At 40.8% G+C, this 144179-nt stretch overlaps 5 protein-coding genes across 25 annotated transcripts; 3 read left to right on the forward strand and 2 right to left on the reverse strand.

Moving 5' to 3' along the window:
* The first annotated feature begins 2858 nt into the window (after positions 1–2858).
* On the forward strand, positions 2859–70772 carry neb (nebulin). 21 transcript variants are annotated; one of them, XM_083921574.1, is made up of 143 exons: positions 2879–2951; positions 3672–3766; positions 4123–4221; positions 8538–8588; positions 9640–9747; positions 9955–10062; positions 10353–10457; positions 10968–11072; positions 11197–11301; positions 12329–12433; positions 13407–13511; positions 13603–13710; positions 14249–14365; positions 15347–15448; positions 15543–15650; positions 15755–15859; positions 15967–16065; positions 16584–16688; positions 16798–16905; positions 17028–17141; positions 17269–17466; positions 17611–17718; positions 17850–17948; positions 18058–18162; positions 18315–18422; positions 18552–18863; positions 18991–19197; positions 19315–19419; positions 19520–19627; positions 19720–20031; positions 20196–20402; positions 20548–20652; positions 20804–20911; positions 21029–21340; positions 21482–21688; positions 21790–21894; positions 21979–22086; positions 22178–22489; positions 22609–22815; positions 22913–23017; positions 23131–23238; positions 23353–23664; positions 23813–24019; positions 24111–24215; positions 24430–24537; positions 24645–24956; positions 25066–25269; positions 26061–26165; positions 26288–26395; positions 26710–27021; positions 27155–27358; positions 27525–27629; positions 27920–28027; positions 28118–28429; positions 28528–28731; positions 28889–28993; positions 29106–29213; positions 29298–29609; positions 29716–29919; positions 30069–30173; positions 30252–30359; positions 30472–30783; positions 30877–31080; positions 31180–31284; positions 31402–31509; positions 31666–31977; positions 32835–33038; positions 33260–33364; positions 33638–33745; positions 33879–34190; positions 34497–34700; positions 34821–34925; positions 35118–35225; positions 35328–35639; positions 35743–35847; positions 35978–36076; positions 36198–36299; positions 36437–36544; positions 36655–36966; positions 37063–37167; positions 37248–37352; positions 37449–37553; positions 37637–37744; positions 37853–37963; positions 38404–38601; positions 38977–39081; positions 39184–39288; positions 39376–39480; positions 39580–39687; positions 39787–39900; positions 40030–40227; positions 40517–40621; positions 40812–40916; positions 41037–41144; positions 42174–42281; positions 42407–42514; positions 43040–43144; positions 43259–43363; positions 43447–43545; positions 43650–43754; positions 44922–45026; positions 45124–45228; positions 45440–45544; positions 46099–46203; positions 46334–46438; positions 46580–46684; positions 46865–46969; positions 47324–47425; positions 49645–49746; positions 49840–49947; positions 50048–50152; positions 50256–50360; positions 50456–50560; positions 51208–51312; positions 51436–51546; positions 51659–51769; positions 52053–52154; positions 52472–52576; positions 53054–53143; positions 54264–54377; positions 54607–54711; positions 55356–55460; positions 55999–56103; positions 56674–56784; positions 58334–58444; positions 59177–59290; positions 59405–59509; positions 60391–60495; positions 60879–60983; positions 61445–61537; positions 62602–62694; positions 63223–63315; positions 64254–64346; positions 64594–64686; positions 65004–65096; positions 65460–65552; positions 66264–66356; positions 66837–66944; positions 68128–68314; positions 69145–69237; positions 69402–69542; positions 69665–69768; positions 69937–70772. In XM_083921574.1, exons 3-143 carry the CDS (start codon positions 4144–4146, stop codon positions 70108–70110), a joined length of 19287 nt encoding a protein of 6428 aa, XP_083777700.1. In that variant the 5' UTR covers positions 2879–2951; positions 3672–3766; positions 4123–4143; the 3' UTR covers positions 70111–70772. The 21 variants fall into 21 exon arrangements, with proteins under 21 accessions (XP_083777689.1, XP_083777703.1, XP_083777706.1 ...); XM_083921578.1 differs by having other exon boundaries at positions 8541–8588; XM_083921563.1 differs by lacking the exon at positions 3672–3766 and having other exon boundaries at positions 2859–2951.
* Positions 70773–71521: 749 nt separating this feature from the next.
* tbc1d8 (TBC1 domain family member 8) lies at positions 71522–94671 on the reverse strand. The gene is made up of 20 exons (XM_083921942.1): positions 94366–94671; positions 89075–89185; positions 88489–88607; positions 88038–88266; positions 87219–87459; positions 83795–84002; positions 82192–82389; positions 81034–81183; positions 80748–80898; positions 79362–79576; positions 78637–78754; positions 77269–77554; positions 76726–76876; positions 76448–76546; positions 76262–76330; positions 75869–76139; positions 73644–73709; positions 73449–73535; positions 73209–73318; positions 71522–73070 (listed from the first exon to the last, which is right to left on the reverse strand). Exons 1-20 carry the CDS (start codon positions 94490–94492, stop codon positions 72660–72662), a joined length of 3417 nt encoding a protein of 1138 aa, XP_083778068.1. The 5' UTR covers positions 94493–94671; the 3' UTR covers positions 71522–72659.
* Positions 94672–99049: 4378 nt separating this feature from the next.
* On the forward strand, positions 99050–102808 carry pdcl3 (phosducin-like 3). The gene is made up of 6 exons (XM_083921754.1): positions 99050–99115; positions 100458–100575; positions 100821–100911; positions 101132–101275; positions 101675–101883; positions 102218–102808. Exons 1-6 carry the CDS (start codon positions 99110–99112, stop codon positions 102364–102366), a joined length of 717 nt encoding a protein of 238 aa, XP_083777880.1. The 5' UTR covers positions 99050–99109; the 3' UTR covers positions 102367–102808.
* Positions 102809–103185: 377 nt separating this feature from the next.
* Positions 103186–106432, reverse strand: nms (neuromedin S; the record flags this gene model as incomplete). The annotated part of the gene is made up of 6 exons (XM_083921078.1): positions 103186–103218; positions 103858–103932; positions 104028–104081; positions 104176–104202; positions 105808–105864; positions 106361–106432. The coding sequence occupies 6 exons, from the start codon at positions 106430–106432 to the stop codon at positions 103186–103188; spliced, it is 318 nt and encodes a 105-aa protein (XP_083777204.1).
* Positions 106433–128637: 22205 nt separating this feature from the next.
* Positions 128638–140542, forward strand: LOC310952392 (LON peptidase N-terminal domain and RING finger protein 2-like). Its single transcript, XM_083921001.1, has 12 exons — positions 128638–129961; positions 133119–133237; positions 133820–133942; positions 134078–134233; positions 134500–134725; positions 135439–135538; positions 135727–135841; positions 136596–136717; positions 137162–137348; positions 137479–137613; positions 138125–138274; positions 138625–140542. Exons 1-12 carry the CDS (start codon positions 129211–129213, stop codon positions 138781–138783), a joined length of 2343 nt encoding a protein of 780 aa, XP_083777127.1. The 5' UTR covers positions 128638–129210; the 3' UTR covers positions 138784–140542.
* The last annotated feature ends 3637 nt before the right edge of the window (positions 140543–144179 follow it).

Here is a 144179-nt window from a genome sequence, read left to right on the forward strand (position 1 = left end):
TGTGTTTTTGATTGGTTAGAATGAAAACCTGCAGCCACACTGCCCTTTACTGGATCAGTTTGACACCCATGGTCTAGATGCTACACACTGGACCTTTAAACATAGTCCTACACATGTTTCTTCTTAATATTTTCATAACGTATGAAAGCTACCAGTCTGAATACCGGCCTTATGTTTGTAACAGGATTATTTAAATGTCTTTTAATTTTGAGCAGCCAATTTCACTGAGTGAGCATTAATCAATTAATCAAATGACCACCCACAGAGAATTATCACACAACCCTGCTGCTCGCCAAGGACGAAAGCAACTGAACAATCAAACTTATTGACGCAATAAATTAATGAACACACACTTGATAATTTAGTTAAATCCTAGAAGGACCATTTCCTTGTCCATGTCCTTGAGCAAACACCAATCAATTAATTGTCAATCATATGGTTCCTAAAGCTCACACAATCCTGAACTTGGTCTGTCGATCAGACAAGAGCATTTGACTTTACTGCTGTGATTTTCACACGGTGATCTGTGAATAGCTTCTGTTTCATCTGCAAATTTCTTTTATATTTCAGTTAGAACAAACATTTCAGGTGTTTTGGCAGGTAAGTCAACCCCAAATGATACCCACAACAAAATGTTAATAACTGTCATGGGTTTATCTCTATAACAAATAAGATGATCCTTTTTTACTTTGATGATCCTTCATTTGCCACCAATCCACAGTGCGTGACACAATGACCTGTGTGTCCTCGTTTTATTTTGAGTCATGCGTCAGCGACGCCGTCAGACTCTAAAGATGTGAATGAAGAGTTGTGTTGTTTGGATAACAAACGGTTTGGACAGAACAATGAAGGTATTTGTAGTTATACACTATCAAGAAAATCTTTCCCAAATCTAACCCCAAAGTGATAACAAAAATCATAGTAGTTTGATTACAGAAACCATAAGTCCAGCTCTTACCAGCAACTGACCCAAGACATCACTTTCTTCTTATAGAGCTAGAAAGGTCAGGGCAGATGTTTGTGTTCATGTCTGACTGTAAACAACAACCTATCCTGCAGTAATGCTATGAATGACTAACGACTCATTTTAGCTCTCTTACCTCAGTAGAAATAATTGTATTCTAAGGCTTTGGCCGGGTAAGCTTGGCAATTGGCAGTGGTAATGTTGTGGTTCTCTGTCCTGCAGCTGTTGTGTTCTAGTTTCACTGGTCATCAGTCATTTTTTCCAGTGACTAAGCATCACGTAGCCCCCTCCCTGGGTGTCCTTGACATTGGGTGGTCATTCTTTTGATGGCTAGAATCATTCAAAGTCTGTGATACCCTGTCCTAACATAACATGTAAAGCATATTCCATATACCATTTTCCCCACCAATCAAGTTTAACATAAAAAAAAATAGTTTGGGGTTTGAGATATTCTTCTTTGTTTTTTTTTTTCAGATTAGATGAGAACTTTAGTGTTGCTGCTACTGAGGACCAGGCAGCAGTCTTCCTGTGCATCACATAATGAAGGGCCATTACCACTCATTACCGCAGAGAGAGAGCGAGAGCGAGAGAGAGGGGAGAGAGGGGCACTCAGCTGCTGCTGTCCATCTTGGTCCCTGGGTAGCACCCTGCTCCTGGCACAAAAAGCGAGAGCAAATCTATGACATGCCAGAGAGATGGAGGCAGTTCATCTGAAGATAGGAAATGTAAATGTATGGTCCATCTTTCATTCTTTGTCACTATATCTACATGGCCAGAGTTGATGCCATTTACCTCTTAATTTTATCCATAAATTGCTCTTGAATTAAACCATAGCTGCCACTTGACCTCAGATGTATGTTAAATGTTATCTAGAAATAGTTCTTGATGTATTTTTATATCTCAGATACTTTATATACACTCAGATCATGTGAGACTTGAATAGGGGTCTGCTCCACTGCTTTCACAATTTGCATTTTTTTGACCCAGTTATCAGTCACCTGTCCCGTGAGAAGTTGAATGGACTTTCCTTCGTCTGTTTTATAACATGAAGCTATATATATATATATATATATATATATATATATATATATAGATAGATAGATATATATAGAGATATATATATATAGGACTGCCTCTCAAGCTGACCCGTTGATCTTATTGTTTCAAAGTTCTGTTAATATACAAGGCAACAATGTTTACTTGAATTACCACTGCAAAGCTAAACACTTAACAGATATATGCAATGCACATCAGTACTTTTGCCCTAAGTGGTCTTAATGTATCATCATCACAAATTGTCAATGCTCGCCTGGGGTGACTCATTATTCATTAGCAGCCTTTATCCTTAATCCAAGGGGTGATTTATCAGACTTTATTTTTTCAGATAGAGTCACATTTGGAATACTAGTAGCTTTTAATTTGTAGTGTAGTGCGTATGTATGAGGGCATGTACTTGTTTCTTATGTTTTGCCTCAAAGGTCTTCAGTTTGATGTCGACCTGATTGTCGAGAGCAAGCTCAGGGTTGCTCACAGATGACATCAACAGACTTGGCACGCAGCCCTACTTGGCCTTCAGCTAGCCTTCTCCTCAGAGGCTCATATCCTTACCCATGGTCAGACCTACTTCCAAACCCTTCACAAAAAAAACTGTTGCATTTGTCAACACAACCAACATACCCATTCACCCAAAGTGGTACTGTAATTGGGTTTCACTGTTGTTTTCTTGAGACCCCCACTACCCGTGCCCCAAAGCCTTCCTCATAACTGTACCGCTGATGCATTAGCCCCAACAGGTGCTCTTTTCTGAAAGGATCACTTAGGTATATTTAGATTTTGAAACCTGAGAGCACTGGCCTGTGATTGGCTGTGTTGGCCACATGATAACCTGGGTTGAAATTGCAGCTGTGTGCTGTAGCCCTGTGTTTCTCTGGAGGGAAGCTGGGGAGGATTTGGCGGCTTGGAAGACCATTAAACTCTGATATAACTGGTAAGCGAGAAAGGAGAAAACGCACAAATAATCATATTTTCTACACCTTGCATGGCTTTCCATCTGCTTGGACTTCCATCATTTCCATCATTTGCTGCCATCTGGATCCAAGAGGACAGCTTGATTGGGAGATAAGGAGTGTGAAGCCTCTGCTGCACATTGAAGGAGTAACCAAACAAATCCAGATATGCAAGACTCAAGCAAGATCAGACCAGGCCCACCTTTGGATGTATCTGAAATTTCAGAAGCAGTCTGGCCATTTTGTATTCTCTCTGAAATCTCTATACCTGTCGGGCTATTTTGTCCTTCTACCTCAACTGTTTCACCTATTTCTCTTGTCATTTTACAGAGAAATTTATATTTTGATCTAAAGAGAGGGCAATCAAGTGCTAAAAAAGGTACTTAGTATGCCATCCTATATTTAACCTGCAGCCTCAGAAGGCATTGCCCTACCGTTTGCTAAACAGAGTCAACCAATCAGGCTGTGGCATTAGCTTACATGTCAAATAGCTGAAGCACTGTTGGGCAGCTGTCGCCAACCTTCAGCCAGGAGGCACAGTTCTTTGAACGGTGTTGTGGCTGTCATACATTCAAAGGCCTGTTATAATGCACTCAGTGTCTCACCTTCCTAATCTGCAGTTCATCCCTTGTAATAACAGATTTATTACACTTGTTGCCCAGTTTGTGAGGTGTTAAACACATTTTTGTTACTTTGTTTAGGGCAAATCACAAAGTTGGACTATCAGTTTGAGACCCTAGTGGATGGCAAGTGAGGCGTCCTTACTGTCAGGAAATACTGTTGGGATCTTTCGCTGGTAGGGCCTTGGTTTAACATTAATGTGTTGTGTATTTTTCTAGCATGTGTTTGCTGTGTATTATTTATATTATTTCTATTTTTGAATCGGGTAATTGTGTCTACACAGGGATGACTGGCACCATCTTAAAATATCGCTGGTTCAGTTGTCCTTTGATCTCTTGTCTAAGCCCCGGTATACGTCTGTCTGAAATTGTGATTTGGTGCTACTGATAGAACATTTAACTAAACTCTGATATACTGATATGTTGTATTCTTCCCACATTAGATACGCGCTCTTCAGCTTATTAGGCCAAACATTGTTCATTGAGACTTTAAACAATGAATTTCTATAAATGTCATCTGTGTTTTGTGCAGAACCTCTAAAACCGCCCCAAAATGGCGGAAATTGTGGAGGAATATGAGGAGGAGTTTGAGGAAGAGTATGAGGAGGAGATTGAGGAGATTGTGGATGAGGTAAGTGGACGTCTTCATACTGAGTTATGTGGATTAATCATAAAAATTACAATATTGCATTATTTTCATTGCCATACTTAATTAGTATTGGCGGTTTCCGGCCTAAATATGATTAACTATAAGATATGATTCAATATATTGAGTGTATCTGCAGGTCCAATGGCAGGCCCTATGTATAGTTAAGATAGTGACCCCCTTCAGTCAGCAGTTTATGGAGCCATGTTTGCTGGTGGATCCTGTTTCAGAGGGACACATTTTTAAGTCCTGGATTGCCCTTAACAGCAAATTAAATCTAAACTATTGCAAACTGCTTTATGGCAGGTAGTAAGTTAGTATGCCATCCTATGTTTAATAAATAGACAGCTGCCAGATGCACAAGATAAAGCTGTGTATTCCCATAGATTCTTGCAGATGACTTAACTCCATTTTTGTAGCAGGCCATCAGCTTTTTCCAAAATATCGTCTCTATCAATAAATACATTTAGCAATGCTGTATTGTTACCCAAATTACAATGGTGTCCTTATTGGGTAGCATAGACAGTGCAAGATTGGATAGCATACAATTTGGGAGCGTGCCATTTTCTGGAAGTTGCCAATTTATCTTTTGTTAGAGATGACCTGTTGAAATTCTTCAGCGTATTTCACACCAATCAGATAATTGGCTGTTTCACCACCAATGTCCAGTCATATTTGTCCCAAGATCATGTGATTAAACCCTTTTATTCCCTAGAATTCAGGATGTTTTTAAGCTGCATTTAGAGTGCATATTCTGTATGAATTATTATGTTTTTGAAGGTCTCCCTGTCAGTGTCCAATGGAAGAGTGAAAGCAGAAGGCTAACAACTTAATCTCGTATTTCCTGGTGAAATAGGATTAAAGTTTGCCTTGTATTTGTTCTTACTTAATGTTGCTGATATCTTATAGGGGAGTCTGAATGATTGTTTTTGGCTGTCACAATATTACTCAATCCTACTAAGCAATCAGTCGTCATTAAACTCCCGTATAACATGTCAACTGTTTCGAATAGATTTACCATCTTTATTGCAAAGATGTAAATCGTTTGGGAGGCGGAACAAATGGATACCCACACAAAGTCAATACACTCTGATTTCACTAGCACTTTCATCTACACTGTGGAGAAACGTTGCATTGTTTTGAGTAAATAGTAAGATTGCTTCTTATTTAATCTACAGAATGGAGTGAAACATACATCAATAACATGTGCGTATAGAGCAATAATAGTTTTAATTTTGAGTCATTTCAGAAAGAGTGTAGTTATTTATTTATTTTTAAGGTATTTGCTAATGATCTACTTTATGATCATGAGTATTTTCTCCAAATTAATTTTAAATAATAATTATCTGCTGAGGTCATTAAGGGGTGGAGTGGGTGTCTCTGTCTGGCGTTCAGACAAATTTAGAAGTGGACATCTACGGCACATTGGCAGAGAGATGGATTGGGGGGAGAAGTACAAGGAGTGAAAGCGAGAGAGAGAGAGAGAGAGAGAGAGAGCGAGAGAGGGGGGCAAATGAGACGAGCTACTGTGCTGTAAATCAGACTCCGGTAGCCTGGAGCGTGTGAACGTCACAGTGCTAGAAATTTGCTTAGTAGAGGTGATGGAAAAACAGCCTGGCGGGTGGTACAGGGGTTCTTTTTGCATGTATAATATGATGGTTGAGTGTTTCTTTCACACCTATGGTTCTCTCCTGTCTGATAGATTCAGATAATGAAGCATCTTACAAATGTTTATTTAAAAAGAAAAAATTAGATTGAGATGTTCTTTCTCGCAGCTCTGGTCATTTCTAGATTTCTGGTAGATTTTTGAAGGTATTTATTGGTTATCTTCCAAAATCCACCAGTCTCAAAATGTTCAACCTTACCGTGACACGTCAATGTTGCACTGGAATACTTCCTACTGTAAGGAGAGGGAAGTGTATTTCAGGCAGGCTGTAAGTTAGATGGACTATTCATGGAACAGTATGCTGTGTGTGGGAATGCTGTCAGTTACTGTAGTCGTAGGGTGCTTGACAGGAAAAGAACATTTTCCCCTTAAATGGATTTTTTTTATAGAAAAATGTTCTCTCTCTTACTTCAAGTGATATCTATCCATGCAGAAACTTTTGATTATGACCTCAGATTTGGGGATTTCTTGCTCTATCGCTATTATAATATTCAACAGCAACATCTCTTTCCAGAAAAGCATAAGTGAACATGAAACAACAGTCAACAGTAGTAGTAGGAATATCTACGCACCTTACTATTTGATTAGATTGTAATTCAGAGGGCTACCATTATAATGTCGATGTATCTGGATAAATCAAAAGTTTCTATCCATGTTTTATTTCTTCTCATCGTGTGACGACTTGGTACTTTTAAAACACAAGTCAGGTCAAGTCACTTTATTTTTATAGCCCATTTAAAGCCCAACAAAAAAACAGAAATCGATCCAAAGTGCTTTCCATTCAGGGTAGAACAATAAAAAGTGCTTCAGTAAACTGAAATTAAATATAATATTAAAAGAGTCTAAAAAAGAACAATACAGCTCAAAAAATCAGAACTAAAATCCTAAAAAACGTAGAATTAGAGAATAGAGAAGCAACAGCTTAAAACAGTCAATATCAATTACAGTTAAACCACGGAGGTGAAAGCAAGAGAATAAAGGTATGTCTTCAAGTTTGATTTAAAATCATTAAGAGTGGAGCAAGACCCAATGTTAGGCGGAGAGTAACAGTGACCGAAAAAGCTCCGTCACCTACAGTTTTGAGACGAGAGCGGGGAAATGTAGGAGGAGTTGTTGAGAAGATGACCTGAGTGACCTGAAGACAGAATATGGGATTAGCATATCAGTGATGTATTGTGTAGCTAACCCATTAAGCGATGTTTTTAAATAGACTGTATTCAACAGGCAGCCATTGCAGGTTTCTTTTCTTTATTCCAGTGAAAAGTCTAGCAGCTGCATTTTTAACTAATTGAAGTCGAGAAAAGGTGGAGTGGCTCAGCGCTTTCCACAGTGAATGACAGTGCGCGAGTATTGGTAATACTCCGTAATTAAAATAAACCTACCTCCATTATTCTTTATTAATACAATAGCAAATAGGAGAGGTGTGTCAGCTGGAAGGTTACAGTTGCCAACTTTTCCCATCATTGCAAAGAAACAAGAAGAAAAGAAACAGTTCAGGTCAGATTGAAGAAAGTAAAAACAGTCGCTGCGGTTGCTCATTCATCCTCACCAGAACTCAAAAAGTATCTTAATTAAGAAGAAAAACATGATGCGCATGTCGCCTCTGTTATGCTTTCATCGTCATGTTGCTTCAGCCGTAAGAATCGTACAGCTTTGTCAATCATAATGTTAAGAATTGGGTTTTAAATTTCCAATTACTGACTTTTCTGCATCAAGACATGATCAAAAGACCATTGCAATACATCAAAGAATCATTTTTTTCACCCAACCTATCAACAGCTTTTATACGCTTATATACTTCTTTGGAAGAAAAAATAGTTCTGTGGATTATTCAAAGTAACAAGAACATTATTTCTAGAAATTTAAGTCACTCTTGAATTTATTTTAACGCCAGTCTTCAACGCTGTGAGCATGCTTTCATTCAGCTTCACTATATTGGAGCAAAGGCTTAAAAAACTTAGCGACAGATATCTGTTTTAAAATGAAACTATCTGCATGGATAGATAGAGGTTTTTGTAACTGGGTGAACCAGTCCTTTGTATGCTGTGTGTGATCAGACACAGAGATTTTAAAGCTGTCTAAACAGTCTGTGTAACGCTGTGTGCTGTATAAAGCGATAACAGGAGCAATGGTCTATATATATAATATATATATAATAGAATTACTGTCATTTGAGTGCCTGGTGTTTATAGATTTGGTCAAAGAGTTACAGCAGTCAAGCTCATATAACAGAGGACATTAATATGTCACTGTCCTCAGTACAATACAGGCTTAATTAGGCTGCAGTCAGAATTACAGAACATCCACCTCTATGGATCCTACTTTTCTTTTCAGTGACACTATTTGATGAAGAAAGAGTTTATTACACATTAGGACGAAGGTCCCTGATGGCAACGCTCGGCCTTTATGCAGTTGATGGACTTTTTGAGGGGCGTTTGACAGCACAGCTACTAATGTGATGCAGTGTCGAGTGATGTTATACTTGTTATGCCAGTTAGACACAGCACAGTTACACCAGAGCTGCAGAAAAATCACCCTCAATCCAAAAAGAAAAAAATACTGTGCTGTTTCTCCCATAACTTGTTCTGGCAGTTTTGAAACCCCAGAGTGTGTCCTATATTTGTAATATGTTAAGCAGATTACAACGTCGACTGTCACTCAGCACAAGAGTTCTCAGCTCTTGCAGGTAAAGCACCTTCTCCCAAGGGACAACAGTTCAAACAGTACAGGATACCCCCCTCCCTTGTCTTGATAATGGTGCATCCCCCCCTCTGTGTCTGCATGCTTGTATGGATAATCTACCGTCTGGTTATTTCATTGAAGGCATAGTGTCCTTGGTCTCTGCGTGTTTTTGTCTTAGAGCCTTAAAAGTTTCCTAGAAATGAATTAAAACTGCATGAACATTAAACTCTTCTTCAGTTATTTGCAATCTTGCATTTTAATGTGACCTCCCAGAAGAAATTTCTGCTTTTTTGGGGGCATTTAATTGCTTCTTGTTATTTAGTTTCCTGTGACTTTACTTCCCAACAGACGAGGTAATTCCCATGTAAACATGTTTCTGAGCCTGGCATTGCATGCAGTGCAAGATGCTCCTAAATACTGTAGATGTTACTGTAAATCCAGCGCTTCACAAGCCTTTATTTTTGTTGGTTTTGTCCGTTCTTTAGTCACCCTTTATCCATTATTTTCTCAGTACATAATCACACCATTTTCCTGAGATCCATGTAGAATATTTTTACAGATTTATTCATATGCCTGTAAGTCTTGAATTAAATCAATTGTTAAAGGTGCATCATTAAAGTTATAGGTGTATGCAAGTTAATATACATTTTGGGACTTTTTCCTCACCTTGACAAGATCAAATCATTATTACTTAACAATTTTACATCACAGTTGCAAAGGGTTGTGTTTGAAATTGCATACTAACATACTATTCTATTCGATTAGCAAGAATGAGAGGTGAGCTTACTGGACATACTACGCAGTATGTTAGTATGCAGTATGTAGTATGTTAGTATGCAGTATGTAGTATGCAGTATGTAGTATGCAATATGTTGTATGTTAGTATGTCATTTTGAAGAAAGATTTTTAATGTTCGCCCTGTTGTAACTGGACGTAGTTTTTACTTTCTGTCTGATATGTTTCCTGTACTCACGGAACCTAGGCCCCTTTGTTAGTTGGATCAAACGTATTGCCCGGTCGGGTGGTTCATTGTATTTCCCTCTGTCTTCCTCCAGTCTGGCTTGCCCACCAGGAAAGTCAGGAAGAAGGTCAAGGTGGATACTTCCAAGTTCATGACTCCTTACCTGGCTCACAGCCAGAAGATGCTGGATCAATTCAGCAGTGTAAGCAACACGTTTGGGTTTAGGTTCAAAATGAATGCTTGACTCTTTTTTTTCTATTTTGTCTGCTACAGCAGTATATGGCTATACTATAATAATAATAATAATAATAATAATTATACTTTTCTTATTTACTGTATTTAACATTTACTTCTTTACTAAATAACTTTGGCTGTTGTACTCAAATCAGTGATCTCCTCTCTTTGACAGATCAAGTACCGGCAAGCTTATGACAAGTCCAGAGGACATCCTCCTGCCTTCATCTCTGATACCCCCGAGATGATTCGCATCAGGAAGGCCCAGGAGCAGCTTAGCGAGGTACCGCTGAGGACAGTGGGGATATTTTCCCCCACATTATGTTGTCTTAGGTTTAAGGTTGAGGGTTAGAAGGTTATTGGAAAAGGTAGATTGCTTAGAGAAAACTATTGTGTGACCAACAGTGTGACATTATCAAAGTCGAGCGGAGATGCTTAACAAATTCACTGTGATTTTCTTTCTTTGGGTAAATTAAGGTGTGCAAATTATGAAGCTAAAAAAATCTAAATAAATTCCTCAAACTTGATTTTCTCCAGTCATGAATAATAAGAAATGACATGTATCGTCATCAGGTTAAATATCGCATGGAGGGAAATAAGACTCGGACTACAAGCTTGTATGATGGTGAGGCCAGAGAGGTCGCCCACGTCAAGCGCGTGTCTGACCTGATCAGCAAGGTGAGTTGCTTTTTTTTCTTTTTCACAGTCTTGATTGGGTTGTCACTACGGCCAAGTTGCAAAGGCTGCATGTATCCAGAAAAGATGGATTCCTTTTAAGTAGGATTTGATGTTTACTTGGATGAAAGGCATTTTTACTAACAGTGTTTACAGCCTGTGCAGCGTTACAGAAGAAATGGAGTCCAAGGCCCTTTTTTTTAATTATATCTTTTCACAGGAAAATAACTGAACAATGTGGGGAAAGGTGATTATGTCTGAAAAGGGTGAACGTAGTGGTTTAGTGAGTTTAACTGAGATAAGCATGATGCTTCTTTCTATACCACTTTGGACAAAAAATGTTAATTTATGTTTTATAAATGTTGTTGTTGTTGTTGTTGTTGTTTTTTTACACATGTATATTTTTTAAATGTCTGAAATAAATACTAAGTACCTGAGCTTATAATGGTAAACCAAGATGTGAAAAATAGTAATGATTTGAATTTTTAACACGGTATTGCTTATGTCCTTTAGGTTCTGTACAGACAGAAGTGGGATGAGACTAAGGACAGGTACCTGCTGCCTCCTGATGCTCCTGAGCTGGTCCTGGCTGTGAAGAATGCTGCTAACTACAGCAAAGTAAGCACAATGTGACATTTTTTAATGTCCGAAACAAAGAAAAGAAAACATTTAATATAGGATTTAATGTATTCTTAAATATGTGTTATGCATTGAGTAATTCACGACCCAACACCTTGTTCAGAAACTTTACACAGAGTCCTGGGATGAAGAGAAGACCATGTTCTACCCCTACAGTGACAGCCCAGAGCTCCGTAGGGTGGCCAAGGCTCAGGAGGTCCTCAGTGACGTAAGTTTACTGACAACACCAAGTTTTCAACTGCAGTCAATGAAGAATACATGCTGTCCAACATTCAGATTTCCAGCCTGTGTGTGCTTTAAAAAATTATTTTAATAATGCTGTTTATGGCACTATTACTTTACATTTATTGACATTTATTTACACTACGTGCATTTACTTTTAATATATATATATATATATCATGTCTATTATTGCACTCTATCTTTGTACCTTGTCTTGTATCTTGTCATGTTCCTGTTTTTGTATCTTGTTGTTTGCAGTTTATGTTAATTCAATCATTCTTTCGTTTTGTATCAGAACCAGAACATCAGAACAGTTACTCTACGTACTGCACTGCACTGCACCGCACTGCACTGCACTGCACTTTATATAGATGGATGACAATTAAGTCTCTCTTATCTTATCTGGGATAAAAAGCTTTAAGTGATTCTAAGTTTTGGCAATCCGATAATATATACCATTTGTACTTTGTCAACTGTTATAGCATATCCATTATAGCATAGCAGCGCTCACTTTAATATTAGACCATTACCCTCAATGAAAAGGACTGTAAAATTGGAGTTATATATTTTTTTCTGTAGCTTGATTTGTCAAGTATTTAATTCACTGAAATAGCTAAAAGTGCTAAAATGAGGTGAGCTGTGACTTGAGCAGTTAATTTCTCTCTGATGCTGCTGGCAGATTGCCATTCAGCATCAACCACACAGGCAAGCACATTTTCTCTGTCTTTATATTGTTTTAGGGTCCATTTGTTTGTGCTTAGTCAGACGTATCATATGTTAGCAATTTGCACTCACATTGCAGGCAATAAAAACTGTAATTTTGTGCCCCCCACCTCCTTCGTTTTTAACACAATTGCATGCAACCTTTTCTGCTGATGTGGGGAAGTCACCAGTCAATGAAGATACGCTCGCTCTGTGTGAGGCGGACTGTGCACTAAGGTCAGCTATTGATGTTGAAGAATTAACCACCTCAGTAAATTTAAAACCCCTACTGTCTGTGTGCCCCCCTGCAGATTGTCTACAAGAAGGGTCACAATGAGCGCAAGGCTAAGTACACTTCCTTGGCTGATCCTCCTGAAGTGGAGCTGGCCAAGAGAGTGGCCCATCAGCGCAGTGATGTAAGCGCAACAATTTTAATCCTGCTTTCATTATCAGCATCATTTCATTCAAACACACACATTGAATAACAAATATAAGAAACACAGGAGGATAGAGACAGGGCTAGGCGATAATTAAGTATGATAATATATCATCTTTCAGTGGAATCGTATGATGATGAAATCGTATATTGAAATATTTTGATACACAGTATTGTTGCACATAAACTCAAACTTATTGCCGTTTGGTGTTATAATCAAAATGATCATATTGCCCTGTAGGGCTTCTAGATATATACTGTCAAAATAATATCTAGATATATACTGTCAATATAATATAAAAAGCTCTAAATTGTTTCTATTTCAATGTCGAAAAGCAATATTTATGTAAAATGAACCTCGCGTTACTTTCTGATCCCTGCACATTATGTTAATTTTGCACTAAAGTTTGAAATAAAATGAGAAGATACTTTTCATTCAAGTATTTAATTCACACAGGAGCACACAACATCAGGCTTGACTATGTAGTTATTTCAAATAGACTTTTGAATGACCAGAAAACATATTATTATGTCACTGAGTTATGAAATGACCTATTGAGGCAGACGGAGAGAGAGATTTAGAAGTTTAGGTGTAAAAAAAAAAATAAAGATGTGCAGACAGTGTTTTCATTGGCTCCACTATATTAATAATAGTGCATTGGAAAATAATAAACCCCATTGTGTCTTAGGAAAATTATATTTTAGGGGCTCAAATTTGCACTCGCCCTCAGGGACCAACTAACCCTGAGCCACTGCTGGGGATAGCTGGCCACCTGCTCTCTGATATTACTGGACATGCTAAGCTGGAAGGGAGAGGCCGACAATAGATGAAAGTACAGGGATTCCAATCATTCCCAATGTGTTTTATCAAACAGAATATTTAGATATCTTAAATAAGAAGACCTCACATATGTGCAACAACATTCTTCTAATGTTTGCTTCGTTTTCCACAGCTTAAATACAAGGAGGATTACAATAAAAATGTGAAGGGTCAATGGTGCGAGACACCGTACTTTGACGTGGCCACTGCCAGGGTGGCGATGGAGAACTTCAGCACTGTAAGAGCTCACTATTACCTAAGGGGCAAGATTTTCTCAACGACATCGACGTTGTTTTCTTTATCTAACTGTTGATCCCTTCTCCTTTCAGAAAAGATACACGCAACAATATGAGGATACAAAAGACCAAATTTATTTCATGCAAACAACCACGCCCGTTTATGACACAAACAAGAAGGCTCGTATTGCTGCTAGTGAGGTAAGTCCATGCAAACACACACACACACACACACACACACACACACACACACACACACACACACACACACACACACACACACACACACACACACACACACACACACACACACATACACATACACACACACACATACACACAGGTATCAGAGTATTTTTATAGGTCCTATCTCATGTGGAAGACACGACAGAGAGTTGACCTGTGTCTCAGAGCAGAGTGTGACTCAACACACTGAGTCCACTCTGACGCAGGGACAAACTGTATTGTGCCCACACATGCACGGCATGACTGAGAGATCTACGTTTGGCTCATTCTCACTGCACAAATTGCGTGTGTAGTTTCACCAGCAACAACATGTAAAGAGGTTTTTCAGCTGCAGTATACCTCCACCCACACATTCACACACAATGCAAACACACGATAATGACACACTACTGTCTCTACTAACGTCACGTTATATGAGTAAGTGTATCAACTGTGTTAATAAACCTCATCACACTTTGTTTGATTCTTACTCACACTTTGTTTCACTTTTCAGGTCCAATACAAGAAGGAATACGAGAAGAATAAAGCGCAGGCCGACTACAACACGCTCCCCGCCACAGAGAATCCTCTCCTCAGACAGCTCAGATACGCCGGCACCATCCTTAGTGATGTAGGTGTCTGGAGAACACTAAGTAGAAAAGGACTTTTTTGATCACAGCTGGTTTTTATGAAAAATGAAAGATGATTTTTTTGGGTGAAAACTATTGAAAACATCTTCAAAGTGGTGCTACAACAATTTAGCATTACTGGTCTCAATGTTGGTTTCCAGTTGGCTTAGGCACTTTTACTTTACTAAGTATTTCCATTTTCAGCTACTTTATATTTCAGCTCCACTACATTTTAGACCTAGTTACTTTGTAGATTCAGATGCATTATACAAAATATAATCAACAATTAAATTATGATAAAGTTTCATAGATTAAGATGAGACTTCATTGATCGCCGATGGTAAATTCACAAGCTACCCAGCAGATAAGGTAATTAAAATTACCAGCTGCAGCATTAAAGCATCAGTAATTATAATCCAGTAACATAATAAACATTATTCTGAAACAGGCCATTCTGCATAATTAGTACTTTCACATTTATTACTTTTAAGCATATTTTAAATGCAAATACTTTTGTATTTTTACTTAACATATTGTATGTAACAGAGTACTTCATCACTGTGGTATTGATACTTTTACTTTAGTACAAGGTAAAAGTTCTTCTACCCTTGTTTTCCTGTGTAGACAGAGATGCTGATTGCATAAATTTGACATCTATTCTTGTTCCACCGTTAACTAAAAAGCGAGGTGACGGCTAAATGACTGATGTGGTTGTGGATGTTATTTAGAGCGTCTGACCTGAAGCTCCTCTAAGTGAATTGTCATATAAGCGGTGCTAGTTAAACCATCTGAAAGTCACTTGTAGTACGTTATTGCAAACAGTGAGTTAATTGAATTATTGAATCAAGTTACAGGCCTTACTGACGTGTTGTTTGCCGTTGTCCCATACCGACAGATCATTTGTTTAGCTATGTATTTTTGAGTGCTTATTTGAGTTATTTGAGTTTTTTCTTTTCATCATGTGTTTTAAATCTTCTTTGCAGAAAGTTTATAAGTCCAACTATGAGAAATCCAAAGGTTTCAGCATCAACTACTGTGACACGCCCAAGTTTCAGATGGACTCCGTACTCAAAAAGTTTACTGATGTAAGAATAATCTACGAGTTAAAGCACTTTCATAAACCAATAATATAATTGTTTTTCATTTTGTTTAAATACATTTCAATTCGTGTATTTTTAGATGCATTACAAAGATAAGTATGACAACGAGGTGAAGGGCCACTACATTGGCAGCTATGAAGATCTCTACATGGTTCACTGCCAGAAAGTCGAAGAAATGAAGAAAGAGGTGAATCATTATGTGCATTTAAATTTTTATAAATCAAATCGCCTGTAAAATAATTTCATGTACACTTAATTATGTCCTTCCAATTTTCCCATTTTATCGTGCAGCAACTATATAAGGCGGACTATGAAGACATCAAGACAAGATGCTTCTTCCCTCAAACAATAACGCCTGAATATGAAGTTACGAAGAAGCTTCAACAGTGTGCTGATGTGAGTTGTGTTGGCTAATAAAACAGTTATTTCTATTAAGAAACAAATTCACAGATCCCCTGTGTACACGTGTGTTATAAGTATATTTCTGTATTTATGGTTTGCAGAAAACTTACCGTCAACATCCAGACAAGGTGAAATTTACACAAGTGACGGATTCACCAGTTCAAGTTCAAGCAGCCGTCAACGCCAAACAGCTAAGTGACGTACGTATGACGCCATGGGCCACCTCCTCTGATACAAAATATATTAGAATTGCTATCATTTAATAGTTCACATAAATCATATAAGAGGTTCATATAGGTTGTTGTCATATTTTATTTTAAATCGTCCGTTTATCGACTGAAATAGTGACATTTTCCAGCTGATGCTCCGTATCAAATTTTCCTAGATATGCAGATCACCTTAAAATGTGCCCAATCATTCACGTAGCCCAGCTGTCTTTCTGTGGGCACCATGGAAACTGGAGAGCCATCTCTCTGTAGTATAAATAGCAACAAGCATTCAGTTGGCCCAGAATAAAACCTGTGATCATCAGAGAGGGGCTGGGGAGGCAGGGGAAGGGGACAGTCGATACATCTCAGATGGGAGTCCAGCTAATACACTGCTGCCCTCCAGTGACAGAAAATCAAATAACACTTAAGTTCTGTCTTGAACTAGAAATCACTGTACAATGAGCAGTACCCTATGGAGAGATAATGGTATCACTTTGTTTGTTTTGCAGTTGAACTACAAGGCAAAGTATGAGGACACAAAATTCAAGAATTGTCTTCCCCCGGACTATCCCTTCTTCATCCAGTCCAGAGTTAATGCTTTCAACCTTAGTGACGTAAGTAACTGCTCTACACTTAATTTCCAGCCATATATAAAGTTGAATATCAGCTTAAATTTGATATAAGACGTTTAATTTTCTGCACGACATTGATTTTCTCATGCAGAACTGTTATAAGTATGACTGGGAGAAATCTAAAGCGAAAAAGTTCGAGATCAGAGGCGACGCCATCTCGATCCTTGCTGCCCGTGCTCACACAAACATCGCCAGTGATGTGAGTATGCTATGTAGCATCAGCCTTTATGATTAGTATTTCCTGCTTATTTGTATTACAGATGCTTTTACAGTTTCTTTTTTTGTCATCTATTAATTATCACCATTTGCTCTTCTTTGCAGGTTAAATATAAGAAGGAGTATGAGAAGAACAAGGGACAGATGGTTGGAGCCCTCAGCATTAATGACGATCCCAAGATCTTGCACTCCGTTCACGTGGCTAAAATCCAGAGTGACGTAAGTCATTAGCTTACAGTGTAACTAACTATCATCTTCATTTCGCTTAATATTAATTATTAATATTTAGAATAAGAGCTGAGATAAGAGGGCACTCTTGAATAATTTCGTATTGATTTTTCAACAGCGTGAATACAAAAAGGACTATGAGAAGATAAAGACCAAGTACCACACACCACTCGATATGGTGTCAGTCACATTGGCCAAGAAATCCCAGGGGATTGCCAGCATGAAGGGATACAAGAGCATCAGCACCAACTTCTTCTTGCCCCCTGACACTGTACTATTGGACCTGGCCAAGAAAGCTAATATCATCCAGAGTGATGTAAGTACAGACAGACTTTACACACGCCTTATTGATGATTGAGAGTGTGCTTTTTTGGTTTTAATCATTACATTAAATGTATACTTCTATGGTTATTATGTTGTGTTCAGTGACCCCTTTGAATTTGTTTTTCTGTGCTTACAGAATGAGTACAAGTCTGACTACAACACCTATACCAAGGGTACTCCATGGATCCCCTTTGGCTCCTTGGAAGTAGAAAAGAATAAGAAAGCTGGTGAGATCCTTAGTGAGGTATGTGTGCAACTCTTTATAAATTCCCTCTTGGCATTAAAAAAAGACTTATTTGATAGTTAGTGGGATATTTCACATAATGTGTTATATAATGACTTGTTACTAGTGTAATTTTTACTTGTTTCCTACAGAGAAAATACAGGCAACACCCAGACACGATCCCCTTCACCTCTATCGATGACCACCCCGTCATGATGCAGGCCAAAGTCAACCAGCTTCAGAGGAGCGATGTGAGTCTACCGTAACTCTCCCTGTTCATTAGAAATCTTTCTGTCGTGTCTTTACTTCAATCTAGGAACAACACATGTGACTTTCCCATATTGCTCTGTTGCCTTACAGCGCTTCTACAAGAGAGGTCTGGAGGAGGTTCATCAGAAGTACTCTCTGCCGCCTGATGTCCCTGAGTTCCAACAGGCCAAGTGCAATGCCTACAACATCAGCAATGTAAGGCGTAGAAATATTATACTTTTTGAACAGTAATTTTGGGTATGTTTAAATGAATTTTTTCCTAAATGTGATGTTATATCCATATATATATGTAGCTGTGTGCAGTGTTTGTATATTTTGATCTTATCGTCTGTAATCTGTCATTTTAGAACTACTACAAGTACGCCTGGCAGGAATTGATTGCTAAAGGTTATGACCTGAAGCCTGATGCTATCCCTGTTGTGGCCGCCAAAAAGGCTAGACATGCTGCCAGTGATGTAAGTTTCCTGAACGACTCAGCGATTCTAAAACTCCTTTAGTTCTATACCAGATATATTGTACTTTTTTGTTGCGTCACATAATCAACATTAAATAATTACAGATGCTATATGCCCTTTAACCTCTAGGTCCAGTATAAAAAGGCTTACGAGAAGGACAGAGGCCACCACGTTGGCTTCCGCAGCCTCCAGGACGATCCTCTGCTGGTTCACTACATGCACGTGGCTAAGATGCAGAGTGACAAGAACTACACGAAGGACTACCACAAGGCCAAGCTGAAGTATCACACCCCAGTGGACATGATGAGTTTGAGCCACGCCAAACATGCCTCTGCTGTTCAGACTTATGCCGGTTACAGAAAGATCCCTCACCACTACTCGCTTTTGCCCGACGCAGTTGGTCTGGAACTTGCTCGCACCATGAACTTCAATTCCAGCGATGTAAGTTTCATTTTTCTTTGAGACTTTTGTGTCATAATGTAGGTACATTTTTTATACCTTGGCTAAAAGATGTTGTTTCTGCAGGTCTGATCATTTGCATTTTTCATGTCTTTCTTTAACTTTCAAGGTCAACTATAAAATGGATTATGAGACCTCAGTCAAGGGAACTGGCTGGGTTCCCATTGGTTCCCTGGATGTGGAAAAAGCCAAGACAGCAGGAGCAGCTCTGAATGAGACAAAGTACCGCCAGCGCCCTGACACACTCAAATTTACAAGTACCATTGACTCAATGACCATGGAGCTGGCCAAGGCCAATGCCAAGATCATGAATGCGGTGAGAAGAAGCAAAATATAACATTTTAATCGTACTTTACTAAAAATCTCATAATTTTTGCCTTTAAATACCCTTTAACAATAGTGATAAACCAATCTATCCATTGTATATTTGCAGAAAGAGTATAAGGCCAGTGGAGAGAAGTTCATGCACACTTACCATCTCCCTGCTGATGCTCCTGAACTGATGCAAGCCAGATACAATGCCGTCAACATCAGCAAGGTTAGTGTGCGGATGCTTGTGTGGTATTTTCATACACATGTAAGTAGAAATTAAACTGTTGCTGTATTTGTAACATAATACTGATGATCATTTTATTTAGAATTACTACACCTATGCTCATCGTCAAGATCTGCTCAAAGGACATCATGTGAAGGAAGATGCCATTCCCATTGTTGCAGCAAAAAGTGGCAGAGACATTGCCAGTAATGTAAGTTGTGAATGTGCTAATAATAATAATACTATTCAAATGTTACTAAATCCAATAATGTGATCCATACCATATGTTTCTCTTTTATACAGTACAAGTACAAGCTGGCTTACGAAAAAGCCAGAGGCCACCACGTTGGCTTCCGCAGCCTCCAGGACGATCCTCTGCTGGTTCACTACATGCACGTGGCTAAGATGCAGAGTGACAAGAACTACACGAAGGACTACCACAAGGCCAAGCTGAAGTATCACTCCCCAGTGGACATGATAAGTTTGACCCATGCCAAGCAGGCCTCTGCTGTTCAGACTTATACTGGTTACAGAAAGATCCCTCACAGCTACATGCTTCTTCCTGACAACTTGCACCTTCAGCGGTGTCGCGGCATGATGGATATTCAGAGTGATGTACGTTTTTACTTTTCACCTATATGTTATCATTGTATAGTGTTAGTATTATTGGTGCCTACATGAGTAAATACATATTATACACAGTTGTAAAGCAATGTGCACATTGATGAAAGTAAACGCTTCTACAAATTTTGAGCGTCTTTTTCTCTATAAACCCACAGAATGTCTACAAGTCAGATTACAACAACTACAGTAGAGGCCAAGGGTGGGTCCCTATTGGTTCTCTGGATGTTGAGAAGGCCAAAACTGCTACGGCTGCCCTGGAAGAAAGAGGCTACCGACAGCATCCCAGTACTCTTAAATTCACAAGCAAGACTGATGCCATGAACACAGCTCTGGCTTTGGCCAACTCGAAGATCATGGACAATGTAAGAATGTCTTCTGTTTTATCGAAGATGCCTTTGCATCTTTTAATTTGTGTTGAAATACTGATGCATGTCGGACAAAAGTTACTCCAATAAGAATCTTACAAAAAAATAATAGGTTTTGCTCTTCTTTTATCCTTCCCTCTAGGCTTCATACAGAGCTTCTGGTGAGAAGTTCATGCACACCTATAATCTGCCAGCTGACTGCCCTGAGTTCCTTCAGGCTAAATTCAACGCCCAGACCCTTAGCGAGGTTAGAGCACAAAGATTTATTAACAATACAAGGGAGACAATGTTTTATTTGCCAAATATACTAGTCAAAGGAACATGACTTTGCTGATATTTGTATGTCAGCATCATCTGTGTACAAAACATTGTGTTAACACTTTACTGTTTATCCACAGAGTCACTACAAGCACAAATGGCTGCAAGATATTGCCAAGGGATACGACTTGAAGCCTGATGCTATTTCTGTCCTGCATGCCAAGCATGGCAGACATATTGCCAGCAATGTATGTAAATCATAAATCTACCAACACCAAATGTATTCAGCACTTTTTTGTCTCCATAAACTTGAAACAGTCAATATCATCTACAGTTAATTAACACCTTATACTGGTTTCTGTCAGGTCCAATATAAGAAAGACTATGAGAAAGCCAGAGGCCACCATGTTGGCTTCCGCAGCATCAAGGACGATCCTCTGCTGGTTCACTACATGGAGGTGGCCAAACTGCAGAGCGACAAGAATTATAAGAAGGACTACCACAAGGCCAAGCTGAAGTATCACACCCCAGTGGACATGATGAGTGTGGTCCAGGCCAAGCAGGCCTCTGCTGTTCAGACTTATACTGGTTACAGAAAGATCCCTCACAGCTACATGCTTCTGCCTGACAACTTACGCGTTCAGCGCTGTCGCACCTTGAACCTCCAGTCAAGTGATGTGAGTTGTAGTGACAGTTTTATCTGTGACTTGTGTCTTTATGATCAATGCTATGTTTGAAAGGAGACCACAATTCATCTACATTTGTGCTAAAGGTTTAAAGAGATGATTGACATTGTTGTAATTTATTTATTTTTTCAGTGCGATTACAAGTCTGAATGGAATAACTATATCAGAGGAACCGGATGGGTCCCGATTGGCTCACTTGCAGTTGAGACTGCTAAAGTTGGCAGTCTGATTCAGAGTGACAACAGGTACCGCACTCATCCATCCACCCACAAGTTCAGCAAGCTGATGGACTCCATGGACTTGACTCTGGCAACGGCCAACAACAAGATCATGAACAAGGTGCAGCCTTTTTAACTGAGCAGGGTCACTAAATAGAGATTATAATCTTGTTCTGAGTCATTAATCATTCATTTGTGTTACTGATCTGTCTTTATTCACAGAAAGCATACACTGCAGCTTGGGAGAAGGATAAACTGACAGTCCATGTCATGCCAGATGCTCCTGAGATTGTCCTGGCCAAGGCTAATGCCATCAACATGAGCAGTGTAAGCCATTAAATCACATTACATTATATAAAGGTATATATACATGTTACACTTATGTTTATATGAATTTCTGTGTTTTCACAGAAACTTTACAAAGCCGGTCTTGTGGAGATGGCCAATAAGGGCCACAACGTCAAAGCAGACGCCATCTCAATTGTGGCTGCCAAGATCGGTACCACAATTGCCAGTGATGTATGTGAAAATAAATTACTGTACCTAATCAAGAAGTAGATCTACTAGAACCCATCATACATGATAAACAAGTATTTATTCACTCTTACAGTACAAGTACAAGCTGGCTTACGAGAAAGCCAGAGGCCACCACGTTGGCTTCCGCAGCATCAAGGACGATCCTCTGCTGGTTCACTACATGCACGTCGCTAAGATGCAGAGTGACAAGAACTACACGAAGGACTACCACAAGGCCAAGCTGAAGTATCACACCCCAGTGGACATGTTGAGTGTGGTCCAGGCCAAGCAGGCCTCTACTGTTCAGACCATGGCTGGATACAGGAAGATCCAGCACAGTTACGCTCTCCTCCCTGATGCAATGAACCTGCGACTAGCTCGCACCATGAACGAGCAGACTAGTGACGTAAGTTTGAAATGTTAAAATACCAGCTTTGCTATGCCAACAATAATTATATAAATTTCTAACAATTGATAATTGTTGTATGATCCCTTGATTCATGAGGTCTTACATTTCCTTTTTAGTGGAACTACAAATCTGAATGGAATAACTATATCAGAGGAACTGGATGGGTCCCGATTGGCTCAATTGGAGTTGAGACTGCTAAAGTTGGCGGTCTGATTCAGAGTGACAACAGGTACCGCACTCATCCATCCACCCACAAGTTCAGCAAGCTGATGGACTCCATGGACTTGACTCTGGCAACGGCCAACAACAAGATCATGAACAAGGTGCAGCATGTTCAGATGTACTGTACTGCAGAGCCCCAAAAATGTTCCTGACGTAACAGTCATCATGTATTTGTTTTTCTTGTGTCTTTATTCACAGAAAGCATACACTGCAGCTTGGGAGAAGGATAAACTGACAGTCCACGTCATGCCAGATGCTCCTGAGATTGTCCTGGCCAAGGCTAATGCCATCAACATGAGCAGTGTAAGGGGATGGATCTGTCGTGTGTAATAATTAATACTGTACACCGTTAATGGTGATCGGTTTTTGTAAACGCTGTTTTATTTCACTGTTACCGTACTTTCTGTATTTTACAGAAACTGTACAAATCCGGGGTCGTGGCAATGGCCAACAAAGGCTACAACCTTAAAGCTGACGCCATCCCAATTTTGGCTGCCAAGTCCGGTACTACTATTGCTAGTAATGTAAGTTGTAAAAGACTTCCTGCATAAAATAAATATTCTTAATACATCTGGTAATATTCATATTATAATAACAATTTAGTCTTTGTGAATGACAAAGTACCTTTGCTGTCACAGTACAAGTACAAGCTGGCTTACGAGAAGGCCAGAGGCCACCATGTTGGGTTCCGCAGCATCAAGGACGATCCTCTGATGGTTCTCTACATGGAGGTGGCCAAATTGCAGAGTGACAAGAACTACAAGAAGGACTACCACAAGTCAAAGCTGAAGTATCACACCCCAGTGGACATGTTGAGCGTGGTCCAGGCCAAGCAGGCCTCTACTGTTCAGACTATGGCTGGATACAGGAAGATCCAGCACAGTTACGCTCTCCTCCCTGATGCCATGAACCTGCAACTCGCTCGGCACATGCAGTTTATCGCCAGTGATGTATGTAGAGAGTCTGACTTAAGCATCTTTAAAATTATGTTTACTTGTATATGATTTAAAATCTAAAATCAAAAAATTCACATTAATTTCGCCATGTTGCTGTGCTGCAATGTGAAGTAAAATGGTTCCTGTTGATGTTCTCCCTCAGAACCAGTACAAGAGTGATTATGAAAGCTTCCAGAAGGGAATAGGATGGGTCCCTATAGGATCATTGGATGTTGAGAGAGCAAAAACAGCCGGCCGCGCCCTCAGTGAGAGCCAATACCGTCAAGCTCCTACCAACTTCAAATTCACAAAGGACATGCACTCCATGGATCTGACACTGGCCACTGCCAACAACAAGATCATGAATCAGGTTTTGAATACAACTATCTGTAAAAAATAACGTTTCTCAAGCATTTATGTCTAAGCTTTCAAACCAACAACTGCCTTTTTTTTTTTTTTAGCAAGCCTACACCACTGCCTGGGACAAAGACAAGACTTCGATCCACATCATGCCTGATGCAATGGGCATTGTTCTTGCCAGAGAAAACAAGAAGCACGTCAGTGAGGTACAGTGTTAAACCTTAATTTCTTTATACAATTTCCACATAACTTTTCCTAGATCTGTCATAATTTGTAATGAACAAACAACACTTACAGTATGGATGTTGAGAAACAGGAAATAAGTACATAACTTCAGGTTTGGGCATTAGTTTATTTTTTTTAAAGTAAGTGGACATGCTTTCCTGTTTAAACATGTATATTCTCTCTCTCACACTTTAGAAACTGTACAAATTGGACAATGAGCTGGCCAAGAAGAAGGGCCACCATGTTGGTGGTGATGCCATTGCAGTCCTGGCTGCCAAAGCTTCCACTGCTATTGCTAGTGATGTAAGTGTCTGCGGCTATTTCTGTACTCTATGACCTATTGTATATATCATTTGTCATGCCACCCTTAACATAATTTGCTTATGTTAACTCTCACACTTTGTTTTTAGTACAAGTACCTTGCAGGATACCGTAAGCAGGTCGGCCACCACATCGGTGCTCGCTGCGTCCAGGACGACCCTCTGCTCATGCTGGCTCTGAACTCAGCCAAGATCGCCAGTGATGCCCTGTACAAGAAGGACTTCAACAAGTCCAAGACCAAGTTCCATCTTCCGGTGGACATGATCGCCTTTGAACTGGCCAAGAAGAACCAGATTCAGGTCAACCACGCCAACTACATCACTCGCCTCCACAACTGGACTTGCCTGCCAGACTCCAATGATGTCCGCCAGGCCAGACATGCATATGACCTGCAGAGTGATGTGAGTATGAATCCTTGAATTTATACGGAAAGTTTTTTTTATGAATGGATTTTTTTTTATGTTTTTGGGACATCTTTCACCGCAATAAACCCCCTTTGGTTTTGTCCAGGCTGTTTACAAGGAGGATCTGAAGATGCTGCAGGGTGTTGGATGGGTGCCTCTAGGCTCACTGGATGTTGAGAAGGTGAAGAAAGCTGGTGATGCCCTGAGTGAAATAAAGTATCGTCAACATCCAAGCAACTACAAATTCAAAATCACCACTGAAGACATGCCCATGGTGTTGGCTAAGGCCAACGCTCAGGTTATGAACAAGGTATTTCCTCTACAGTTATTGCCCCATCATTTTATTGTTTTTGATATTATGATGTTATTTTCAGAAACTAATAGCACTTGACAAAAGTGTCTTGAAGGATTGAGAAATTGATTCTGTTGTTTTTAACACCCAAAACAATTTCTGATGATTTTGTTCAATTATTTAATAGTAAGAAAGAAAAAAAACAAAGCAACACTTTAACCAATGAACAAATTAACCAAATGAAGAAGAATTTTATAACATATGGTAGCTGTCCAATGTCCAAGTGATCATACATTTTTATAGATAAGTGTAATGTCTTGTTAATTGTTCTATTATGTTAAAAGAGACTGGCAAACTTTCTGAGGCTTTGTTAATATAACATCACATCATCTGCATACAAAGATATTACTGGTTCACTACCCCTGTTTAAAAATGTAATATTTGTGTTGTCTCTTGCATGACAAGTGAAAGGTTCAGCAATCAATGCAAACAACATCTGTTTTAAAGGACAACCTTGTTTTGTGTTTCTTCCTGGGGATTTGTCATACAATGTAGTTCTAATCAATTTAATATAATCTGGTCCCAAATTAAATGTGTACAAAACTGAGAAAAAGTTCCAGCATACTCGTAGTCGTAAAACTTCTCTGCTTGACTAGATTCCGCATAATAATTATATTCAGGAGTTGCCTGTTGTCAGCTGAATACTTCTAAAGTATTGATTCAATTATGAGTGCATGCTACTTAAATCTTCTTTTAATTGTTTGTTTTTTTGTATTGAGATAAACAAAATAAATCACTTTAAATTACAGCAAGCTTACATTCAAGCCTGGGAGAAGGACAAGACAAAGATTCATGTCATGCCTGATACCATGGATGTTCAACTGGCCAAAGCAAACAAATCCAACTACAGTCTGGTGAGTGCTTCTCCAACATTATGGAAAAAAGATGTCGTTGTAGCTTTTTGAAACTACATACTCAATAATCCACCACTATTTTCCAGAAGATGCTTGAAGTTTGTGTTTCTTTCTTTATACAGAAAATGTACAAGCAGGCAAATGAAGATGCCAAGAAGAAGGGATACGACCTGCGTAATGATGCCATTTCCATCAAAGCAGCAAAGGCTTCCAGGGATATTGCCAGCCAAGTAATATAATTTAATTTGTATTTGTTGTACTTAGCACAAATTATATTTTTAATCTAAAAAGGTGAAAAGAAAGTCATTGTTTTAGCAGTGTATCTTAGTCAAATGTGGGTCTTTTACGTATGTTTTTTCTGATGTAGTACAGTTTACTATTTCATGTAAATATAACACATTAGTCAAAATGTAAATAACTACACAATTACATGCTTCATCTACACTGACATTTGTATGCAGGTCTAAAAACAATGTTGCTACTGATACTGTTGCTTTACAGTGGCCATCATGCTTTGATCAGTTGCTTTGTTACTCATTTGCAGTACAAGTACCTTGCAGGATACCGTAAGCAGGTCGGCCACCACATCGGCGCTCGCTGCGTCCAGGACGACCCTCTGCTCGTGCTGGCTCTGAACTCAGCCAGGATCGCCAGTGATGCCCTGTACAAGAAGGACTTCAACAAGTCCAAGACCAAGTTCAATCTGCCGGTGGACATGATCGCCTTTGAACTGGCCAAGAAGAACCAGATTCAGGTCAACCACGCCAACTACATCACCCGCTTGCACCAGTGGACTTGCCTGCCAGACTCCAATGATGTCCGCCAGGCCAGACATGCATATGACCTGCAGAGTGATGTAAGTGAATGATGACGTTTAGGGGTGATGATTTTTTTTAGTCATATTGTAGGAAGTTATCATGTATATGGATTTATATTTTTTTAATTTCTGAACATATTTTACCGTAATAAACCCTTTTTGTTTTGTCCAGGCTGTTTACAAGGAAGAGCTGAAGACGCTGCAGGGTATTGGATGGGTGCCTATAGGCTCACTGGATGTTGAGAAGGCGAAGAAAGCTGGTGATGCCCTGAGTGAGATAAAGTATCGTCAACCCCCCACCAAATTCAAATTCAAAATCACCACCGAAGACATGCCCATGGTTTTGGCTAAGGCCAACGCTCAGGTTATGAACAAGGTATGAAATTATAAATCCTTAAAGTGCAGTAGGTGTAAATAATACAAAATGACTCTGTTGCATGACTCATACTTGTATCATGAGGAAATTCTCCTGTAATAAAAATGCATACTTGTAAGAGGACATATTATAAATAAGCTCTCATATCGTTGTTTTCTTTGTACAGAAAGCATACGTTCAAGCCTGGGATAATGAGAAGTCAAACATCCACATCATGCCCGATGCTATGGATGTTCTTCTAGCCAAAGCAAACAATGTCAACTACAGCTTGGTAAGTGGAGAATTAAACATAAAAGGGTAAAGCAATTCTCACATATGAATGATGTTATAATAATAATAACAATATTATTAATAATAATAATACAGTAAATAATTTCAAATTTTATAATTAAAGCACTTTTCTGAACAATTTATGCAATGTGATTTAATCAAAAATTGGTACATTATTAGGTTGTTTTTCTGTTATCGATACCTATACAGTATATCTTATTTTAACTCAGTCCTACTTTGAACAGAAAATGTATGTACTTATGTCTGTGGTGTGTTTGTGTTTGTTTACAGAAACATTACAAACAGGCAAATGAAGATGCCAAGAAGAAGGGTTATGATTTGCGCAATGATGCCATTTCCATTAGAGCAGCCAGGGCTTCCAGAGACATTGCCAGTGATGTAAGCGTTGGATGTTGGATTTCTTAATGATAAACATTTACCATACATTTATTACTGTACATGTAACCATGGAACTTTGTTTTCTTCCAGTACAAGTACCTTGCAGGATACCGTAAGCAGGTCGGCCACCACATCGGTGCTCGCTGTGTCCAGGACGACCCCCTGCTCGTGCTGGCTCTGAACTCAGCAAGGATCGCCAGTGATGCCCTTTACAAGAAGGACTTCAACAAGTCCAAGACCAAGTTCAATCTGCCGGTGGACATGATCGCCTTTGAACTGGCCAAGAAGAACCAGATTCAGGTCAACCACGCCAACTACATCACTCGCCTCCACAACTGGACTTGCCTGCCAGACTCCAATGATGTCCGCCAGGCCAGACATGCATATGACCTGCAGAGTGATGTGAGTATGAATCCTTGAATTTATACTTTGAAAAGTTGTATATTTTTGAAGGTCTGGAACATCTTTTACCGTAATAAACCCCTTTTTGTTTTGTCCAGGCTGTTTACAAGGAGGATCTGAAGATGCTGCAGGGTATTGGATGGGTGCCTATAGGCTCTCTGGATGTTGAGAAGGCGAAGAAAGCTGGTGATGCCCTGAGTGAGATAAAGTATCGTCAACCCCCCACCAAATTCAAATTCAAAATCACCACCGAAGACATGCCCATGGTTTTGGCTAAGGCCAACGCTCAGGTTATGAACAAGGTATGAAATCACATTCAAACAATTATTTTACATAATATCAAACAACTATAGCGATTTTATATGGCTATGATAAGGAAATGATCATCATAATCCTAAAAATGGATACTTGCGGTATTCATAATGTAAGTTAATTCTCATGTTGTTGTCTTTCTTACAGAAAGCATACGTTCAAGCCTGGGATAATGAGAAGTCAAACATCCACATCATGCCCGATGCTATGGATGTTCTTCTAGCCAAAGCAAACAATGTCAACTACAGCTTGGTAAGTGGAAACTCGAATAGTTATGATGGCACAGCAATTTGTATTTTATGGATTATGTTCAATGGTAATTTTCTGTTCTTAACATTTCTGGGATAATTGTGTTTGTTTACAGAAACATTACAAACAGGCAAATGAAGATGCCAAGAAGAAAGGCTACGATTTGCGCAATGATGCCATTTCCATTAGAGCAGCCAGGGCTTCCAGAGACATTGCCAGTGATGTAAGCTGTTGGAGTTCTTAATTATAAACAGTTGGCATACATTTATTACTGTACATGTAACCATCCAACTTTGTTTTCTTCCAGTACAAGTACCTTGCAGGATACCGTAAGCAGGTCGGCCACCACATCGGTGCTCGCTGCGTCCAGGACGACCCTCTGCTCGTGCTGGCTCTGAACTCAGCCAGGATCGCCAGTGATGCCCTGTACAAGAAGGACTTCAACAAGTCCAAGACCAAGTTCAATCTGCCGGTGGACATGATCGCCTTTGAACTGGCCAAGAAGAACCAGATTCAGGTCAACCACGCCAACTACATCACTCGCCTCCACAACTGGACTTGCCTGCCAGACTCCAATGATGTCCGCCAGGCCAGACATGCATATGACCTGCAGAGTGATGTGAGTGTAGCTTTTTCTTTGCTTATTTGTTTCTTATAGTCTTGAATTTCATGTTCATACTACAGAATATGTCAGGGATTGAATTGTGTGTTACTTCCTCTTATAGGCTGTCTACAAAGCTGACCTGAAGTGGCTCCAGGGCCTGGGCTGGGTCCCCATTGGCTCACTTGATGTAGAGAAAGCCAAGAAAGCTGCGGACGCCTTGAGTGAAGCGAAGTACCGCCAGCACCCCAGCACTCTTCCCTTCAAAAGCACCACGGATGCCATGAACATCGTACTGGCAAAGAATAACGCTTTGACCATGAACAAGGTTTGAATTTATAGTTTGTTGGGTAAAGTACACATTTATTTTTGTGTGAAAGGGCTTACCAAATGTGTATCTTAATTTGCAGTTGAGTTCTCTCTCTCTTTAAACAAAACCATCAAGTAACTCTTGAATTATTTGTGGTTGTTTTCTAGCGTCTCTACATCGAGGCATGGGAGAAGGAAAAGACTAAGCTGCACATCCAACCTGACACTCCTGAGATTGTCCTCTCTCACCAGAATGCTATCAACATGAGCAAGGTAGAATAAAGCGCCGTAACTACACCGCCATTTGTGAAAGCAGTTGACATAAGTATTCATATATGTCTTGCTTTTCAGAAACTCTACAGGCAAGGTTATGAGGACACCATCAACAAAGGCTATTACCTTCCTGTAGATGCAATCTCTGTCAAGGCTGCTAAGGCCTCCAGGGACATCGTCAGTGATGTGAGTGACGCATACTGTGCCAAATATCAACTTATTTGATTTATACACTGGTATTAAACACAATGTGTGAGATGTTCTAGTTGTAACTTAAAACATTTTATGTTGATATCAGTACAAGTACCTCGCAGGATACCGTAAGCAGGTCGGCCACCACATCGGTGCACGCTGCGTCCAGGACGACCCTCTGATCATGCTAGCAATGAACGGAGCCAGGATCGCCAGTGATGCCCTTTACAAGAAAGACTTCAACAAGTCCAAGACCAAGTTCAATCTGCCAGTGGACATGCTGAATATTGAGCTGGCCAAAAAATGCCAGATTCAAGTCAACCACGCCAACTATATCACCCGCCTGCATCAGTGGACTTGTCTGCCGGACTCCAATGATGTCCGCCAGGCCAGGAAAGCCTACGATCTTCAGAGCGATGTGAGCCCTTCTGTGACATATTCAACATATCTCAACATATCGTGTCATGTGTTCTTGTATTTTAATTTTACGCGTGTACGCTTTTCCCAACAGGCTGTATACAAAGCTGACTTGGATGAGGTCGTCGGCGTAGGATGGATCCCCATTGGTTCACTCGATGTGTTGAAGGCCAAGAATGCTGGAAGAATTCTCAGCGACCATCTCTACAAGCTGAAACCAGACACACAGAAATTTACAACTGACATGAATTCCATGTCCATGGTCTTGGCCAAAGCAAATGCGGAAATCAACAACAGGGTAAATAATTTCGCATATCTCTTTTAAAATGTGGACATATTTGTTCAGTCTTGTCCTGATGTTTATATTTTGTGGGGTTTTTTTCTGTTCTCACCACAGAAAAACTACACTGCTGCTTGGGAGGCTGACAAGGTTAAGAACACAGTAATCCCTGATTTACCTGAGATTTTGCTCTCTAAAGCTAATGCTTACAACATCAGCAAGGTACGTTTGGTTTGTTTTGACTGTATTATAGTATTATTATCCATGTCAGAAAATATCAGTGTTAAGGGCATCATGATTTTCATTTTAATAATTCCACTATTTAAATTTCTCTTATAGAAAATATACAGGGAAGGTGTTGAGAAGATCTTCAGAAAGGGCTACGACCTTAAGCCCGACGCTGTCTCTATTGTTGCTGCCAAACGTGGAAGAGAAATCATCAGTAACGTATGTAACATTTGAGTGAATGCTTTTCTCTCTCATTTTGATATCTGCTTATTGTACAGTATACTATTAATTATCTTTCTCTCTACACAGTACAAATACAAGACAGGGTACCGTGGCTTGTAATCATCAATTAATCTTTCCCTTCTTCTCTGTTAGTACAAGTACCTTGCAGGATACCGTAAGCAGGTAGGCCACCACATCGGTGCTCGCTGCGTCCAAGACGATCCTTTGATCATGCTGGCTATGAACTCAGCCAAGATCGCCAGTGATGCCCTGTACAAGAAGGACTTCAACAAGTCCAAGACCAAGTTCCATTTGCCAGTCGACATGCTGAATCTTGAACTGGCCAAGAAATGCCAGATCCAAGTCAACGATTTCAACTACAGAACTCATCTACACAACTGGACCTGTCTGCCCGACTCCAACGATGTGGTCCAGGCCAGAAAGGCTTACGACCTGCAGAGTGATGTGAGTAATGAGTATTTCTCAGCATGTGATTACTGTAGGATGCGATTTTGGGCTCTATCTTAAACTGCCCAAGGATGGCGGACAGTGCAACTGTCGTTGCTCATTTTCAGACAGACGCAGTCGTCATTTCACGCCTTCTTGAGGCAGCAGAAGGGGATTGCACCACTGACCAATAAAAACTTGATCTAAAGTGAACGGCGCAGTATTGTCCTGCTATATAAAAAGGGTGCATTAGTCATAGTAAGATTAGCTATTCATGCCTTAAGTCATATCCCCGGCCGCATTGTAAGTTAATAGTGGATTGGTAAAATAATAAAGCATTAATATGGAGAATATTAATTACATTCTCTAGAATGTGTACAGCGCACAGCTGGAGAGCTGCTGCACAAAACGCATGAGGAACCCTCCTTTATTTTTTTCAGAAGCTAGTGACTGTACTTTACTGCACGCATGTGAACATTTACAATGAGAGCAGCCTCCTTAATTATTAAAGAGTACAGCTTCACCATGAGCAGATCCGCTTCCTCATCAGTTAACTCTCCATTTTGCTGTTTGAATAGCAAGGTACCAGCTGGAGGCACACCTGGCTTTTAAAGGAACACTTGGTTTAATTCATTATACACCTCACATACACCTGTGTTTAATGAAGAGACTAAATACAACGTCTTTGCTCTTTGCGCAGTACTTTTCGCCCAGAATACGCGCTGTCAAACTAGAAAAAGTGGAGTTGGACATGCTCTAAATGCACCATGCATTTTACACCTTGCACTATAGCTTGTCTAAATAGAGCCCAATATTTTGTTTGTTTTTTCACAAAGAAATGTAATTTCACTTCTTCATCTCGCTGTTATTTGTAGGCTGTTTACAAGGCCGACATGGAATGGATCAAGGGAACAGGTTGGGTGCCAATTGGTTCAGTTGATGTGGAGAAGGCCAAGAAGGCTGCAGATGCCTTGAGTGAAAGGAAGTACCGCCAACCCCCAACCACCTTCAAATTCACTGCCAATACATGTGACATGCCATATGTCCTCGCTCAGGCCAATGCCCAGATCATGAACAAGGTAGATATATTCTTATCTTATATTTCACTGTTGTTTATTTTCTTGTACATTATTATTTTTGTTTTCTTTTTTTATCAAAATGTTTTTGTACTTCCCTTTGTTTGACACTAAATAGTGTAACATGTTTTAAACAAAGCTGTGGCTGTGTTTGCGTTATAATAATGTTCTATGGCTGAGATACAGACGTGTCTCAATAACCTGTGTAAATATTCTTTTTACAGAAAGCATATACTTCTGCCTGGGACAAGGATAAGACCGACCTTCACATCATGCCTGATACCCCAGAGATCATTCTGGCTAAGCAGAATAAAATCAACACCAGTCTGGTAATGCAGTGCCTGTAGTACATGAGTTGTATAACCAATAAGTACATCACTGACTATCATATCAGCAGCTGTTGACTTGCTTTGTGTATCTTTATCAGTTAATCGTGCCACAGTTTAAAGACTGAATGTTATAGTAATACAATTGTTGACCTTTTAATCACATATAGTGTAAAGAAAGATGTCTGCTCCATAGATAGTGGTATTTTGTATTATTGTGTGTAGTGCACAGTGTGTATACAGACACCCTAACAGTTTAACTCTTTTTCCTCCCAGAAACAATATCGTGAAGGCTACATGGATACCATTAACAAAGGCTACTACCTTCCCAAAGATGCCATTTCTGTTAAATCAGCCAAGGCCTCCAGAGACATCATTAGTGATGTAAGTCTGTACCTCTTGTTGTATTTGCATCACAAGCTGTATTCTTCTGCAGCATTTACATTTTTATTTTAGTTTCACAAAAATGATTCACATCATGAAACTAATCAAAATATTTTCATCCCCTAATTTTCAGTACAAATACAAGGCTGGTTTCCGCAAGCAGTGTGGCCATCATATTGGTGCACTAAGCGTCAATGACGACCCACTGATTATGTTGGCCGCAAATGCAGCCAGGATCAACAGCGACAACATCTATAAGCAGGAGTACAACAAGACCAAGACCAAGTACCACCTGCCAGGGGACATGGTGGCAATTGCACTTGCCAAGAAATGCCAGCACCAAGTGAATGACTTTAACTATAGAACCCACTTGCACCAGTGGACCTGCCTGCCAGACTCCAGTGACGTGGTTCAGGCTAGAAAGGTCTACGACTTGCAGAGTGATGTAAGTATGTCAAATTTAGAAGGCTTTTGCAGAGTTTTTGAAGTAGGAGAGGATTGTTTTAGAGTTTGTTGTTAGCCCGTATCCTGCTCTTACTGTTACACCAAAAAGCACTAAGTTATTATGTCTTACAGTTGTCGTAGTGTATGCTGTATATCTGTAGGTTTTATATACTATATTCAGATCACTCCCAACATTTTGAACATTTAGATTGGCATCCAACAAATGACATTTTTGCGACATCCTGCAAGAACAAAAATATAACAGTCTCTGGTGGGGTTGAAACTGATATTTGTTTTGTTTTTTTAGAATGTATACAAAGCTGATATGGAATGGCTGAGAGGATGCGGCTGGTCACCACATGACTCTGTGGACGTCATCAAAGTTAGAAATGCCCAGAAAATTATCAATGAGAGGCTCTACCGCCAGCCCCCGAGCTCTGTGAAGTTCACCAGTGTTGTCGACCTCCCGGCTATTGTCTTGTCAAAGCAAAATGCTGACAACATCAGTGATGTGAGTAATAACATACAGTATTTTGGCATGCTTAATATGCTCTCTGGGGAATTTAACAATACATATTTTGTGCAAATATCTGTATTAATGAGAACTTAATGTTTTTTTTCTGTCAAACAGAGGAAATATAGGGAAGTCTGGGATAAAGACAAGCTCAGCATTCACCTGCCATCTGATACCCCCACCTTTGTACTGTCCAAGGCCAATGCTATCGCCGTCAGCAATGTAAGTTTGCATTATTACAAGCACTGTACCAGTTCTGTTGAAATTCTTGAAATGTTAAATAAATATATTAAAAGTATGTAAAGATCTAAGTAGTTGTGATGTATTATTAAACTGGTACACGGTTACTGTGATTTTGATCTGTTGACACAATGTCTTGCAGTCGTTTTGACCATATTTTCTTGCTCTGTGCAGAAACTGTACACAAAGGCATGGGACGACCAGAAGGCCAAAGGCTACCATATCAAGGAGGACGCTATCTCTGTGCTGAAGGCTAAAGCTTCCAGAGATATCGTTAGCGACGTAAGAAAAACAATCTGGATATTGTTTAAATACAACAGATTCATAAATGAGATACTTTTTGTCTTGTAATCATCATTTAATCTCTACCCTCTTCTCTTTTAGTACAAGTACCTCGCAGGATACCGTAAGCAGGTCGGCCACCACATCGGTGCTCGCTGCGTGCAAGACGATCCTTTGATCATGCTGGCTATGAACTCAGCCAAGATCGCCAGTGATGCTCTGTACAAGAAGGACTTCAACAAGTCCAAGACCAAGTTCAACCTGCCTGTCGACATGCTGAATCTTGAACTGGCCAAGAAATGCCAGATCCAAGTCAACGATTTCAACTACAGAACTCATCTACACAACTGGACCTGCCTGCCCGACTCCAACGATGTGGTCCAGGCCAGAAAAGCTTACGACCTGCAGAGCGATGTAGGTTTATAGTTGTGCTTGAGGATACAATTTATTCACATGCACTATTTTGTGATCACATCTTCCATTATCTTTTGATGATATGCATACTGTGTATATACAGGCTGTGTACAAAGCTGATATGGAATGGATACGTGGATGTGGATGGATACCACATGAGTCGGTGGAGGTTTTGAAGGTGAAGCATGCACAGAAGGTCCTGGCTGATGTAAGTACAATTTGGCTTTTTCAGTTCCTTGTGAATCACATCACAGATGTTTAAATATGTCTTTAAACCAGAAAAAATGTATGTATATCTGCTTAATTGTTTTTTGCATATCTGTCCTGCCATTTTACAGAGAGGCTACCGTGTCAAGTTGGATGAGCAGAAATATACAGTTCCAACTGACAGAGTCGACATGGTCTGTGCCAAGAATGCTGCTCAGGTCCTGAACGAGGTGAGGATGACTCTCGGCAGCTGTTTGGATATGTTTTTGAGACCTCCCTCTAGTTAAACCAGCTAAATGAACAGTGACTGTTGACAGATTTGGTAGAAATTTGATTTATTGCTCTGCTTAGGCCAAATATCGTGAGGCCTGGCACCAGGACAAGACCAAGTACACAATGTTGGACACTCCAGCTCTTGCCACAGCCAGAGAGGTGGCCAAGAACATTCACCCGGTAAGATGTCTCCTCGTTGGAGGTATTTGCTACATATATCAATTTAACAATACCCTGATCTGTAGCAATGTTACCCTGTCTTATTCAAAAAGCTCAAAAAACAATACATCATCATAAATCATTTCCATCTCTTGCAGAAACTGTACACCAAAGATTGGGATAAGGTCAAAGCCACAGGCTACTTCATGCCTGGAGATGCTGTACCAATCAAGCAGTGCATCACCACAACTAAAGTCCAAAGCAAAGTGAGTGATGCATCTCTTCCTGTTATAATAAGGACATTAAGTAAAGTTGTTCATAATTTACCTTTAGAGCATCACAATATGGAGATAACGATTTTTTTTCTGGCCTTTAGCACAAGTACCTTGAAAGTTACCGTAAGCAGGTCGGCCACCACATCGGTGCCCTCAGCGTCCATGACGACCCCCTGATTGTGCTGGCTATGAACTCAGCCAAGATTGCCAGTGATGCCCTGTACAAGAAGGACTTCAACGAATCCAAGACCAAGTTCAAACTGCCAGTCGACATGCTACAGTTTGAAATGGCCAAGAAATGTCAAAGACAAGTCAATGATGACCTTTACAGAACCCGCCTGCACCAGTGGACCTGTATGCCAGATCAGACTGATGTCATTCAGGCCCGTAAAGCCTATGATCTTCAAAGCGATGTGAGTAATGATAACACTGACCTAGACCTTTTCTTAAATGATATACTAAAACATCTATCTTATCTTCTTAATGTGCATATTGCTTTCTGTCTTCAGAATGTGTACAAGGCTGATTTAGAGTGGCTTCGTGGCTGCGGCTGGGTGGCAGCTGAATCTGTTGAACACGTCAAGGTCAGGAAGGCCCAGGAGATTCTCAACGAGGTATGTTTACTCTATTGCAGTCTTTTAAATTGTCTGGGTTTTTTTAGTGTCTCACTTCAATGCTGTAATTGTAATTGCAGAGGCACTACACCAAGAACGCCAAAGACTGCTTCGGAAAATTCACCCTGATTGTGGACCGCCCTGAGCTTGTCTTGGCGAGGATAACTGCTGCCAACCTCAGTGATGTACGTTCAAATCTAATTCCTAAATTTCAAGAAGCATAGTAATAAACCATACTCTAATCTACAAAATTAAATTCTGGTGTTTGCTTTCTATTATAGCTGAAGTACAAAGAGACCTTCAATGCCGAAAAGGGTATTTATATTGGTTCAGAAGACACTCCTCAACTGGCCCATAGCAGGGAGGCGGCCAAGATCATCAGTGAGGTAAAATCAAATATTCATCATTTAATTCATATACAATATATCAGCCTTGTCCTAAACTTTGTGCCTACTTTGCGTGATTTCAGAAACTCTACAAACTGCAATGGGATGAGTCCAAGGCTACAGGCTACCAGCTGAACCATGAATACATCCCACTGCTCAGTGGCAAGAAGGGCAGGGAGATCGCTAGTGATGTGAGTGTCTTTCACTTCTCTGCTGATTAGGGCAAAAGCACATGGAATCAAGTTTTCTTCTCACAGTATGTAAACAACTGAAACTTTTATTATTCTGGATCCTACTAGGTCAAGTACAAGGATTCACATGAGAAGGCCAAAGGTCACTACATGGCCTCGACCCTGGTGGACTTCCCTGAGGTCATGCGCTGTGGAGAGCAGGAGAAGAACAAGGGTCTGGTAAGTCATCAAAAGTTTGTCCATTTATTCCATACATATCAAGGTGTCTTAATACTTTTGCAAGGTACTATAAAGGTAAACTATTTTTTTATTGCTATTACTATAAGATAAACAGATAAGATATATAGAATTCTGGAAAATAATAACATTTAAAAGAGTTCAACTTTTAAAGTTGGATGCAAGAGAATGATAATCAACAGTCAAAAGATCACCTCAGTCTTTAGGTAAATTATCTGCAACATCTCATCTCATCTCATCTTAAACCGCTTATCCGGGGTCGGGTCGCAGGGGGCAGCAGCTTTAGCAGCTGCAACATGCTTGTGCAAAATGAACTGTGTTTTAAAATGATGTATAGATTTGTTCGAATCCACATACAATTTATTTGATTTGTTTAACAATTATAACATCAATAATTGTCAATGGTATGCATGTTTTCACAGAGGATCTACACGAAGGACTACCATCACACTAAGACCAAGACCCACCTCCCCCCTGACATCATCGCTAACAAGGTTGCTAAGCGTTGCCAGGACATGCTGAGCGACGTCATCTACCGTACCTACCTGCACCAATGGACTTGCCACCCTGATCAGGAGGATGCCATTCGTGCCCGCAAGACCAACGAGATTCTCAGCGATGTAGGTCCTTCTTCTGAGCACATCTGCTGCTTCTGCCTGATTTTTGTCCAACGTCCTGAAGCATACATTTGGACAAACTCAAGTCACATCTCCTGAAATTTCATGTTAAATATATACAGATTCATTTGGATTTAATGAAAGCTTTCTTATTTAAGATCTTTAAAATTCGAGAGCTATTGTAACATTTATTTTGGAGTTGTTTTCATGAAGTGAGAATATAATTTGTTACTACACTTTTTTAATATTTCAGGACAATCGTTTGTTGTACTCACACAATACTAGAAGCAACTTGATATGCCATCTTTTATTTACAGTTCAGAAGCTCTCTCCATTATTGAACATCATTTTGTGCTTTCTGCTGTTGCCATTTAACAGGTGTACTACAAGGAAGACCTGACCTGGATGAAGGGTATGGGTTGCTATGCGTGGGACACCCCAGAGATCCTTCGTGCCAAGAAGTCTTACGAGATGCAGAGTGAGGTCAGTCATAACATGGAAGATCACAGGAGACCTTCAGAAATGTTATTAATAAGGTACGATGACACACTGTGATACTTTAACATGTAACATCTTCCCTTACAGCTCAAATACAGAGAGGAGGCCAAGAAAGAATTCAACAATTACTCCATCGTGACAGACACCCCAGCTTATGTGACTGCTGTCCTGGGTCACACCTGGGCCAGTGATGTGAGTCAGCTGGACTTTTGAAAACATATATATAAAGTGTTTCAAATGCCTAATTGAGTGCATTAATAAAACCATTGTCACTGACAGCTCAACTATAGGGAGGCTTATCATAAGGAGAAGCACCTGTATACCACTGTTCTGGACACCCACGATTACGCCAGATGTCACAACTTCAAAGAGTTCTTCAGCAACGTAAGTGAAGATATACATATTAAGAGATTAAAGATATCAGCTTTGTAAAGGGCATGTTCACACACAACAACATGTTTATAATGTATTTCCCGTCAACAGAAAAACTACACCGCTGCCTGGAACAAAATCAAAGACAAGAGCTACCAGATTCCTCATGATGCACACGCCATGCAGCACGCCAAACAGCAAAAGATCATTCTCAGCAGCGTGAGTTTAACTGCTGTTCATTCCATGTTATGTCTGTGCTGACTTTTTCTTTGAATGTTAACTTTTTAAGGGACAATGTGAATCCTGTTGCCCTTTTAGGTGAAATACAAGGAGGATTATGAGAAGTTCAAATCCCTCTACAGTCTGCCGAAGTCTATTGAGGACGATCCTGCCACTGCCCGCTGCCTCAAAGTTGGAAAGCTGGTCCTTGATGTGAGTTAAATTTGTTGGGATTGTTCGGATTAGCTCTGTTTTAACATATGAGCTCCTAAAATGCATCGCTATTGTGCATACACAATGCAAAAAAATAAAAATAAAAACATCTGTTGTCCATCTTTAAAGCGTCTGTACAAGGAGAACTACGAGAAGACCAAGGCCAAGAACCACATCCCACCAGACATGTTGGAGATCCTGTCTGCCCGCAACACCCAGTCCACCATCAGTGGAATCCACTACCGCAAGTATCTGCATCAGTGGATATGCCTCCCTGACATGCAGGTGTACACCCAAGCACGCAAAGTCAACGAGCAGCTCAGTGACGTGAGTAACTACATTACATATATAACTACATTTTTTAGCACTGTATAAGGATATTTTTATCTAGCTAGTTGCCAGCTACCTTCATATTTTCTATATTTATATAATTGAAAATTAAATTAAACCACATTGAGTGTCATTTATTATAAAGAAAGTGTAAGAGCACTACATTCAAAAACAGAAGGAAACCTTAAGGTGTATGTTTCAGAAACTTTTGAAATAGATTTTCAAACAATTGTAATATAAAAACATCTGCCAAAGTCACTTAATATGTGTGTTTTATCGTCTCCAGATCTTCTACAAGGATGATCTGAACTGGCTGAAGGGCATCGGCTGCTACGCCTGGGACACACCAGAGATCCTCCGTGTCAAGCATGCTGGTGATCTTCAGAGTGAGGTTAGCCATCACAATATATTCATCCTCATGCTGCTCTTCATTTCACATCCTCTTCAGTTATTTGGTTTAAAAAGTTTTCTTGTCTCTGTTCAAATTTCTCCTTCTCTCTTTGGCACTTCCATTATCTTCCCTTCCCTTCCAGTAAATTCTCCACAAACCTATTGGCTTGTTCTTGTGTTTTTTATTCCAGAACAAGTACAGAGCCAAAGGTATTGAGTCCTTCAAGGACTATTCGGTGGTGACGGACACTCCAGTGTACGAGACGGCCAAGCAGAACTCTCAGAACCTGAGCGATGTAAGTGACTCTTTGAATGTTTCGATATAAACAATGTTGGCTTGTTACTGTCTATATTTTATTAATCAACAAATAAATCATGGCCATACTTATCCTCTTTTTTTTCTTCTCTTTTTCCAGCTGCACTACCGCTATGATTACAACGCCAATATCAAGGGCACCAACTCATCTCCTGCTGTTACCATTGAGACAGAGAGGGCACGCCTGGCTAACTACATCCAGAGTGATGTAAGATCATTTTCCTTAATATTCAGCATGCCCGTTTAAAAATAACCATCATACAGTATATGTACAGTACTGTATGAATACGTTAAAACAAATCTGGATAGATGGAGCACCCTACAAGACATGTTGTTGTTTATGTTGTCGTTAACACTGTCGTGAGCGGTTATTTGAGATTTCAGACACATGCATAATCATTATCACTGACAAAGGAGCCATTTTTGCTACACCTAATTTGTGTCAACACCACAGTATAGTGCATAAATTTGACATTGAAAAATGGCACAAAGAGCACTGCTGTAGATAGTAACTCCTACTTGTCACTAGTGCGCTGACAGCCATCACTGAGTCACGGAGGTATGACATTGACGTACACACTCTACACAGGTTTTAGCAGTGATAGGGAGTGCCAACAGGTACATATCGTAGTAAATGGGCGGCTGTGGCTTGGTGGCAGAGTGGGTCGTCCTCTGATCGAAGTGTCCTCGAGCAAGACACTGAACCCCAAATTGCTCCCCGTGCTGCGCATGGGTGTGTGAATGTGGTGTGAATGGTTAGATCAGATTAGATGGTATGTAGATGTCCACTGCCATCAGCGTGAATGTCTGTGTGAACAGGTGAATGTGACAAACACTGTGAAGCGCCTTGAGTAGTCAGATGACTAGAAAGGCGCTATATAAGTCCAAGTCCATTTACCATAAATATGGGTGCTCCAAATAGGGTAAAAAGGAGACAAACTAATGCTGCATTTCAATTCACACATCATTCTGAATGCTGCTCAGGTCCTCAACGAGGTGAGGATGACTCTCGGCAGCTGTTTGGATATGTTTTTGAGACCTCCCTCTAGTTAAACCAGCTAAATGAACAGTGACAGTTGACAGATTTGGTAGAAATTTGATTTATTGCTCTGCTTAGGCCAAATATCGTGAGGCCTGGCACCAGGAAGAGTTTACCTTCAGGATTCAGTATGTGTGTTTCTGTGCATCCATTGGTATACTGCGTCCTGTCTAACCCTGTCTTTTTGTCCTCTCTCAGAGCTGGTACAAGGAGGCCAACAAGCACTACATGCCCACTGGCTACAGCCTGCCCAATGACACCCCACTCCTCAAGCAGGCTAAGAAGAACAGCGTCATCGCCAGCGATGTAAGTACAGTCCCTGTCTTGTAAAGTCTAATTATTCTGTTCTTTTCACTGCAGGTTCAACGTTTTTGCCAGTGGAGTTTCTGATGTTACTGAATCATATACTTTGGCTTTTATTTGGGGTTTAGGTGAAGTACAAGGAAGCCTATGAGATGACGAAAGCGAAGGCCTACACTATTCATCCAGAGGGTGTCAACTTTGTCAACTCAAGGAAGGCTAACAAGATCACCAACATGGTAAGACACAATGCGGCTATTGTTGACACAAGACACATTCTCATTTCTGAATTTTCAGAGTTGGAAACTTTCAATGGGAATTTTGAATTTTGAATTTTCTGCTTACTGTGGGGGTATTGAGGCCACGCCCCCTACATGCTGTGCATTCCTCCATCCCATGCACAGATGATTTCCATTTAATTTTTAAATGGATTGGGTGGCGTTGGATGAGTAATATTTTGTTCAACATTCATTTTTTTGTTGAATAAAATAATTAAAACTTGATAAAGTTCCACTTACAAATAAATCTGTTGATGTGTAATTCTTTTAATTGTATTATTTTGCATGGATGTCTGCCTATAACAAAACAAAATTTTATATTTATGTTTGGATATGATACTTTGGTTTAAATTAATCCAAATTTCCCGTTAATTCCCATTAATTTCCATGGAAAGTTTCCAGTTTGAATATTTCCAAAATCCTCTTTGCGACCCTAGTGTTAACTGGATAAAACAATCTCATATGTTGCCCTCTTTCCTTCCCCAGCGTCTGTATCGGGAGGACTACCACAAGCAAAAGGACAAAATCCACACAACGTACGACACCCCCGACATCAGACAAGTCAAGAAGAACCAGGAAAACCTCAGCGAGGTATGGAAACATTTCTTACACAATTTAGTCATTCACGTCCCTTTTTATCCATATGGCTTGATGGAGTTGAATAGTATGTTCTAATCCTACCTTTTTGTTCCCTTCTTATCTTAGTTGTTGTACAGAGAGAAATACAACAACAGCAAAGGACAGCTGATCTCTCTGCCCATTACGCCCCAGCTGCTGCACTGCTACCACGTCAATGAGATCACCAGCGAGGTATAACGAAAAGAGTTAGTTTGACACAGATTTGCACCAAATCAAGTCAGAAAATGTTTGTTAAAACGATTCTCTGGTTTTAGCTGAAATATAAAGAAGATCTTACATGGCTGAGAGGCGTTGGCTGCTTCATGTATGACACACCGGAGATGGTCACCGTACGCCAAATCACCAAACAAAGGGTTTGTATTTCCATTTGGGTGGAATATCCCTCTATCGTTCATTATTTAGGCATAATCAGCTTCCTGCAGTGGCATCACAATCCTTTTTGTCCTGTCTTTTATAGGTGAACTATCCAGTGGAGGCTAAGAAGAACCTTGCAAACTTCTCCGTGGTCCTGGACACACCAGAGTATAAACGTGTGACTGAGCTAAAGACCCACATGAGCAACGTAAGTCGTTTTACCCAAAAACACATTATCACATTATATTAATAATCTCACATTGTCAGGTAGCTTTCAAAACAAGGTTATAATGGTTGTGAATTTGGCTAGAGTGTGTTTGCTGTTTGAAAATAGAAATATAGATATGTCATTTGTGCAAGAATAGAAATTGTGGTTCTTGTTATTATTATAAATATCTTATTTTTTACTTGACATTCGTAAATAGGCAACGTTCCGCAGTCTGCATTGTTTGGCACCACCTCCCTGAAAAAAGTGCGATGGTCACACGCGTGCATGAGAGTGACGGATGTCAAATTATGTAGGTTAAACAGCAGCAAGCAAGTGAGAAAGCTCACGTTACACAAACCTTCACTTGTGCGTGGGAAATGTTCACACACATTGCACTTCTCATTATAAACATTTTCAGCGTGGTAACAGTAGTTAACCTTTATCCACGTCTTAAACTGTCCTGTTGGGTCCCTGAATTTGACAGAGTTAGGCCTGGAAAGATATGAAAAGTCCTTGAATTTGATGTTCAGAAGGTTTAGTCTTACAGTAGCTTTGTTTGATCTTGTTTTCATTAGGTTCAGGTACAACATCTCAGAAGTATAAAGCTACGTATACAAAAATACTTGGTTAGAGAACTTGCCATAGTGTTTACCACACTCATAATAAAACTCACCGGCAACTTCATCCCGACTCCAGTGGGTTAACATTAGACCTGAGCTGAATAGCTTTAGTTAAATAAATGGCATGTGATCAACTACAATATTTAAATTATGCACAAGGCTTCTCTGCATGTGAAAAACAGTAGGGATAATTAGGGATTATAGTAATTGTAGGATAGCGCTCTCCTGTAAAGTCAAATCTGTTCAATTCCTGTGGTTCAGTGAGAGTTGATGAGATTCATGACGTGTCCTTTTTCCAGTAGGGAAATATTAAAGCTACAAAAACTAAACCAATATTGTGAACTGTATATTGTATGAGGTTAGGTTCAACTTAGGATTATACTGGTTTTCACTGTTTGTTTTCGTTTTAGTTTACGGTAATAACCGTTTTTCAAATAGCTTGCAATGTAACCTGAGATTTACTGTATCTTCACAAAATTGTTTGTATTCTGTTAGAAAACAAATGTTGTGACCGATCTTGTGACTTTTGCTGCTCCTCTATTTTCAGATGATCTACAAAGCCCAGAGCAAGGAGGAAATGGGTAAAGTCTCCACCACTCTGGACTGTGTGGACATCACCAGAGCCAAATGGGCCCAGCAGCTTACTAACAAAGCAAGTTCAAACACAACCTACACTCACTGAATGTTTCACACAGATTTATTTTTCATTTAATTATAATCTAATCTGTATTTTACCCGTTTCTCTACAGTACCAGTACACCAGTCTGGCTGCTATAGAGAGAGCTCATTTCACTCAAGAAATAGAAACTCCAAACATGGGACATGCCAGAAGAATGAAAGTGGTCTACAGCGATGTAAGTCTCTGGTTTCCTTGCTGTTTATCAGTGGCATGGTAACCCCTCACATCTGAATTTATATTTATTTATTCTTTTATCCTTTTAACCGTGTTTGTTTTTTTATTCAGCAGTACTTTGTAGCTGTCAGTGAGCTCAGTTACCCCAAATTATGTAATGAGAATTAACTAACTCCGTTTTGCTGTGGTGCGTAAATTCTTTCTTCCTTTAGAACAAATACAAAGACCAGTATGAGAAGATGAAGCACAGATACACCGCCATTGCTGATACACCGCTCCTGATCCGTGCCAAGAAATCCTACCTCCAGTCCAGTGATGTGAGTACGCTCATTGGTTAACCTACAGTGCCATGAACCATTTTTTCATTTTTAATTATTTGTATATAGTTATTTTGCTTAACCTTCCCTTGAATTTAAAGATATAAAATGCCATTAAAGGACTGAAACTTGGATATTGCTCACCTGCTTTCAGAGTATTATTCTTTACAATTTGATATTAAAACATAAACTAGAGGAGCCCAAAACCGTTTGTTTTGGTACCAGGTTGTAAACATGTTTGTTTCCACTGTATATTTGGGTATTTTTACAAGGGGGTCTATGGGGATTGACTCATCATTGGAGCCAGCATCAAGTGGCCATTCGAGGAACTGCAGTTAGCATAGTTTTTGTCAAAATATTGTTTCTTGAACTTTCAACCATACCGCAAATTACATACAATACAAATTGGTGCAAAAATGTAGCATTTACCTTTAAATAGTAATAAAGGGGCTAAATACATATGTTTTACAGCTTGGGATCAATAAAGTATTTATTTTCTATTCTATTCTATTGTGTCAGATGAAACTTACACATTTTGTTCTTTATGTCTTCAGCTGCGTTACAAAGAGACCTTCGAGCTCTCCAAGGGTCACTACCACACCGTCAAGGATGCTCTGGACATCACCTACCACCGTAGAGTCACCGATGACATCAGCGAGGTCAGCAAATTTAAATTATCTGATTGATTGATTTGGTTGTGCACAATTTTAGATAATGTTAATGAATAAATGTTCTTTGAGGTCTTTTAGCTTTCTTAACGTTTTGATTTCCTCTATCTCTCGACCTCAGGTTAAGTACAGGGAGAAGTACATTAACTCTCTGGGTACGTGGAAGTCCATCCCCGACCGTCCTGAGTTGTTCTTCAACAGAATTGTCGGTGATAACGTCAGCACCGTGAGTACTGTTTACTTGCATTTTCAAATGATGCACCCTGTGTTTAAATATTTACCCAACACAGGAGATACAAGCACATATAGTGTAATTAACATACTGTGTAACGTTTGAATTAAGTCTCCTTTTTATGCCCCTCTTTAGGTCAAGTACAAGGAGGACCTGGAATGGCTGAGGGGTATTGGCTGCTTTGTGTGGGACACGCCCGAGCTGGTGCGGGCAGAGAAGAACAAGTCACTGTACAGTGAGGTGAGAAATCTATTTTCTAAATAAGTTATTATTGGTAATGGCAATCATATGTATATTTCATATATACTACTTGTTGTGTTTGTAGTAGGATTTTAATTGTACTTTAATGCATATGGATGATATACAAATAGATTTATTTTTTTGCATGTTCCTATTAACAGTTTAATTTCTTGTTAACAGCTGGTGTACAAATCCTCCGTTGAGAAGAACAGAGGCAACTTCAAGTACACTTGCGACTCTCCGTTCTTCCAGGCTGCCAAGTATGCCTCCACTCTCATCAACGATGTGAGTCCCTTTGTCCCTTAACCTTACACAGTATTTTTTTCATAGCAAAAACATTCTTATAATTCGTTTGTAAAATAGGAATTTTGGATGGTTAATCACATTTCTCTGTCTCTATGCATCCCTGTTGAACTCTCAGCTTGGAGGTAAAATAGTGTGAATTCAGAGTATTGTTGATTATTAACTTGAATGTTTATGATCTGCCTTTTTTATGATAATACCAGGTATATAAAATGTGTCCAGTGTTCTTCATGTTGTTTTAACCGTTCTTTGTCCCCTTGGAAAAGTCTCGTCACATCACCATGCGCATTGTTTTCCGGACATTTGTCTTTAACTACCTTCTGATATTCTGAGCAGAGGGCCTACAGATCTACTTATGAGAAATCCAAGGATAAGTTCACCATAACTACAGATGATCCTAGATATCAACTGGCCAGGGAGAACAGGAAGATGAGCCAGGTAAACGCCCCTGGTCGCGTTGTACAACCCGGCCTGCCTCCTCCGCTGCTACCTCCAGTCTGGTCCCTCCAGACCTCTGACACTGGTGCATGAGGTCGCGACAGACCTGCCGCTGGTCGTCGTTGCCGCATGACAGTTCTCCCAACACGATGAATTTCTCTCCGTCTCTGTCTTTCTTTTAGTCCCAAGCAGGTGGTTGTAAACCGTGCCACTCAAATAACTATCTTGAGTGAGCAGGACTCTCCTTCATCTGTGCCATCAGGGAGACAGTTTAATTAATCATTTTCCCAGGATTAAATTATTCTTATTAGATTATGAAGTCATTATAAAGCTACTGAGGATGAAGATTTCTGTCACCTCGAAGGCACAGATGAGGACAAAACAGCTTCTTGGTCACACTTGGATCTCCGGAGTACTTCTCCAGTCCTTCCAGTGTTACTGCTGTTTTTTAAAGTGTCCTCAACTATCGCATGCTGTGTGTGTGTTTGTGTATGTCGTTGTATGTGTGTGTGAACAGGCAAGGTATAAATCCAAAGCAAAGGATCTGCTTAAGAGTGGTTGCACTGAGCTACGCCGCCCTGACATCCTCACAGCCCTTTTCCAGTCCACAATGAGCAGTAAGGTAAACAGCCACAGAGGCGAGTGAACCATGGGTAACTCTGATCCCTGTCCACAAACAAGCAAAGAATAAGCCCTGTGTAGTCACCAGGTCACTTTGAACCTCCCTGCTGGTTTCTGGACACGGTTTTAACACATCAAATACTCCTTCACTCCATACAAAACACTTTAACTCCTTAAGGGGTTTTAACTTAACTAAACCACATATTCCACCTCTCTCTCTTTCATATTCTAATGCCCCCATCATTTATTCACCTCTCTTCATTTCTTATTTATTACCGAATCTTTAACTCTTAAAATGCAGTGCAATAGTTTCACACCAGCTGGAGTCAGTAATGCTGCAAACTGCAACATTACAGAGACAGAAGATAGACCAACCAAAATATTATACCACATTTAGGTGTTTGTTTTACTACAATTTTACAATAGCTATTGGATATATATCCATATAAATCTCCACTTCAGTTGCACTTACATTCACTACATTTTCCTGTCTATATTCTGAAGGTTTCATCATTCATAGCCGGATTTATTTAAAATTGTATTCCTAAAAACAGGGCAAAAATGTATGGCTGTTGACAGTATTTTCTGATTTATGGAGTGATAAAAAGAGAAATCCCGAATTCTCTCTGTAAGCAGTGACTCTAATATGTCAAATGACAATTTTTGAACCAATGTTCACATTTCTGTTTTGGAAATGTACGCAAATGAGCAATGACAATGTGTCATTCGCATATTTAAATATTCAATTTAAGAAAACTTGTGATACAAAGAGTAATTGTCTTCATGGAAGTAATCAACCAGGAAAGTTTCATAGTGACATCTACTTGTTAAGATCATTACCCTATTCTTCCCATATCTGTTTTTGTTACCCGCCTAAAATGCCAAAGTCAGATTTTTTGAGTTCCTTGTCACTAAACCTCATGTTTATCGAAGCCCACTCTATATATCAGCCTCAGATTCAGTGAGAAATAGCACAAGATGGAGCTGGTCCCCGTGAGCTACGTGGGCACTGCAGACTTTCATGACTGAACAGTGGTAACACGTGTCCTCATCTCTATTTTCACCTGGAAAATAACTCCCTCTATGTTTCTGCATGTTTCATAAAGCATGTTTCTATTTACTCATGCATGTCACCACTTCACTTCACTTCACTTCACTTCATATTGTATTATTATATTTCAGGGAAAAATCACATCATATATGTTAGTCAACTATTTTCTGACTTTGCACTTCACTTGTTCCCGAACTGTCCAAGAAAAAGAAGAACACTAAATGAGAAACAAATTGTTGTTAGACCTTAGCTTTATTATGTCAGTGATTTAAAGTCAAATAATGTTTATCTGAGGAAGACATAATTTGATGCTGGAATGAGACTTCTTGTCCATCCCTGTCTCTTTTACTTTAATTGTCTTTTCTCCAACAATTCAATTCAAGAATTCATTCATTCCTTTTCTTGGATAGTTTTTGTCTTTACTTAAGCTGCAAACAGTAAAAGCAAGACTAGTTTTCAAAATACACATGAATACAAGCAAATGATTACAGTGGCAAATTGGTTATTAGTGGTACTTACTGACTTGTGTTTATACGTCCTCCATCAGTGGAGGTACAGGGAGCAGTATGAACGTGCCAAGGACAAGTTCACCTCAATCCTGGAGACTCCTGAGTATGAGGCTCACAAACGCAGCAAGAAAATCGGAGATGTGAGTTTTTTCAGTTAAAAAGTGCTTAATAATTTCTTTATGTGTAGTTTCTTTTGAACCGCTCCTGACTATGCCGTGATGATTATTCCTTAGATCATCTACAAGATGGAGTACAACAAAACCAAGGCTAAGGGATACACCTTGCCTTATGACACTCCACACCAACAGCACATGAAGAGGGTGAAGGATATCACCAGCACTGTAAGTCCCGTCCACACTGGCAGCCCTTTATTTTTCCACAGAGGCACAGGAAAATAGAAATATGAAATACATTGTTGTGTGTTTTTCATGCTTCCTGCAGCTGAAGTACAGAGAAGTGTATGAGAAGAGCAAGGCCCAGATCAACATGGACCCTGAGGCTCATTCCATCCGTGCTGCCAAGGAAGCCTACAAAAACATCAGCAACGTAAGTGTCTTTAGTGCCCATATCAGGATCTGTTCATTAATGATTAAGCTCAAAATACTTGAAAATATTGATTTAATATTTGTATGTTTTTTTTTGTTTTTAGCTTGATTACAAGAAGAAGTATGAAGCCACCAAGAACAAGTGGATCTGGACAGCAGACAGACCTGACTTTGTCAATGCTGCCAAGAACTCCCTGCAGCAGAGTGATGTGAGTCGGTGCTTCTTCTATATTTTTGCATTTCTTAATTTTAACAACATCCAACAGGTTTTGTTTTAATTTTGCTCCCATTGTGTCACCCACAGGTTGAGTACAAGTACGACAAAGAGATTATGAAGGGCTGCGTGATACCTGTAGTCGATGACAAGTTGACTCTCCTGGCTATGAAAAATAACGAAATGGCCAGCATCGTAAGTTCTTCCTTTATTACCTTCTTTGTGTTGAAATGAAATTACTAGAGGCATGGATGGATTACTGAACCTGCTTACTGGGCACAGGCCAAGGGGATCAAGGGGTCAGGGGCCCCGACTTACAAAACGCTGGTGAAAAATCACAAAGAGATGCTAAATGAACACAAATATACACAAAAGACCACTTTGGACTCAAAATGAAACTGACTACAGAAAGAAGCTAATCACCACAAGGAGGTGTGAAACGACTAAAATGACATAGAACGACTTCAAGTAGATGCAAAACGCTTGCAAGGAGACTCAAAATCACTACAAAGAGACACAAAATTACTACACAGAGATTCAAAAAAACTACAAAATGACCACATGGACGTGTAGAATGACTTAAAATAGATATTAAATTACCATATAGAAATGAAAAACTACTAAACAAATACAAATACAAATACAAAGAGATGCGAAACCACCATAGAAAGATGCAGAACAGGGTTCTTGCATGTCTGAACCCAGGGGGCCCATTGTCTCCTAATGCATCCATGACTAGAGGGCAGAGAGGACTCAGCTGCAGATCTTATAGGACAATACTTCTTCAAAATCAAATGATTAACATATTGTAAACTAATGTTGTATTCATTGCTGCTCTCCAGGTGAAGTACAAAGAGAAGTATGAGAAGGCAAAGGGCCACTATGAGTCCGTCATGGACACACCTCAAATCCTCCATGCCAAGGCTGTGCGCACTTTGGCGTCAGAGGTAAGTTTCATTCAGTAAAAAAAACAAACATTATTTTGTATAGCCTAAGATCTATTTCAATAAATAGCTGCTTGTATGTCCTTAACTATACACGTGTTACAAGTTCGAAATTTTCCTCTTCAGAGCAAATACAAGGCGGCGAGTAAGAAGGACATGCAGAGCGGCTCATTCACCACGCTGTCTGAGACTCGTGACACCGCCCACAGCAAGGAGATCAACAAGCTTGTCAGCGGGGTACAACTTTCTAACATTTATTTTTTTTTTTTACAAAATGAGCTCGATGATCTCAAAATCCTGGACTAATTTTGCGTGGCTGTGCCTTGAAATGTCTCTTTTCTCTTTACAGAAATTGTACAAAGCGAAGTTTGAGAAGGAAAAGGGCAAGTCAATCTATAACCAAATGATTGTTCCACCCGATGTGCAGCACGCCATGGGAGTCGCCAAGACTCAGAGCAGCGTGAGTCATCTATACATCTGTGCAAAAATGAATAAATAATAATATTTGTATTGATTTTTTTTTACAGCATAAAATCTCCATGTTTGAAATTTCACAACAGCCCATATTTCTCTTTTGATATATATATTGATATATATGATATTGTCTGTATTGAGGGTCAAAGAAGACAGAGAGTGTCATATGTTTACAGATTGCAAATTTGTGATCTGTGTTATTGGGCTTTATAAATACAATTGCCTTGACTTAAACTGTATTCTGTCCACTCCTCTGCCCAACACCACAGGTGGCCTACAAGAAAGACGCCAAAGCCAACCTGCACTACACTTCTGTGGCTGACCGTCCTGACATAAAGAAGGCTACCCAGGCTGCCAAACTGATCAGTGAGGTAAACAGCCAGTATATGTGAACAACCTGTTTGTTAAAGACTAAAACATGTACACACAAATGCAGAAATATACAGAATGTCAGTGTACATAAGCCTGGTTTTCACTGTCGCAGTTATCCATGAATAAATGTGCAGTAAACTCACCCTTAATCAGATCAATATCAACACCGTTGGACTGAAAAATGAACTCATACCGCGTGAAAACAACACAGCAACAATAATGGCTTATAACCGAAGATGAAACAACAAAACAGTCAAGACAAACACTGCAGTTTGTACATGTTCCACTGATTCTTGTTTGGTCTTTTCTCTCTCAGGTCGGCTATCGCAACAAGGCCCGTGAGGACGCCAGCCGTGGAGGTTCACTGGCCCACCGCCCAGACATTGCTCTGGCCACTAGGGTGTCCAAGCTGAACAGTGAGGTACGCCAAACCAAGGCAACCATCTGTCTCATGAAGCACTGGGACCAGTCATGTTGATTTTCCACAGTTATCACCTCTTCGAAAACAATTCCTTTATTTAACATGCAAGATGACCGGAATCAGTCAGTGGAAGCTATATTACATCCGCAAGGATCTTCTGTCTGGGTGTCTATTGTGACTATTTTTGCTTTAGGTGCTTAGTAGCAGTCCTGTAGACCTAACAATAAAACTAGCAGCTCCTCCATAGCGCTTCCTTTGCCACCCTGCATTATAATCCTATGGCTTAATCTGTCCTTGAGACTCAAAGTACATTTACATGTTTAACTGCTCATATCATTGTACATGTCTCCATCCTTAAACCTGTCCTCATACACTGCTCTTCTTCCTCCATCCTTCTACTTCCTTCTCTATTTCCTCTTCCATTATGTCCTGGCCTGTGTGTGTGTTCTCATCCTTGCATCTCACTGCGCTTTGTAGGTGGAGGCCAAGCCCTCCCTCCATGGAGCAGCATCCTACGATACCCCCATGATGCGCCACATTAAGAAAATGAGTGCCGTGACTAGTGATGTAAGAAGGTTCACGCCCTGAAAGTGAAAGGCTGCTTCTGTCTATGTCTGTCTCCTCTGTCCTCTGTCTCACTTCTTATCAATCTTCTGACTGATCTAATGATTTCTGATTTTACTACGGGGTACCTTCGCAGTTTAGCATTATGTGCACCCTCTTGCTCTTTTGTTTCTCTGACAAGCTGTAGCTCATAACTGGTACCACTGCTGTATGTTAATGAATCTTTTTTTTTTATCTATTTTATTTAACATTTTTCTCCCGAGTCTTTCAGTCATTGTGTCTGTCTGTTTTCATTTTTTTTTTTTAAATGAACAAACTTGCATCTGAATTATTGTGTAAAACATGTGTTTATCCAGTAGTCAACTATGTGGAGTTTGTTCCTTTTACGATCTGAACACTAGAGGTCAGTGTACACTTTCTTAATTGTTAGTGCAAGTTTACAAATGTTAAACCGTCAAGAGTGCAGATTTATTCACTAATACTGCTGGATCCGCACATGTTTTTGTTTTTTTTCTAAGTCATTGTTTCAGGAAATTGCTTTGTTGCACCACGTCTTTGTGTCGATCACCGAATGCTGAATTACGTGAGACTCACTACTTCTGGTTGTGAGACATTTGGTCTGAACAGCGTCTTAGGGTGTCTCCACAGCTGACCTGTTTGGTTTTATTAAGGAGATATTTGATTGTGTTTGTTTTTACATGAATGAGCTGGTTAAAAATTAGGAATAAAAATCTAAATTGAGTATTTTCTTCTCAAGAATGGGACCAAACTGCAGATGTGAACACACCCTTAGATACCTTCTTTGCCCTCACTAATTAGAAGTATGATTGCTGAATGAAAAGGGGAAATAAACTGTTGCGTGGGAAAATCACTTTTAAAGGATACACACAGTTTCACTACAGTTGTTTTTTCTTGTATAACAAGGGATGAAAACTCAATTTGAGTGTTAATATTGAGAAGTACACAGTTCACGTGTCCAAAGCATTTGCATAAAACGATCCATGAGAAACTCATCCCTTCTTATACACTATAAAGAAAAACATTATGTTGTCTTGAAATGTTTCCACAGTCTGTGAACCTTTTTGTCTCCCCCCTGACTCTCGCATATATCCCACCCCGACAGTTGAAATACAAGGAGAAGTTTGACAAGGAGATGAAAGGAAAGAGACCGCAATATGACATGAAGGAGAGTAAGATTTACAAGACTTTGAAGGATGCCAACGTGCTGGCTAGTGAGGTAGGTGCTCATATAGCTGGCGTCACTCCACATCCTTCCCTTTTAACACAGCGTTATTCTGTCAACCACCTTGCAAGACACAGATTAGGCTACAATAACAATCCCTCACATACTGTATTAATAAAACCAACTAAGCCTTTATCAGGAAGTAAAACACCACAATAGATGTTGTTATAGTTGTCTGTGTTATAGTTGTCTTGTTCTATCTGTCTTGATCTACCATGTGCAGGTTAAGTACAAGGGTGACCTGAAGAAGATCCACAAGCCTGTGACCGACATGGCGGAGTCTCTGTCCATGCAGCACAGCCTGAGCACCAGCAAACTGTCGAGCAGCGTAAGACATCATCAAACCTTAACCCCCTTTCACATTCCCACCCAGGAAGCTGCTGGGAGTCAGTTCCGTTTCAGTGCAACCTCAGCGGTTCAGTGAAATATGTCTGAACCCAGCGTTTCCGTCACCCTACCTTAACAATGCAACATGCTACAGATTAATGACCTTCACGTGGATTTATGCACTAAACTCCATCATCCAAACATCCATGATTCTGTCACATCCACTGGTAGTGATCCTTACCCTGCTCACCCTTGACCCTTTTCACCTTTGACCTTCCCATACTGTCACCTTCTATAACCTCTACTCCTTCACGTTTTCAGTTTAATTTATTTCCTCCTGTAGTTTTCACAAAACTAGTCTTTTAATAATGATCACATAACACTAAACTCTCTGCTTCACCATTGATTCTAGATTATTTTTCATACAAATTTTAACTCCCATTTTAAATCACCGCTAATTGTTTTTTGACATTGCAAAGAGCTTTTTTTTCCACAATTATAATGATACAATTAATGTTTCTGTCCTTAAATATCATGATAAAATATTCTTGTACAATGTAATGGATGGGAGTGAGCTCTAGACAGACGCTCTTTGTCTCGTTTGCTGTGCTGAGCTGTCTTACTTGACTGGGAATTCCCCTATAGTACTGCTACAAGAAGAAATTTGAGGAGAGTAAGGGTCACTACCTTATGATTCCTGACACACCAGAACAGCTCCATCACAAGGAGGCCTCTGAACTTCAGAGCAACGTAAGTGATACGGACTCTGGGGGGTCAACAAACACTCTACCCACCCAAAAACACTGCTGTGGGTTTCAACTGTACAACACTTTCTTGTCAAAATGATGTGTTTGCATCTCAGATCTTCATTACCTGCACTTACAGGAGGGTAGTGATGCATTTATTTGTTAATAATATAAGTCGAGGACAACATAACACACCTTTTTGGGTGTAAATTAGCTTCAAGCTAATTCTGGTTCTATACATGAGAGGGTAACATCAAAGTGAACGTCAAGCTTGTATTTATTTTTGATACATTCATATGTCACTATTCTTCAAATCCACGTTTAAATTTGACTTTTGACACTATGGTCATTTGGTTAAATAGTTAAGTTAATATGTAAGAACAATAACATATAAATAAGACAGGACAGACATCCAATCTATCAGTGTTTAACTTTGACAAAAAAGAAGGCAGTGGTGATGCTTGCACATGTTTTCTTCCTATATTACCTGCATAATATTTGCCAAACTGTCTGTTAACATTACATTTGTGTGTGCTATCCAGGTGAAATACAAGGAGAAGTATGAGAAGGAGAAGGGCAAGGCCATGCTGGACTTCGAGACGCCCACATATGTGACGGCTAAGGAGGCCCAGCACATGCAGAGCCAGGTAAACACCCTGTCAGTGGTTAAAATAGCTACAAATGTAATGCACAATAAACGCCTCTCTCTCAGTGTGGCGACACTTCAGTGCCTGTCATGTATTAACCTGTATTTTAATCAAACTATCGTTATATATTGATATAATTTAGCTTGTTGGATGTCCAGCTGTTATTTATATTTTACAGAATATGTGTGAAGTTTTGAAAAAGCTTTTGATAAGTTTAGATTTGCTTAATCCTACCTTCATGATGCAGGGATGGCAAAGGTACAGTATGCGTTTGCCTCAGTCTGTAAACATTTATATGGAGCCTAGACTGTAGATGTGTACAGTGTTTATTATAATCAGTTAACACATTTATGATTATTATTCTGGAGCCAAATGCCGGACTACAAAAAGCTTTTCTCACAATAAACAATGCCTGCAAATGCACATTTAAAGACTGCAAATACAGCAATTGGTGTCATTATAAGGAGAGTGTTGCAAACCAGGATGAGGTAACTGCATTGTGAACCAGCACTGCTTGCATGTGGTTATTTCAGCTCTGTCTGTCCCCTGTCTTATCTTTGCGGCCAATAGAAAGACTATAAGAAGGACTATGAGGAGAACATGAGGGGCAAGAACCTCTCAGGCTTGGAGGTCACCCCTGCCATGTTACATGTCAGACATGCCACCAGAATAGTCAGTGAGGTAATTAAAGGACCATGTATCTGTGACAACCTTCCCCTATTGACCTCACCCATTCCTTATAATCATACTAAGACCATCCCAACCACGGCCCCACTTCCTTTTTACCACTTTTTTTTTTAATCCCACGAGTGCTTCCTTCTTTCTTGACTTCTTGTGCAACAGTCCACCTATGCAGTGAAGTTTGTTTGCATGATTCACTACACAGCCCTAAGCTCTAAATAATACAACATTGACCCATTTCCCTTCTCTCTGTCTACGGTGTGGCTTATCGTAGAGTTATTAGTGTTGTTTGTTTGCATTTACATGTGTCGGTGGTGGAATCTAACAAAGCTTATTTTCTGCTTTCTGCTTATTTTATACTTTTATACTACTTTTACCATACATTTGGATGCAAATATTGTACTCCTCTAAATTTATTTTACAACATAAGTTAATTTACGTTGTATTAAGGGACATTTTTCTTAATTATAAGACAATAAAGCAAATTAAAATAAATAAATAAAAACAGAATAAAAATAAGATCATGGGATGATCAATAAATCAAGGCATTTTAAAATAAAATGTTGCACACTGTACATAGATTAATTATGGAAAATAGGTTTCATTGGTGAAATAAACATCCCATCATATTTTGTATTTTATATTTTATCTTATTTTTAGTACTTCTGATTGCTTTGTACCGCTGCTACGATGACCTAATTTCCCCTCGGGGATAAATAAAGTTATCTATCTATCATTTTTCTCCTAATTCCTGTTGGAGTTCTACGGCGTAGGTCATCTGTTATAAAAGATGTTTAACAATACTGATGTAGTCCAGCAGTAGCACATTTTTTCTCAAGCCAGTATTTTGTGATGGCCTTTTTAACTCGTTGTTAGCAAGATCTTTAAGAGATCACTATCACATGTTCAAGATAGAGGGATGGGAATGTTAAAATTATATTAAAACCAAGGATTTTTTTACATAATTGTTGCTACTTCCTTCCAAAACACACAGGAAGAGGAGATTCAGATTAATAATAGACTAATAAATAATGATATATTTTACTTAAGTAAAGTTTTGAATGCAGGACTTATTTATCTATCAAGTCTCTGAGTACTTCTTCCACCACTGATATCTGTGTCCATTGACATCCTGGACTTCTAATTTCACAATCAAGAGACTACTAACAGTTTTATAATAAAAAGTCTGCATGCACGTATTCAGTCATATCATTCAATGAGTTGAAATGCTGTCTTGAATTGTTGTTGTATTTGTTCCAACGCTCTATCTGATAAAATGTGGTTCACATTCTCTTTTATCAGGATTCTGGCCAAAGTCACCAACATCTCCACTCTCTCTGATAAAAATGTGACAGACAATATCCACTGTTTTATAATGATATAATAGACCTAAAGTCTGAATCTGTGGCTGCTTTTTGGGAGGTTTGGTGACTTTGAGCTCAAAGGGCAAGCAGCAGAGCTTGTCCACTGTACTGTCTGTCTGTATGCCTTTGCCTGGCCTGCCTGTGTGCCCTTCTCGCAGTCTCTCTGTTCTTCTTCCATCCTGTAGAAAGAGTACAGGAAGGATCTAGAGGAGGGAGTGAAGGGTAAAGGGCTTACTGTACTGGAGGAAACTCCGGAGCTTTTGAGAGCAAGGAATGCCACTCAAATCCTGTGTGAGGTACGACTGAGTGAGAGGCGATGGAGACAGTTTCACGCTCTCCACCCGAGTGCCGTCCCCCTTAACTATCATCACACTAAAAGGGCGACTGCTGGGTTTGACTCTTGCCTTTGTCCCTGCTTCATGACATCACTAATTTTCCAGCACCCTCCTTTCTTTAGTTTCTATAAAAAATTTTCTGATCTTGACCTTTACCTTCACCCTGTTTGATGTTACCAAGATTTTCTCTTATATGATGTTCTTTTATGTCTGATACGTGTTTCAAAAGTCAACCTTAAATGTGCTGAAAGCATATTTAGTAGTGGGTTTTTTTTTGTTAAGCATGCGATATTGTATTTCATATTTTTATTCTTTTACTTTTATACAGCTTTACTTTGACTTAGTTCATTTTAATTTAGTTCATTTTTTACTCTGGGTGCTTTTGAGGTTGATTTTTGTGCAAAATCGACTCTTTTTTGATTAATCAGCTGAAATAAGGAGAAATGTTTGTTGAAAATGCCTAATTATTATTTAACACACTGTCCTTAACTGCTGCTGTTTACTTTTCAGTTTTGAGTGGAGCTTCACACACAGTCCTAATTTCTTCTAACTCCTCTTTATTCGCCATTCCCCTAGATGATTTGGTTTTGCAGCCCCCACTCAGTATGAATGAGTAGAAATCCTCTTATTTATAGTGGTCTGCCAGTCGTGTCTGTCATGCTTTTAATATAAAATGTAATGTAACATTTACAGAGAGAGTACAAAAAGTCGCTGGAGTCGGAGATTAAGGGCAAAGGAATGTTGGCTTTGGCTACAGACACCCCAGACTTCATGAGGGCGAGGAACGCTACTGACATCCTCAGTCAGGTCTGAATCGCATTGATGTGAAATTAATAAATAATTCAGAATGCAGTGCTGTGCTTTTGGTTGCAGTTGTAGTAAGGCCAGAATCTGTGCTGACTGATGTTTTCTGTTCCTTAGGCTAAGTACACGCACAACGCTGAGATGGACAGGGCCAGCTACACCAGTGTCATCGACACCCCAGACATCATCCATGCTCAGCAGATGAGGAACATCATCAGCCAGGTACCCGACGTTAAATGTTTCATTTAAAGGGGACATATTACGACCATCTTCGGGCTCATAACTGTATTCTACTAGAACACATTGACATGCTTTAATGTTAAAAAAAACATTATTTACTGGCTGAATATACCTGTATTCACCGTATCTGAAAGTCTCTGTCTGTCTCTTTAAGCTCCCTTCCTAAAAAGCCCTGTCTCCTCTGATTGGCTTACGAGGAAAACTGGTTATATTTTAATAATAACAATAACTTTATTGATATAGCACCCTTAAAAGTTTACAAAGTGCCTTTACAGACAAAGCAAAATCACATACACAAATCGAATACACATACATACAGTTTATATATATACACATCAACAAAGCAAGATAAATGACAGGACGCTATTAAAGAACGGTGAAACAACAAAGGAATAACTAAGAAGAAATAAAATGAACAAGTGAGGTATGAAGACAATATAAAAGCAATAAAAAGTGGATAAAAAGACAATGAGCACATAAAAGTAAGTCTATAAAAATAAATATGTTTTAAGAAGTTATTTAAAAGAGGTCACTGATCCGGTGAGCCTGATCTCCTTGTGTTGCACCTGGATACTCACATGAAGGGTGGTATCTTCTAATGGGCCTGCATGTGACATAGGAAGTGGAGCCAAATCTGAATGGCTTGTCGAATCCCATGTTTTCTGATCTGGGCAGCCCACAAAAAAAACAACTGGGTTGTCTTGTTTCACAGTCTGTGGATTGGTAGGTACTCCAGATACCCGAATCTGTCCGCACAAGCACTTGAGAACGTTTTCTTTTTTCCTAATATCTCCCCTTTAAACGATGAACTGAGGACTCCTGAAATACTGAATCTCTTTTCCTGATGTTTTTGTTTTCAACAGAAAAAGTACAAAGAGGAGGCCGAGAAGACCATGTCTCACTACGTGCCGGTCCTGGACACTCCGGAGATGCAGAGAGTCCGTGAGAACCAGAAGAACTTCAGCACTGTAAGTAGTATATGTGAATGTTAAATTGTGCTGTTTCTTGCCGGAGCAGCGTTTCTCTGACCGTTGTAGGGCGTACAGTATGAAGTCAGAGATTCTTCCGATGTCTGGCGGCTCTGTGTATGTCTCCATGTCTGCTGTAAAGTATTACCTTCAATACTTTCTCCAAATTAATTGAATCCAGTCGTAAATTAAGAACTTGGTGTTGATTGTTTTGTACGCAAAGCAGTGTAGCATGTTCTACTCATACCAAGTAAAATAGCTTTCACGCTAATCCTGAGCAGAAGGTACTTTTTAGTAGTTTCACTTCTGGCTTTTCTGTTCTCTTCTTTACCTCTATGTCACTGTGAAACATTTTAACTGCACTTTTGTTTTTCTCTCTGTAGCATCAATACCAGATTGACCATAAAAACATATTGGGCAAAGTGTGCACTATAAAGGACACTCCTGAAATGCTTCGTGTTAAAGAGAATACAAAGAATTGCAGCTTGGTATCTACTCCATAATATTATTATTTTCTTGATGATTTCAAATAACACATTTTTTTAATTTGAACGAGTTTTTCCTTGATTTTTGTGATTTTCCTTTTTTAACTTCTCTCTTTAACAAACCCTGACATGCAGCCCTGATTTCTCTGGACCAAACATATTTTGATTTAACCTTGTAGAATATGCGGCATTTTAATTCACGCAACTAACTCCTGACATTGTATTCCATAGTGTAACATTTATACTTGTTAGTGCAGAGCTTGTGTGTTTTTGTGGAGTTGTCCAGACCAATGATGTGTTCCTTTAAATGTTGATTATTGTTTAATTTAGTGGGTTTTTGTTGGTGTGTGTGTGTGTGTGTCAGATTTGGTTGGTTATTTAAATCAAGCACCTCGTCCTCATTATACAAGAGTTGAAATCAAGCTAACCACTGGTTGCTGCTTTCATTCCTCGTCCATGTAAAGATTCAGTACAAAGAGGATTTGGGAGGAGGAACAGCTTTGCCCGAGACCCCTGAGATGGAGAGAGTTAAACGCAACCAGCAGAACATTAGCACGGTACTCCACAGAGTGACCCTGCCCTCCTTCATCGCCTCCTCAACCAGCCTTACCTCCATATTCCTCTCTTATAATAATAATAATAATATAATATAACAGACCTGCCTTGACATGCAGTCTCTCTAAGATTTCTCACATGCTTATAATGTTCATTTCTAGATTATTTTAATACTAATCATAGGCTTTCATGGAGCCTCCAAAGGACTTAAATGTTTTTTTTTGTGTTAACTTATGGAAACACATAGATGTAACTTCATTACTGCAGCATAATAGCTTGTTTCCACAATACACCAACTAAAGATCGGCCAAAAGTATGTGGACACCCCTGCTTAAGTACAGTACTTTGTATTTGGGGCTGTCAGTGTTTGAGCTACTTCGATCATTTTCTAAAAGGAAATCTTAATGCTGCAGCATGCGATGATATTTCTGACAGTGTGATTTTGCAAAAATCCATTAAGTCCATAAAGAAATGGTTATTTTTCTAGTTGTGTGTGAAGAAACTTAATTGGCCTATTTTGAGCCAGAGCCCTGATCTCAACCACATCCAACACATTTGAGGTTAACTAAATGCCAACTCCTACCATCAGTGGCCGACCTCACCAATACTTTTGTGGCTGATTTGAATCAAATCCCTGCAGTCAGCAGATTTGAGACTGTTATTGTAGCATTTTTATTTCCATGGTTTAGAAATCTCTCATTGTTAGGTGTCCACATACTTTTGGCAAAATAGTGTATGTAAATTAAACTCTTCCCACAAGTTAACACCTTCATCGTTTACTGAGAGATTGAAGGCTCTGTAGGACCTTCTTTCTCATCATAATCCAGTGGATTTACACCCTGAAGTAATAAACTAAATACAGTTTCATCTGTTTTGAAGGCAGAACTAAATATTTCCCAACTTACTGCCAACATGCCCCTCAAATATGTTAAGATCGGAACAATATTGTGTTTCTGTCAGTTGTGAAGTGTGTGTGTTGTGAATGAATGGACGTGTCTGTGTCTACACTGTGCTGTTTGTTTGTTCCTGTCTTACTCTGTGTCTGTGTAATTTATGCAATGGGCAGATTCAGTACAAGGATTCTGTGGGTCAAGGCACCTCGATACCTGATCTCCCTGAGGTGAAGCGGGTCCGAGAAACCCAGAAGAATATCAGCTTGGTAGAGGAAATGGACTATCGTATCCCCTTATAATCATTTCCAAAATGACCTCTCCTGTAGTCTAGAAAACTTTACCCTCCGTGTTTATAGCCCTGATTTCCCTCCTCCACCCTAACTAAGTTTCATACATCACCCCTTTGTTCCAGTTTTGGGTGATGAGTTGACTTACATTGCCACAAAAAACATAATTGCCCCCATTTTTCCCCAAATAAATGCACTTCCTTGGATTTTTTATTTGATTTTAATGTCTTATTATTTGGCATTTCCTTCCCGCCTAAACTGAAAAAGTAATAAACTAAATAAAGTTACATCCTTTTTGAAAGCAGAACTAACTATCTCCCGACTTACGGCCAACATATCCAACTACCACTGAAATATGTGACAATTGGTAAAAGTATAATAACGTGTTTCTGTCAGTTGTTGTGAAGTGCGTGTTATGAGTGAATGGACATGTCTGTGTCTATAGTGCACACTGCTTTTGTTTGTCCCTGTCTTACTCTGTGTCTGTGTAATTTATGCAATGGGCAGATTCAGTACAAGGATTCTGTGGGTCAAGGCACATCCATACCTGATCTCCCTGAGGTGAAGCGGGTCCGAGAAACCCAGAAGAATATCAGCTTGGTAGAGGAAATGGAATATCTTATCCCCTTATAACCATTTCCAAAATGACCTCTCCTGTAGTCTAGAAAACTTTACCTTCCGTGATTTAAGCACTGATTTCCCTCCTCCATCCTAACTAAGTCTCATACATCACCCCTTTGTTCCAGTTTTGGGTGATGAGTTGACTTACATTTCCACAAAAAACATAATTGCCCCCATTTTTCCCCAAATAAATGCACTTCCTTGGACTTTTTATTTGATTTTAATGTTTTATTATTTGGCATTTCCTTCCCCGCCTAAATTGAAAAAGTAATAAACTAAATAAAGTTACATCCTTTTTGAAAGCAGAACTAACTATCTCCCGACTTACTGCCAACATATCCAACTACCACTGAAATATGTGACAATTGGTAAAAGTAGAATAACGTGTTTCTGTCAGTTGTTGTGAAGTGCGTGTTATGAGTGAATGGACATGTCTGTGTCTATAGTGCACACTGCTGTTTGTTTGTCCCTGTCTTACTCTGTGTCTCTGTAATTTATGCAATGGGCAGATTCAGTACAAGGATTCTGTGGGTCAAGGCACATCCATACCTGATCTCCCTGAGGTGAAGCGGGTCCGAGAAACCCAGAAGAATATCAGCTCGGTAGAGGAAATGGAATATCTTATCCCCTTATAACCATTTCCCAAAATGACCTCTCCTGTAGTCTAGAAAACTTTACCCTCCGTGTTTTTAGCACTGGTTTCCCTCCTCCATCCTAACTAAGTTCCATACATCACTCCTTTTTACTGGTTTTGGGTGATGACTTGATTTTGAATTCACATTTCCACAAAAACATAATTTCCCCCCATTTATTCCCAAGTTCTTATTATTTCCTTCCCTCCTTAATTAAACACTAATCTTCCTTTGAGTGTGTCGCCACCATATTTGACTTCTGTGTGTTGATTGTCTCGTTCAAAGATTCAATACAAAACAGGAGTGGAACAAGGCACGTCAGTATCAGAGACCCCTGAGATGGAGAGAGTTAAACGCAATCAGCACAACATTAGCACGGTACTCCACAGAGTGACCCTGCCCTCCTCCTGTGCTGTACATTCCTTTGCCTCTGTCCGCTCTCTACCTCATTCTTTACCTCCCTCAAACACACTGTCATAACAACTCTCCTGAGCCTTCACCGCTCATTTTAGATGTCAGAGCTTGTAACACCAAACCCACTACGCAGATATATAACGCGGTGCACACTGTGCTGTTTGTTTGTCCCTGTCTTACTCTGTGTCTCTGTAATTTATGCAATGGGCAGATTCAGTACAAGGATTCTGTGGGTCAAGGCACATCCATACCTGATCTCCCTGAGGTGAAGCGGGTCCGAGAAACCCAGAAGAATATCAGCTTGGTAGAGGAAAAGGACTGCAGTGATCCTTATTTCTTACCCCCCTTATAATCATTTCCCTAAAATGACCTCTCCTTTAGTCTAAAAGTCTAGAAAACTTGACCTTCCTCCATCCTAACTAAGCTCCATACATCACTCCTTTTTACCGTCCTTGGGTGATGACTTGATTTTGAATTCCCATTTCCACACAAATGTAATTTCCCCCTAATTTTTTCCCTGGATTAAAAAAAAAAAGGATTTCATCCCTTGAATTAAACACTAATCTTCCTTTGAGTGTGTCGCCACCATATTTGACTTTGTCTGTGTTGTCTTATTCAAAGATTCAATACAAAACAGGAGTGGAACAAGGCACGTCAGTATCAGAGACCCCAGAGATGGAGAGAGTTAAACGCAATCAGCACAACATTAGCACGGTACTCCACAGAGTGACCCTGCCCTCCTCTCCTTCACTCTTCATCTGCCGCAAACACGCTGTCATAACAACTCTCCCGAGCCTTCATCGCTCTTTTAGATGTCAGAACTCTTATGCTTGTTGTCACATCAAACCCACCGCGCAGATATAACACCAATGAGCCCTATGGTGTCAGCTAAACCTCACCACTTCTCTGTCACAACCTGCTTCTCCATTTCTCAGGTGTTTTAATTCATGTTTGCTGTGACGTTTGTCTTGGTGCTGTGCTGTGTCTCTGTCTTCCTTGCAGTTTATCTCTGATTGACCTTTATTTTTTTCCCTCCAACTTTCTTTTCCCTGAAACCCAAACTGTTCTGTTGGGTAGATAAAGTACAAGGACTCTCTGGGTCGAGGTACAGCTATACCGGACCTCCCCGAAGTGCAGCGGGTCAAACAAACCCAGAAGCACATCAGCTCGGTAGCGGAACAAAACCGAAATCATGTGTGCTCCTAACTGTTGAGAGTGGATAAGTAGTGCTCATCAATAATACCCATCATAAACGCGTTTGCTACTCCCTCCCCTCCCTCACACTCTCATCCCCTCTCGCTCATCTCATCCGTCTTCATCCGAGGCACAGACTGCAGTTTCCTGAGCTCCAGCCCTGCCATCCATACATTTTTCTTTCTCCTCTTATACTCCATCTTTAATCTTCAACCATCAACCCCTCACGCTGAGTGACACCCTCCTCTTTGGCCCCCAGTATATCATAACCTAACCCACAGCTTTTTTCACACAAAGCTGCTTAAGGTTCATTTCCACTTCACAGCTAATGACAAACTAAATCTCCTGCTGAAGCGTTAGGAGTGTGTTTGTTCCCACATGTTTGTTTCCACAACAGAGATCCTGGCTCCTGTTCAACAGGAGCTTACCAGCATGAGTCACTCTATAGGACCAATTTCTCAGACGCTGCTTAAATATATTTTAAAAGCAACATATGTCAACTGAAAGCAGTTCCCATCTCTGAGATTAATTCATCTTGGAAATAACCTGAAAACTGCTTTGGCTGTATCTTCTTTTCAAAGAGTTTGAGGCTAATCCAAGTCTATGAAACCAGTCCTATAGGTGTGTGGTCTGTGTATGCTTCAGTGTCTGATTTGCCCTTTGGGGCACTTTGCTTCTGTCCTCTAGGTGTTGTATAAAGACAGTTCACTCAAGGGAACTCCTGTGGTGTATACCCCAGAGATGGAGCGAGTCAAAAGGAACCAAGAAAACATTAGCTCGGTACCTTCAGAACCACCGCAAGAACATTTTCTACTTGAAATATGTTCCTCTCTTACCCCGTGTTAACCTTTTTCTAACTGACTTGTCTCCCAGCTCTAGTTAATTGTATTAATTCTGTAGCTCTTTTTAAATGTCTAGCTGTGGTGCTTCATCATCCCTTCTAACCTCTCCTGTTGTTCAAACTACTCCACTTCATCTTGTCACCCTGCCGTCCTCCCACTGAAGATTGGGACATAATCTTGTTTTAGTTTAATACTTGAGCGTCTTCGTAAAAATCTCCCCGCTATTTCATTCGTCTGAAATCCCAGTAATGTAACCCCAGCTCATTCTGCCTTCAGCTGTGTGTGTGTGTCCTCTTACCAGTCAGTCTTCTTTGCCACACCCTTTGTGCTGTGGATGCTAACGGCTGCTTCATGATGGCTTCAGGTTCGAAACGTTTTTAAGCCGCTCACTGTTTTCCTAACCCCCGCTCTCCGCCAGGTGCTGTACTCTGACAGTTTCCGTAAGCAGGTCCAGGGCAAGGCCGCCTTCGTTCTGGACACACCTGAGATGAGGCGCGTCAGGGAGACCCAGCGCAACATTTCTGGAGTAAGATTGTGTTGTCTGTTAAATTTTGTTTATGCACCTTAAGTTTTATTTCTTCTGCAGGTAGTTTACTATTTCAATTTAAGATGTTGGTCTATAAAAAATATGTCACAAAGATAATAAGGTAATTGCTCAGTAATTTCCTAAAACAGCTGGGCACTGTAGATTTTAGAAAACTCAAACAGGAGTAAAACGTGCATTTCTTAAAGGTTGAAAATTGAGAATGAGCAGAACACCGCCATCTAATGTCTCAGGATCGTAGTCGCAACAACAAAACATAATTTCAGCAGTAGGATTGCCAGAGTCGTCAGCCCAAGGAGAAACGCAGCAATTTCAGCATGCGTTTTAATGCCGTTGAAATCCTTTATCTCTGTCCATCGAGTGAATGCTTGGCTTATATTGACTCTCGTTTTGCCCGTCTCCGGTCACTCAGCTGCTGGGACAAATAACCCCCCTTTGCTTCACCCAGTACCAACCTACAGTAGCTGCACCAAACAACAGTCAACCCTGGAAACCTCAAATGCCGGCCGCTATTGGCTGGTACAATTCAAACAGAATATGACAGAAAGTTTTGACAATTTTTTTCTAGCTATTAATTCAGACTTAATATATTCTTTATGGAAAAGCAATACTTTCATTCTTTACCCCTCAAAATGCCCCGTTTGTGTATTTAAAAAAAAAAATTAAATATAGCTTTTAATAAAGATTCTACATATTCAACCTTTAAGGATTATTTTCATGCCACATAAATACACATTTAGTGCTCTAGTGACCATGTCTTACTTACTAAGAGAAGGCTAAGTTACTTACTGTGGTTATGATCATGGATGGTTTACTGACAAGTCTACCAGGCACAGGTCCAGGGGCCCATAAAGTCAGGGGCAAATACACGTAAAATATTTTGAATTGGCTGTAAAATGACCACAGAGAGAAACAAAACGATGACATAGAAACATAAGATGTTTTAAAATAGATGCAAAATCACCACAAAAAGATGCAAAATATCTAAAAATAGATGCGAAACAATTACAAAGACATACAAAACAACTAAATATGGACACAAAGAGACGACTAAAAGTAGTTTCTTTGAATTCCTACGTAGACAGAATGGGCGGCCTCTAAAGATGTCTGTGCCCAGGGGCTCATGTCTTATGATCTGTCCCTGGTTGTCATCTGTGTTTTCCAGGTGAGATACCACGAGGACTTTGAGAAGACCAAGGGCAGCTTCACTCCCACCACCACTGACCTGGTGACAGAGCGCGTGAAGAAGAACACCCAGGACTTCAGCGACATTAACTACCGTGGCATCCAGAGGCGTGTGGTGGAGATGGAGAGGAGACGTGCCATCGAGCATGACCAGGAGACCACCACTGGTACAGTTCCAATTGAATGTTAAAATTGACCTCAAATTCAACTACAAGACATTTGAACTGTTAAACTGTTGGAGAAACTGGGCTATGTAGGGGATTTTTTTCTCATAACACCAAATTTAATACAATACCTTCACAGCGATGAGCATTCATGTTTGGAAAGATAAAGCACTGATGATCTGTGAAGAACCAGGAATGTTGTTTCTTAAGAGTTCTGTGTTTTTTGAAAGTATTTCCAGATTCTTCGAAGACTTTTCTAAGCATCTGGATAAGAAATATTCAATTTTCTACATGACAATATAGTCTTTAACCCGCTTCCTAAATGACATTAGAGTTCTCTAAATCCAAACAGGAATGAAGAGCAAGAACAAGTTCATATTTTTCTTTTCTCCTACAGAAAGAGCAAGGAAATAATACTTTTTGCTGCCGTCTTAGATTGATTTAGGAAGTCACAACTTGGGAAACAGGTTGAATGGTTTTATCATGCAGTGGTAGTTAGCACTGTCGCCTCACACCCAGAGGGTTTCTGGTTCAAATCCCAGCTGGGGCCCTTCTGTGTGGAGTTTGTTCTCCCTGTGTCTGCGTGGGTTTTCTCCGGGTTCTACAGTTTCCTCCCACAGTCCAAAGACGTGCAGGTGTTCGGTTCATTGATGACTCTAAATTGCCCGTAGGTGTGAATGTGAGTGTGAATGGTTGTCTGTCTCTGTTCGTCTCTATGTGCCCTGTAATAAACTGGCGTCCTGTCCAGGGTGTACCCCACCACACGCCCGATGTCAGCTGGGATCAGCTTAGCTATTGCTCAACTGATCCCGTCTTCGACTCTGTGCTCTCAGATCTGCGTGTGTGGCGCACAAACCCCGGCTCTGTGTTTGACTACGACCCTGCTGAGGACAACATCCAGTCCAGGAGTCTGCACATGATGTCAGGTGAGATGAGTAAAATCAAAAGCATCACATCACACGGGTCTTGATGTTTATTCATGTTAATTCAAACCGATTCGTTCCAGCCAAGGCTAGTATAATAAAAACGTCACATCTGCTCATGTGATTATTTTACATGTCTATCTGACCTCTTGACGTTCATCTGACAGTGCAAGCTCAGCGTCGCAGCAAGGAGCACTCTCGCTCCACCAGCGCCTTGAGCGGCGTCGGTGATGAAAAGTCTGAGATGTCCCAGGACGCGGACCACCACATGTCCCTCTACAGCAACGGCTTCATGGCCTCTTCTGCCGGTAAATGATCTAGAATCAGCGCAACAAAGCTTCAACAAATGCTGTATTTCAAATATGTGCTGTTTATCACACTGCAGTGTGATTGTATCAGTGTTAAGACTTCTCTACTGTAACACCCGCAGGTTACCAGACTGCTAAGACTGTGGAGCTGCAGCAGAGGTCATCATCAGTGGCCACCCAGCAGACCACCGTCTCCTCCGTCCCCTCTCACCCCTCTACCACCGGGGTTTGTAACACACTGTAACACACACAAGCCTGTTCTTGAGATCAGAGTTGACAACTAATCCGATGACTGTTTCAGCTCTAGTAGGCTCAATTCATTGCTTGTTTGGGTTCTTTACACCTTTAAACTCTCACACCACCCTCTCTTCTTCTTCTTCTCTATTCTCTGCAGAAAACTGTGCGTGCCATGTATGACTACACCGCAGCCGACAATGATGAGGTGTCCTTCAAGGATAGCGACGTCATCGTTAACGTGCAGGCCATCGACGAGGGGTGGATGTACGGTACTGTGCAGCGCACCGGCAAGACCGGCATGCTGCCAGCCAACTACGTTGAAGCAGTCTAAAGACAAAAGCCCGCCCATCGTCCCTCCAGAGTGGGCGCGACACATCCACAGGGCAAACTGATTGGTCTTCCTGTGATCACAACTGTGGCTTAGTGCAATGTGTAGCCTTTAGTTAGTTTTAGCTCTGTATCTGTATTTGAATTGTGTTGTAATTCTCGTCCGTTATCATTCAATGCTGCTGCCCCCTGTTGCCTGTGGATGTGACATAAGCATCATGACATGACACATATACATATCTCTGATTATACATACTATGACTATGATTATCAGACTGTTTTAGATTGTTTCAACTGCTCTAAGACACTCTCTTGGATCAGCGAGACTCTAACAATATGCCCTTGTATATTTCAACAATATTTAATATATATAAAACACTTTTTGTCCAAGTTGTACTACCCAACCAATGGGCTCAAATAGTTCCAATCATGCCTTGAATGGAAATCCAAGGCATGAGAAAAGGAAACGACTACAATAATGAAACGTATAAGCAGTCAGTTACCATGATTAAACCACTCCTGAAGAGTTGTACAAGACAAGCCTCAGTCTTCCCTCCTTTATACTGAGGGCTGGTCAATAGTAGAATGTGTGTTTTGTTTCTTTCGATTATTTAGGTCCTCTACCTTTAATCCGTAGCTAATAAAGCACACCAAGCTCCTGCAGCACTCATGCCTCCTCCTTTTCATTCTCAACTTTGACCTTTGGTTATCTTCTTTATTCAGAATGGGTCTTATACGGTGTAGCATTTACAGAATAATAAATTGGAGAGGAAATACAAAGAGGTCTATATTAGAGACGGCTGGAAGCTGATATTTAAAGGTCCCAATATAAAGCCATTTTTAGGTTCATGCTTGCATTTTGGGTTTCTACTAGAACATGTTCACGTGCTTTAATGTTCAAAATATGTTTTTGTCATACTATCTGAATATACCTGTATCCCCCCTCTGTCCAAAACTCTCTGTTTTAGCACCTGTCTCTTTTAAGACCCCCTCCTGAAAAAGCCCTGTCTGCCCTGATTGGTCAGCGTTTACATGTCTTCCGCACTTGAGCTCTCTGCGTCACTGCAGCTGGAGAATGACTGTAACGTCACCGTAGCATCACTTTCTACTTATACATAGTAAAAGTTGTGACATCACAGCGGTACAGAAGTCCTGACGGCTCGTTTAAAGGCACAATTTCTGTATATTTCTCTATGGATTGAGCAGCAATAGCACCTCCACCTGCTTATAATTAAAAAAATATACATGAAAATTTCCCTTTTTACAATGTGAGACCTTTAAGAGAGAAAAAACAGCTCTGAAATCTGATTATTTCCAACTCAAAATAATGTTTAGGGCAAAATCGCAGCCTCTCCCAAACAGAAAACACCTCAATCCAGTTGTGAAGGGGAGTAAGAGAAAAGAGAAGCGACGTCTTTAAGAATTGTCTTTTATTCAAAGGATAGCTCCAGCAGTGTTTACAGTTTCCGGCATCCTGAAACCGAAGATTATTTCTTCCAGGAATTTCAAAAGGTTTTTAAAAATATATTTACTTTGAGGTGCGTGCATTCAAAAAAATAATAATAAAGAAACAGAAGCTATAAAATCAATATAAAAAGAACACTATATGCTAGATTTGCCCTCAATGCTGCACCTTTCTGTGTAAAGATCAATGGTACGACTTTCCGATAAGGCGGCCTTCATAAAGGGTTCATACAGTGAGTTATTATTAGTGCCTTTATACATAAAGCATTACTAGGAGCAGATGTTGGGCTGCCAGGTTGTGGAACTCTCCTCCGCAAGGACACATTTGTTTTTTGACGTCTAACCTTCTGGATCCACTTTCTAACAACGTATTAATTCATTCTTTACAATTTTAAACTTACCCTGATGGCTGTAAAACACTTTATTATTAACGTATTTACACTTTCAATACCACGTCACTTGCTAACTTTGGCTGTTGCTTGATACAAAGTGAGAAATGTGATACGTCTATTAACATTTATAACAAAACTTATTAGAGAGACACCTGTTACCCTTTATTTAGTAAATGATTAATTAACTTGACTATGAATGACTCACCAGAGATGTTTCACAGCCAGGCAAGTTAATTAGTGAATTATTCATCAACCTTTAATCAGAACCCTTTATAAAGGGGGCCTTATTGGAAAGTGGTGACAGATTATTTGTCTTCATAACAATTTAACAGCAGACGTCCTTGTGGTGACCTTACAAGGCAATAATTATAGAGTCTCCAGGGCCAGAGCACAGAATTATCTTCTGATGTTTCACCTGTTGCTGCATGATATCAGTGAGTCGAACACCAAGTGGCCTGCTGCGGACGTTTGGAGCTTCAAAACTGTCTTTTTTGGCTCAAAATGTTTTGGGGAAAAACTCCTTTCCGTTCCTGCCAGTGTGGTTGAAAGGCCTACATTCATACTATTGATTTAGTAAATGTCACCGATAACTTTAAGGCTCTTTAGCTTCCTGGCTGCATCCTGTCACCTCGTGTCACATGATACCAATATTGTGATTCTCTTCATTAGAAATGTAGCTCAGACTTCACATTTTGAGTCAGCTGGTCCCGTGCTGCTGCAGTGTGAGCAAACCCGCCCTCTGGTGATACTGCTTCTCTTTGGCCTCTGCGATTTTTACGGACAGGTCCACTGGCTTCTCGAAGAAGTTCACCAGCGGCTGTTCGGTGAGCAGTGACGCCAGGATCTGAGCGTAGCTGACCGTCCACTCGGTCTCCGCCGGCGAGCTCCCGTCGCCTCTGCTGGCACCGACCCCAGCGGTCGCCTGCGTGGGTGCCTTCGCCTCCTCCTCCCCGGTGACCCCTGACCCCGAGTTGTGTCCACGGTGGCCGGCCTCGCCGATCTGCAGCACAAGGCTTGTTACCGTGGCGATGGCCTGGAAGAGGTCGTTCTCATCGTAGTCGCCGTGGAACATGCTGTAGAGCGTTTTGCAGAACTGGATGAACTCACGCTGGGGAGGGAGAGATGAGCAGAGTTTATATCAGTGTTTTCAGCACATAATGTCATTTACCTTCTTTAACATGTTATAACTACAACACACTAGATTAATATGGGCAGAAACAACACTAGAGTAGTATGTACCCAGTACCTGGTTCATGAGTGGCAGAGGCTTCTCCGCGTCCTTCTCCCTCTCTTTGACCAGATCCTGCAGCATCTGCTTCAGCTGCTCCTGGTAATCTTTCACTTCACCTTCAACACCTGGAACAAATTATTTCTTGCACTTACATTCACTTGTATCAAACTTTAACACTTGGGTTTATCTATTTGTTTATTATGATTTCTTGAGTTGTTGTGTTGAGCTATTGAATCGCAGAATGTCTGGACTGACCAGAGGGCAGATTGACATAGAGGGGTCTATTTGTGGACACCAGGGGGCTCTTCATCATAGCGTGGTCATCCTCGCTTTCTGTCAGAGCTGCACACACACCCACACACACATACACACATACACACAGTTAAGTTAATCAGTAAATTACAGCCGTGACTGCAGCTCGAAACTCATAGTGTCAGCAGAATGAATAACCTGGTGGGATGTGCAGGCGGTACAGCAGCCTTATTTTCTCATTCAGCTCTTCACAGTACAAAGTGTCTGAGAGAGAGAGAGAGAGAGAGAGAGAGAGAGAGAGAGAGAGAGAGAGAGAGAGAGAGAGAGAGAGAGAGAGAGAGAGAGAGAGAGAGAGAGAGAGAGAGAGAGAGAGAGAGAGAGAGAGAGAGAGAGAGAGAGAGAGAGAGAGAGAGAGAGAGAGAGAAAAGGGTTAAACTAATCAGATGTGCCTCTCCTATTTCAGTTTCAGTTGTTTCAGTTGTACGTTAATAAATGTTTTTTACATTGCACCTTTAAACTTAAAATAATTTTTATCACATGGATGTGAAGCAACTTGCATTTCTATTTTGTTCAGTTGAGGATGCAATGTCATCAAAAGAAACTCAAAACTTCATCCTCACACACAAGAGCAGCGCTGTGGTGAACAGTATAACTGGACATGTATTTTATAATTCCTTTCACATCAAGCGAAGCAATGTTGTGTATTTTGCCCAGGTTTTAAGATATCTGTCTATATCAGTCCAGAAAAATCACTTATATGCACACAGGATGTGTAATTTTATTGTGAAGGGGTCACCGGAAGTGTTACTGTTGTTACCGAGCGGGAGTGCCATGTTTGGAAAAAAATAAAGTTAGCACTGATTCCGCAGAGGATGGCCACAACAAAAAGATAGGTTAAACAAACAAACAAACAAACAAACAAATAAATAAATATATTAAATAAAAAAATATTGGTCACGTGATTTGAAGTAGCCTATGGTCATTGGTCCGGCGCTTGACCTCTAACCTAGTGGTTTGAGCGCCCGCCGAAGAGGTTACCCGCATAGACATATAAAGATGTCTATGGTTACCCGTACCGAACGACACCGATATAACTGCGAATTATCGAGGAAATAAAGAATAAACATCATAAAGTGGCCACACGGTTCTCCTAGGCTTCCCCGCAGCCGAAACAGGGAGAAGATTCGCCCAGGTCGAGCACATCCTACTCCGAAGAGCCACCAACTGTCAACAACAACCAAGAGGCTAGCATGAATGCTAACACTAGCCGCCGGTGTCGACCGTTAGTTGACGTCACGACTGAAGAGCCCAACGGCAACAACAGTAACAGTAACGTTAACCGGTCAGCACGTTCAATGGTAGAAAACGGTCCTTTGTCTCCGTCTGCAACTGTTTTAAAGGTAAGACGTGCATTTAATTGACTTTGTGATGACAGCCTGGGCTTCCATGATTTATTGAATGTTTATTTTGATTACGTAAATTAAAACAGCTTAATAATAATAATAATAATATATTTTTAAATCAATTCATATATTCGAACTGGAGTGGGAGAAGTACACCCCTTTTCCATAATTAGCAGTATTTAAAGGTTTATTATGAAAGAATGAGCAGAACACCGCCATCTAGTGTCTCAAGATCGTAGTCGCAACAACAACAAAACATATTTCCATCGCTCTGGTTGCCAGGTTGGTCAGACCCGGTCCAGTAGCTACAGGGGACCGGAGTCTGTTTGAGCCTGTTTGAACACATCCCTTCCAGAAAATCGCACCATAACAAGTACAACAATTACTGTTAGCCGTTACAGCTAAGTCAACATGAAAGTTAGCTTACCGTTTAAGGAGAAACGTAGCTATTTCGGCGTGCGTTTTAATGCATTTGAACTCCTTTATCTCAGTCCATGGAGTGAATACTTGGCCTATATTGACATGCAGCAAAAGGCCGCAGGTCAGACTAGAACTCGCGGCCGCTGCCTCGAGGACCTTCAGCCTCTTTACATTAATGACCATTTACATTTACTTTATATTTTTAAGCAAAATGATGACTTTTTGCGTTAATTTATTCAGTAAAAGTTAGGCTATCTCTGTTTCAAATGGCACGCTTAGTGTGTGAGATTGAATGAGAGAGAGAGAGGCTATATTTTGTGCAGTGTGTGGGTGCACAAGACAGTGTGTGTGTGTTATATATGGGTACTTTACAGCATATTTGTGTGCAATTTCAATTGTGTTGGTGGTTGTTGATGTTAATTAAGTATTTAAATGAAAGCGTTTTTTATATTGTACAAACGTTTACAATTTTGGATCTGGTTTCAACTCCTGTGCCCGCCGCTTGTTGTTGGAAAAGCCCCAAAAACTATTCTTATAGAGGGATCATGTGTGTCTCAACCTGCCTTGACTATTCCTCTCCATCATCACACCTTTACTTACCCAGCCAGCCAGCAAACTCTCTAAAGGTGATCAGGTTATCACAGTCTTGGTCCAGCAGGGTGAAGGTGCGGTTGGCCAGCGTGTCGGCATGCTGGTTCGAACCGCCGGGCCACGTCGCCAGCAGCCCGTAGAGGCTCTTGAACTGAGGCCTATCCAGCCGGTACTGCCGCTCAATGTAGGAGCGACCGGAGTCACTGTAGCGCCACGCGGCCGCCTCCGCCGCTGCTGCAGAGCTGCTGTCACCCCAGTACAGACTGATGAAGTGCTCCGTCTGGAGAGAGAGAAGGAGAGAAAATAAAACAAATTATGAAATAATAAACCTTATATCATCTGATTACACAAAACACCAATATTGTTTTGATAAAGGAAACTGGATCAGAGATATGAAGATACCTTAAAGAGGTCGTAGACATCAGCCAAGTTCTCGGGAGAGATGGAAACATCTGGAGTCACCACTCTCAACTGCACATACAGAGGGAAGAGATGATGCTTAACTCTAATGTAAGCCTTACATTTTCATTGAGGTGTATCTAAAGTCGGACTGTATGAAAGCATGGCATTTATATCCTGTCTGCTCACAGCGTTTTCTTTGGTGGTGTCTTCGTGAGCCTGCAGCACTTGGATTCTGTGTCGACAGCGAAGCCTCTCAATCTGCCTCACTGTCAGGTCTCCGAATTTCTGATAGGAGGAAAGCACAAACAGCAGAGAGTGACTGGAAGTTAAATGCAACATCCTCTAGGAACGATGAGGATTTGATGTGGGTAAAGAGTCAGTTCACCCACTACATAAAATGCACAGAAATTAAGGATTAAAAAGCAAATATCAGCCCTCAACCATCATATTTGAGTGCTTCCCACCTCGTAGGACTCATTGATGAGGTCAGTGATGTTTGCATGTCTCACAGCGGGAATATCAGAGTCACTGCTGCCGCCGCTGGTCTCCTCTGCAGCAGGCGGAGGGGAGGACGGAGGACAAGACGACTCTTCACTTCCAACCTGGTCTAGAAAACTGAACGCACCGAGCAGAGGGTTCACATTTTGGAACACAAAAGTAACCTCCATCCGCTCCACTCATTAAGAAGGCTTGATATATGAAACCAACAGGCTTCTCTCTCATTGGCAGCACCTCTGACAATACATAAGTGATTTAAAAACACAAGAAGATCTGTAGTGTTACCAGGAAATGCTTCAAGAACAGAGAGAGCAAAACATGATGTGAACATTTACGGACAACAAACATTGATTACTTAATCACTGTAGTTTACATACATGCATAACGTTACTCAATACATGTGCAAGGAAGAAGCACACCCAGACTGGTTAATGCTTAAAATTAACAGCTTACCCTTCATTTTAAGTAAAACTTAGTACTTAGAACTCAGTCAACACTTGTGTATCTACCTCGTGAGAATCATAAGAGCCTGTCCATCATCTGTGCTGGCGCAGAGCTGTGCCGTGTTGGCCTCCAGCGCCGCCAAACCCAACTGGAAGATGGCTTTTATTCCATGGAAGAAGAAACAGTCGACCACGCAAACGGCACTGTGGAAGGGCAGGACGCTGAGGAAGAGGGTGAGGAACCAAGAGAGGGAGACGGAGGAGAGGGTGGAGAGGTCCGGAACGAGTTCGGCCAGCTCTGGCAAACGCTCCCTGATGAGCTCCTCAAACACTGACTGGTCCACCTGAGCTCCTGCAGGGGGATAGAAACAGGCAGGCATCAAGCACAGGGAAGTGTGTGTCTGATGGTGTGGGAGTAGAGTTTTGTTTGTTTTAAAGTAAAAATTATCTTTATCTGCTGAATATTTCCTGGTTTCTTTACTCCTCTATGACACCTAACTGGACAGATTTGAGTTGTGGACAAAAGATATTTGAGGATGCCATCTTGACCTTTTGGAAACACTTTCACCATTTCCTGATATTTTATAGACCAAACAAAGAAAATAATAATAAATCAGATTAATCTGACTAGTCTAGTTAGTTGACTAGACATAATTATGATCAAAATCAGGTATGGTCTGATCAATGAATAAGTTAATAATTAATCTTGACTATTCTGCTTTGATAGTTGATGTTCATGTACTTTTAAATACTTATATGGTTAATGACCACAAGATGGCAGCAAAAGCTGGACATTCAGTCAGAGTGTTGTTACTTAACCTAATGTATACAATGATATTGCAATATATGCTGTTTAAAATACAAGGTTCATGCAATTTTAGCATTTAGATTTTATCAACAAATACCCCAAAGAGACAAATACAACAATTACTGAATCCTACTAAAAAGTATTGACTGCTCTGCTAAAGAACTACAACATCATCTAAAAACATGCATTCATTCATACAATGATACACACATTCTTTGGTTACACAGATAAACGATTAATACTTTGTTTTTTTGTCTCTTCTGGGTGAGGTAAATAATTCATACTTATAAAAAGATAAAATAACTCCAGCCTCAACTGCCCCACAAACACAATCACTGCCATTTCAAAGATAACTACAAGCATCTGAACATTAAAAGGAAAAGGAAATTGTTTCAAAAGCATCTTGCATGTCAAAAATAAACTGCTTCACAAACACAGGAAATGAGCTCTTATTCCAGAGTTATGTTTGGTTGTTTAGTGTCTGATAAGCAGCCGCTTAAACAAAACATCCGCAAATAAACAACAACACATGCTGTGGTGACGTGACTTTAAACAAGGAGCAGCTACTGAAGTTAATATGAGTAAATAAACCTTTCCTCGTTGTTTTTAGAGCCTTGACTTCTCACCTATGACCCTGCGGTTGAAGTAGTCAGGCAGCATCCTCTCACAAACCGCCACCAGCAGCCAGAACGCTTCTTCTTCTTTAGCGTAGAGCAGCAGCACGGACGCCAGGATGTTCATAGACTGGACGGAAGGAGACGAGGGGGAAGGAAGAAACACACACAATCATCAGAGGTCATTCAACAACGGCAAAAAAAAACATCTGATTCCAGACATGCTGAGGTGGTAACTTTAGGCAGACACATTTATTGGTTTATTATATTTGCATTTAGATGCACTTATATTCAGTATTAAAAATATAAAAGTATTACATTTTGAAAAGTCTCTAATTAATGGATTTCTTTTGTATTCTATTTTAATGTATTCTCCATGCCATGTTTCATCTTATTCGTTTGTTTCCATTTGCTTAAAAGTTTACATTTTAACTGGCTTTTAATCTGCAGAAATAAGGTAAAATAAGAATATTATGTGGAAATTGCTGTGCAGCAGTTCCAAAAGTTGGAAAAGTGCAAATAAAAGCAGTGCAAAAATGCTAAAGATAACATAACAGTAAGGTGCAAATACATATATAATTTTCTAAATTACAATATTACTTTAGGAAGCATGACAACTAGTTTCAGAATATCTTTGCTAGATTGATAAATATATAAATGCAGGAAATACCATTCAAATACTTTTAGGTTTTTTTTTCTCTAGCCAATTCTGAATCCAAAACTCCTCAGGTCCTTACCTGGCAGTATCCGATCTTGGGGTTGCGGTGAGCGTAGGCGGTGAGGACGCGTCTCAGTGCAGCGATGCCGGTGGGGTTTTGAAAGGCAGGGTGGTCCGGCAGAGAGCGGTGAAGGTCCCGCTCAATCTCCTCTGTGGCCAAGCTGCTCTGGCCCATCGATTTCTGCACCATGCTGGTGTAATAGCCCTGGTGGGACTCCAGCTCAGAGGATGCGTCTGCACAGACCAGATATACAGATACTGTAAAGGAGCAGGAGCAGTATGTGCTCCAAAGAATAATGGCACCATCCAAACAGAACTGAGTCTTTTTTAGTGGATTTTAATACTGTTCTAACATTATAAAAAAAAGAAACGTATGTGTAAACATAATGCCAATAAAGCCTTATTGTATTGAATTGATAGAGAATTAGAGATAAAGAAATGCTGCAAAAATATGCAGAGGTAATATGCCAAAGGAATAACAGTGAAAACAAAATAGACAGTAGTCAATATATGAGGATATGCGTATATCTGTATTAAAGAAACTTCAATAATCAGTGTCTTTGTCTTAGTGCAAAGAGGTTTTGTTTCCCAACAATAAATCCCCCGGCAGGTTCTGTTCTTCGTCATTTTCTCCTCAGTGAGATTGAGCTAAGGGAACCGAGAGCAAGCTAAAATAAAGAGAAGGTGTCGCCTTGAACAACATACAGTATGTGAAAGTGCAGCAGATGGGGAGAAGAGGATGTGAGGCCCGAGCACATAACTTTACTCATGGATGGATTATGAGAATCCTAAAAAAAACATGATGATCCCTTTCTTGTGACTGAAAGTAGTGCAACGATTATTTTCAATACCAATCTGCTGATTATTCTGTAAATGAATCGTTCGGTCTATAAAATTTCAGATAATAGTTTAAAAAAATGTCCATCCCAGTTTCCCAAAGTCCAAAGTGATGTCAAAAGACATTCAGTTAAATATGATACAGAGAAAAGCAGGAAGGATGATTATTTTTCTGGTATTATTAATCCACTAATCATTGCAGCTCTGCTTGTTACATCTTCAAAGTAAATGTTTAGTCTATTCCTGAATGACTAATCCCTTTTGACTATGTGATGAGAAATGCCAGGTTAATAACAGCGACTTCATTCAGAGGCTCAGATTTAGGGGTTGCCTGTGCCCTCTGGCCCATTCGGTAATCCACCCATGCCTGTATCTCAATGTTTGCGAGGGCTTTTATCACATGCACATGTTTTGTGTCTGTCTACTACGATCCCCACTAAATCCAGCGCTCAGCAGGCTGGTCAAATTACTGCTCGGCACAAAAATGTTGAAAAACAGGTCCTCATACATATTAGAAGCCCTTTCATTGTAGCTACTATCTATGTCCACTTCTCTTGCGTGCTCTTACCAGAAAGTGTCATCCACAGCTCCCCTCGCAGCGACTCCGGTATCCCCATGGCAACAAGTCTTTGGATCTTGTCCGTGCGGAACATGTGGACGCCGCGACCGAACTCTGTGAAATGATCCTCCCACAGCCGCTCCTTCACCCGCTCCATGCTCTGACACAAACACACAGACATAGAGATAAACATGTTGACTTCTCGAGTGCGCTGATGCCCTCATGCGCTAGTGGTGGCTCAAGTTTTCTCTAGTGCATCTCTAAGTGCATGTCGAGATGAGTTGAGTAAGAGTACCTTGTTGTCGTTGGTTCCCGGTTGATTTTGGTGAAAGGCAGTCATCAGAGCCTCACTGTTGACGGTGTTACGCAGAACCTGCTCCTCTATCTCTTCTTCATCGGAGTGCCCAGTGTCATAGTAGAAAGTGTAGTAGGGTGTCGGGGAGCTCTGAGGGAAAGTGTGAGGATAAAAACATCAATTTCCTGCAGACATTCTTGTCAAAACTGAGCAGTAAATCTAATTTCTTTAACATTAAAATCTTCTTAGTTTGACTTCATGCTTCATCTCCACGATCAGGAATGAGGCTCACATTTCCTCTCATAAAAAGATCATGTTTAAATTGAAATTGATAGTACATGAATGTTGGCAAAATTAAACTGAAGAGTAGTTGAGGTGTAAATGTTACATGGTGCATCTACTCAGATTACTGCGGTGACTTTGACAGAGCAGTAACTGAGGGTCTTTCACAAACATGAAAGATGAGAATTTAAAATTGTCAACATAATGAAAACGATGTCTGAAACGGTTTAAATGCCGATATGTTTGATTATACCCCTACCACATCCCATCTTTGACCAATCATTGTGATAGTATCACAGACGGATAATGAGACAGTGGGCCCCCGGGCACAAACATGTAAGAGGCCCCCCACCCTGTACTAGACACCTAAACTCAAGGTCTACTTCCAGTCATTGTGCACCGCCTTGTGGTCACTTTTTGATTGTTCTGCATGTGTTTTTTGTCATCTTTTGTGATGCCTTGCATCTATTCTACGGTCGTTTTGCACTTCCTTGTGGTCATTATGTTGTTGTTTTTATAGTTGTATAGATTTGTAGTCATTATGTGTATATTTGTGATTAATTTGTGTCAATCATTTTGCATCTCTGTCGTCATTTTGGGTCGTTTCTAGTTGTTTTGTGTCTGTTGGTAGTCTTATAGTGACCCTGTGCCCAATAGGCCCGTTCAGTAATCCATCCATGGATAGTATACTTTCTTTTTCTTTTATACTTTTTGAGTAACCTTTTCCATGTTCCATGTTACACTTCAAGTCACATCACAGCGCCCCCTATCCTCCATCTCTGCACTTTCATCTGTCCCATAAAGGCAAATAATGGCAAAAAATAGCAGGAATATTAAATGAATTAAATTAAAACAGCGCTCCGACGTCACACGTACCACACTCCTCTTGCCCTCTTTTTTGCTGCGGAACACCGACTGTTTCCACTGCAGAGATCTGAGTCTGGAGTTCAGGCTCTCGACCAGCTCGTCTCTGTCCTGCAGCTCAATCAGCTGGAAGGCCTTCTTAGTCCGAATGCTCACTATGATGGGGTTGGGCAGCAGGCTGGTGCTCTCCGCCTTTTCTATGGACAACACCTGATGAGAAAATGTTGGAAACAAGGCATCAAAACATAATCAATGAAATGAAAATTAAAGAAAGTACAAAGAAACCAATGAAAGCACCGAAGTACTGCCCACATAGCTTTTTGTGGTAAATGATAAAGCATGCAAAATATCCATAATGTGACATCTCCATGACATCCTGCTTTTATACGTGTATTTATTTAAACTAAAGATGAGTGGACAAAAGAGAGAGGTAGATAGATTTGGTTAGTTTCCCTTACTGTAGCTCAAATAACTATACCGATCAGACTTTAAGGGCATACACGAAAAAGTAAAACATTAAAGTTCAGCTCTTCAGGAAACAGACTACAGAGATTAAAGAAGGAGGAAATGAAGTGATTACACTTTTTCCAAAGACAATGCTTCAATGGAATACACAAGATAGAGATTTAAGCTGCAGCAGTGGAGGACAGAAAGCATGCATGACTCCTCACAGTGTTCATGAACAGACTGGCTGTTAATCTCTGCTTTTCACAACCAAACTCAAACAAAGAGCTTCAAATATACTGTTTTATTTCATGTGCAAATACATTTAGAAGCTCCTGGATTGATTTAATTGAAATCATGGGCAAAGGAGGAGTAATGCTGAATCTACTGTAACAATCATATGAGCAGCTATGTGGTGATCAATTCATATTAACGTGTTATTTAATGCAGAAAGATAAGGTACTGTTTTTATGCTTTCATGTGATAGAAAAGCTTAAAGATTCAAATCCCATTTAATCTTCTGGATTTATAAAAGACACAACTTGTCCTTTAAGCTAACTGGCCAACATCTCCCCTTAGTGCGTGAACATTATCAGTATTACTGTTTAACCAGCAGCAGGCAAAGTAAACACAGACTCTTTAACAAGCTCACCTAAAATACCTTATGGAAAATACAGGCTTCCTACAGAAACTTTCAAGATAAAGGCTCTTAAATAAAGTCACTCAGGAAACGAAGCAGACTTGTAACTGATAAGTCACTGGATTCATTCGCTTAGAGGCAAGAAAAGGTGCGGAGGAGCTCTGTTTTTCAACATCCCAAAATCCATATCGCACACTCGCTACTAATTACATCACATGACCTGAACTAAATTCAGAATGCGTTTTAACACAATACATGTGTTTGGAGTTTAGAGTTAGCGATGCACTTCAGCTTTTTGTGAGTATTACAACAACACATGATCCTGACCGCCCAAAAACATTTTTTCTCAACCTTTTTTTCCTAAGTTATAAACAGAAGAATAAAACAATTTAGATCAAACTTAGAAAATGGATCCCCAGAATTATTTTGGGGCTTCCTTAGTTTACTCTAGTGTATTTTACTCGTATAAACACCACATTTTACTCCTGCTGAACAAGTACCGTCAGTGAGGCCGTGATGCAGGTACCGTACCTCTGAGAGGGGTATGAGCAGGATGCAGTTGCCTTCCTCTCGGCTGGAGAAACACAGGTAACTGTCTGTGGTGTAGAGGGTACCGACTGTATGGCAGCGTGCGTGTGGTGTCCATACCGAACAGGAGGCCATCTCATGGAGTCGTTCACCACGAGGGAGCCGGAACAAAGCAAGAACGTACTCCCTTAAAGCCTGTTCCTCTAGGATCCTGGGAAGCAGATGATGAGGGGAAGAGTAAGGGGGTGAGCCACAGATGCAGCTTGGTTGTAATGGTTGTGCTGTAAATTATTGGTCAGCTGGACGCCAGGAAGCTGATGAATGAGAAACTGGTGGTGGCGCATGAATGAAGCAGTTGATGCCAATTTGGCTAATACGAGTATGATTTGCATGACAGTGAACCTTCTAGACTAAACAAATGCTCTGCTCCATTTTTGGAAATGTTGACATGTGAAACAAAATCCAGCATGGAAGTTTGTGGAAATGTCACAAAAACAAACAGAGGAGATTTAACATGGCTTAGTTTGTCTGTCGGTATGCATGTTGATTTACTGCAGCACCAGGAAGTAACAGACAAGTATAGCAACGCTTGGCAGACTTTATAGAATAGTTGAACATTCCCCTCTATAATTTTCATCTTGAATGACAAAGACAATTATCCGGTTCACTGGACAAAACCATGTGACTTTTGGTAGGAGGACAGAGTTATCAAGGCTGTATACTCAGCCTGTACTGTGTAATATAATTTGAAGTCTTTGCCTCTGCAAGCACTGTTCCTCCGTTCTAGATATCACCAACTGCAACATTGTGTGATTTCATTATGTTTTTTTCTTTTTTTGTGCAGTCTGTCTTTGAAAAATGACTTTCTTGTACAGTCTTCTTACACTTCCAATGTTTACTTACCCCTCCATCTGGCGTGTAAAACAAACAGACCTAGGCGCTGCAGTGTGGATACTCAGATTGCGTTTCAGAGATGCTTGGTTAGCCTTTATGAAAACAACAAATGCATTTTTGGCTTCTACTGCAGTCCTGCAAAGGAATTTGTGAGGTAAACCATTGCCAATTTTGAGATAACAGGTCTTCAATGTCATTGGAGTTAGTCTAAAATGCAACCCACAGGCACATTGTGTATGGATGGATGGATACGGGGGCTAGGCAGATTTTGGGTGGGGGCTCTGCCTCCATGGTGTCATGAGAGGCGATGGACTGCCCTGCCTGACTAGAGGTCAAAGTCTGGTTCGAGCCCTGGAGAGATGAGTTTAGTTCAAATAGCTATTTTATTTTTTTCTACCCTGAAACTCAAATCACCTAATATTCCTCTTTATATGTTACTCACCAACTTAACTAAGATCCAACAAATAAACAAAAGGGCAAAAAAGCCCCAAAGAAATGACCCAAAGAATCTCAGAATGCCCCTAAAAAACTGATTGAGGGGCATTTCTTATTTCAGATTAAACTAGCAACTGTATGCACTCATTTTTATTTTATTTTTTAGCCTGGGAACCAGAAAAATCTGCTGAGCTCATGATGCCAGGTGCGCCCAAAATGTGTAAATGCCCAAAATATTTAGACAGGGAGTGCAAAAGTTGCCCCCGTGTATATTTTAAATTTCCTACACTGATCATACGTGTTTATTTGCTGTATAAATAGTACAATGAATAATTGTGTGAAAGACACAGAGGTTAAAAGGTTAAAATGCATTCTAAATTCTCCACTATAAAGGCAATAAGGAGAAGTGAATGAGTGGGGGAGTTTGATAGTTACCAAAGGAACTGATATTTCTACATCTGACTATTTTTCTTTCATCACCATTATTTTGGTTACCATTTAACATTAAGTGGCCCGTTTCATCTGCATACTCATTTCCCTCTTTTTTTCTGGACTCTCCGTGGTTTCTGTGTCGCTTGAATGTACTTTTCATTTCTTCTTCCTTTTTTCAGTTTCCATCTCTTCACGAATAGATGCTCTAAAAAATACTCTGTTGTGGTTTCCACCCACTCAAACATCTGCTCTGTAGCTCGAGCAGGTTACTTTTAACCATACTTCCGGTTATGGTTTTGAGGTTGCTGTCTGTGTAAATAGAAATCAGTAACCTCTTTTATCTCAGTGGCATCTGAGGAGGAGCGCTGTGGCATAAAAAACAAACCGGCATATAAAGTTTGTGCACTCGAGGCAAATATACAGGTAAAGTGCTTCACGGAAAGTATACAGGTAAAAACATCTGATATCAAAAATGAAAATAACAGCACATGACTATTTAAAATAATGTGTGTATGTCTATGACTGAAACAAACAAACAAAAAGCTAAGCATGATTTATTTTACTTCTCTTCATTTCTGTTTGTATAAGAGACGCCCTCATGTCCAACTATTCATAAAAACTTGGGTTATAATTCAACATATTTATTTTGGGTTATTTCTAGGTTAACGCCATTCTCAAGATGAGATTAGAAAGGTTGGAGGGAGGGGGGTTTCTGAAGCTATTTGGCCTTAGGTTAACGTCATTCTCAAGATGCTTTTTCAGAATTGCTCTTCGGATGGCCGTATAGCTTCAGAAACCTCCCTCCCTCCAGCCTTTCTAATGTCAGATTAGGGGGCAGCTGTGTCCGACCATTTCTGTAACTTTCCGTCAGCAACAATCGGACATTCACACTTGACACAGCAATCAACCAGCTGTGCAGAGGTGAGACAAGAGCCAGGGTTTAAACTTCTCTCTCTAGGTAACTGAATTTTACCTGAAATGTGAACTGCAAATCTCTAAAACATGAGAAGTTAAACTAGGGGCACACTCACACAAAGACGCGTTTTCCTATAACAGCACAACTTTAGTATCGATTTGGCCGACCATCCACACGCAGCCGGCATTATCGGAGCCTAAAACAGTATCTATTGAAACCGGGTCCCAGAGCGGGAAGATTTGAAAATGCTAAGAACGTGTGAAAAGTCGCTAAATCCAGCGAGAAGTGGCGGCCTGTGAGTGCTATGGGACGGCGAAGGGGCTCACAGCAGCCCCCCGCTGCTCGTACTGGACTTTAACTACAGAGTGATTCAAAAAACACCACGAAAGTCTCCAATAACATCAGAAACATTCGCTAGATTTCTCTCTAGGATTGATGAGGATTTGGGAAGTCGCCAGATTTGGCAAGAAACTCGCCGCCGGTGTTTGTATCACAGCGTCTCCCGTCTCTTCTCCGTTGTTGGTGTATTTCTGTTGCAGTTACAGCGCCACATCCAGGCCTGGCATGTGTACTACAGCGTTTTTAGCCAATTTCACTGGTTTTGTGTGGACGCAGATATTTCTTGAGTCATGGCAGTGTGGACGGAAAACTTTTTAAGAACGACGGAGAAAAAAAAAGGTTGTTCTCGATCGTGTGGACATACTCAAATGTCAGTTCATGTGAGTAACAGAAACCAGAACCAGTGCTGACCTCTTGGTGATGCGTGTTGGCTGCTGCAGGACTCGGTCCAGCTCCAGGCCTTCGCTGTCCAGCAGCCGCCTAAGGGCAATGTCAGCCAGCTGACCTATGACCCCGAATGCCTCGTCCAGGTTTAGGAACATGGAGAATTCCCTCTGCCTCTGCCGTGTGTTGATCCGGATGGCCTCCGTCATCAGACCGGTGGAGACCCGCTCCAACCGTGTCACCTCCGCCCAGGGAATCACAAACTTGACTAGGGAAGAAAGAAGAGAGTAAAGTAATTTAGTTTCTTAAGACTGAATGCATGACTGTTATAATGTGTTTCCATTCTGTGCTTTAAATTTAACTTTTTTAACTTACTATTATATAGTGATAAACAAGAATTGCTCTCTATGTAAGATCTTTGAGAGGATGAAGATTAATCATAAATGATTTGGAAGATGTCCCTCCTTGAATCTTATTGTATATAAAAGCGTGTAGAGGAACAAAACAAACAAGGACAGTTTTTGAGATAACACTACCTGAGATAGAATACAACAACTTAGACAACTTAGTTTTTTCTTCAATATTTATATTTGATGTTTGGATCCTCCCCCAAACCAAAAACGGTGAAAATGTAGGCTTCTCTAAAAGGGACAGCCTCTCTGTAAATAATGATCAGAGTTCTCTCACACTCGCACCTCTTGTCAATAATTACTCTGAAGAATGTTGAGTTTCACACATTCGTAGTTTCTCAGGTGAAGTGAGAATTGTGGTAATAATTGTGGGGAGACTGACTTTACATTGAGGCTTTTGGTTTGAAAATCAGAGCCCTCACATTGGTGTACAGACCTTCCTTCCCCAGCAGGAAGGAGTAGAAGGCCACATGGTTGATGCTGAGGTAGAGGAAGCCCTGTCGAGGCACCCGGCCCTTCCAGCAGCAGCAGGAGTAGTACGTCACCAGTTTCTCTGATGAAGGGAGGCCAAATCGCAGCTCGAACTTCAGCAGCACCTCCCTGAACTTCTCTGGGTCGTCCTCCTGAGCAGCCTGGCGACCCCGCACCTCCTCTGCAATAAGGCCCTACAGAGGAGAGGACTTACACTCAATAAGTAAAATACATCAGAGCACTTTACATGGACTTGCATCATCAAAGGGTTTCATCATCATGTAATCTGCAGTGAAGCGGATGTTTAACTTGGATCCGACAAATGCCTTAAATCCTTTTTAAAAACCCACAAGGAAATCTTGTCAACATATCTCAAAGTCTCAAAGGAGTCATGCCAACACCGGCCGGTTTCACACCTTGACTTTTCCTCTGACAAAGCTGGCAACATCTTCCTTGTTCTCAAACACAGACAGCGAGTGAAGCAGGTTGTGGACCAGCCAGTCCCAGTGCTTGTTCACCTCCTCTATAGCGGCTCCTGATGGACAAAAACACATAACACAGGTGGGAATTTAACAGCTGTGATACATTAAATGAGTCAATTGAGTATATGTTCAGAAAAACAGAAATCACCCTTCTTCTACAAACTATAGCCTCTTTCACGCGTCATTTCTGAAGAAGAAGATAAGGCAAGCTGGATGTGCATGGATGTAGCGGAAGATGCCTCTTATTATTTTCAAGAACATGGCAGGCAGGGAGCTGTATTTGTTCAAGCTAAACTGTAAAAATGTAACAGATTCAAATACGTCAGCAGCAGAGTCTTAAGATAGGTTCACTCGCTCCACGTGAAGAACCCATGTTCCATTTCAGGGATAAATTGCATGTGTGAAAGGGGCTCAAGACTGTACATAACCAAAAACACCAAAGTATTTGAGCTGAACTGATAAAAAAACGAGAGAACTGAGATTAAAGACAGAGAGCAGGCCAGTGGATGGTTCAGCTCACCGCTGGCGATGACCCAGCTGATCTGGGAGCCGGGAACCTGGAGGAGGATGCGGAAGGGTGTGACCCTGGCATCGGAGTCCAGCACTGTGTCCAGCGCCCCTACCAGGAGACCTGCAGAGACGACAAACAAGAGAATCAGACTGGGGTTCAAATCATGGAAACGGGCACACCCTAGAGACAACCGTTTTATTGGGTGTCCAGAGTAATTGTTAAGTAAACTATGCACCAACTGATCTTAGCACTGAACAACAGTATCGGACGATATTTGCTTTGTTGACTGCAATCAGCCTATTGGCAAATAAGATAAGATTCACCACTTGCAGTGGCTGATGTTTGTCTGCTGTGTTGCATCAATTTTGCGCTGGCTAAATGTTGTGTTAGAAGGTACAACAGGCTTTTGAAGCAGGAATGTTTTATTTTTCATATGAAAGAAGGTTATATTAAAGGTTGTTTGTGTGATTGAATGTGTGCTCTTTTGAAGAAGATTGAAGATTTCTTTGTTTCCTTGGCACACAAATGGGATTAAATACCAACAAAAACAAAATAAACAACAATAATTAATTGTTTCTTGTTTTTTTTGTATTGTTGCCTTGCACCTCAGTATAATGACAATAAAGATTTGTATTTTCTATACGTAACAACCAAAGAAAATCAGCCAACGACAAACTTGTGATTTTAAACATTGTATATTTCACAGTTGGTGCATCACTTGTCCGCTATTTTGGTTCTGCTGACTCAAACTAAAAAAACATAAAATACAAAAAACACAGTCTCACTCACGGCAACTACATGATGAATGTTTCAGTCTGTGTGTCACAAAGAGGTTGAACTGAGCAAGAGTTCACACAGGCGCCAACATTTCACAGCTAGATGACAGAGAGACACCAACGGGTTTAAAAGAGGCAGAGAGGCGTTGACTGGATGCACAAGAGGAGACGAGACATTACATTTCTTTACCATTTCTGAGTTTATACTGTATCACAAGACATAACATCGAAATACTCCGGTATTTTGCTATTTTCTAACACTAGATGAGTCTCATTTAAAGACTGCATTTCAATCATCGGGCAAATGGAAACACACACACTAATCTAAACTTTCTGAGCAAGCTGAAGGTCTGTCTAAAGAGGCTGCTGCTGTCATCCCGTCTTCATCTCTAAACCATGGCTAATCTGCATCATGCCCTTCCTATAACTCTGCTTTTTTCCTTGATTTCCTCTGAAGAAACGTGTTGAGGCGGTCTGACTTTAAAGAAATGGAAAGGGCTGTAGCCCCAGTCTTGAAACTTGACTGATAAGAAAATGCTAACAAACAAGACAAACGCATTTTAAGTTTGTTTAGCCACCTTGAAAGCTTCCTGACAAGTCTGTATTTTAGGTTCGAGTTTGAAATTGTCACAAAAACACACTGCTTTGTTTTCAATGGTACAGAAGAGACGTATGACATGATAGCAATACATTAGCTGTGGTACCTCTTTTTACGATCCCCCAACATAACTGTGGGGAAAATAGCTCATATAAACTTTCCTATTGCACGTTTCAGTATATTGAAGCATGCAACCCTAGATACGATGATTGACGGGTAGTATTAGCATGAAGCTGTGATGTCACATCTACTCTGGAGACCTGCTATTGGCTGACTTGGGGCTTGAGGCATTTTGGGAAAGCTTAATTATAGGCCTTATTTTACAACTCTGAGGAGTCACAAGACGTTACGTTTCGCTTCTTGATACAAACCTCCTACGCTTATCCACCCAGCTTTGCTTTGGACTGTTAAGGTAGAGTTATGTCCTACAACAAAGTACAACCTGCATTTCAAAGAAAGTTATGACTGAACAAGATGAGGGCGGTCAGATTTATATCTCTCTGTGTTCAGCAGGGCCTTCTGTGGTCTGGCTCACACAGGGTACCATGACAGGAGTGATCAGTATCAGTTCCTCCGGGTTGAGTTTATGATTATAAATCCTGCAGTGAACTGAAAGTATTTCACCAGGATGGAATTCACTGGAGTCTTTTATAGTCTTGTGTAAAGTATCGGCGTATGTGTTCCTAAACACATAGGCTACTTCTAAATGTATACATATATTTAGAGCATATGATGGCAGAAAACAATGCTTGTATAATAATGTTAAATATTCTTCATTACAGTAATTTGTTTAGGAAAGCAGCTTCACAATCCTCAGAGAAAAGGTCCATTTTCATTCCAGCTCAAAAATTCACTTTATCAGTCGCTCTTAATTGGTAATCGGTTAAATGTTGCATTCTAAAACTGTTGTCTAAGAGGCTTTCCCACCTTTGCATAGTATCATTTTTTGTTAATTTTATATAATCTTTCAATTCAGTCAATACCAGAGCTTCAAGCGTGGCTGGTTTCATAAAGATAGACTTTGGCTTTGATCTAACTTCTAGTTAGACTTTAGATAGACGTCTAAATTCATCTGAATAACACGGCTCTTAGTCCACAGTTAACCCGGGAGCATGGTTGCTGACTTTTTAAGCTTAAGTAGAAAGAAAGCCCAATCTAAAACATCTTTGTGAAACTGGCCAGCAGAAGTATTTTAGCCTTTGTTGGTGGAACCCTGAGCAGGTGGAGATGTGTAAAGAAAAAGTCCCTCCTAGCAGCTCTGGCTCTCAGCCAAACCGAAACCATATCTTAGAGTCAAAGCTGACCTGCTCGGAGCTGCGAACCCGGCAGCCTGGCAACACAAAACCATCCGTCTGTCACCACAGAGCCCAGAAGGAGTTTACACTGGTAAACTTTCAATATAAATCATCCCCTTTCTCTGCTAATGGTCACATCGAGGCTACAGTCAAGGAGAAAAGACTAAAACACTGGAATGTCTGTTTGCTCTTGAATGCATCAAACTTCTTTATCGGCATGGCTTTTTCTTGTGTTGCATTAAGGTCAACACATTAAATCAAGGCTAAACGGCCAAATACAAAGGATAGAAAACATAGGAAAAGTATTTGGTTATAACTCAAAAGTCTGGTATGAAAGGATGATCAGCTGCAGATGTTTAGTTGCCCAGCCCTTCTCAAGTATGTTATCACTGGTGTGTTTCCACAGCTTTGATACCACATTGATTTTCAGTTTCTGCTTTTTTCTAAAGTCAGATCCGAGCGTTAACACAGACAACTGTGCTCTGTGTCGTTCCCTCCGCCTGTGTGGCAGGAATGCCAAAGAGTGGCCTGTTTAATTAGTTAATGTTGAACGACGTGACAACAGGACTTGACCCTTCACCCATCTTGCCATGGGAACAGTGGGAACAAACACTTACACAAAGTAAACCCCGGCCAGGAAGTTCCTACTATTCTATTTTATGAGAAGAGCGCCAGCCGGTATTCCCCACATCAGGGAAGAGGACGGAGAAAAGAAGACACTGTATGAACTGGTTGCCTTGGTTTAATGAAATGAAGTATCCCTCTTCATATATATCTTACTGTACGGACGACTGACAGCTTCAATGTGTCAGTAAAGCCTGCTGCACAGATACAAAAGAGAGGAAGTGAGAGAGAGGAAACAGCAAACAGGTCGTCATAAAGAGAGCTGGAACACACCACAGCGGTGGGAAGCAGTAAGACGGGCTACAGCTGCAACCAGCACATGATCAGAAATGTGTAGAATAACCCCTGATTTAAGGACAGAATGTCCTCTGCGTGGGTGAAAGATTGAAATGATGGCACACAACGGACCACCTTCAGCGTCTAATTCAACAGAATCCCACTGAATGACCAAACCTGTAATCCTCCAACAGCAAATAGCAGTGAGGTCAGTTTCACCTGAAGTGTAGATTAAAGTGATTTATGTTTCGAGTTTCTTCAAACAAAGGTCCAAGAAAAACAACCCAGAGTGTCTCTGTGGTTCTGAACAGCGATGATATTTACTGTATGGCATTATTGTGCAGTCACAAACATATTCCTCTTGATTATTGTAATGAATGTGGCTTTTAAGCTTGTGATTATAGTTGTTTTTGTCTTCAGGATTGCTTCATTTCTCGATATAACTAAATTAAAGGGAGTGTTTTTATTTTAAGATTTCAAATGTATTGATTTAACTGAGTAAATGAAGCCTTATAAAACAGAACAGCGTGAATAAGAGACATTCAACTAAATAATACTGAGGATTGCTTGATAGTAAACACATGAAACCCAAACGTTATTCAACTTAAGGATAAAAGAAATATAGAAAAGAGGCAAATTTTCACCTTTGAGAAGCTGGAACCCGATGAACAAGCCCAAAAATTATGGCTGTGTTCTTTATTTATATATAACAAAAGAAGGTTTTCTGGTAATTCATGAATACGCTTATGAAATAGTAACCATGGTAAAGCCCATTTTTATATACCGAGCTCCTAGTGCAAAATGAAAATACATCAGACCATAAAGCCTCATCCACAATGACGTAAATATTGCCGTAACGCAGTTCAGCTGCTGGTTTATACTGTTTTTTACATTTTTTTTATTGTTCTGACAATATACATCATCATCTTGTAGTATGTATGGCCCTTTTTAATGCAATTATTTGACTTGGCTACAGTGTATTCAAGTGTCCTAGGACGTTATGACACCAATACATACACAATATCAAGGCCTCTTGTGAAACAGCAGCGTGCTGTTAATTAAACCAAAATTAAGTCACGAATTAAGGCAAGTTAGCTCAGTTTGTCTGTGATGTCCTCTGTCGTCACTGTTGCTGGAGCTTTGACCCTTTAAGACTGCTTCACCATGCACATTGCAGGCCTAGGTGTGGTGGTGTCAGGACCCCTCCAACTCTACTTGTAATCTTGACTTTGAGACCGGTGTGAAACATCTTTACAGGAAGTGAGAGAGTCTGAATATGACACAAAGGACTTTTTTAGAAATGCATGTGTATCTGATCTGGACACAGTTGAGCCTCATTTTTAGAGCCTGAAAGTGGCTTTGGGTCAGTGATTAAGATGTGATAAAGTTAAGAGATTGGTTTAGGAGTATCTGTTGCCATAGTAACACACAGAAACCCAAGTATCTGGAATAGGGGCTTTCCTGTGAACCCCGTGATTGGTCTAATCCAGGATTTCCCTGAATTTTTGTCCAACAGACCTGATTGAATCCTTCTCTCTGTGACCCCCCCCCCCCCCCTTGTGATCCTGTCTGCTGGCTCCTATGTTCTTCCTGTAGTTGCTATTTTTGCTGTTGACTCGTTATGCTGACAGCTGGCTTCCTGTGGCATCTCCAGTGTTGTTATTGTTTACCTGTACCGTGTGTGCGGCCCCTCCTTTGCCTTCGTGTGTCTCCACAGTGGCTTTGCTTTACCTGTGATCCTGCCTGTCGTCTCCCCGTGGCCTCTCCTCCTCTGCAGGAGGAAGAAGTCGTTGTTCCTCACGGTCACCCAGAGCTTCAAAGCGTTTTTCAGCAGAACTTCCTCCGGGTTTAGCCACATTTCTTCCAGCAGGGAGGGACCGGAGGGAGCCCTCCGCGGTCTCTGTGTGTGCAGCGGCGGGGTATAAAGTTTTCTCCGCCTGTCCTGGCTCGGGGGGCGGCCTGATCGATCCTACAGCGGCGGGTTTTCGGGTCGATCCATGACTCTCCTGCGCTCCCGACAGCTGCAGGCTTCACACTTCCTCGCCTCACGTCTGCTGCTCCCTCACGCCCGATTTGCAGCAGCTGTACACACCAGCCCAAGATCGTGTATTTGGGAAGGAGACTCACTCTGTGGGCATTGACTCAGATCACCTGAATGAAGATTTTATTTTTAAATTAATACAAATGTACACTGTAGCTTTGGTTGCCAGAATACTTAAATAAAATACAGTACAAATTCAAACAACTTTTCAGGATTTGCAGTGTTTGCAACAGTGTTAAACTGTAAAATAATACACAGGTCATCATGTAAAGTTGTTTACATGTCTACTGTATTTTGTTAGTTCCATTAAATCAACAGGATTTTTATCCAGCTAACTTTTGGCATCATATTTGACATACTTGTTGTGTTTCGTTTTTTATATTTTGGCACAAATAATCTCGTAGTTATTGTCTGATAGAATAAAAAAGTGTGTATATTTATGAAAAATAATGTTAAACCGGTCCCCTCAACAGTCTGTCAGGGATCTCCTATCTGACACTTTGTGTATTTTGATTCTCATGGTAAAAGACTGAAAGGCCTAATCCTTACGCATATACAAATCATTCTGTCATATGTTGAATATCCTTAATAATAATGAATGAATACATCTCTTACAACATCTACCAATAAGGCTAATAATACTTAGAATTTAAATGTTTAAGCACGTAATGATTATGACTTAAATGAATTAAAAATGACTCCCAAAATAATGAATAAACCAAGAAAGTAAAGTTGAAAAAAAAAAACTTAAAATTAAAGCCAGAAGGAGCTTGTCTTTTCATTTTGTTTTTTGTAAATGATTGTGAACTACAACATGTTTGCAAAAATACTACAACTGCTACAAAATACATAATCAATTGCAAAAATGAAACGCAAAGCTTATATTAGAGGCGTTTATGGTTCCTGAAAAATGGGACAGAGTGGGAGCTCTTCATTTTATTTTTTTCTCTCTTCCGCATTTCACCAACTTTCCCTTCTGCCGCTTCCGGCGGAGAGCCACTGGCCCTCTCGTGATTGGCTGTTGAGCTGACAGGGTTCAGGTGCTCAGGACATTAATGAGCACACAATAGCTCATTGTATGCATTCTGTCCATTCACTGGGACAAAGACAATGCCTGAAGACTCCTCATATCCTGTCATCCCACTGCTCCTGACAACTGCATGGCAAAGTAAACAACATAGAGTAATTACCTGTATTTTAGTAACTTACATTTGACATACTTTAAGGCCTTTACCTGATGTGATTTTTAGAGGGACGCGCTATCAAGTGCAGATAATAATTAGATTAGACCTGTTGGAAGTGGGAAACCTGCAAATACAATATCACAACATAAACACAATAGAGCTGATTGTCAGTCATCTCACTAAAACTAGATTTTCACACAATGATAATCATAATCCCTGACCTGTTTTATTTAATGGCGTACTTCTCTGACATATCTGCGATCAACGAAACTACCCAAACAAATTGTTGTGGTTGTGGTCTTCTGGTGCCCAGTTTTGCCCACTTTGGAAAACCATACTTTAAAGGATCAGACCATCAATAAATATCACCAAATATTCATTTGATCTCAGATCGATGAGACTTGTGTAAAATAAGAAGAATAAGAAGAGGAAGAAGAAAAATAGGAAGTTAAGCAAGTAAAACGGGTAGGATCTTAAATTAGATCTCAACATGGTGTGACATCAAGTTTTACACGGAGACAGTCCTGTTACACTTCTGTGATGCGTTTAACAATTGTAGCCTCAAAATCTTGACTTTGAGTAAACAATTTAGTCCACCACTTTAGCCCTTTTTTGTGTTTCCTTTACACAAGTTGTTGGAAGAAGAGGAGGAGGTGGTGGACTCACACAGGTACCTTGGGGATCAAATCAATAAAAAACTGGACTGGTCACACAACACTGACGCCCTCTTCAGGAAGGGACAGAGCAGACTGTTCTTGCTGAGTAGACTTCAGTGTGTGCAAACAGGCTCCAAGACCTTTCATCAGTCGGTTGTATAGCCAGTGCACTGACAAATTAGACATTGAGATAGTTTTTTTCCTGTATGAACTATTAACAGAGAAATCCGGGAGACAGACGTGGCTAACAGTGATTAGCTCGGGGCAGTACGGTGAAGACTTTAAAACGTCTTTTTTAACCACCAATACTGCTGAAAATAACAGCAAACCTCTGCAGCAGCATGAGTCCCTACACAGAAAACAAAGCACCAATGGGCTCCTTCCTTTGGGATTGACTTTGGTAATCCACTTGAATGGACTTTACTATGAGAGGAGCTGGTACCTGGGCCAGTAGGTAAGTCTTTAAAACACTCTTTTAATAAACTCTGGGTTGAATAACTACATTGTTGGTGCTTTTGTTTTCTGTGTAGAGACTCTTCTCATGCTACTGCAGAGGTTTGCTGTTATTTTGAGCAGAATTAGTGGTTAAAAAAGACGTTTTAATGCCTTCAACATACTGCCCGGAGCTAATCAGTATTAGCCACGTCCGACTGTTAGTGACTCCGTTAATAGTTCATACACGTAAAAAAAAACTGTCTTGATGTCTTATTTGATTTATGTAAGTGCTGAAAAAGACCATGGGATGATTTTGCGCAGGAATTACACTTTAACAAGCTGTTAAGGATGAATGTCATCTCTGTGACTGCGGGCTGGAACTGGACAGTCTGGAGGCGGAGAGCAGGATAAAGAACGAAAAAACAAAGTCATCCTAATACAACCTCTCTAATCCTCTCCATGACAAGCGGTGGCAGATGGGGAGCTCATTAATAACTGCTCTGTACAACAACAGTGTGAACAACGACTCATAACACTCGCATCAACCTCTCTCTCATTGTCTCTGCGGCCATGCTATTGATATTTTCTTATATACTTTATTAATATTATGATATATTAAATTTATATTCTATTCTATGCCATAAGGGCTGTTTAACATGTGTAGTGTAACATATTACATCATATCTGACACTAAGTTATAGTATGTACTGTTATATTGCTGCACTATGCTTTTATTACATATCATATTATTCTATACTATATTACTCTGCGGCACATTACAAGTCCCATCCCTCTAACTATATTATACAATAATAGTATGTGTTGTTGTAATAGTATATGTTTCATTGACTCCTGCACTATATTCTATTATAATGATAAAGACACACATTGAGTACCATATCTTAAGCATATCATAATTCAGTCTGGTATACACTGTTGACATACACCTGTTGACTTTGCTGCTATAAATCATACGACAGTCACTTTATCAGCACCACACACTTTACCATGTCATTTGTCTCCCGATATTCTTGTACTTTTATTTGATTGTAATGTGGTTAATGTGCCTCCTATTGTTTATGTGTTAGTTTTCCTAGTCACCTGTATATATTTATGTTGTTCTTATCTTATCTGAGCTTTATTTGAGGAGTTATTGCACTGCAATTTTGTTACTTTTTATTACATTGTGTGATATATGCGCCACCATTTTGCATTTCAGGATAAGATAATGTACTTTTCACTCTTTTACTTACTTTAGATTTATGTTATGTTTGCAGGGTATTCATGCACACTTTCAATACAGAACATTATCTCGTCAAGAAATGAAGTCATCATTTAGTAATGATGTCTGTAAAGTGTCCTGAGATAACGTTTGTTATGAATTTGCACTATAAATAAAATTGAATTGAAATAATGTAATGGTGTTTTCCCAGTAAAACTACAGATAAGCAGTAATTAACAGTCACACTCTGAAAAAGGGATCTATTTATAAGTAATGATAGTACATTTTATTATATACTTCTAAACTTTTTAATGCACGTTGTTGTTTTTCCCAAATCATTATTTTAAATGTTTTTCCTTATAGGGATTGATTTTTTATTCTAATTTGCTTCTTCTGTGTGTGTGTGTGTGTGTGTGTGTGTGTGTGTGTGCGTGCGTGTGTGTGCGTGTGTGTGTGTGTGTGTGTGTGTGTGTGTGTGTGTGTGTGTGTGTGTGTGTGTGTGTGTGTGTGTGTGTGTGTGTGTGTGTGTGTGTGTGTGTGTGTGTGTGTGTGTGTGCACCTGTTCGGTTTCGCTCTTTGCAGCCACAAATGGAATGCTCCGCTCCCGCTCCTTATATGGTCAACTGAGCCTCAGGAGGAAGTTGGTGTCGCTTTTATTATTGTCCTACTCACAGCGCATGTGTTCCTCATATTTTAAACAGGCGTTACCCAGCTTTGGCACCATATGGAAAAAAATAGAAACATACCTTTCTGGCTCGACTAAAGATATACTTAGTTACAGTGGTTTTATTGTAATCCTACATGTATTCTGTGTTTATTTGAGACAGTCACAGCTCTTTGTTTTCCGCCGGACTCGCTCCGTGTGCGGTCCTTCTGTTTCCGCGTCTGAGAGAAGAGAGCAGTGGTGTGATTTCAGAGGAAGCTTATATCCGTCAAAATGCAGGTTGGTAAAGCTTTATTAGACTTTTAAACGCTGTGGTTTGATGTCGGCGAATGAGACGATTTTGAATTGTAAAATGTCGTCTTTGTGTGTTGAGGTAATTTCAGAGTAGAGCTTTGAAACTTCGAGAGAAGTGAAGCTGGGCGTAGCAGCCGTTTACATGTTAGCCTAAAGCTAGCTAAGAGCTAAATCCCCCCAAACCTTTCAAACAGACAGGGAAACACTTGTGGACATGAAATCAGCTGGTGCTGAAGCTCAAACAGGTTGTAATGAACCGGTCGATCATGTCACACATTTTTCTAATGCACGTCTTGGATTATACATTTAAAATGTGTCTGTTTTCGCCCTATATTGATATTTTATTATTTTCTTTCATTTATATTTATGAATGTGTTTATGGGTGTGTGTTTGTACAAAAGGAGGTGTGTGTGTGTGTGTAGTGCTGGAAAAAATGTAATTAAAATGTGTATTTATAAATTATTTACACACAATTATACAGTTTAACCTAGCGTTAATGTAAGTGTTCTTTCTCTTGTTGAATCTAAGTTTGTTTTACAGTCTGCAAAATGTGAAAAAAAATTGCTGATTGCTTATTTGTCTAGGATAAATCCAATTACCCAAAATATTTCAATCTGCGGGATTACGATGGACAGAAAAACAGCAAATCCTCACATTAAAGTAACAGGTTTTTACTTATTAGCTAAGTGTTTTTTCATCAGCAGCACAATAATTGGTCACAACAAAAGGTTGTTCAGCAATAATTGCATGTACAGAGTGTGTAGTTAAATATAGATGGGAAAATGTAGTTTGTGTATGTTTATATTGCTAGCTTAGTTTTGGTTCTATCGCTTTAAACTGCAGCTTACTTAGCCTGAGTCATACAGTACAACACCCACTTTGCAGGCACAGATGCCCTGAGGCTGTCCACAGTGAATTAGGTGTATTTGGGGGATTTATACAATAAATATTACTGCTCAGTTTTCTCATCCATCCACTCAGTTTTGAGCTAGGAATCTCAGTGAGCAGAGCACCCAAAACATTTTATTTCAGAGGTTTTCAAACAGGGTTAGACAGGCTTGTGTTTAACTTGCCTTGGACCAAGGCTCATTCACAGTTTTGTGAAACAAACTTTGTGTTAGATTTGCTTAACCCGGGAGGGAATTTGTTAGCACAAGGATTGACAAATTAAACGCTGACCACCTTGGTAATTTGTTGCCAAGCTTCAAAAAACTAGCAGATTTTAGTTTCAGTCTTATACTTATAAAACCAGAAGTACATCCACCATAAATCAGCTAAAAAAAAACACAGTAATAATAACTGTAACTTTGTTTTGTTTTCTCCCCAGAACCCAAATGAAGACACAGAGTGGAATGATATCCTGAGAAAGAAAGGAATTCTTCCTCCCAAAGAGGAACCCAAAGATGATGAAGAGGAGGAGCTGGCCCTGCAACAGCAGTCTATTGGTAAGAGAAATATACATCAGTATTTAATTAGGAGATTTGTGTTTCCACTTCACAAAACATGGTTTTAAAGTGAGATCCAAATCAGTTTTGAGCTGCAAATGTACCAATGACAAGCTTGTAAATGATATGTGATATTTCTGAAAGAATCCAGTGTAGTGTTGAGTACATTCAGCAGACCACTCAGGCTAAGTTAGTTGCAGAACAATTTAACCAGCTGCTGTGACTGTTGTTGTTTCTCTGAACAGTTAAAACATATGAGGACATGACACTGGACGAACTGGATGAGAATGAAGATGAGTTTGGTGAAGAGGATGAGGCTGCCATTGAAATGTACAGGTGAGTTGAGATTACACAGACAGGGGTCTGGTCTTCTGAACAACTCCAAACCATGTGAGAAAAAAATGACCTTTTAGTCTCGACTAGTACATGTCAGAATCCACTACAACCAAAAAAGAGGCAGCATTTGGTTGGTGGCTAATGAGACTTCTGTAATATGAGTGTAACTGAAACCCATGCCCCTTGACTGCCCACTGATTTGAGATGCGTCTCCTCACAGACAGAAGCGTCTTGCAGAGTGGAAGGCCACTCAGATGAAGAACGTGTTCGGGGAGATGGTGGAAATCTCAGGGCAGGACTATGTCAAGGAGGTCAACAAGGCCGGAGAGGGTATCTGGGTGGTGCTGCACCTCTACAAAGGGGGGTAGGTCATCCAGCAAAGTATTGAAATATATATGAGTTGAGTTTATTAAATGTTATATTGTGGTGGTTATGTCTGGTTTGGCTGAATCGATCCTTTATCTGTTATCTGTTAAGAATACATGCAAATATTTTTTGTCCTGTGGTCGACAGTTTTATCTACTGTTTCTTGTAGCACTTATAAGTCAATCAGTGGATTAGTTATATGACAAAAAAACTAATTTTTTTTATCAGTTCATAAAGTAATTTATCAAATAAAAATATCAAACGTTCTCTGGTTCCACTTTCTTAAATCTAAGTTTTTAATATCTTGATTTAGACTGTTGGTCGGACAAAATAAGCAATTTGAAGACATCACCTTGGGACAATTATAAGTCCAACTTTGGTTCTGACCCTTTCCCAGCATCCCTCTGTGTACCCTCATCAACCAACACTTGAGTATGTTGGCCAGGAAGTTCCCTCAGACCAAGTTCCTCAAGTCCATCTCCACCACTTGCATCCCCAACTACCCGGACCGCAACCTGCCCACCATCTTCGTGTATTATGAGGGAGAGATGAAGGCCCAGTTCATCGGGCCACTGGTGTTTGGAGGCATGAACCTCAAAGTCGAAGGTAGGAGGCGACAGAGTGTCTCAAGTAATGCCGGTTTAACCGTAACATCATCGAAACCCAGTGCAACTGAAATTGATATAAATGGACCTTTAATATCTTGTCTCAGCAGATTACCATGTTTATTATAGTGTTATATAAAAATACATAGAGCTGCAGTGTTATTTTTGGCATTTGATCTCATTTTATCTCGAATCTTAGTCTTTCAAAAATGCATTTTGTGTAGTCACATTTTAATCTTTTATTTGTTGCAGTTTAAGTCTGAAAATTTGGTCAAACAAACAAAATAAATAAATGTATTAATCAAGTGTTTATCTGTCGTGTCTGTCCCACCCAGAGCTGGAGTGGAGGTTATCAGAGTCTGGGGCGGTGAAGACAGAACTGGAGGAAAACCCCAAGAGGCAAATAGAAGACAAGCTAATGTCATCGATCAGATCTACGCTTCCTACACGAAAGGACAGTGACTCTGAAGACGAGGACTATTAGACACAAACACCCTGTCACTCCAAACCAGAAACGCTGTGTGGCCGCTATGTGGGGAGCACTCAGAAGAACCTTGAGAAGGGAAAGAGAGGGGGGGGGGATGGCATTTCATATTTTAACCATGTGGGTGGCTCTTTATGCAGAGCTCAATCCTGCTCGAGGGTGCGTGGACAGGACACTTGGCTGGACCTGTGACCTTGCTGTTGAACCACCCCCCCCCCCCCCCCCCCCCCCCCAGCGTCCTGTACATTTCTGTGGGAAAACAGCGCAACAATCCCCCCTTTTTGTAATTTAAATAAACATCCAAACTCATCAGCTGAATATTTACAGAAGCATCAAAGACAAATCAACCTTTTTTTATTATGTTTCATGATAATTGGCACAACATGTACATGTACATTGAAATCTGTTGAATTAAATGTGAGTTCACCTCATTGCCACGTTATTCTGTGCCAGGTTTTTTCCCTTCATTCTCATTTGTTTTGGGAATCTGTGTCACTGTTGATCATAAAGGACTTCTTTAAGAGATGCGGAGTGTTTGTATTTTTTGATACCTATGTCTTGTGCAACATGCCAAACTTGTGAACAGTTCACGTCGACTCACACTGATTGGAATCAGGAAGACACATGGCAGCCATGGTAGTGCAGTTCTATGTTTTCCATCTGTACAATAATTTATTTTCTTTTAACAAAGAGTCATGTTTCTGTTAGAGATGCTGCGTTGTGCTCCACCGGTCGATTTGGGGGCGATGTTCAGACCCTGCCTGCTGCTCTTCTTCTGTAAAGCCTCATTTCCTTTTTTTGTTTTCGTAGATTTTTCTTCTACAACATCCCCTCCGGCAGACCTCGAATCTTCTGTTTCATTAGAAAGAGGGGAGAAAAAAAGAGTGTGAGTAAATCGAACCTGAACAGTGATGTAATTAAAGGTGATTTACGCTGGCTCTCTTAATCGCTGCTTCATTACTCCTCTGTTTCCAGGAAAGGTTGACTTCTAGACAGAAGAGAAATGGTTTGTTGTCTGTTCCTTACTGATGTCGACATGTTGATGAATGTCCTGCACTGAGCTTTGCTGTCTTATTTTTCACTGACGTCCAATGTTGGCATCTTTTAAGGAGAACCTCAATTAAATCATAGATGCTTATAGAAGAATGTGAATGTTTTACAGCTCTCAGTGTCTGTGGGTCTGGGTTTCAGGTTGTATACTGCACCAACAAGCTTTTACATCATTCAATCAGGTAGAGCAAACTGTGTGTATCCTTGGAGGCAAAACACAGGGCATCAAAAGCTTAAGGCAGCTCAGATTAAGAATGCTGCGTTCTTTGGTCTGAGGTGGAGCTGCATCTTTTTCAGTGTTTCTGTTATGGAACACCTGTCATTACATTATTTCTCTTTCCCTGGCTGTTTATCCCCGTTTCATCCTCCGTCAGGAGATGCGCAAACTATTTTGGTCTTCTAAAAACCGGTTTAAGAACAGTATATCATATATTTTCTTACCAAAAGTAACACCTTTTTCTTTCTCCTCTGGGAAAGCTTGGGGGAAAGTCGCATCAAAGGATGAACCGAGTGAGACTGGAGGAGCAAAGAGGAGAGAGTGAACTTTAGAAAGGAAAGAAAGCAAAGACATAATAGTTGAGATAGGAGGAACCGCGAGTGGCTCCGCTCACCTCCTGCTGTACAGCTCCAACAGAGTTGAGAGCTTTAGAGTAATGAAACAGGAACTGGGGAGAAAAGGAGAAATTCAGAAGCTCAGTAAGCTGCTGCTGAAAGATATCACACGTGAAAAAATAAGCAGAACTGAAGTAGAGAACTTACTCTTTTGAAAACATTCTTGTCTTGCTCCTGTAGGGAAACAATTCCAGATGAATAACATGTTTTATTTATATTTTGGATATTCCTAATGGTTGGATTTACATTCACTGCATGGCTGTTTTCATTAACATGCATTCTTGGTGCATAAAGTACAGTTAAGGGACTTTAATTTCAATTTTTCTGGAAAAACAGATAAGAAGTCAGTTAAGAATTACTTTATTTATCCCGCAATGGGGAATTTTCACTCTTATTATTAATCATGTTACACACACACAGGCCCAAAATACACACATGCACAGACAGGACCTATATACATGCAATTAAGGAGAGATGTTAGAGCGAGGGGGCTGCCAGTGACCGACGCCCCGAGCAGTTGGGGGTTCGGTGCCTTGCTCAACAGCACCTCGGCAGTGCCCAGGAGATGAACTAGCACTTCTCCTGGCCACCAGTCCATGCTCCATACATGGTCCACACAGGGACTCGAACCAGTTCCCAGCCAAGTCACCTATGGACTGAGCTACCGCCGCCCCAATTATGACACTTTGTCATAGATAAGAGGATTCCACTGTCATTTCTATGTATTATTGGGTTCCTGTTTGGTCCATCACTGAGGTGTTTTTTCCAAACTGGACAAAACACCACACTCATGTTTATCACACTGAAATTTTATGTTGTTTAGATTATTTCCCCTTTTTTCATTTTGTACAGTTTGAGAAACAACTTTATTCTTTTTATTCTTTTTGTCAGAATCAGAATCAGGTTTATTGCCAGGCAATTTTCATTGCAAGGAATTTGACTTGATTTGACGGCACCTACATAAATATAACCATGAACACAAGCAAACTAAACATATGGCATTGCATTATAAACATGAAATATAAGTGAGTGTGTTTGTATGACCAGTGCAGGTGGTAGTGTGCAAGTTAAAGTGTCCAGTGAAAAAAAAAAAAGGGGGGGGGGGGGTGTTAATATAACAATCGCTTTTGCTTCTAACACCAAAACCTCTTTCATTTTTCGATATCTAAGATATTTTTTAAGATAACCGACTGTTGGAAGATGGAGCAGAGTGTGCGTTTAGACGTCTGATGGTTTCACTGGTGAACTGAAGCTTTACGGAGCTGTTAAATTGTGATGATGTTCCCAGTATCAGTAGATTATTGCAGTAGATTATTGCATTTATTGCACTACTTTTTAAGTAGCCCAGCACGTATCTCTGAACCACGCTGCTGTGAAACATCTGTCAGCTGTGTTTGTCACTGGCTTGCTGCGTCCCGCTATGAATCTCAAGCTAATTCATTTACAAAAGGCTGCAGCGTAATGTTTTCATGATCATTTGGGGAAAACTTTGTCCGCTCCCAGCTCCCTGGCCTCCTAGTGCCATCTGCTCTCACGTTTTAATTAGCAGAATTAAAAAACACTTGTTTATTGCCATAAACAAATCACACAATCACTGAGCAAACTGTTAGCAACGGGGCTGATGGGAAATGTGGTCCTACAGTGTTCAGAACTTGAATTTTGGACAGAGGTGAGGACAAAGCATCGCAGTCTCATGTTTACAGTATTCGTCAAGGTAACAGTTCATTTAAAGAGTGATATCGCACATCTGAGAAGTGTTGAAAGTACTTTATAATATACCTCATTCTGGTCTCTCCATAAAACATCCCTCAAATCCTCAGTTTGGATGCCTCGCACCTGCAGACAAACACGCTTCATTATGAATTTATAATGAACAATGAATGCACCACACACAATATGTCAGTGTAAACACTCACTGCAGCTCCAAGGGAAAACCAAAAACACTCTGAGTACTTGGACTGAATTTATATGCACTTCAGTGATCTATGACTCAATCATTGATACATACTGTGCTATATGTATATGATCACTTGAGACTGCATGACCTGAAGACCGTACAAATATCTGACAGAGACACACAGAAGCTGTGGTGGAACTGGTGACGAATCATTAAAGTGAGTAAGGGAGGACTCTTTGACGGCCCTTCTGTTCATTTTACAACATTCATATTAACATTCCTTTCTTTACTGACAACCCTGAAAAATGTATCATTAATTGGCTCAAATGTCACATGTGGAAATGGGGGGGAAAAAAAGAAGACTTAGGGGAAAAAACACGTACATAGGGATGATTTGAGTGTGGATAAATGCAAAATGAAAAGGTCATTTCCTACCTTTCGTAACTCTACGCCGTCTTCACACCGATTGAAAGGACTGGCATCTGAGTGAAGAGGACGTGATGACATACTTTTTATAGCAGGGCAGCATCTCTCTTTGATACGAACATGATATCTGTCGTGATAACGCATGCAAGTTGAAAAATCACCACTAATCTAATACTATGAGAATTGTGTGTGACAACAGTGCCTTTGCGGTCGTCAGTAGTCACTTTAAAGTGCTTATATTGGATCCTTTATGTGCTTTAATCACAAAAATAATCCCATAATGCTTTCTGCAAACGATGTGGTAACGCTGCACTAAATAATAGTTTTAATTGAAATCGTAAAACCTTGTAAAGTGTAACTTAACACCAGCTGAGGCTTGGCTGACCTCCAGTGGTTGAAGCATGGACGCAGTGATGCCGACGTGCGTTCGGTACGTTCTGACATCACTGTAGCTGGTTTTCGTAAAACAGCGCAAACTCTCAACGCGAGGTTTGGGAAATGATGCTTTTCAGCTACATTCAGTTACTTGGTACTTTACTTTCCTGTGGTGGCAGGTTACGGGACATTGTGTGTTTTTTAGATGTTTTTAGTGAGTTTTTATACTGATGAAGAAGAAGAATTTACTTTTATTTATCCCGCAGGGGAAATTCAATTTTTTCACTGTTATTATTCACGTTACACACACACAGGCCCGAAATACACACACACACACACACAAACAGGACCTATATACATGCAAATAATGGAGAGATGTCAGAGCGTGGGGGACCAGCGCCCCTAACAGTTGGGGGTTCGGTGCCTTGCTCAACAGCACCTCGGCAGTGCCCAGGAGATGAACTGGCACCTGAAGTAATGTATACTTCCATTCTTCTTCATCTCAAACAGAAATACTGTACTTATTTAACATTTTTTGGATAGCTACAGTATATCAAATGGTTATGTTGTTGATTCAGATTTGACACAATAAATGAAAGCCTTCAAAAAATACAATCTTCATAGATCACACAACAGTGTATGAAGTAGTTAAACTAAACAAATTTATTAAAACTTGAAAATGTTCTTTACATATTATTCTATATAATAATAATAATATAAAGATCTGTAAGAAGTCATTTTACATAATCAGTGCATTTACTTTTAAATCTTTTAGTACAGTTTGTTGCTAAGACTTCTGTAACGTGTTTAGTATCTGATGCTTATATTCTATAACATGTTTATATGGAAATGGTTATAGAATAATTACTCAATGCTTAACAGGCCACTAATGAATCATTAATAAGTGAAGTTATCGTATTCCTTCTCTCAGAATAACGCACTTTGTCAAGATGATCATTTTAATGGGCAGTTGAAAACAAACTGCAGAGTATTCAGACCTTTTTCTGTTTTTAAATAAGTTATTAAAATTAACATGTGCACACTTACTGTAATATAATACTGTTATTGTTAATGAAATGCGACAGCTAGCCTGTTTGCATATTAGAGAGTCATTAATAAAGCATAATTAATGAGTTTATACGTTGCTTGATTTGAATATCATCCTTCAAGAACACAGAAGAGACCACTTAAATTGCTTTACATAATAAAGTGATGCACTCAGAACAGGTTCTTCCTTAATAACTATTATAAAGTCTGCAGTTGTTAGTGTTGATAAGCTCTTGATGAAGTGGATTTGGATTTCCAGGAGATACTGCAAGTGTCCAAAGCATCCATGCAATACTTGAATTGAATGAATTCAAAATGACAAAGGAGGTTACTGAATCCCTGAAGATCATATTCACCAAAACACATTTTTCACAACCTGGCAACCCAAAAGTTATTACAGATCTATAAAGACATAATTCATGATTAGTAACAGTCAGCAGATATTTATAGCTGTGTGTGACTTTTAAGGGTTGTATTCCTTTCCCTCCCTTCTTTAGTTCACTTCAACTCCACTTGATTATGCTTTATGCAATACAAATTATTGCATTTTTAATTCATAAATGATGCTTTAATTATTAGAGCGATACTATTTCACTATAATAACCTGGGTTTTGTTGCAGCCTACTAGTTGCGTTTTCAAAAAGAGCCAAAAACAAGGAGAGGAAATCTACATTACAGGTCCAATTGACCTCTTCATTTACAGGTTCTTAATTCATTACTTAATTAATGAATTAATTAATTATAATTACTGACATTAAGAATTGTTCAAATACATAAATATCACCCACCTGTTGTGCTCAAAGATCCAAGAAACCAGAATAAACCCAAAAGAAAAAGTTGTCGCACAGTTGGCAGAGTCATGGCTCTGTGTTCTCTCTCTCTCTCCTCCTCCTCCTCACTTAGTTTGCGCGCTTTTTCTTTTTTGGAGAGGCTGGTGCCTTTGCCCGTGTAGTGCGCACCGGTCTGCTCGGCTCGGCTCGGGTTCGGCTCCTGTCGTTGATCTCGGTGCGCCACGGCTGAGTGTTCTGATCCCCGTGCCCTCTGCCTGCAGCACTTTAAAAGCGCACAACCTTGCGGGGCTGACAGGCATCCTCTCTTACGCAGAGGTGCCCAATCACACCCACCCGCTCATCAGCACGCCCGCTTGCGCAAATCCAACACACCTCCACGCTCTCTCCCTTTGGCGCGCACACGCACTTTTCTTTTTCTGGGAAAAATACAGCACCGGGAATCCTGGGCTTTTTACACTCTTGGGCTGTCTGCTGATGTCAGGTTGTTAATTATGGATAGTATGACTGGAATCTACTCCAGCTTGAAAGGGAAATGGATGTTAACCCTGTTGAAAGGCAGCTAGAGATTCCCATGGTGACATCTTTTTTTTTTTTATGAGAACAGGTTACAGTGTAATATTTTATCTGATATATTATATGCATATGGTCTCATTTAAAAAATGAAAGAGATGCTTGTCAGAGATTCTGCATTTCCATTTCCACACCAGAGCTCTGTGCTTTATTGTGTTGTGTTTGAGTAGTTTGATGTTGTCTTTGATGTCTGCTTTTATGTGAATTGTGTCTGCGGAACAAGTTTCCTCTAGTGCAACAATAAAGAAAACTTTCAACCTTGAGAAATTGACCAAAAAATCCAGAATCTGCACAGTAACATCCAGTTTAGTATACACTAGTAACTCACTCGTAAACTAATATATTATACATATTATGGGATTCACCCATACACTTTTAGAACCGTGAAGAAGATGAGTCACTTTGCTTCATAGTGACTCAGACAAAAAGCTTTTATGGGAATTAGGTCCAGTCTGCCCTCCATGATGTGAACGTGAGCCGACATGTTCATCTCAAAGCATGGATGTCAGTTTTATAGTAGCAAACATGTAAACCCAGTGTGCTTCAGACACTACGGGTGAATAGTGGAGATAAAAATAATAGTTATCACCAGGAAATTTCCCCAGTTGATGACTGACATTAAGACAAATACTTTTTGTGTTACAAGTTTTCTGGAATTGTAGAATTAGAACAGAGATGTGAGCGTTGGATGTTTGTATCACTCCATAAATGAGAAAATACTGGCAACCAAAAAAATTAATTCTCTAGGGATTTCGCTCTACCGCACCGTTGTGACGAAAAGAAAGCTGAGCCGGACGGCAAAGCTCTCGATCTACCGGTCAATCTTGGTTCCTACCCTCACCTGTGGTCATGAAAGCTGGGTCATGACCCAAAGAACGAGGTCGTGGGTACAAGCGGCCGAAATGGGTTTTCTCAGGAGGGTGGTTGGAGTCTCCCTTAGAGAGAGGGTGAGAAGTTCAGCATCCGTGAGGAACTCGGAGTAGAGCCGCTGCTCCTTTGCGTTGAAAGGAGCCAGTTGAGGTGGTTCAGGATCATCTAGTAAGGATGAACCCTGGGCGCCTCCCTAGGGAGGTGTTCCAGGCACGTCCAGCTGGGAGGAGGCCTCGGGGAAGACCCAGGACCAGGTTAAGAGATTATATCTCCACGCTGGCCTGGGAACGCCTCAGGATCCCCCAGTTAGAGCTGGTTAATGTGGCCCGGGAAAGGGAAGTTTGGGGTCCCCTGCTAAAGCTGCTGCCCCCACATCCCGACCCTGGATAAGCGATTGAAGATGAGTGATGAGTGAATGAGAGTAATTAACTGGTGAATTTAGGAGAAATCTACAGATGCAAATCAACAGAGTGAAGGAGAATAAACACCTAAATGTCTATTTCAGATTTTTTATTTCACTAGTGTGAAGGAAGAAATGTTAAGGACACAAAATAGCCCAAAACCTAAAAACTGACCAAATGATGATTTTATTTTATCATTTATTTATTTATTACAGTGGTGCAGGCTCATTTACTCATTTATACTCCCTACCTTTCTGGATGAGCCATGGTTATTGCCTTTCTCCCTGTCCACCAGATGTCCTCGGACATTCCCATAAATCCTGTGCTCCCACATCCTCTCCGCTTTTCTCCACTCAGTTGCCAGATTGCTTTCCAGCCTCTTGAACCTGAACCTGAACCTGTGAAAGTATTCTAAGGATGGCTGGAAATCCCATTATTGCAAGATAAATTATCATGTTATGACCAATAACAATAATCGATTACGCTTGTTTTTCTGACATAAAGAGAAAACCCGTCGTCACATTGTCTTTGACGTAAAGAGACACGAACTTGCAGCAAGGATTTAAACACATCTCCTGTCTGCAAGCTCTTTACCAGAACGTCAACACTGAAGAATATCCAAGGCTGTTCAGCAATCACAGCTTTAATCATATCAGTGAAAGTGAAATTTTGTATCTGCCTCACTTAGTTGGGGCAGAGGAAATGTTAAGGCTTCCCCGGAGTCCTCAAACACTCCTTACGCAGATCTATTTGGAGACAAGATCCGCAGTTCTCCCCCTGCTGAAAAAAGCCTGTGCAAGACCCATTTCCTGAGTCATCTGATGCTTTCCTAGAACCTAGAAGTCCCTCTCCACAGCCTCCCTGGACACCTGCTTCAGCGACCACAGAACTTGCAATCCTTCTCACCTAACTCAAGGGTTGACGAAACACCAAGCCTGAAATACCTCTTTATTGAGCTTTAATGTCCGCAATCAGGTTTTTCGGTTTCCGCACTGAGGACATGATAATTGAAATGCATCGTCCCTGATGTATAAATAAATATATCCAAAGACACCCTTCTAATTTTGGAACAAAATGTCGTCCTCCGCTGCCCTAAGCATCAGTCAGTTTGATCCAGTGTTGTTTTATTCAACTGAACAGGTGACAGACCTTTCGTGCTCTGATGTGGCCACTGTTATGTATGTTGTTCTGTCCGGGGATTAACTGCTTAGATCAGGTAGACGGCAGACGGAGCTGCATGCTCATATTCAACAAGGGACTCGCATTTCTCCTGACACCAACATTTTATTTTTACACCAAGAAGAAGATTTTTATGGAGTGGCAGTAGCTCAGTCCATAGGTGAGTTGTCTGGTAACCGTAGGGTCGCTGGTTCGAGTCCCTGTGTGGACCATGTATGGAGCGTGGACTGGTGGGTGGAGAGGTGTCAGTTCTTCTCCTGGACACTGCTGAGGTGCTGTTGAGCAAGGCACCGAACCCCTAACTGCTCAGGGCGCTGGTCAGCCCTCTCGCTCTAACATCTCTCCTTAATTGCATGTATAGGTCCTGTATGTGTGTGTATTTTGGGCCTGTGTGTGTGTGTGTGTGTGTGTGTGTGTGTAACATGATTAATAATAAGAGTGAAAAAATTCAATTTCCCCGTTGCGGGATAAATAAAGTAATTCTTCTTCTTCTTCTTTATGTATGTCACATGTACTGTATGTTGCATAAAAGCTAATACATTCAAATCAACTATATATATATATATATATATATATATATATACCTGTATATATATACCTGTGTGTATATATATATATATATATATATATATATAGAGACTAAAATGAGCTACTCAGCAGACTGATTGAGCCCAGCTCTCCTATCTTGTGGCTGAGATTGAAAAAAACCAATGAGCGCTGTTGACTCTTGAATCCCTCCGATGTGCAGCACATCTGAAGCTCTGGTAATCACAGGCCATCTTGTGTGATTGGCCTCGCACAACAACGAGGAAATAGGATCAGCCTAATTGAACCGCAGAGATGCTGCTGAAGAGCTTCTCGTCCGCTGTCTTGTTTTGAAAGATGCTCTACTCAATGGCACTTAGACAACCACGGGGTTACAAAACCAAGTGCTCGATAGAGAAACAGTGTCGGCACTGATCAGAAAAACAACTAGACTGATTGTTCTTCCAAATGCCTAAAACAGCAATTTTATTTATTTATTTTCGGTTTTATTATTGGCCTGATATTTGCCTTCCTCCACAACCTGAGCACTGCTTCTCTGATTTTAATAATGTAACTTTCCTTTTTCTATGATTTAGTGACAGGTGCGACCAACACGGGCACTGTGTCTTACCGCCGCTCTGATATAATGGACAATTACGTCCCTCGTGATGGCCCCTTAGTGACCAATGACGGCAGTTCAGTTCTAACAGCATCTACTTTCACACACCTCTCCATGTGTGAACAGCGAAGTGTTTCATTAGGTCCTACAGATCCACTTGTAGATTTCACTCTATGATCAAAGCGCCTCGGGCAGTAAGGACTATTATTCTCAGTACTGAACTGCTGCTGGTGATCAGTGTTTGGAAACCTAAATGTAATGGGTTACATTACAAGATCACTGCCATTAAAAAGTAACTAGTTACGTTACAGCGTTACCTACTGAGAAAAGTAAATGGTTAGAGTACTTTTGACTTACCAGAACTAAGAACCCCTTTGCAGTCGTTTGCGCACGTTGGCTATATTGTCCAGAGGATGCGCCTACGCCTTCCTCTGATGCAAGCTTTACGAACCACTCCTGATGTATCTCCCCATGGTCACATAGGGTGACATATGTGCCTTGTCTGTACAGATGCTACATGTGGGACGCACATACACGCAATGGAGCATGATGGGAAAGTGTCCTGCAGTGTTGTGGCTTCCAGTACAGCCTTTTGGACTGATTGGTTTGTTGCAACAGCTGCTTTATCACAATGTTCTGTTGTTTTTTCAGATATTCTGGTGTCGGATCGTCCCTGATTGCTGCGTCTCTTTGTGTGTCACTATGTTTGATTTGCTTCGACGTCTTTACAAGTGTTGCTGTTTGATTGCATATGATTGTGGAAATGGACATGATGTTTTCCTCCACTGCGTCGCAGACTAAAAATGTGCAAAACAGGATACAGACAAATCTTCCGTATCTGGCAGAACCCTTGTTTTGTGTCACTGCTTAAAGGATAAAGCTGCCAAACCTCTACACTGTTCTTATTATCAACCAGTTCCATCAAAAGGCGGATGAATCTTATTCTTCTGTGCCAGAGTTTTATTGTTTTCCAAAAACTATTAAAAACACATCAGCGGGCCACTCTTACTGTATGTTCCTTCATACCCATGAACACACACAGAGTTTTTTTTAACTCCCACAAACGTACACCGTTCTGCTGCTGGAAGTCTTTACGAAAGCACCAAATTGTGTCTTAATCCGCAGCTAAAAATAGACCTTAGCAAATGTATAATTTAGCTCAGCCGTTTGAGAAAATTTATGAATTTGTTTTGAAAAATGAAACCAAATCGGCAAGAAATTGATTTTCTGCTTGTGTCACAAACAGGGAAGTCTAAAATGATCTAGAGATGGAGTTATATAGAGACCATGACATTGGATCACACCAGCCAAGAGGGATGCCCTTGCCCACTATTAGCGGTGCCCCTGCCTGCATCTTTGAACTTGACCTTCATTGTTATCTCAACTACACACCTGTAAAGTTTCATGACTGCAGCTTGCACGGTTGTGATGCTATGGCGTCAAAATCTGGCCACAGACAGACAGACATTTACAGTGTAACTAGGCTGCGTCGTAGCACGTTACTCCCCTTAACTTACATCCTGCTTTACACCAACTTCCACAGAAGTACCGAGTAACTCTTGCTCACTTCCTCCACTAATTTCCCCGCGTTTTACAGTTTCACTTGGCTGTGTATTTCCCAAACAATTGTGCACGTATTGTACAGTACACTCTTTAATTTCTAATATACTTGGTAGTTAAAAATGATTGGAAATGACCAGGAGTTACGCTGTAAGTCCAGGCATAGCAGCACGTAGTTGTATAGGAGTTACGCTCTAAGACACAGCCTGGTTACACTGTAAAATGCGGTGAAATTAGTGGGTGAAGTGAGCAAGAGTTACTCAGTGCTTGTGTGAAATAAGGGGTAACCTACGCGGAAAGTGAGCGGTAAGTACGCTCTAAGTTGCTGGTTTTATTACGTTTATTATTCTGTGTTAGTTCGCAACAGCGTGTCCAGGACCACATTTTTTGCATGATGACACACACACTAACACACAGGTCACAGCTGGTAAATATAGGGTTACACCAGCCTTATCCTGTAAACTAAAAAGACATGTGACAAAACATGTGTCTGTGGAAGGCACCAGAAAAACAACCAGCTCTTCTGCAGTGCTGACTTTTAATAGAAAAAAGGATTCCTGATTTTTCATTGTTTTATTGTCCAGTTATTTTTCAAGCTCTGGCATTAATGAGCAAGTCTACATCACTTTGTTGTTGAGGCACATCCATTCTGTCCCCCTTATTAACCCCATAACTCAGCTTCCCCTGCCAGCAGACCTCACCTTTAAAATGACCCAGACTGTCGCTTCTCACATGGTCGATGCAGCTCAAGTGCTGCTCAGGGAACGTTAAAACGCACACAATCCAAAGGGCGTTGCTCAACACTTTCTGATGACCACGAGCTGTGATCAAATTAGGCTACAATGGTTTCACTGGAGGAAGTGCACAGCTGCTGAGTTCACTGGGCAGTAACCAATTTCAAATCTGCTTTTTCCTCTGCCTTCTTCTGATTTGATGGGGAATTGGCACACATCTAATTTGTCTAATTTCCATTCTTACTACTTTGTATATCATGTTATTCAAGCTTTTTTTATCCACGCATACATTTTCTACTAAAAATGTATGTGTGGTGGCTCAATTGTTGAAAGACGCGTGCTAAAGTGCCCTCTTGGAAGCCAAAACACTTGCTAAATTGCCCTCTATGAGCCAAAACGCGTGCTTAAGTGCCCTCTAGGAGCCAAATCGTGTGCTCAAGTGCCCTCTTGGAAGCCAAAATGTGTGCTAAATTGCCCTCTAGGAGCCAAGGTGCGTGCTTAAGTGCCCTCTTGGAGCCAAAATGTGTGCTAAAGTGCTCCCCAGGAGCCAAAACGCGTGCTTAAGTGTCCTTTAGGAGCCAAAACGCGTGCTAAAGTGCCCTCTTGGAAGCCAAAACGCGTGCTAAATTGCCCTCCAAGAGCCAAAACGCGTGCTTGAGTGTCCTTTAGGAGCCAAAACGCGTGCTAAAGTGCCCTCTTGGAAGCCAAAACGCGTGCTAAATTGCCCTCCAAGAGCCAAAACGCGTGCTTGAGTGTCCTTTAGGAGCCAAAACGCGTGCTAAAGTGCCCTCTTGGAAGCCAAAATGCGTGCTAAATTGTCCTCCGGGAGCCAAAATGTGTGCTAAAGTGCCCTCTTCAGTGGCAACGACACGCTATATGTGCCCATTTTTTCCTTTTCGCCCCTGCCCTTCAAAAGGTCTGTGCACACCACTGATCAATATTGTTATAGTGCTGTGTTGCATATGCATGATGTTGTAAATGACTTTCTCTCTCCCTCTGTTTTTAAAATTAAAATGTAATTGATTCCTCCTGTTACTTAGAATGTTTGTCAGAGATTAGGAGTGTAATGCGTCAAACCAAACACTACACTCAAAAACCACATGAAATAATAATTGCAAGCACAGACAATCTCGGCCTCCATAGGCTATTTAAGCAACAAAACATCCAAAACCCAGCTAATAACCCTCCATAGGCTATAGTGTTTGATCAAGTGATATGACTCTCTAACAGCGGAGACAGATGCTCTCCATTAACACACAGTGACCGATGCAGCTCCGTCAGCATGAGTGGGAAGAGGTGTAAACGAGTGAAGAGAGACGACCGTACTTTGTGTCCAGCAGCTGGAGGAAAGAACAAAACAACACTAAAGAAAATGAGATATTTTCTGTGTCTGATCGTTTCCCGTGTGCCCATACAATGTCCCCGCATATGTGGAACACACAAAGACTGGAATTGATCAAAGTGTAACTGAGTTGTTAAACATGCTCTTACAATGTCAAGAATGATCAAGAAGCGGCTTGGTTTGATCAAACCATAACCCAATGCTTGTCCATTGGGTTTGTAGTTTTTGTGCGTCTTGTCGACTGTTTTTGAATATTTTCATCGACCAAATCTGCAGTAAACACTCCACCTCTGCATCACACAAACATGAACCTTTCCCCGTCATTGTTTTAAATGTCCGTGCATGGTCCGTCCTTCAGGCACACATAAAATGACGTCAGAACCGCCGTAGGCCTCGTGCTTGTGCTTGTGCTCGTACACGTGCCCACGGTCATGCTCGTACATGTGCAAACACGCTTTTCAAAAGCCCACCTCTCCCAAACGGACCGTGGCCGGCAAGCCTACCGCGCCTAGATGCAGTATGGTTGCACTTACACTGGTCAAATGAACTAGACTTTAGCCGTGAAACGTCCTTGGGCACGGTGCGGATGGACAGTGTGAATTCACCTTATTTATGATTTACATAGACCCAACAATTCCTCCATAGAGTACAATGGCAACGAAAACCTTCCCTATGACAGGCATCTTGATCCCAACACTGGGTTGTTGTCAGGAGGTGGTGGTGGTGCAGGACTCGACAGTCAGGTCAATGTTGGCAGATACGGTACAACACGGTGGTGTCGTGGTTAGCACTGTCACCTCACAGCAAGAGTTTAGGTCCTCCCATTTTCACAGTCCAGCTGTTTACCATTCCATCCAAGATCCAAACATCACAGTCACACAGCAGTAAATAACGTCCTATGGTTTTATTTTTGGTCTCTGATTGCTTTCTATTATCACTGTGTGCAGGTGTCATAGTTGTTGGAACAGGATTGCCTGCTACGCTGCTCCGTATAGTTCTTGGGACTAACCCCATCATGAAATCTCCATCCAACCTGCTGCATGATTTGCACTTTCAATAAACAAATCTTTGGAGCGTGCTTGGATGAGCAGTTAAGGTTAAGAACACACAAACGCAATAACAAGCACCCCACAGCTACAATAAAAAACACTTTTACTATGGGTGTCAACGCGAAACTGAACTATGGGGGGAAATCAGCAAAGCAGTAATGAGCAAAATCCAGAAACTCAGTGTGACATTGATCTGTGTGTGTGTGTGTGTGTGTGTGTGTGTGTGTGTGTGTGCGCGTGTGTGTGTGTGCGTGTGTGTGTGTGTGTGTCAGTTCATGGCTGTTGAGGTGCCAAACCCCCATCTGCTCGTAGTACCCTTTCACAGGCAGTCGTGTATTTCAGGCCTGTGTGTGTGTAATATGCCAAATAACAGAATCAAAAAATTTAATATCCCATTTTTTTTTAAACATATATGAAGTATGTCTTCTTCTGGGCAGCACGGTGGTGTGGTGGTTAGCACTGTCACCTCACAGCAAGAGGGATTCCTGGTTTGAATCCGGGCTGGCGCACTTCTGTGCAGAGTTTGGATGTTCTCCCTGTGTCTGTATGGGTTTTATCCAGGTTCTCCGGCTTCCTCCCACAGTCCAAAGACATGCAGGTGTTAGGTTCATTGATGACTCTAAATTGCCCGTAGGTGTGAATGTGAATGGTTGTCTGTCTCTGTTCATCTCTATGTGTCAGCGATAGACTGGCGTCCGTCCAGGTTGTACCCCGCCTCACGCCCAATGTCAGCTGCGATCGTCTCCAGCCAAACAAAAAGTTAATAGTGTCACTTAAGTTAGAGGTTGTTTTTTTACTGACCAAGAAGAGTTCATACTATTGTAAAGTTCACATCACCAGCAGCTGGTATCACATGTAGCCTAATTAAGCTCACTTTCAGGTGAGTCAGAGGTGTTGTCTTTGTGGCGTCCTTCAGAAATAAATGGACAGTGTGAGCTCTGACAGGCAGTGTTGATTGGTGACATGTAGGACCGTTAAAGGGACAGTTAGTTGGATATTCTGTAGTGGGGTTGTAGGATGTACTTATCCATAGTCAGTGTATTACCTACTAACCCCACTTCATTATATCCAAATCATCCCTTTAATTTACGGTGTGTCATGACCATCCTCGCAGTCTACCCACATAAGATGCACACAGCCACCTCAAAATGGAGTCATTTTGAACAATAAAGTCTTATTTTCAGTGAAGTTCTTTCTGCTGTATCATAAAAACACAGTCGGCCAGCGGCGTGATAATTCTCCATTTGGTATGAAAGTCACTCTTCAGGCAGATCCCTTTCATTTCAGTCATTTCATGTAAAAAATGCTTTTGCCCACACAGCTCCAACTGGAAACGTCAGAACGTCTCATATACGTATGCCGCGTTCCGGACTATGTTGAACTAATGCACACAGTCATGCAGTGACTCATGACATTACAGAACAGAGTCTTATCTTTAAGGCCTAATTAGTGACAACACTTTACGAGAATCATGCGGCAGCAGCGCCGGGAGTGTGACGTGTCTGGTAAGAACAGATTTGTCAGCCATCCCTGCTGACGATCAATAACCACACAGACCACAGAGGCCGTAAAACCTGAGGAATCTTATTGGCAGCTCCACAACACCGTCTGACCCATGTGCTTCACTGACAACATTAGCATTTTAAACATTTATTATCCCATTAGTGGGTTTAGTATGCATTTATTTGACGGAGTAAAAGTTGTCTGAACCTAACTGCCTAGACAAATGGATCGATCCCACACTGGGAAATTGAAGAATATGAAACAAGATTAGGGTGTAAACATCACTTTATAAAACATAATAATCATATTGATTATTTCAATAGAAAGTGGCTGGAATGATGATGACATATGTATTTGTAATAAACATAGTAGTTATTGGAACATAACATAGAAAAAAGGGTAGAATTAATTAATTAATTAATTTAGACAAAATTCAACAACTAAACTCAACTCAACAACAACTAAACAAATCCTGTGTCTTGCAGACATTCAATAAAGCAGAAGACAGAAGGTTTAATCTGATTTCCTCCAACAGCTGTGCGTCTAAACAAGAATTAAGACTGCCATCTTGTGGTGCACTCGGCTGCTTGCGTGAAATCAGGAGAGGTCTAAAGGGAGGGGAGACATTTTAAAGGGTACCAAAAAGAACTGAATTCAAGTGTGCTATTAGTATACGTCTTTTAAACTAGACATAAGTGAGTATACCTTCAGTTCTCCCCTTATGTACTTCTCTGATCTTCAACCGCTTATCTGGGGTCAGGTCAAGGGGGCAGCAGCTTTAGCAGGGGACCCCAAACTTCCCTTTCCCGGGCCACATTAACCAGCTCTAACTGGGGGATCCTGAGGCGTTCCCAGGCCAGTGTGGAGATATAATCTCTCCACCTGGTCCTGAGTCTTCCCCGAGGCCTCCTCCTAGCTGGACGTGCCTGGAACACCTCCCTAGGGAGGCTCCCGGGGGGCATCCTTACTAGATGCCCGAACCACCTCAACTGGCTCCTTTCAACGCAAAGGAGCAGCGGTTTACTGCTCTTATACTTCTATGTAGTTAAAATGATACTTTTTTAACCTTAAAGGGGACCAATTCAGTCCCAAGCAGTATTAGAAATGTATACCTATGAGTATGCTACTAGTTAATTGATATTAATATGCTTACTACAAAATTCATTTGTAGTATACCTGTTTTGGAGTAAAAGAGCAGGTGTCACCTGACAGTGTTTGGGCAGAATTAATGCACACTTTGAATAATGAATAATCAAGTACGCTCAGGTTTGGTAGTCTTGTTTCTTCACCTACAGTCTGATAAAAGCTATACTCCCTGTTTTTTTTACATAACATAACACATAATATATCTGTTTAATGTCTACACCACTGCTATTGTTATATTATACACACTTATGACCGTCTTATGTAGAAAAGCGTTAACCTCTGTGTTACCATTATAATTAATGCAATTACCTTTCCGTGTACACAAAAGGCCGTGGGAACATCATGAGTACACACTGCATCTTTTTCCTGCCAGCCCTCAAAATGTTCTAGGAACAGAAAATTCAATGCGGAAATTTATTTTTTTCACCTTGCCTTTTGTGTGTGTGTGTTTGTACATTGGCGAAGGGGTAAATGCAACTGACAAGGACGCCATGGCAACCAAAGCATCCCTTCCTCTGCTGCATGTGTGGGGGACCAGCAGGAGGAGCGTTCACGTGTTGCTGCTATCCACTGTCATTATTCACTCCCACTGACTCCACCACCACACACACACTGAATTTTACACACACACAGGAGCTGCAGGGCAGGTGATGCTGTAGGTGTGTGTGTGTGTGCGTGTGTGTGTCTGTACTGGCAGTCAGCAGCCTGGGCGCGTGTGTTTTTACTGAATGGTATTGGAGCCACGTGCTGGTGATGAGGGATGCTGAGCACTTGGCTGAGATGGATGAAAAAAGGCAAAACGTTTCACTTATACAACACTTTATGCTTGTGAGCGTGTTCAGTGATACAGCCAGACGAGAGCGTGCAGCCATGAGAGGGGTCCAATCACATTCCACAGCAATTTAACTAAGAAATAACACACATCAGAGAGCAAGACAATTACACAATATAACTATATTATATTTGAAGTGATATTTTATAACATTTTCATCGAAACAATAGTTTCTCTCCTCTCTGTCTCTGCTTGCTCTAACACATTAAAGTCCACAGTTTGACTGAATGCACTCCACACTAAAGACACAGACTAAAAACATCAAAGCGGCACATTCATGACAACAGTATCAAGGTCCACAGCCACCAGTGCAACCAGCAAGACCAGTTTCTACCACCAGGCCATCAGCAACACATATCTGCTGACACATTTGTGCGATACTGTCAGAAAACGGTCACTTACTTTTAAACTCAGCCCTCATTTCCATATATGTATGTCACACTACATCTACGTTATGCCATCTCATCTTCCTCTCCATTTAAAGCCACACAATCTTATTGTCTTTCTGTTTTATTGATGCCTTTTTACCACAATACGATAAGATGTTGTTGGTCTTGGTATCGCTGGGTTGAGCTGTTCTTTGCCCAACATTTCATTGGGCTGTGGACCCTGATTTAACCCATATGTTTCTATAATATCTCTATTATGAATCTGTGTATGAAAGTTGGTACACATTGCCCCCCATTGCTTTTGTTTCAATGACAATGTCCCTGCTGTGAATCTGTCTGTTGATGTGTTGCCTCTCTCTTTGCTCTGCCTGTGTTGTGTGCCGCTGGAAGAGAACAGCACACAGGACAATGAAGCACTGAAAACCCTGGGATACAGTATATTAAGGACACCACTGAGACCGACCCCGTATTTGGAAGTGACTGTGAAATAATTGCAGGCCATGTGACCATCGGCCAGAACGGCGGAGCTCGTGTGTTGCTGTTTGGCTAATCACATCAGGACAGCCACCTTGTATAACATTCAGCACTACCTCCCTCCCCGTCCTCCCCCTCCTTTTTACTTCAAACCAACACAATCAATAAAGCAGCGGGTAATCAGGATCTCGTGTCCACTTCATTTTCTACATGTTCTCAAGTGACATTAAAAGGGGATCTTGTCTGAAACAGGCGCTCTACCCTAGATTCAGTTAAGTGCTTTTTAAATAAAATGTGTCTGACTCTTTCTCAAGAGGAAGACACTGAGATCAGCAGCTGCACAGCAGAGGTGTGTGTGTGTTTGTGTGTGTGTGTGTGTGTGTGTGTGTGTGTGTGTGTGTGTGTGTGTGTGTGTGTGTGTGTGTGTGTGTGTGTGTGTGTGTGTGTGTGTGTGTGTGTGTGTGTGTGTGTGTGTGTCAGACAACATACAACACCCCTGATTCTGAAATAGACCATCCTGCATACGTTTTTTCTGCGTTCTGCATACTTGACGCTAATACTTTTGTAGGAAGGTGCAAGCAGGTACTTTAGCTGTCACTGAGTATTTTCACACTGTTGCATTGTTACTTTTAGTTATGTAAAACATCTGAGTGCTTCTTCCACACTGTTTGTGCTTGCAATAAAAGTCTCTTTATCTTCATCTCTAGAAACTAAGAGAGACAATCAGAGCCTCTAAAATAATAATACTGGGGAAATGTGCTGCGCTACACTTTTAGCATTTTGAAATGAAATGGGAAAATGACAGGAAATAATAACTGTCTCCATTACTGAAGCGCATTTTATTTTGTCTTATTTTCATTTAACCACAAGGAAAGGAATCATCGAGATTAAACATCTCTTTTTTAAGAGTTCCCTGGCCAAGACAGGCAGCCGCGCAAGTATCACAGCTTCACACACAACACAAACATGGCAACAAATAACAGTCTTGTAAGACATCGCTTCAACATTCAAAGTATCTACAGCCAGATGCTTCCAAGTCATTTAGAATCACTTTAAATAAGTTACGATGAAACGCGCTTTCGAAGATTCACGTGGTCTTGTAACTAGTTCCAATCCGAGTGAGCAACATAACGCCCTTAACTTTAGAGCTAGTTAGAGGGAATACTTCCTGGGAGTAAAGACAATAACCTCCTATTCTTTTTTTGAAGGCTGTAGGTCTAAATAAGAAAATGCCAAGGGTTTAGTATAAGAATGGACAAGGCCGATCCAGCCCGATCCTACAAAGAACAATGGGGAGTAAGGGCTTTAAGATTTGTAGTTTCAAGTATCAAGCATATGTAGGCATTGTGCAGATGCGTTCGTGTATACAGCATCGCCATATAGACATAAAGGCGGCCACAACATGTTGTTTTTTTGGCCTCAAAGGAGAAGCGAGACTTGTTTCTAAAATAGAAACCCAATTTTAGCTTGAGTTTTTTTTTTTACCACTTGCTGAATGTGAGGCTAAAATGAGAGTGAGTCATCAAGCATCATCACTTGAGTTGTTGTGTAAATTACTAGGCCAAGTCTCTGTACGGTGGAGGTACTTTTTCAAATGTGTGCCTAAAATAACTGGGTCTCGCCTTGTGAGATCCATAAGAAGTAGCCTACATACCAAATAACCACCACTGGTGACATAAATCAATTGTATTTTCACAATTACTTGATAGATCCAGCCCTGATCTACAGCAAATGATACTAGTTTGGGCCTGTTTACAATAAGGAATGTGTCTCGTGCTTTAGGATTTAAGATTTAGGTCAAACTCAGGGTCTAAAGTACACCGGATGTGTTCACCCATCAATCCATCAGGCCTCTGTCTATTTAAAGGAACCAGGTCCTTAGCAAAGCATGTCAATAAAACTCAACAGACGCTGGTCTAGATGTGAGGAAATGAGAACAGCTTGATGCATGACCGCCTGCATCTTGCTGACGGTGTTCTGGCCTGTTGTCACACTGTCATGCTCACGTGCGAACCACCTCACCAGACAGTGGCAGGTTTCCCGTGTAGCACAGCACTCTCTTAGCAGGATTAGGCTAAGGTCCAGCAAAGGGAACCTCGGGTGAGCTTTGGCATCACCACAGGGATTTAAGGGATTGTTTAGATTTTTTTTAAGTGGGGTTGTACGAGGTTCTTACCTATAGTTAATGTATTATGGCGGCCGGCACACCCCCAGTTTGGAGAAGCAGGAGTACTGGCATGAGAGCTTAGTTCAAAGGCAGTAGCTAAACATATTTTAGCCAAGGCTGTAGTCGTAATACACACTGGGAGGGACATACCCCCACAGTATTCAATGATGCTCTTGATGGTAGGACATCATCTGTAGAGATTGGACACATTTAGTAGCAGACCAAAAAATGCAGAAAATACAGTCTGAAAAATATGTATCCCCTTATAAAATTAGCTAGGAAAGAATAAACTTTTCCATATCCTCCAACTTTATTAGTTATGATCTGAGAAAAAACCCAAACTAAACATTTAATTTTAGGACAACATCTGTGCGTTTAAACCCCAAATAATCAATATCAGTCTACGTGTACACTATATTTTACCACCTATTTTCACCTCTTTACCTTGCTGTCTGACTGAAGCGTTCTATGCTCCAGCAGCTCCCACACTCAGTTTTTGTCAATGGAGTCTTGTGCCTTTGACAAGAGGCATATATATATATATATATATATATATATATATATATATATATATATATATATACAATGGTTTCATTTCACCAACAATTTAAACAGATATGTTTTGTAGGTGGGTCTTTTTTTAGGTAGCTAGAAGTTTTAGCTTCCTTTCCCACAGTTTTGCTTTTGTGCCCATACTCCTTCCCGCTTCTCCAAACTGGTGGCGTGCCGACTGCCATCTACAGCAGGTAATACACTGACTATGGATAAGTACCTCACACAACCCCACTTAAAAGCTGAGTTATCCCTTTAAGGCATGAGATGTAAGCCATCCAAAGCAGGCGTGCACCAGCTGCCAGTGACTTCAGATGCTGGCAGCTGCTCTGAGAGCATCTGGTAAAGGCTTGACATCCTACATCTAAAAATGTAATATAAACTGTTCCTAAATTAGAAATGCATTTCAAATATGGCGGCTGCCATATCCAACTTCAGCATTAACGTGTTATTTTGAACAAGATGTGATGTAAATGTGCTAACTGGCACATTTAAGTAGGGGTAGATAGATGCGAGTGGACATGTCTCTGAGTTCATCGTTTCCAACTAAAGCTAAAAAGTACCTTCACACATTTTAATGTACATGCAAGTATTATCAGTTAGGGTGTTGGAAGCTTGCATAATGGATACAAGACCTAGGAGGACATAACAATTACACATGCACTGTAAAAAAGGGCTGGACTAGTCCGATAAACACTTACAGATCAAATGAAATGCCTTGAATAGCTACACACACAAACAACTGGTGCAACTGGCAATCCTCATTGTCAAGACGCGTTGGACACAAACTGAATTCCTCATTTCATTGTGTAAATCCTTGTGCTCATTGTGTAAGGCATCATGCATATGTAATTATTTTGCAACTGGCACATTTAAGTAGGGGTAGATAGATGCGAATAGACGTGCCTCTGAGTTCATTGTTTCCAGCTAAAGCTAAAAAGTACCTTCACACATTTTAATGTACATGAAAGTATTATCAGTTATTGGTTGGAAGCTTGCATAATGGATACAAGACCTAGGAGGACATAATAATTACACAAGCACTGCATAAAAGAGCTGCACTAGTCCAATAAACACTTACAGGTAAAATTAAATGCCTTGAATAGCTACACACACAAACAACTGGTGCAACTGGCATTCCTCATTGTCAATACGCGTTGAATACAAACTGAATTCCTCATTTCATTGTGTAAATCCTTGTGCTCATTGTGTAAGGCATCATGCATATGTAATTATTTTGCAACTTGTGTAATCTCTACTTGCAGCCCAAGCCCTCCCATCAATCCCTCAATGTCACCATCTAGTGGATATAGCCTGACATAATACATATGTCTGCTTAGTTATAACGTTGAACTTTGCTCTTGATCATAATATACATTTGAATTTTGAAATTTGCCCTATTAGGAAAATCACAGTAATGGATGGTTTTACTAATGGTAACAATAAGATCCTTTTTCTCTGTTGTGTAAGCATTCAGCATCATGGGACTGTACTTTATGTTTGGTATGAATTTAGTTTGGTCCTGTCTCTAAAATGCACAGATGATGTCCTACCATCAAGAGCATCGTTGAATACTGTGGGGGATGTGTCCCTCCCAGTGTGTATTACGACTACAGCCTTGGCTAAATTATGTTTAGCTACTGCCTTTAAACTAAGCTCTCATGCCAGCACTCCTGCCTGCGTCTCCAAACTGGGGGTGGGCCGGCCGTCATAATACACTGACTATAGATAAGTACCTCGTACAACCTCACTTAAAAAACATCAACCACTGAGACCTTCAAGGCTGTTTTGTCAGGATCAGACGCAGTAGGATCTCTGACATCAACATGTGGTGTCATATATTATGTACGATAATCAGCCTCTTGTTTCTGCTGTAAAGTTTAATAATACATGTATTCTTTTAAAATACCACAGATACTCAAAAGAGAGGCAGCACCGAGATGAATCTCTTGAAAAGGTGTCATGGAGTGATATGACCCAGGTGCAGACATGTGCAGACACATGTAAGCCACCCAGGCGCACGCCCGCATTAATATATACACACCCGATGGAACAACAGTAAGTGATGTAAGCGTCATTTTTCATGCTATAACATACGAGACCAGCTTTTCTACTGTAGTTCATTACCTTACGGAACAGGCCTCAGTGACCCACATTCAGAACACCTATTCTTGGCGTTTTATTATTTCTTGACACACATTTCAGACTGAAAATAGAAACGCTGGAACTTTCCAAAGCCTGGCCGTACAATGTTACAGAACATGAGGCGACACAATAATGAATCATTGTTGCTTTCATTATGCACCCGAGTACAAGATGAAAGGACACCCACACATCAGCTTTTCAGTAATTATTTAGAAGGATGTGATGGAAGATGCTTTCAGTTTGCATAAAAACATAAAACAATGAAGGTGGCACTTACGCCCACTGCAGCTGAACACCTCTGCACTACTAAGAACAGCACAGGGAAAACAACCAGTGTTCATCCACAATTGTATTTTTAATATCCACAGCATTTTTTGTTGGTGACCTACAAATTTCAGTTCTAACAATCCCAGTTAACATCAGTAGTATAGTATATAGTATGTACTATATCAGATGTATGGCATTAACATTGCCAAATTGTGTCAAATGTGATTTAAAATGAGAACACACTAATATACAGTAAGTGTTATTAAGTGTTAATGACATAATAAACCACCTAAATCTTTAAGTTGCAACCTCCTAGTCCCTTTTTGAACACGTACAAATTAATTTGCATAATTTATTTTGTTTTGTTAATGTGTAGTCTTAATTGAGATTGAGTACAGGTTTACTTGTTTATTTGATTTGATTATTTTTGTGTGGTTTTATCTTTATATGTTGCTGTACATGTTCGGAAATAAATAAAGTATCAGAGGGTCCTTCATAGAGAACAATAAATGCAAATAAGTACAGCTGAATGTAAACAGAATGCATAATTAATGTAGTAAATGCATAATGAGAAGCACAACATTAAAATGCTGCGGATCTGAACTTAAAGACAAAGTGGAAACAATTTGGAGACGTTCCTGGAGGTGTCACGCCAGTCACCACTGTCCAAAATGAGTTTGAATTGTTTCCAGACATGATTCGCTCATGTATTTACATTATTCCTTGTCTTGTAGCGTGCAATAATAACAACCCACGCAAAAGCTTTTATACTATATATTCTGCATTAAGGATGCTGCCATCTGAATGTATAGTCACGAAGCTTTACAGGTATGTAGTGGAGATCAACATGAAGGTAGAGTGGTTCAAGCAAGGGCACCAGAGGTAGGGGTGTAGAAAGTATAGAGGGCCTGCCCCCACCACCCCACTCCTGAATTAGGTCAGAGGTATTTAGAGAATTTGAACTGCACCACAACATTTGAGATTTGTTTCAAATCCCGGAGTCTGGAACAAGGCTACTTTGTCCGTTTCTTTATGTCTTTGGCTCAAAACGATAGGTCTGAAACATGATATGTTTTCAACGCTCATTAAAAACTCCAAAAGAAGACATGATGAAACACTGCTTACATAAAGTATTACATAAAACAATGGATCCATCCCAGGGGCTGGGGAGTTAAGCGAGGACAACGTTATAAATCAAGTCAAACCAGAATACAAGGATCCTTACTGCTCTGCGAGTTCACCTGAAGGCATGTTATTGTGATAACATGTGGGTTTGTTTGGGTGAAGCTCACACCGACCTACCTTTACAGTTATTTTCATTTACAAAATCCTTATTTCAGATTAAGAAAACAAGCTGAAAACCAGCAAAGAAAAATAGATTATCATACAAATAAGACCAGTGTGCAAATAATAGATATAAAACATATGGCTAAACAATATATATAGAAAATAATTTTTAAAAATGTTAACATAAATTAGCAATGACAAAAATAGTCACAATATGTTGAACAGGGGCCCCATTAAAAATAATAAAAATAACCTTTTTTCCTGTAACAGTTGCCTGTGTGAGGGGTTATACAATATATTTTTGCGTTACATAAGTGAGCCACTTAGCGGACCAATGGGAGACCGCCTCGCGCATCACGTGACGCCCCTGCGCTTGCCTCCACCAATAGTAGTGCGTGAAATCTCCCAGGAGCAACTACCTTATTTTTTGTAGCTGCCGAAGCTAGCTGGCTAGAAGATGGAGTACACCACCGACTGCTTTGTTTTTGTCCGGTATTTCCGATAGGTTGTTTTTATTTTAAGAAGAGGACATGACTCCCGGATTCTTTGTGACTTACAAGAGCTTTCCGAGACATCGTGTTGAGGAGAGTTGGTGGAGTTTGAAGACCGGGTTAGCAAGTGTAAAATAAGCTTCTTAGTTGGCGAGCGCGGAGGACTTTACCCAACCGCCTCTCGGCTAAACGGAAACACTGTCCGCTCTTAAATAAAACAACAGTATCTGGAAACTTTGTAGCGGAGAGGCGTTTATCAGACCCACATTAGTGCTGTTAAAGTGGGCGAAAGAGAGATAGAGAGAGAGAGAGAGAGGGTAGGCAGGCGGTAAGCGTTTTAAATAACGCCGACTGTTTACAGGGAACCCGCATCCAATGCTGGTTGTATCGGTGGAAAGGCCTTAGTTGACTGTTTGTGGGACTTTGATACGGAGCAACAATGTTACACCGGCGTCCTGTTTTATCGAGGTTAAAGTCGTATGACTCACAATGAGTCCCAACGTACTTCTTCGACATCTAAGTATCTGATTTCCCCCGTTGGAAGATGGAGACGGGAGTGCGGTCTCAACACCAGGGCGAGCTGTTCGTCCACCCGCTCTCCAACCCCGGTGCTGCGGGGATCTTCCCCGAAATGCTGGAGGTGGCAGATGAGGCCAACCGGGCTGGCGACTACAGCCTGGCCGCGGAGATCTACAGCTCTCAGCTCGCAGACCTCCAGCAACCGGACAGGGGGTTATGTCTGAGGAAGGCTGACTCTCTAGCCCGAGCAGGGAGGATATCCGAGGCGCTGGACTCGTACTGCACAGCCGCTACCCTAGGCAATCTGCACACGGAGGAGCTTCCCATCTTGGTGGAAACCATCGCCCGGACTCTCCGTGAGAAAGAGCTGGGCATCCCCGGGACGCTAAACGGGCACGGTAGCAGCAGCAGCAGCGGGGATGCTGGGGGTGAAAGTGATGGGGAGTGTGTGGACGATGAAGCACTGGACTTGTTTTCATGTCGCCTCTGCAAGTGTTTGCTCCACGAGCCCACCACCGTGGATTGCGGGCACACTTTCTGCAAACGCTGCCTGGAAGACGACTCTGTCAAAGAGTGCGTGCAGTGCAAACAGCAGCTGAACAAAAAAGATGGACTGCCTCACGGCCGCAGACTAGACGTTGTTCTCAGTGGCCTGCTGGATAAACTGTTCGCAACTGAGAGCAAGGCTAGGAAACTGTGGAGCGACGGCGAGGTGTTGTGGAAAAACCAGAGCCTCTCGGAGGCTTTGGAGAAGTACAACGCAGCAGTGGATCTAGGTAAGATGGCACAGACTACCAACACACATATTTCGCATTTCTTTTGCCGTGTTTAAATGTGAGACTTTGTCATCGAAACTAAAGTATTCAGCACAGGTGACCTACTTCTTTTCAGTGTAGGTTCCCTGTGTCACCGATGGGGGGCGCTGCTCCTACCTAACTAGACTGCACCGAGGTCAGACGTTTAATGACGCACGGGATTCGTTACCTAAGCAGCACACATACTGATCTGCTTTCCAATGACACTACATGCCGTGCTTTCTATTTCTATTCTGCAGTGCTGTAGTAGATACGCATTAGGAAGGGTGTGTGTTTGGCATTCTGCTCATAATAGCCAGGTGCTCCCTATTATATCCACAGGATATTGCATTGATGTGCACAGTTCCTGCATGCTGCATTATATATTCCTTAGCTGACTGCTGCGGACTTAAGCCTGACCCCCCCTTCCCCCTCCCACTTTGGGTGTTTTGTAAGCTGCTAGTGTATGATATGTTGGATAACTAACAGAGGGTCTCATGTTGCAGGCTACAGTTTGAATCTGCAGATATTTAAAACTGACATCTTTCCAACTGCGAGTCACATCAAAAATCAATTCCCTATGTTCATTTAATAGCTCAATGATCATAAAACCAGGTGCTGTTACAAGAGCTGACTGGAGAGGATTTCATGATATTCCAGTCATTTTTGAGCACGCCTGGCTTGTTTTCAGATATTCCTCTCCCAGGATCAATATTGACTCATGCCTTCTGTCTCGTGAAGGACTCTCTGGGTGACAGGAGGACAGAGTGCCTTCACAGCCCTGTCACTGCCAATCAATGTTTCCCCAACAAATGCAGCAGGAGACCTTATGGTGTCGTAATGTACAGCTGTTATCAAACCACCCCCCCCCTCTTGTTGGTTATCCGTGCCACGTGTCTTATGCACTGCATTTACACAGTGAAAGGGATACGACAGACTGTTTGTGTAAGAGAGTGAACCATGGGTGCTGCTGGGGGAGGCGTTGCAGTATTTTCTGACGATATAGTGATTCAAATAATGAAAAACAAAATTAAACAAACCTGCTCATTAGGGAGTAAACAGACAAGCACAGGCAGGACTGACACAATGTGGTGGAAAAACAATTAGATATTCAGCGGCCTCTCTTGTGACTGCTCCCACGGTATCTCCCACTCGATCTTGTGCGTCTCTCGTGAGAAAAAGTGAGGATGTCGGTCATCCACCATATCCGTCTTAAAGAAATGCATTCCTCTTTCCATCACAGTTTAGCCAATGCTGAGTCAGTGAGTCAGCCTTCCCATCACAGTGTACCTGGCTGAGACTCCAGGGACAGAATTGAGCAATGCCCTGCTATCGAGGGTAAACAAACATTGCTGGTGTTATTTTTGCCTCGTTGCCCATGCAAAGTCTATTACAGTAAAAAGAGGCAGCAGAGTCCCAGTGACGTACTTTTCCTTGATCAAAGTAATCCTTTATGTGGAGCTGATAGATAACATCTTTATCCTGTATTAGATTACTATTTATTAACATAAGTCATAACTCTATGTCTGACTATTTCCCATTCCTACTGTTGCCCATAATTATATCACCTGAACGTGTTCCCACTGCACTGTGGTGCAATCCAGCAAACCACAGAAGGACACGTATACGTTTAAAGAGCAACCAAGAGATTCAAATAACGCAGCATCTGCCTTAGGGATGGGAATCATAAACCGATTCCAGTTGAGAATAGATTTCATTTTATCAATGCCGGCATGTTTTTCTGACAGTTGCAGGAAGCTTGCAACAAATAAGTCGTGTTGAAGAAGGAGAAAAGGTCCAAAGTGGTGTTGCACCACACAGGCAGGCTCAGCAGATGATTCTTTGAAAAACCTGAAAATCAAATTAAAAAAAAGAAAGAAAGCTGTAGAAATATTCTATACAGTGTTCACTCGGAGATAATGGCACTTTCATTGATGCTGGCAACCTGCATAGGCCTGCTTTTTTCCACGCTGAAAATTTAATCAAAAGGATTTATAAAAAATTGGACCAATCAGCAGAATCGACACTGCATTGGCATCAATACAATCTTTTCAATTCTATTCCCTAATCTGCACTACCTGCTGTGGATTTACAGACAGAAAATATTGCAGGAAGCCATTTAAGTCCTTTTATTTTAGTCTTGCTTTCTGAGTCAAAAGAGGCTTCAATTGCTCCTTGTCAATAATGTAACAGGATGCCAGCTAATACTCATAAAATAACAATAAATGGGCCACTGCCTCCTGGGCAACCCCCAATTGCTGTGAGGCCGCCCCCTCGCTTTGACATCTTTCAGTACATAATGCATGTGTATAGCCCCCCCCCCCTTCTAAAAAATAAACGGGAACATGTTGATTCCGACTTTGATAAAAATGATAGAAGCACCTATTGTCCAGGAATATAGTTGCAAGTGTTTGTTCTTACAGTCCCACAAAAAGGCACACTTTTTGTTTGAGTCTCGGCTGATGTAGCTCAGACAGCTTCTTCCTCTTCTGTTCAGTTTTTGAGAAGATGAGAGGAGGTACAGCTTTTGGAAAATAGTTTCTCAAATAACTTGCCAAAGGGTGCAGGATCCAAAGTTCCACCCACAAAGCGCCAAAGTCAATGGTCAGTTCAATTTGTGGGTCTGCTTCTTTGCAGCCTTGTGCAAATTTGAATAGTCTTCCACAAATCTGTGTATTAAATACAAACAATATCAATAATGTACCTAATCATATGCAGTCAAACATGGTTGAACTAATGCTCTCATCAGACTGGAACTTCTTGGTCTTTAATAAAGAAATTAATGATGAGGTCAGGATTTTATAAAAAAGGGCAAATCGGGCGCATAAGTATGGGTTTGTGTAATGATTACCAAAGTGTGTCATCTAATGTGGCACACAACCCTGACCATACAGGGACTGTGGTGTAACACAACCTGAATGGTAAATTTCCACTGAAAGAACAGCTTTCATAAGTTCTTATCATGATTGGTTACGTAGCACCCTTACCCATCTATTAGGTCTCTAGACACATGTAACGTTGTTGCCCTACTTCTGACAGACCTAGAAAAACCTGTCCACCCCCCTGTAGACCTATCCACTGACCTGATGGTGTGTGTGTCTCTCTGTGTGTGTGTGTGTGTTTCCCCTGTGGTCTACAGTGCCCTCTTCAGGCAGACTGCTATGTCAACGGGCTGAGTTGCACATGAAAATGAGGAACTTCAGCCAGGCCGTGCAGGACGCCAACAGCCTCTGTAGTATAAAACCTCTTTGGGCAAAGGTGAGCAAATACTCTTTTTAAATCTCATTTTCATTAGGATCTTGTGTTTAGAAGCATAGAATATACTTTATACATCACTAAAATAAAGTGAACAGAGAAAAGTGGCATAAGGAAAAGGATAAGGATGTTGATCATGGTGTAAATAAAATAAAAAAAAGTACGTACATAATGTCTGTGCTACAAATAACGGTCAGTTTCCACATATTTTTGAATTAGACTTATAGTTGGACACAGACAGACAGACAGACAGACAGAATGTGAAATATTTAATTTTTAAATAAAATATCTTCTATTGTCATGTGACCCCCAGTCTAAATATGAACTGTTTGTTGAGTTTGTGCTAAAGCTATTAGTGATGCGAGGGGGTAATGTGTTTTCAAACCTACTGTAGATTTTAAAACCTGTTGCAAAACGGACATTTGGTTTAAGGGTGATGTTTATGATAACACTGCAGATGCTATTCGTACGGTACAGCCCATAAAAACACCTGTTGACGAGAACAGACGGCGCCATTGAGGGTCTTTTTGTTTTTGCATGTAGAGGAACGCATTAGTCACACTTTCGCACATTCGTTTCTTTCAGGCTCACTATCTAAAGGCCACAGCGTTGAGCGAAGCAGGCCGGAACGATGAGGCTTTGCAGGAATACTTTATGTGTGTGGCGCTAAAGCCCGATTGGACTAAAGTCAAACTGGAGGCTCAGAAGGTAAGAGACGCTTTGAATTAGACTTGTAGAAAACTCCGTATTTATTCATCTGTGGGCGTAACGACAACAACAACATGCACAATGAGGAGGGTTTGTGAAGATTAATCAGTCGCCTTGTCTGGTTTCCTCCTGCAGGTCCTTAGCAAGGTGTTTTCGTCTGTGTTTGCGAATGAGGACATGCCGACACCGCTGCACCCACTGCAGGGGGGCATGACCACCCGCCTCATCAAACCCCCAGCCTTGCTCAGGTCCTTGAGGCCGCTTGCACAGAAAACCGGCTCCTCCTCACAGGTAACTAGTTACACTAACTATCACACTCCACCCACTGCGACCAATGGAATCATCTGTGAGAAAGGACATGTTATCTTAATGATTTGAGGAACACTCAAACATTAAGAAGATTGTTCTTTGATATTGAAATGTATATATTTCTTTATTATTTAATGTCACACAATTCATAGAGACATTTATTGTAATTGTTGAGTGCATCCTTTCCTCATAATGGTCCGGCTCTGACATGTTCACTGATCTGTCTGTGTGTGCGTCTTTGTGTCCAGGACTCAGACTTCAGTGTGACTAAAAGCTCCTCAGCGGACGACTCATCCTCCAGACTCTCTGCTCCGTCTCCCGGTCAATCTGAGCATACTTTAGAGGAAGGCAGCACCAAGAGCCTGGCCGGAGTTCTCGCTGCACTGCCAGCACCCCCTGGTGGCCTCAAGAGGAAACACAGCGGAGCGGGCCACTCGGCAGTCTTCAACCCTCCCTCCAAACTGCTCCGACCTGGTAGGAAAATCTGAGAGTTATATTCCGAAAATAAGACCATTCACTGTGAGCTGATGACTCAGTGACTCAGTGATGAAATTACCAGATCAGTGATCACTGAATAGTACTTTATATTGAACCCTATGTTTGTCCCTACATAAATTCTAAATATCTTGCTTTCCTTTGTGTCAGTGATTGGAAGCAACTTTCACTTGAAGTCTGTTTAAAAAATAAATAAATACGATTGGATGATAGAATTAATACATTGACTAATAAGTTGTTTTATTTATCATCTCAATTATTGTTTTGTTCCCATTAGTACAATAAGCCATAGCTGGTCCAGTTTCAGTGAGCACATTAATATCACGTTTTTCAGTGTTGCTTTTGAGTAACGTGGAAAATGTCAGTATCAGAAGTAGCATGTGCATAAGCAAACAAAGGGGGAAATCCAGTGAATCATTGTCTTTTACGTTTTAGTTCCAACAGTATTTAGTAATGACCCAGTGAATGCAACAAAATTGTTAAACACACTAAAAGATGGAAAGTACAAGTCATTACTTCCTTAACCGAGTAACTATTGTGTTATTAAGTTAATGGAGATACACTGATCCTGGATTGGGCTCAAACAGAAATGCTTTGTCATCCTGCAGTCTGCTCCTCTGGACTGAAGCAGTTAAGCTCTACTCTTGCAGCCAGAGGAAAAAATGTGATGATGTTGTGATGTTTTTGCACAGACGAGAAGAGCAGCCCGAAAACAGCCGCAGTGTGTGGAGGGAGGACGTTTCCCGCTGAGCTGTTGGACAGCGGAGACATGGAGTGCTCGCTCTGCATGAGGTGACTGCACACGGTCCAATGTTCCAGCAAAAACACACACACACGCACTCACTGCATGCACACACAGTATAGCAGGGTTCTCACATGTCCTAGAAAATCTGGAAATGTTGAGATTAGACCGTTGCAGAACCTCTGTGTGTACTGTTTGCACGTGTAACATTTTATTTGTCCTCTTGTCCGTTCTCCAGGTTGTTCTATGAGCCGGTGGCCACTCCGTGCGGACACACCTTCTGCCTCAAATGTCTGGAGCGCTGTCTGGACCACAACTCCAACTGCCCTCTGTGCAAGGAGAATCTGTCTGAGGTACACACACATTTTCTATGATGAAATATGCTAATACACCTGTTCAGTATAAGGTTTTACCACTTCATCATTAGAGTCCTGGACTTTTGTGATGTTTGTAGTAGTGCTTAATCACTTTATTGTTTATCTAATATGTCAACAAAGTTAATTGACATCAGTTTGTATGGTCTATTAATTGCAAAAGTCATTTTTTTGTCAGAAATACTTGAGCCCTCTGGTTCAAGGTTCTTAAATGTGAGATTGTGCTGTTATCAGGTATATAATTTAAAATGTAGTATCTTAGTTTACTGTATTGAGTCTGTATAGTGTTTAGGGGTATGTATGAAAAACATGCCGTGTGATAGGTGGAATTTAAGTAGTATAACAAGAAAATTACAGGTCAGAATCCTGTTTGTGCCAGTTGATAATGTGTGAAATCAGGGAGAGACGGACATCAAGGAGACAAATGCTAAGTTCTTCTTCTGTTAAGGCAGTTTAATGACCGTACTAAGACTTTGACTACTATTTCCAGATGCACAGATATGGTTATACGAGTTGGTTGACCAGACTTTGGCACCAAGTAGAAGGGTAGTCAAATCTTAGTTCAACGAGAATCTTTGTCTGACTTTATACCAGACAAGCTATTTTCTACCTGTAGTCCCTGGGCAGGTGAAAGGACATTGTAGGGCTTTTGGACTGTTTTAATGATACTAGTATAATGCTAGTATTTAATAATAATTAGGGTACTCAAATGGTGTTTGTGTTGTCATTGCAGTATCTGGCCACCAGGGGCTACAACAAGACCCTGCTGATGGAGGAAGTATTGCAGCGTTACCTAGGAAACGAGCTGGCAGAAAGGAAGAAAATCCATGAAGAGGAAATGAAGGAGCTTTCCAAGTCAGTTTAACATACACGTGCAAACACTTAAACAATTGAATTGTGTAATTGCTATATATACATGAATACACTAGTCACGGGACATATAACAGGTTTTTAATTGTTATAGTGAAATCTATACAGCTTTACAGAAAAACATCTCAGCTAATGTGGATTGGTCTTGTTATTTACAAAAGCAGTTATGCTGTTTTGTTTGTATTCTACTTCTATTTAACAAAAACATCTAAAATTGCTTAAGATTTGAAAATGACAATAATGACATCAATTAAGCAGTACAATGTTCGGTATATAATGTTGGCCTTTTCGTTTTACACTTAATTCTGTCCTCTTTGTAAGCTTGTTCCACATAAAATGAAGTGATCTTGAATAACCTTAAAATGATTTTCCATTTCTAAAACTTCCAACGCCACAATCTCAACAACCTCTTCACTGTGTCTCCTGTAGTTTAAACCAGGAAGTTCCCGTCTTTGTGTGCACCATGGCCTTCCCCACCATCCCCTGCCCGCTGCACGTGTTTGAGCCACGCTACCGCCTCATGATCCGCCGCTCCATGGAGACGGGCACCAAGCAGTTTGGCATGTGCATAGCTGATGAGCTCAAAGGTTTTGCCGACTACGGCTGCATGCTGGAGGTGAGTGTGTGTCTCTAGAGTTGGTATACAGTAGGGACGATCCAATACAATCAGGGTGGTAGTACTCTGCTGCATGCAGTCAAATAGCAGGCATTTTACCAGTGTTAATACAAGATAAACTGTCTTTCAGGTTCGAGATGTGAAGTTCTTTCCCGATGGTCGTTCAGTGGTCGACACCATCGGCGTGTCGCGGTTCAAGGTCCTCAGCCACGGCCAGAGAGACGGCTACAACACTGCCAAGATAGAGTACCTGGAAGACAAGAAGGTGGGCTGAGAGGGTGTGTGTGTGTGTGTGTGTGTGTGTGTGTGTGTGTGTGTGTGTGTGTGTGTGTGTGTGTGTGTGTGTGTGTGTGTGTGTGTGTGTGTGTGTGTGTGTGTGTGTGTGTGTGTGTGTGTGTGTGTGTGTGTGTGTGTGTGTGTGTGTGTGTGTGTGTGTGTGTGTGTGTGTGTGTGTGTGTGTGTGTGTGTGTGTGTGTGTGTGTGTGTGTGTGTGTGTGTGTGTGTGTGTGTGTGTGTGTGTGTGGTCTGTTAGAGTGAGTGATCAAATGTCACACAAAGTAGAACTCAGAACAGAACAGAAGTAGTTTTTGCCCCAAGTCACTCTGTGATAGCTGAGGACTGGAAAAATGCAGTCTTTCAAAGAGGGGAACTGTCCTCTTTCTTCTGAAATGAAGTAAGAGGACTGTCAGTCAGGTGGAGGTTTTTGTAACTGGGAAGTGATGTAACCTCTGTCAATGTTATTAAAAAAAAACTGATGATATTCTCTGTCCAATCAGGTGGAAGGGGAGCCGCTGGTGGAGCTTCTGAAGCTGCACGACTCTGTGTACGAGCAGGCCAACAACTGGTTCACCTCCCTGAAAGACAACATGAAGAGCCAGATTCTCAGTCACTTCGGACACCTTCCCAGCAAAGACCCCGACCCACAGGTATGCAAACACCTGCAGAGCATAGTTTCACTGCTTTAACCACCAGCACTACAGATTTAAACAACACACACGCAACAACACTGATTGCATTGATCTAGATTATGTTGTATAAGATTCTAAAGGAAGGCAATTCATTTAAAAGTCCGTGTTTACATTTTAGTGTGATTAGATAAGTAAGTAGCCAAGACTGTTGTTTAACAGGAAAAAAGTCTCTAAAGCCACTGAAATCAGAATATGTTTACTGAAGATGCTCTACAAAGATTGGTAGAGGACACGCATCCTTTCGGAAGCACTGTGAGTCGTAAAATAGCCACAAAAATCAACTGTGTATTGTTGTTTCTCTCCTGCAGGCCAGTTCCAGTGGTCCCGCCTGGTGCTGGTGGCTGCTCGCTGTCCTTCCATTGGAGAATCGAGCCCAGCTCACCATCTTGGCAATGACCTCCCTCAAGGACCGCCTCATCGCCATCCGTAGGGTCCTCATCTTCGTCACACGCAAGAGGCCGCGGTGATTGCCCAGCCGCACTTGGGAAGGGGTGGGGGGGGGAGATAGGACCATAACTGCTCGGGCTTCTATGCAGTTCAGCAATTCATTTGTTTATTTTTTAATTAATTCACTCATTTACACATTTGTTTACCTATTCAGTGACCTCTCACCTCTTGTTCTCTGTTGAGGCCGAGGTAAAAAAATCAGCCAGGTCAAACCGCTTCACTTCCATTTAGATCATCTGCCTGATTTATGAAGGAACAAAACCAGTGTGAGTGGAAAGGATCAGGTTCAAGAGGAGTTCTTTTTTCCTACATTGACTCAGCAAGATTTTACACATCCACAAGTGTGAACAGGTACAGTCACAACAAAAACTCACCTTCTGAAATACGAAGCTAAAGAACGTTATAGTGAATGTACTGGTCTGGCTGAAGTATGTGGATGTTTCTCTTCTGTTCTCTTCTCACTGCATTTACAGAATCCGTTAGGCGAGGTGCACATGAGGTCAGATTTCTGTATGTGCAGCAACAGCTGCTTCACTCTAAATCTTCCTGAATGAGCCAAAACTCGTGCAAAAAAAAAAAAACAAACCCTGGAGCTTTCTATCTGCTGCCTCACAGGGTGGTGGGCATGTACCTCAGACTGTCTGACAGAGCGTAAAGGATACCGTCAGAGTCGTTGCATTGACATAGGATCTCGATAATGCCCATTAACTCTTAAAACCACACTACTGCACTGTGTAGGAACAAGTGCAACTGCTCCACTGGTTTTCAAATAGGATTTAAAAATAAGTTCCAGTTGCATTTATAAAAAAATGCAGATGCAAACTCATCCTCTCAGATACAGTTGATCTAGAACTGTATGTCCTGTTGTAGCATATCTCTGGGACTTAGTTATAGGGGTCGATTGTATATTTACATTGTTTTTTTTGTTTGTTTGTTTCTTTCTCTGCTATGCCCTTAAATGTGTGTGTATGGTGAAATCTTTACGGTGGGTGATTTCTGTATATCAATGTAACTCTGAGGCCTTTTTTAATGTTTTATTTAAGGAACATTTAACCCTTTCTCTCCTTCTATCTCATTCTCTCTCTCTCTCAGTACATTTACATGCACGCTGTCATGCGATTACAGCACTTTAAGTTGTGTTTATATTAACTGTTTCTTACCAGAACAGAACATCTTATATCCGTGAGGCCTGAAAAATATGTACAACAATGTTCCTTTTTCTCATCAAATACTTTGGGACTTGCGGTTCCTTCTTTCTTGCCGGTGCAATGACGCGTCTGTTGGCGCATAGCATCACCAACAGCTGCTCTAAACTGTTGGCAGGACTGCAAACCGCACCCCTAGTATTTTAAAAATTGCATACTGAAGTGATGACCCGTAACCCAAATGTCCATTTAGTTTCATTTGTTTTGGTGATTAACACTGAATATAAACCCGACCTTTTACAATAAAATGTGACAGTGTATTTTAAAAGGAAGAATGAATGTTGAAAGAAATGTTGAATGCTTAAATTGGATTGAACTGTCACATACTGCTTAACTTTGAAGCTGGTTAAGTTGTTTTTATATGACATCCGTGGTTGTGATTGCGTTCTCGGCGTGCATTTGAATGCACTGTTTTCTCTGTATACTTCTGTCCTTCCAAATGTCTGATTCCTCTGCAGTCTCTTTGCTCTCCGTACAGGGGGCGCGGCTCACAACGTGCTACAACTCCCTGGTATATTTGTAAAGGGAGATCTTATACCTATTTTTTATTGCAAATAAAGAAAAACACACTCTGTCCTGTTTCTACGTGTTGTTTTTGTTTTATATTGTAGACAGAATAGACCGAACACTGGTTTATTTTCTTTGGATAAACGTCACATACAGCAGCAACATCCTCTGCTCACAATTGTAAAAGAGAATGGGATTTGCTCAAAGGGACCTTGGAAGTGTTTTGGAGGGGCAGTTACGAAGCTATTTCCTATCTTGTAATCAGTTTTTTTTATTATAAGTTTGACTGGTTGAGCAGCAGAACCGTTAAATCGATTAGACCATTTGTGTTGCACGTTCCAAAGTAACCTTCCACCCACACACAAAGCAATAAATGATAATCAATGGCCCAATTAGATAAAACTAAATAAGGGATATAGTTAAACACCATAAATCGAATCAATGATGAAACACCAGAGGAAATGTCACACGGCTTGACTCCAGTCCCCCATCTGTCAGTGGCACATTTGAGGACTTGAGACTTGCTTCATTAACACTGATATAAGACTCAATGGTGACTTGGTATTCATGACTTGAGTCCTGACCTAGACTTCACCCAGATGACTCCAAAGGACTTGCATTTCTCTAGGTAATGAAAAGTTAAACTTTGTCTTAGAAACACTGTTGACGTGCAAAACTTTGAAACCTGTTAGAACGCAGCAGACCAGCAGAGGCCAAAGGTGTAAGCAAGCTGCAACCGTTTACATGTTGGTACTAAAACGCAACCTTTCATGACCACTGTCTTTTAACTGATTTCATTGTGCAAACTAAATAGATAAAAAGGAATTTCAAATGGACTTGATTCTCACCTATATTAACTTGAGATGTGTTCATGTTTGACACCTCTGGGAACAAAACTGTAGCTTAGTTTATACCAACATAAATGCATTAGTAAGGTTTAAGGTGTTAAATATCAACCTGCTCTGCTGCAGTGATAGAAGGTTGCCTCATTGTGGGGTTTTGTTGTGACTTTAGGGATAAATAAAAGGCCACGATCAGAAGAATTGAGGGAGAAGGTTCATAGGTTTAAAGTTAATCTGATATTTATAGGACCAAGGCCGTTAAAAGCTTTATAAACCAATAACAGGACAGCCACCGCAGAGACTTTAAGATAAGCTTCAATCCCAGTCAAATCCAAATCAAACTCATCACACAACTTTTCTCCACTGTACAATACTTTAATACAAAGTAGACAGGGTCAAAGCTATATACGGTGAAGTGACATGGTTTCCTCCCACGGTCCAAAGACATGCCCGTGTTAGGTTGATTGATGACTCTTAAATTTAACCGTAGCTGTGAATGGTTGTCTCTGTTCGTCTCTATGTGTCTGCGATAGACTGGCTTCCTGTCCAGGGTGGACCCCGCCTCACGCCCAATGTCAGCTGGGATTGGCTCCAGCCCCCCCTGCGACCCTGACAGGGACAAGCGGTTGAAGATGAATAAATAATGAATGAACATGACTCCTTGGATGTTATATAAAGAAATGATTAAGCACACCCGGTATCCCACCCTAATGAAGGCCAGATTAGCAAAAAATGTTTAGGGAATAAAGCGTGGGATCTTGGTTTGGATAAACCTCACATTCTATTTATTTGATTACACAACTGAAATAAACGTTCCTGTCTGAAATCTGTTCAAGATGGGCTTTCTATTATTTATTATGGCTGATATGGTGTTGGACAATTTAGGAGCATAATGAGAACTGCACTGCATGTGCATGTGTGAATATGGTGGTCAGATGCAGGTATTTCACATACTAACGTGGTTCGATCATTTCTGGTCTAAGAATGGAGAAAAAGGGGGGCCTGGGTCTGACATGGACTGTCGAGATGCACCAACGCTTTACCCCTGTCCTTTAAAAACTGAAACATGTCAGTGAACAGGGAGGAAAAATGGAAAACTAATGAGGTTCTTGTTTTACTCGGCTGGTGTCTGAATCAGCTCCTGTAGTCTGTAGACAATAAGCATCTTGATCTCAGCTTCTGCACAGCGATCACAGTGTGACTGTTGCTGGGCAAACTGAATTTAGGATGGGTCTGTTTTTCACATTCCTCCTCTTCACTCTGCTCGGCTGTAGGACGCAGTAGCACCTGTCGGCCACATAGAGGCAGCGTTTGTTAGTGGGTGAGATGAATTGCGGGGGCACTGAGTTCATACAGGGTTCATACTGACAGAAGAGACAGAAGACAGACTGAGAGGCAGACATCCCCTATAGATAGCAAATCCTGCTTCAAAGTACATTATGCTAATTGTCATTTTAGATGTTTTTGGAGTCAAAATGCACCTTTATTTACAACATCCAGCAGATACAGACACCACTGCTGTGCATATACACCAATGCCGGTATCAATTCTGCTCATCGGAGTGATTCCCTAATTGATTCCTGATCCATTTTCTTTGTGGAAAAATAGGTTTTCAGCATCAACGCAACTGTTCTGTTATCTCTGAGTCTGAACACTGTGTAGATGAAATGGGAGAAGATTTGTTCAGTTTTCTTGTTTATATAGATTTTCAGTTTTTTCAAAGAAAATCTATAATGTTATTATAACACCACGCTTTGGACCGATCCTTCCTCTCCACTATGACTCCTTCTCGTTGCAAGTTTCCACCGGTGTAGACACATGAGCCCGGCATCATTGTTTTGCAGCTGTCAGAAAAAAGCATGCCGACATTGATGTAAGGAGCTGATAAGCTCGGAGGCAATTCTAATTTTGTTACGGGTTCTCGATTACATAATGTAAACTCTAATCAACATCCTAATAGCATCCTCACAACATTATTATCTGAATTTCTTAGCATTCTCAACATCTCATCTCATCTCATCTTCAACCTCTTATCCGGGGTCGGGTCGCAGTGGGCAGCAGCTTTAGCAGGGCACCCCAAACTTCCCTTTCCCGGGCCACATTAACCAGCTCTAACTGGGGGATCCTGAGGCGTTCCCAGGCCAGTGTGGAGATCTAATCTCTCCACCTGGTCCTGGGTCTTCCCCGAGGCCTCCTCCCAGCTGGACGTGCCTGGAACACCTCCCTAGGGAGGCGCCCAGGGGGCATCCTTACTAGATGCCCGAACCACCTCAACTGGCTCCTTTCAACACAAAGGAGCAGCGGCTCTACTCCGAGTTCCTCACGGATGGCTGAACTTCTCGACAGCAATGCAAAAATGATGTAAAAAAAAAAACATGAACAATATTTGACACTGACAGATAAAATGATCCACCTAGGAACCTGACACTCAAACTATCATCCAGAACATGCAGGACTCGTAGGGAACGATATGAATTTGGAACGTTCTCCCTTTTGCAGTGATACACACTCAGACCACCACGTCTAATTTTAGATTTTTGTGCTAGTGAGATGAGTGTTGGCTCTGCTGCCAGCAGGTAGAAATCCTGTCTGTATGGAAGGACAGTTCTGCAATAACCACTGACATGCACAGCTAGTTGACGCTTAGTCTGGTGCTGTGCTCACTCTAATAAACTGATGCATTCTTTTTAGGGCTGGTATCTCTTGGATTGGTTCTTCTTATATTATTTTTAGTCACAAGGTCCAGTTTGTGGGGGATCTATTGACAGAAATGTAAGTATGTTCTCTTTGGTGTATTATCACTTGAAAATAGGAATGGTTGTGTATTCGTCACCTTAGAATGAGCCGTGTATCTATAGAGGG

This window comes from Echiichthys vipera, assembly GCF_963691815.1.
Source record: "Echiichthys vipera genome assembly, chromosome: 10".
Lineage (NCBI taxonomy): Eukaryota > Metazoa > Chordata > Actinopteri > Perciformes > Trachinidae > Echiichthys > Echiichthys vipera.

Coding starts and splice junctions, on each gene's coding strand:
- neb (XM_083921563.1), top strand. CDS start 4,144: ATGGCGGAAATTGTGGAGGAATATGAGGAGGAGTTTGAGGAAGAGTAT. Junction 24,216..24,429: donor ACAAGAAGCACGTCAGTGAG/GTACAGTGTTAA, acceptor CTCACACTTTAG/AAACTGTACAAATTGGACAA. Junction 35,848..35,977: donor CACAGAAGGTCCTGGCTGAT/GTAAGTACAATT, acceptor GCCATTTTACAG/AGAGGCTACCGTGTCAAGTT.
- tbc1d8 (XM_083921942.1), bottom strand. CDS start 94,492: ATGTGGCTAAACCCGGAGGAAGTTCTGCTGAAAAACGCTTTGAAGCTC. Junction 84,003..87,218: donor CCAACACGCATCACCAAGAG/GTCAGCACTGGT, acceptor TCTGCTTCCCAG/GATCCTAGAGGAACAGGCTT. Junction 76,331..76,447: donor ACACCACCAAAGAAAACGCT/GTGAGCAGACAG, acceptor CTGTATGTGCAG/TTGAGAGTGGTGACTCCAGA.
- pdcl3 (XM_083921754.1), top strand. Junction 100,576..100,820: donor CCTGCAACAGCAGTCTATTG/GTAAGAGAAATA, acceptor TTCTCTGAACAG/TTAAAACATATGAGGACATG. Junction 100,912..101,131: donor GCTGCCATTGAAATGTACAG/GTGAGTTGAGAT, acceptor GTCTCCTCACAG/ACAGAAGCGTCTTGCAGAGT.
- LOC310952392 (XM_083921001.1), top strand. CDS start 129,211: ATGGAGACGGGAGTGCGGTCTCAACACCAGGGCGAGCTGTTCGTCCAC. Junction 129,962..133,118: donor CAACGCAGCAGTGGATCTAG/GTAAGATGGCAC, acceptor TGTGGTCTACAG/TGCCCTCTTCAGGCAGACTG. Junction 135,539..135,726: donor GAGTGCTCGCTCTGCATGAG/GTGACTGCACAC, acceptor TCCGTTCTCCAG/GTTGTTCTATGAGCCGGTGG.